This window comes from Saccoglossus kowalevskii, chromosome 4 (assembly GCF_978046115.1).
Source record: "Saccoglossus kowalevskii chromosome 4, keSacKowa6.1, whole genome shotgun sequence".
Lineage (NCBI taxonomy): Eukaryota > Metazoa > Hemichordata > Enteropneusta > Harrimaniidae > Saccoglossus > Saccoglossus kowalevskii.
The window spans coordinates 18256725-18400903 of record NC_140644.1 but is presented as its reverse complement, the minus strand read 5'-3'; the positions used below and the strand labels follow the sequence as shown (position 1 = coordinate 18400903).

General features: G+C 35.7%; 8 protein-coding genes and 1 pseudogene across 15 annotated transcripts; 7 read left to right on the top strand and 2 right to left on the bottom strand.

The window, feature by feature from the left end:
* The first annotated feature begins 170 nt into the window (after positions 1–170).
* Positions 171–3337, top strand: LOC100369973 (galactosylceramide sulfotransferase-like). Its single transcript, XM_002737848.2, has 2 exons — positions 171–199; positions 2290–3337. Exons 1-2 carry the CDS (start codon positions 171–173, stop codon positions 3335–3337), a joined length of 1077 nt encoding a protein of 358 aa, XP_002737894.2.
* Positions 3338–12271: 8934 nt separating this feature from the next.
* LOC144357877 (polyunsaturated fatty acid 5-lipoxygenase-like) lies at positions 12272–15021 on the top strand. The gene is made up of 4 exons (XM_078011901.1): positions 12272–12742; positions 14224–14321; positions 14636–14774; positions 14869–15021. Exons 1-4 carry the CDS (start codon positions 12272–12274, stop codon positions 15019–15021), a joined length of 861 nt encoding a protein of 286 aa, XP_077868027.1.
* Positions 15022–15990: 969 nt separating this feature from the next.
* LOC102805620 (hydroperoxide isomerase ALOXE3-like) lies at positions 15991–18421 on the top strand. The gene is made up of 6 exons (XM_078011900.1): positions 15991–16091; positions 16685–16763; positions 16980–17108; positions 17717–17893; positions 18045–18208; positions 18307–18421. The coding sequence occupies exons 1-6, from the start codon at positions 15991–15993 to the stop codon at positions 18419–18421; spliced, it is 765 nt and encodes a 254-aa protein (XP_077868026.1).
* Positions 18422–32995: 14574 nt separating this feature from the next.
* On the top strand, positions 32996–43980 carry LOC100369827 (polyunsaturated fatty acid 5-lipoxygenase-like). Its single transcript, XM_006820282.3, has 13 exons — positions 32996–33341; positions 37017–37492; positions 38526–38570; positions 38709–38834; positions 38943–39040; positions 39172–39304; positions 39629–39727; positions 40413–40627; positions 40739–40998; positions 41388–41476; positions 41591–41770; positions 42395–42558; positions 42744–43980. Exons 2-13 carry the CDS (start codon positions 37022–37024, stop codon positions 42856–42858), a joined length of 1995 nt encoding a protein of 664 aa, XP_006820345.1. The 5' UTR covers positions 32996–33341; positions 37017–37021; the 3' UTR covers positions 42859–43980.
* A 1959-nt stretch (positions 43981–45939) lies between these two features.
* LOC100369676 (polyunsaturated fatty acid 5-lipoxygenase-like) lies at positions 45940–56096 on the top strand. Of its 2 annotated transcripts, XM_085497904.1 has the most exons (14): positions 45950–46070; positions 46520–46801; positions 48410–48886; positions 50709–50753; positions 50878–51003; positions 51095–51192; positions 51329–51461; positions 52064–52162; positions 52557–52771; positions 52872–53131; positions 53447–53535; positions 53650–53829; positions 54110–54273; positions 54753–56096. In XM_085497904.1, exons 3-14 carry the CDS (start codon positions 48416–48418, stop codon positions 54865–54867), a joined length of 1995 nt encoding a protein of 664 aa, XP_085354030.1. In that variant the 5' UTR covers positions 45950–46070; positions 46520–46801; positions 48410–48415; the 3' UTR covers positions 54868–56096. The 2 variants fall into 2 exon arrangements, with proteins under 2 accessions (XP_002737892.3, XP_085354030.1); XM_002737846.4 differs by lacking the exon at positions 46520–46801 and having other exon boundaries at positions 45940–46070.
* Positions 56097–57170: 1074 nt separating this feature from the next.
* LOC144357875 (uncharacterized) lies at positions 57171–74568 on the bottom strand (annotated as a pseudogene).
* A 1366-nt stretch (positions 74569–75934) lies between these two features.
* LOC102805285 (neuralized-like protein 4) lies at positions 75935–92457 on the top strand. The gene is made up of 13 exons (XM_085497902.1): positions 75935–76028; positions 81220–81907; positions 82200–82330; positions 84508–84646; positions 84774–85041; positions 85280–85433; positions 85790–86262; positions 87566–88169; positions 88835–88915; positions 89516–89654; positions 89802–89920; positions 90235–90382; positions 90512–92457. The coding sequence occupies exons 1-13, from the start codon at positions 76010–76012 to the stop codon at positions 90726–90728; spliced, it is 3180 nt and encodes a 1059-aa protein (XP_085354028.1). The 5' UTR covers positions 75935–76009; the 3' UTR covers positions 90729–92457.
* A 1627-nt stretch (positions 92458–94084) lies between these two features.
* LOC100369094 (trafficking protein particle complex subunit 2-like) lies at positions 94085–102979 on the bottom strand. The gene is made up of 6 exons (XM_085497903.1): positions 102849–102979; positions 99884–100021; positions 98486–98571; positions 97203–97263; positions 95531–95617; positions 94085–94880 (listed from the first exon to the last, which is right to left on the bottom strand). The coding sequence occupies exons 2-6, from the start codon at positions 99977–99979 to the stop codon at positions 94782–94784; spliced, it is 429 nt and encodes a 142-aa protein (XP_085354029.1). The 5' UTR covers positions 99980–100021; positions 102849–102979; the 3' UTR covers positions 94085–94781.
* A 197-nt stretch (positions 102980–103176) lies between these two features.
* Positions 103177–139095, top strand: LOC100369528 (pericentriolar material 1 protein-like). 7 transcript variants are annotated; one of them, XM_085497896.1, is made up of 39 exons: positions 103177–103360; positions 105955–106102; positions 107140–107379; positions 107738–107854; positions 108334–108375; positions 108726–108878; positions 109461–109592; positions 112673–112768; positions 113409–113604; positions 114631–114842; positions 115165–115300; positions 115814–115952; positions 116284–116448; positions 116773–116833; positions 116968–117197; positions 117749–117952; positions 120298–120445; positions 120585–120672; positions 121151–121272; positions 121611–121675; positions 122161–122423; positions 122967–123064; positions 123400–123574; positions 124697–125429; positions 126131–126189; positions 126740–126983; positions 127659–127896; positions 128443–128523; positions 128858–129043; positions 129757–129924; positions 131066–131304; positions 131865–132091; positions 133104–133255; positions 134118–134170; positions 134483–134554; positions 135314–135428; positions 136274–136504; positions 136925–137129; positions 137509–139095. In XM_085497896.1, the coding sequence occupies exons 2-39, from the start codon at positions 105959–105961 to the stop codon at positions 137517–137519; spliced, it is 6240 nt and encodes a 2079-aa protein (XP_085354022.1). In that variant the 5' UTR covers positions 103177–103360; positions 105955–105958; the 3' UTR covers positions 137520–139095. The 7 variants fall into 7 exon arrangements, with proteins under 7 accessions (XP_085354022.1, XP_085354021.1, XP_085354024.1 ...); XM_085497895.1 differs by having other exon boundaries at positions 133104–133264; XM_085497898.1 differs by having other exon boundaries at positions 103178–103360; positions 114682–114842; positions 133104–133264.
* The last annotated feature ends 5084 nt before the right edge of the window (positions 139096–144179 follow it).

Sequence of the window (144179 nt, the reverse complement as noted above, 5' to 3'; positions counted from 1 at the left end):
TAATGATCTATGTATGAGTTGTATTCTACTAAATACACTCACACAGTTCTGTACGGTCACATGACATGTTTATTCATAGGGCAACGATGGTTACTCCTATGCGCAGATTATATCTGTGTTTCAGTATCTGCGCTGCGTGTTGCGTTCTAAAAGTCATGTATTTTAGCTCGATGCTAGTACCGCATTTAAACATACACAGGTAAGTTAACAATACTGACAATAGTCCTACTGCCTATCAAATTATAATATCACTTATGATACGTTATGAGATTTAATATGATATGATCATATTATTATATGTATTTACATTTGTTTTATTTGATTTGTTGTATTTTCAGAATTTTAATGACTTTCTGCTGTGACAGTCCTTGTTGTAATAAAAATAAAATGCGATGTATCAGTTTAGAACTACATGCCACAATATGCCATATATGCTGACGATTACATTAATTTAAGAAATACACCACCGCAGTCAAGTTCATGATGCATATGCTCGAGTCGCGCAAATCCTCATTCGTATTTCTCTAGTGCGCTGTGAAGTTCACTGGTGTAGTTTCGTGTAAACAAGAACGTTTATATATTTGGATATGAAAAATATACAGGCAGTGCAGTACGCGGAGGTCCGACATCAAAATCGGGTTCACAAGCGAGGCACATACTGCGGACGACAATCATTTTTTGACGTAATTCCAAAAATTCTCAAAGCCCAAAGTACTCAAATGTACTTCTTTGATTGTTATTCAATTTAATATTTATGTTCATTATTAAATTAATATTTGTTGCCGATTTTACTTGACAGCAGAATGTACTCATACTGTATGTTATCCATGTTCGAGGCATTCTTCTGAATCGTGGTATGTCGTCCATTCGGACATATTTGCCAACTGCCACCGAATTCAAAGGCGCGCTAGCAACACGTCCGATATAGAAAATGTATTGAACAATGTATATAATTACAAATATACAAAACCTCCGTATTCAAACATCAAAACAATCAATCTCACTACACAATTATAAATACTAAATAAATACTAAATAATAAAGTATAAATTGTCAACAATGTGAGCAGTAGAAAAGACTTCTTTAAAAGCTCTATACATGAATAACAAAAGTGGCGGAAATCACGTGCACTGCGATATAAATACAGCAATTAATACTTTTAATAAATCATATAGTTTGAACAACATAATAAACATCAGGTAACTGCATGGCCGGGAAATTATTAATGGTTATTAATGTAGTGAACGATCAATCAAAAGATATGACGTATTCAGTACTTGGTATGATTGGCTTTATGATTGAAGGTTACGCCCTAGAGTCTTTTTACTGCTTTGTAATTGGTTAGAGTTTTGAAAATGAATAAAGTTGTTTTTAGTTGGTCTTGGCGAGTACACCACGACAGACGCAGTCCAGTCCTAGAGAGTCTTGGGGCGAGTCTAAGTGCAGTCCTAGAGAGTCTTGGGGCGAGCCTTGAGGCAGTCCAGTCTTGGGCTAGTCTTGGGTCAGCCTTGCGATAGTCTTGGGGATTTTTCTCCAGGGCGCTGTGTCTTATAGAGTGCTCGACTGATCGACTAAGACGAGAGTTGAAACGTATTTCGTTGTGTGTGTCTTATTAGACTGTAAAGCTTAAGTGACTTTCCCGATCCCATACCTCAAGGGGACGCGATAGAGAGACGAGACAAGATTCCCCCCTGACACGTGTGGAGAACCCAGAGGAGAAGATTATCCCCCGTGATATTACACTGGGAATCATTAATGCGTACTAAATGAATGACTTACACATGATTGTAGTTTTTATATAAATTCACATTTTAATTTTTCGGAGCTTAATCTCGAGTGGAGCACAATAAAACAGCACACTCAAATTACCAGGGAAAAATGCAAACATGAATTAGTTTTGCCAACACTGCGTAATTGGGAAGGATATACAAGAGTATAATCAGAGTATAATCAGGTTGTGAACGGCGATGCCGAAATCTACATGTACGAATTTATTTTTCTTAAATTATGACTGAAAGAAGGTGAATGAAATTACAAACTATGTAGTGTGTTCAATAACTCATATATGAACAACAACTTTAATAAATATGATTTTACTTGGTAAAAGTCCTGTATTTGTCTGCATAAAAACGAAAAAAATTCACAATGTCGAAAACGAAAAATCATCGCAGTATTAATAGCTATTTGCGCGTTGCAGGGTTTCTCCAAGTTGATATCCTGTTTATCAACAAAACAATGTTCTTACATGTATATTGGCATTTTCTATGTAAAGTATGTATATTTTCACAGGTTTAAGACGTCCGCTTTGCTCTTCGCATCACCAACGCGAGAATGGCAACATCACGTAAACGAGAGTACTTCACCAAAGAAGAAAATTGTATTTCTAAAGACATACAAGACAGCCAGTACAACGATCACCTCGATACTGGAACGGTATGGACTCAGCCACAACCTGTCATTTCTCCTACCAGCATCGGGTCATGCCTGGTTTTCAAGAACAGAACGCTTTAATCGCGACATGCCGATACTCCCACCGATGCCCAATACGTCTTACAGTATGCTAGTTGGCCACGTACCGTTCAAGAAAGACGCCTTGGAAGAACTCATCCCCAACGCCACGTACGTCACGATAATACGGGAACCTGTAGCCACCTACGAGTCCATTTTCGGTTTCTTCAATATAGCCCACAAATTAGGCATCCGACAAAGTAACAGCACTGACTCGCTAGGTGTGTTTTTGTTAGACCCTGAACATTATATTGGACGCGCAAACGATAATTTCCAAAAAACACTGCTCAGAAATCGACAGATGTTTGATATTGGACTGGATGTTAAAAACTATGACAACCAAACTGTTATCAGCGATGTCATCACCCGTGCCGCAACAGAGTTCGATTTAGTGATGATTGCGGAGTATTTTGACGAATCGCTTCTTCTTCTGCGAAAACTTCTGTCCTGGGAGTTTGAAGATATTGTTTACTTGAGACAGAACGTCAGAAGTGACGCTTTACGTTACGAGATCGATGATTGGAAGCGACAACAGATACTAAAATTGAACGCAGCCGACGTCAAACTTTATCAATACTTCAACAGAACTCTCTGGAAGACAATCGAGACATATGGCGAGTCTTTTGCAGATGATCTGGCTCGTTTTCGCAGCATGCTGTGGAAGATTCAATACGAGTGTTTGGATGTCGGAAGATTCGTTATCACATACAAAAACCGAAGAAATGACACGCTGTTGAAAGACCACGCCCCCAGTTACTGCAGCGATATCAATCAATTTGATAACCAAAATCTTATCTTCGAGGCAAAAACGTTCAAGACGTTCGTCTAAAAAAAGGAACTCATCCCAAAAAAGAATCGCGTTATTGAGAAACTTTACTCACTATAAACAAACGTAAGCCAGTTTTATCGAGAAAATTAAAGGGCGGCAGCCGTCGCGCCGCGTCCTGTTCGATATGGGAACTCATAGCGACGTATACAACGCGTGTAAAATACATTGTTTATTTACATGAAATTCGAACACGCGCTGCGCGACGACCACCGCGCTTTAAGACTAAACAATAAACGAAGGCAAAAAATAAAGCAGACTGTAATGTACTGTTGAAAAACGAAAAAACGTACACCAATACTAAATTAAGGTATTAACTTATAGTATCTGTGTTAACTCGGGCGCATGTGTATTTCCCTTTTCACTGTTAACGTTGCCATGCGACATACTTACGACCGACCCGTTCTAGGTTCACAACATATTTACCTTTCAAGTAATGCACATATATTTTCGGAAAGTTTATTGTAGGAATTTTTAAATTTTGTATTTTTTTTCATGGACACTGTAGTTTGAAATATGCACAGAAAAAGGTTTTTAAAAAAATAGCTTCTTAACTATGCTTCTGTTTCCTGTCAAAATAAGATAAACACATTGTCAATCATTTGTGAAAATTTCAAAACAAAAGGTCAAAGCGTCTAGGAGCTATTTTTTTAAAGTTAATTTGCATAACAATTCATTCAGTAAGAAGTTTGATAATGCTCATAATTAAAATTGCTGTAACAGTTGCAAATTTAAATGTATTATCGTTTTGTTAAAAGTTAAATATAGTGCATAAAATAGAGATCCCGTCATTTCTTTTTTTTCACCATGTTTCTGTTTTTATTATTTATGTACAGCCTAGCTAAATCTTGCTAAGCATTCAAAAGAGAGAATGTTTGCACCTGTTATCTATATGTCAAAATCGTGTTTTTAGTATGTTCCACTATTCACAATTCTACACAATTTTAACAGTCTATAGCCAAGACTGTTTGGATAATAAAAAGCAAAAGAAAAAATTCACTCCTAAGTGCCTGTGAACCTGCATCTCTACCTTAAATGTAACTCTCCACTGTTATTATTTGAATGTAGTGGACATAAACAAGGATAATGCACTTATGGTTGTCAATGTCCCAAACCTTTGAGGTCAAAAGTCAAATTTCGTCACCTTTCACAAGATAAAATCCATTTGTTTTCATGTTTTTTCCCCGCCATTTTGACCAAGCCTTGCAGTCGCAAGTTTACAGTTTTATGTATAGTGAGTCTTTCAAGGTCATAGGCCCAAAAAGTTGTACAGATTGCTTATTTGAAAACAAAATAATAATATATATGTACATTTACAATCATCATATTAATATTACAACAATTCTTTGTTTCGCTCCTTAACTTTAGGGCTTGAAATACAAAAGCTGCAAGCCGCATCAAAATATTTTTATCTTCTGATTTCATTAAGTCAATGAACTTATTAAAAGTAGGTGGGTTATAAAAGAAATACGGTAAGTACTTGTCTCTGGGATTTGTTAAAAATGTACAGACTAAAAGAAAATGATATTCATTTTCAATTTGGTTCGAGTCACAGAGAGTAAAAATCCTTTGATCTCTTTCCGTTTTTCCCCGGTTAGCTTCAATAAGCAAACAATGGGCTGAGCAACGGAATCTTGATACATAGCTTCTATGTTTAAAGATATTAACTGAACAAATATAATGCTCGGGTGTAATTGTAGTTTGAATTCTCTGTAAGTTTCTAATTTATTCATTGTACATATGTCCCCAACCCATTCACGATGATATTGATATTTTTAACCTCCTGGGCATGCCACGTTTCATCTAAGTTACATAGAAAAAAAAAGGTTTTTCACTTCAGCTACCTATGTATTCTTTGATTTCCACCCTGACTCTTCTATGTTATACAACATATTGTAACATTTGCGTGGATACCTGGAAGGTGGCATATTGACCAATTTCGCCCAGTATTTCACACACCGCTTTGCTGTATAAAAGTAAATGGGATATCTCCCACATTCACTCAAAACACTATTATTCGGAGCTCTGTTTGAAATGCCTAGAAATCGTCTGCATGCATAATACTGTACTCGCTCTAAAGTGTCATATTTCCTAAAACCCCATATCTCTGCCGCGTATATTAATATTGGCAAGACCATTAAATCGAAAATTTTGAAAAAAGTTTTATAGGGCAGGGGACCTATTTTTCTTGTATTTTTGAGATGGCAATAAATTGAACTCTACTATTGAATCAGAGAACATTGTTACATCATCCGCGAATAATAAGCAAAATAATTCCGTATCATGCGGGGAAAGTCGAATCCCATGTTGTTCCGTTGTTTCCAGTTCAGTTACCAACTCGTTGATAAAAAAAGGAGAATAAAAAGGGCTCAACATACAGCCTTGGCGAACACCAATTGGCCACTCAAAATAATCTGTAAAACCACCAACGGTCCTCACACATAACTTAACATTGTAAAAACATGTTACCACTTTCATTCCCCCTTTTTAATAAGGTATACCAAAGTCTTTGTCTTTCTACTCTGTCGAAGGCCTTCGAAAAGTCTACAAAGGCACAGTAGAATTTACCCCGTTTTTTTTGTTAGAAATTTCTGGATAATAGAATGAAGAACAAAAACCACTGTCAAAAGTGGAATAGCCTCGTTTAAATCCCGCCTGTGCCTCGTCTACCTTTTGAAGGGCCTCCACCCAGAAAAACAGTTTTATGACCCACATTGCATTGTTAATTTCTGGAATAAATTAATCACTATGTGAATACAAATTAGTTTTCATAACGGATCAATTTACTCTAAATACGTGGCATTAGTATTATTGTAAATAAATAGAATGAATAACAAGTGCGGACTCGTTTATGGAATACATTTAATCATAGTTGTACAAAAATAACAATACACTGTATCCACGTGGCAACAACATTGTAAAATAGGTGATTCTTGAAATATCGAAATGCCAAACTTTCAGAAGTGAATATGGCGTTGGGATACCCTCACTTCATCAAAATTGAACGTCATCAAATGTCCATAACAAATAAATAACTGGAACTTTAACACTCGGCCGTACACCAAAATATACAATATCGCCAAAGAAGATTTGATACTATTTACAAAATTACCTTACAATGCTTTTAAATATCATGCATTCAATATTTAAAAAGCCATTCATATGGCACAATACAATCGTGAATACGTACTATTATTAACTAGTAAGATGCGACATATTGAATTTCAATTTTAATTAGTAATCATCCTATGCACTCATTGCACGTATTTTATATTATAGAAACAGAGAGAAATACATAAATGTTATTATCAGTCCCAATATTTAGCAACGAGGCGCTTCCGAATGGCTAAAACCGTATCTTTTTTCAATGACGGACGACTACGCCCTTTGCTACACATACTTGTTCCGTCACTAGAGGGCGCAATATATATAAACGATGTATGAGGAAAAAACAAGGGAATTACAGATACAAGCACAAGCACAAGCACAAACAAAATGGGAAAATACAGGACATTTGATCTCCTTGTATCATGTTTCACGTCATTCTAATGCGTTATTTTTCTCAATATACTGACACCATTATTGAGATACGAGTTCAATGCCTTGCCACAATGCGGGTTGCGGTCAGACTATCCACAGTCATTCATTATCGTAATCAATTTATATATCAAGGCCAAGAAATGGAAAACCCGAATAGAAACTTTTATCTACACTCAATTCATGTCGGTGTTTATGTTGGGACGGGTGAACACAACAACGTGACACAATGTTAAAAAATTGTTATTTATCTGACCTATATATCTAACATATATGCATATCGGACATACTTACTTGATATGCATATCGGACATACTTACCTGACATGCATATCGGACATACTTACCTGACATGCATATCGGACATACTTACCTGACATGCATATCGGACATACTTACTTGATATGCATATCGGACATACTTACCTGACATGCATATCGGACATACTTACTTGATATGCATATCGGACATACTTACCTGACATGCATATCGGACATACTTACCTGACAAGCATATCGGACATACTTTCCTGACATGCATATCGGATATATTTACCTGACATGCATATCAGATATATTTACCTGACATATATCGGATATATTTACCTGACATGCATATCAGATATATTTACCTGATAAGCATATCAGATATGTTTATCTGACCGAAATTGTCTTCTAACTGTAAGGCAGTCGCTGATTGGCTGCTGAGCTGGAATAACAATTTTTGGTTTCAAATACCCCGGGAAAGTGTTCTATGTTCTTCGTGCAATTAGGTGTTAGTATTTGAGTGATTTCTCCATACAAAACGACGAATTCGACCGAAATTTGTTATCGGTTGGCTAAATATTACCCCCAATGAATCGTATTTCTGTGATATTTTCTTGGTATTTTTGTCCTGATTTGTAGGAATTTGAAAAACGCGTTTCACAACTTGTCTCTTATTGAGTTTATTAAAGACGCCAGGAAAACAACATTTGACAGCAAACGTAATAGTATTCGTTGAAATTTGCGGATTTACCGATACACACTGTTGTTTACAAACTCACTGTTTTCAGTGACTCGTCAAAGGATATTTGAGGTTGCAGTTCTTATAAATCATATGGGTATATCTAGATGCAATTTCAAACAAAATTATTTTCAAATTTATCCACATCTTGTCTTTATTAAAATATATACATGTACAATCAGACCTTGTATTGTTTCAATTGGTACAATTTGGCTTTGGTTCTTACGCCCCCCCCTATAGATAAAATATATTATTGAAAATGTCAGCATGGCCGTGCCTTCCCGACACAATCTTGCCCAAGATAGCAGTCACTCGGTGCTTTCGTAACCGCACACAGATACATGGACGTATACTGTTCGCTGTGCACGCACACGCATGCGCACCTTTCCCAGAGTTTGGTTCAACACAACGTGAAACACAAAATGCAAATGATAAATCAGCCACGTGTAAGCTACCTGATTTGCCAACAATATTGATACCAGATTACCATTACAAACTGTTACTGCTGGTTGGGTTGCTTTTTTGTTCAGAGTAATGTTGTATGCATTTTGATCGTACAAGTGAATCACACTAAAACAATGAAAACAGATGAAAGTGACAACTTGTTTGAAATACAATAACATGTACACATGCTACTATTGTGAGTTTTGCATTACGATGAAGTTCTTGATTTGATCCTGTACATATTGTCACAGTTGCTGCGTTATTAACCCTACAACCAAAATACAAGTAATTTAATCATTTTCGCCCATCTGTCTTTCCAGTTCTTAAATATGATTTCCTATCATAGCTATAATAAAAATTGGTAAAACCTTTGTTTATTTTGTTTTTACTTAGCAATTCCCAATGATTATCTTTATCTTAACAATGGTCATGATACGACTGGAGACATTTGAGTAATGTGATATTGTTTTTGGCGGTCTGGGTTTAGATTCCAAGAATAAAGAGCTTTTGAATGTAATTCCAAAATTTCCGCAATTTGTTGCAAGAATCATTCTCAAAATCATTGTGCTCAAAATTGTGAGTACAAATTCAGGCCTACACAAGTAAGCAATGTGTTATGCATGCCAGCTAGATCATCAATTGTTATTACGATTAAATGTTAATAACACTTAATTAATGTTAATTATATGACTACGCTTGCTCGGAATCATGGATCTAAATTGCATTTGCTAATCAGTTGTCGTAATAATAATCAAGGAATGTGACAACTTGTAACATTGTTACGATAAAACTAGCATGTCGTAGTTCGGAGTTGACCATTGGAAACTCTAGAAGGAGAAATATTACATAAAATCCACTTCCCATTTCTAAGACTAAACCTTTAAATCGATAATCTGTCAAATTTTAGTCTGTGTTAGGTGCGAGCTGTATATAATCAATAATTTAATTTCGACTGACATTTCTAATGAAGTTAGCATGCTATGGGATAAATTACGTTCTTTTAAATGGAGGTGGCCGACGCACGGATGACGATGGTGACTTTTAATATTGCGCAAATCGTCGCGTACAAACATGGTTTAACTGGCTTGTTAAAAAGGAGAGACAAAGTCGCATTAAAAACCCATAATACAACACAAGTACAAGACAAAAAATCAGCTGTATTAAAACACTGCACGTCTTCTAACCCTTGTTTTCACGGGGCATTTTCTGACCAATAGAACCTTTACGAAGAATTGTCTAAAAACCGCCCGCTAGTTATTAATAGAAAACATCATATTTTTAGGCAACAGTACGAGACACCTTTGCTTGTGTTCGAACTTGAAAAACCAAGCGCATATACAAACACATTGTCTTTTGATCTAACGTTGTGGACACTTTGACAAAGTAATTTTATTGTATTTATACACTGTATATTTCAACTCCTTTTAAATGTGGTTGTTTTTTACACTTGCTCAACGCCTTTTCTATAACATATACGTCCATACAAAGTGAATACAATATTTGTTCATATGCACGCGCGGATTTGTATCTCTTCCAGGCGCACCTCCCCCTTCAGCTCGAAAAAAATGACAAATCAATTGACAAACCCTGCCAACCGGAGGTGCGCGGACGCAGTCTTCGGTCACGTCAATAGGAGCGCGCCCCTTACCGAATTTATGGATCCGCCAGTGATATGGAACACTGGGTGACGTTGGGAAGAAACCAACAATGGATTAATGTGGACCACTTTGGATTCATGACCAGGCTTCTTCAATCTCTGTCTGTAGGTACATAATAACCAGAATTAATTTATATCAATGAAAATATGTAGTTAAACAATTCTGTTCGTGGACAGAACAAAATGATACAAAATACAGTTGTCATGCAAAGTTTCTTGTGAAAGTATTCTTTGTTATGGGAATTTGTTCAGTCGTTTATGATAACAAATTCTTGTGTTTTACATGACAAATAAATCAATGCTTAAATAACTATTTAAAGCAGAGAATTTAAAACTTTTACAAACTACAGGTTTTAAACCAAAACAGAGAGTATTATACTGACTTTTGCCACATCATTTCACGCATCTTTCAACTAAAACTCTGTTTGTTGGTTTGTTAGTTATACATTTTACAATGATTGACATGTCACAGGGATGATTTCAGCAACACCATGTTAGGTAACATTAGACCAACATACAATGGTTGTTCCGTGACTTGACTAAAAGTATATCATAGCACTGGCCAGTGAGGGTATAACACAATATATAAATACTGTTGATCAGATTAAACATGCGTGTAGTTTTAAAAGTACTACTGCCTTTCTACCCGTGGTACATTACCATCATCCCTGTATCGTTATCACAATTAAGCTACCCTGGGGGAGAATATTACGATTAACATAACATTGCACATAGTTTACACATGAGCTGCGACTTAAGGATAGAGTTATCCACATGCTAACTTCATTGTATAAAAGGAAAACTATTTTGATTTAAAGTAACTGAATATCCAATATTCTCCTCCTGAAATAAGGATGCCGCAACATGTATGTTATTTGTTTATTGTATGGCGCGACTACAGATGACACTCAATATATATATATTTGCAGATATTTCCTTGGTGTTTCCACACGATCACCTAACAATTGTGTACTGGCCGAGTGTGGAAGATACTCTATTTTCTTTTACACCGCAAAACGATGCATCAAATATTGGGCTAAAATCATCAATATGCCAAGTAACAGATACCCACGTACGTAAATGCTACAACATGTTATATAACATAGACACATCGGGGGTGAGGGCGAAGCCTACTTGGGTGGCAGACATAAGGAAACTACTGTTTTTGTGTAAATTAGAACATGTTTGGTATTGGCAGAAAGTTGGCAATATTCAGGAATTTGTAAGCGTATTTTCATGTCGTTTTAAGAAATGCCTACATTTTAAGTGGCTTACTGATATTTGTTCCTTAGACAAACTGGTTACATATCGGGAATTACATTGCAGCCGGAAAAATACTTAAAATCTGTTGTAATTTATTCCCATAGAGCAGCTCTTGCACGGTTTCGATGTTCTTCTTACTGCCTTCGCATTGAAAGAGATCGTGGTGTAATTGAGAGAGACGAACGTATTTGCCCTCTTTTTGACGTAGATGAAATTGAAAATGAGTTTCACTTTCTCCTTGTTTGCCCATATTACCATGAATTGCGAACCTCATACTTACCCAATACATTTTATAAGAGATATATGATTTTATTTAAATATTCTGTAAAGTATTTTTATTTTTCGAATGTTCTTCTTGTACGTGTAAATGCTTTTATGGGCCGATGGCCTTGAATTTGTAAATAAAGACCATATATATATACGATATATATATATTTATGTGGCAATTATCACAGTTGAAATTTCATATAATTTGTGTGCATGTAAATTATACATAGCAAGCCCTAGTTAATTGATTGCAAACAATATTACAACAACTACCACAATTCAATTTAATAATAAGTCTTATTTTTGGTGCTAAATAGTGGTGATGATTGATACCTTGAGTTGTTGGTGAGACGTCACTGTCAGGTAGAATTGTTCTTTAAAACGGGGAAATTTGTTGTCACAGCTAACTACATTCATTCATTCATTGTGTAAAAATATTTTGTATCACTTTGTACTGTCTACGGACAGTTTTAGTTTAGATGGTCTGGGTGTAATATATATTTTATTCCGGTTATTATGTGCGTGTGTATTTTGTGATGTTCTAAAAACATGGAGTATATAAAGGCTGAGTGAAGGTGGTTATTATCCACTGAATCACCAAGCTATACATAGGTAAGAGCAAACCGACTACTAATATGCCGGAGGTAGATAGACGTTGAATATATGAGGAAATGCGTATTTGGGGGAGGGGTAAACTCTGTTCTTATTCTGATTTGTTTGTCGTTCGTCTCCTTGTAGGAGTTTCACGGTAAAAATAAAACGAACATGGGATATGTGTTGAAAAAGGCTGACTACAAAGTAAGAGTGAAAACAGACAACCTTGTTGGATCCGGCACAGATGCAGATGTACATATCATCCTATATAACGAATCGGGCCAGGCCTCACGTACAACGGAGCTTACCAAGCTTGGTAACGACTTCGAACGTGGTGATACTGATTCCTTTGCTATTTATGATATGCCGAATTTTGGTCCCGTCGCTCGGATAGAGATATGGCGAGATTCTTGGTTAGATGACTCGTGGTACGTCGACTACATTGAAGTCGAAGACAAATCACACAGAATGAAGTATCCGTTTCCGATTCAACGATGGATCACTCGACGGCATCTGGTAATCGACAAGTACGACTCCTCGCTTCCTCAAGATTCATCACAGCCAGAACAAATGAGATTGGAGTTGGACCGAGAACTGAACAAATATCAGTTTGTAACGCTCAACGAAGGATTACCGCCAGTGGTATGTTATATTTAGCCTATTATAGTTTTTTTTTTCATTTTTGATATAATCAGTATTTCAATGGGAAGGTATTTTGGCAGAGTCATTGTAGTGTATGTCATATCAATGCATATTAATATTATCATTTGGGTTGCCTAACACTGAATAGCTCTAATACAACTAGCACTGCCCCCACCCCCAACGTGACACTATGGTACGTCGATTAAAGTAAATCCATGTAACGTATATTTCATGGCACCTAAGATAAAGCGACAAGAACACTGGCATGATTTATACAACTCAAACAACATAGAGAATCTCAGTTAAATGAGTTAAACCACACACAACGTTTCACAGAAATGCTGATTAAAGGGTGGCAGTCGTTGCGCCGCGCATGAGCGACATGTGTTAATAAACATTGATTTTCCCACAACCCAATGTACTATTCACATATGAATATCACGTGTATGAAGTTTGACCTGGGCGCGACTTGCGCCAATCACCGCCGGAGACTTATTCGATACCTTCTTATAAACCTGTATACACACAAATGCCAGCGAGTGTATATATTTTGTTGATGTGCTATATGTCGTGGTATACCCACCTTCAGCTGTGTTTGTTTTGCCTCAGGTTACACTAAATTCAAACAAATAGTTCACGATTTATTATATATCTGTTGAAACACTTTACTTCAATTCAGTTTTTGGCATAGTTTTATATATACCAAGTTTAAATAAAATCTATTTATACACGACCGAGATCCGATTCTGGAATAATAGAAATGCATTGTGATGCAATTTCAATATTGACTCGGATCATCAAACGAATGCATGTCTAAATGTGCGATGCGGTGTCTTACGTATATCAAACGTTAAACAAGATTGGTGATGGTATGAATCTGGAGCTGCTTGTATTTAAACAAATGGCCGCGGAATGACCGAAATGCTTGTTTGATTTTGATAAATTTTCAACATTGAAATCTGAATCTCATATGTCAAATAAATACATGTGTATATGTGCGATATGGTGTATCATATACATATAAGATTGAACGCGATTGGTCAAGACATGTCATATATATGGAATGAGGACAGCATTTGTGAAAACTAGTCGGGAGTCGGTCATTTTGAATCGGATCTGAAAAATAAAATGACGTGCGTCAAGGTATTATCTGTGCAATGTATTTATCAAGTTTGAATGAAAACCATCAATACACGACGGAGAGGCATTTATTTAATGGCAGAATAATTGTTTTTGATGAATTTTTAAGCATGACAATGACGTTCAACTTGAATCAGATCATGAAATAATTTCAGATTGCATATGTATCCAAAGATGTATGATGTATGTTTGAAGTTTGCATCTGCTCGGTCCAGGCATGTCGAAGATTCCTTTTTATTTAATACATAGTTCGAGTAATGCAAAAGTAATGCTTTGTTGGGGGTGAAATGAAATGAAATAATGCAAATGTTTTCTTTTATACCACTTTTCATCATAACAAGAATATGCAATTTTGGGACAAGGATTGGTATTTCGGGGCGCAAAGGCTTATGGGATGTAATGCCGCTCAAATTAAACTCTGCACCGAGATACCAAGCAAGTAAGTATACGGTATTAGTCTATTTATTTGTTTTACAATTACATATTTAAGTCACATTTTTCAAATACACATAATTATGTCACTCTCATGTTTTAATTTCTTTATTTTTCTAAACATGTAATTATGTTTTGTCTTTAAAGTACATTTATTTGCTACACAAACGTATGTCGGTTGCGTGTTTTAAGTGCATTATTTGTTATGCTCATAATTATGTCAGTTTCATCTTTGGAATACATTAATTTGCTATACTTAATTTTACCAGATACATAATTATGTAAGTCTTGTGTGTGTCTGATTATTCTTCCCACTTTCAGATTCGGTGTAACAAATGAGCTGGTCGATGGTTTGTTGGACAACATGTCACTGGACGAGGCTTTATCGAACGAGCAATTATTTATTGTCGACCACAAAATACTGGACGGTATTACAAGCACGAAGCTGAATGATCAAATGGTAATTAATATAACTAAATGGTCAGGGTTGAGTATAGCAAATCGAATTTGTATACATAGTCGCTTACTGTTGTATTTTTTTTTTATTTTACCAGGTACTGTGTGCACCCATTGCTTTGTTCTTTGTAAACAAAGAGGAGCAGTTAGTTCCTGTAGCGATTCAGCTCTTCCAAGAAAAAGGAGTTGACAATCCATTAGGTGTTTACTCATGTGTTTATGTCATGTGTGTGTTTGCGAATCGATCTTAAATTGTATGATACCAACCACAAGCAATTGTCTGTTAAATATGCGATTTTATTTTATTTTATTTGCATGTAACTTGTTTTATGCCCAACAAATTGCAAGGTGTTCATTGGTTAAACTAATATTACTTCATAGAATAATTGACAAAATATCGTTGCTAGTCAACGAATGGTTTGGTCTGTTTCACGTATATGTTGAACCAGATTCGTTACAAATAGGTTAAGTTTCAAGTATACATGGTATTAACGTGCACCCGATAATTTGGGGGTATTTAAAATGAGAGCAATTGGTAAAAACTTTTGACTTTTGCAATGAAGGATCAATATGTATATAATTTTGTGGCTGGTTTTAAAAGTTACATTACCACTATGGTCATTGTTTTGGTAAGCACACAGAATTAGAAAATGACATTAAAGAAGCAAGGCGACAGTTGTTGGATGTTGTCGGAAATGGCTTTTTAGAAAAGAAATCAAAATAATAGCACACTAATTTCTAGAGACGTTTCATTGTCTAATCATACGTTTATTGGGACGAGTTAAAACAGAACAGAGTTAAACCAAACACATGTGAATGAGTTGAGTAACAGCTAGCATGAGGTAAATCGTTTGATAGACATGAATACGTATATTACATGTGAGTATAATAAACGTTGAAGAGAAATCACTAATTCAAATAAATAGTCATTATATCTACACAGAATATACCATATTCCATAATACAATTATACTGTTTCATTTTCATATGATATGAAATTATTGAAATGAGGATTTACCTAAAATACAAAATCTTCGCGACTGCTGATGATGACGAAGACACACCATTTCAACTATTTTCTGAACCACAACATGTTAAATGATATATCTTATTTTTAGGTGTTTTCGCCAACCAATCCAAAATACACGTGGATGTTTTTTAACAACGCTGATGCTGTCATTCATGAACCATCAACTCATTTACTTTGCACTCACTTGATAATGGAGTGCTTTGCTGTGTGTATGCATAGACGCCTGTCACAATCTCACCCTATCTTCCGGCTGTTGGAACCTCACTTCCAGTACCTGATATCCGTTAATCAGTAAGTAGTTTGACATGCTAAGATTCAATGACATTTTTATTTTCTTGAATGTTATTGGGCGTTCACCGACATCGTTCTTTTTTGGTAGCTGCCAAAGTTTGGCAACTTAACTCTTCAAAGACAAACAAACCATTATTTGATGCGAAATATTTAATGATTTATTCATGTATGCACTTAAATAATATACATACCTGTTTGTATATAAAAAGTGAGATATGAAAATCATGAGTTTACCTCCTACTTTATATATCTGATAAAAAATCACGTCTGCATTTCAAACATTAAAATAGATTCATTATATATAAAAACTCTTATTTTAAGTGGTAGTCACTTTAAGGAGTTGAATAATTTCTGTTTATGTATCATGTACGCTGCATCTTGTATCACACGTGCACATCTTCCCTGTATTTTTGCATTGAACTGCGCATTACACTGGCCCTGGCTACAACACCAATCCAGATGCGACAATATAACATAATTGAAATTGTCTAAGGCAGTTTTTTTAACCGTATAAGAGCAAATCAGTCGAAATGTGGTAATACATGACACCACGTAATAAATCATTAATCTATGTCATTAATGTACACCCACAGTATTGGATTACCAGTTTTATTGGACCCCGATGGTTGGTTTGACAGAGTGCTGACAGGTGGTAGAGAAGTTGCCTTTGAGGTGACGCGTCGAGTGTGGAATAATTGGACCATTGCATTTTATCTAATGATCTCAAGTCACGTAGTGTGGATGACCCCGCAGTCTTGCCCGCATATCCTTACCGTAATGACGCAATGTAGACATGTACCGCTATCAAGTCGTACGTCACTCAGATCGTTAACGGACATTACGGTGAGAAAATAACTTGTTAAATCTACTCTTTTCTCGCCAATGTAGAATCTCGAAATGAACAACATTATTTCTATTGTTCCATTAGAAGACACGGAGAAACTGACTAATGAGTGGGAACTGCAGGACTGGGCTGATGAGCTATCTTCTCCTCAGCCTCGTGGTTTTGGTATAAAGGTTGGTTTGCGATTATCCATGTATTTGAATGAGCATACATTATACAGGAATTATCATATTCTAATAGTATAAATAACAACATACCAATATCCATAACTGTACACTTGCTCAGTAAAGTACAAAAACAAAAAAATGACAATCAATCTACAAAAAGGTAGGCGCAAAGTACAAACTTACTCAGCAACCTACTATAATACAGAACGATATATGGAACCATAGGCATAAAAGAAAATGATTCTAGCTATATACACTGTAACCTCAATATAATGAACACCTTTATAATATATTTGCTTCATTATATTGAACATTTCACTATAATAAACTAATTGTATGTCCCCCAAAGAGTTCGTTATAACGAGGCTACAGTGTATTATTCTGGATATGCTATACAATGATTGACTTAGTCGCTCTCCATGAACCTTTTGGCATATGAGCTTCGCGAGTAGCATGGTATTTGTTGAGCATTGAGTTATTAGCATGGTTGATATCAGTAGTAGTATTGCATTTCACCGACAAGTAGTACGACTGGCTTGCAATTATAATTTATCCGGGACTCACTTATAAAACGTGTTTATATAACCACACATGTACATGTTTTTGTAATGCAGGGTATGCCCGGCAATGGCAAGTTTTCCACCAAGACTGAATTGATAGACACTCTTACATCTGTAATATTCATTTGTTCAGTGGGACATGCATCTGTTAATTTCAACCAATATGATGAGTATAGTTCACCATTACGATACTCCATGAAATTGCTAGGACAGCCACCTGAATCAGCAGAGGTAATCATATTTTTTATCACTGACATATATTGCATTTCAATGAATGTTGATAATCGTCAGACAGTGATAAAGGTTTACTGAATGTGTTATTGGCTTCTGCTAATGATCCATAGAGTTGTGCTATTTAAAATTTCATCTATTTTTCATCTAGGTTGCGTTGACCGAAAGCGATATATTACAGCATATTCCCAACAAAACTACGGTTATCGAAGCAGTGGTCATGACAAAGACATTAAGTTCCCATGGCACGCAATCATTAGGCTATTTCGATGAGATGTTCCAGAAAGACCCGATTTCTATCAATGCACTTAGAGAGTAAGTCGTTAATTATATTACTCAACAGCAAAAATATAATAATGATAATTTTATCGGAATAACAATGATTAACTTTCACATGTTGTACTCTATTATAGTTTTAGAGAAAATCTGATTGAAGTGGGCAAGATTATTGAGAGCAGGAACAAGGACCGGATAGCCAAGTACCTATACCTTCATCCAAGTCTTCTGCAAAATGCGATTTCAATTTAAATATATGAGATACAGATTCAAATTACGTATAAAATATAGGAATTATAACGTATGTTATATGACAAAACAGTTATTATTATAATTTGACAACCATTTTGACACTTAAGTTAGATTAGAGGGATTTTCAAATTCCAATACACTATTGCCGACTTCATGGGATATTATTCGATACAAACCAATGCAAATCACGTAGCTTAGGCATATGTAGTGTTGAAAAATGTTTTTGAATTAAAGACAAAAGATAAGGTAAGATTTTATCTGCATTCAGATCAGATGTATAGACTGTCTGTATATAATGGAGCTAGTTTATTGTTCTGCTGTATATATATATAACAAAATGGGGAGGCGACCAATAGAAACTGCTGCATATTTCAATAAGGGCGAGAACGAATTAATGTGGTGTACAATGGGAGAAAACCGATTCGGGGGAGAAAGTGGTGAAGTTATGCCATTATGGCTATTAGCAATAATATTTGAGTCAATAGTTTTTTTTAATACGTGACTTCCACGAGAGCTGATTGCCGATAGATGTACCAAGGCCGATACATTTACTTACTACCTTAGAGAAAAAATGAATATTCAAAGTTGGATTAGTGTTCCTGGCGAAAATATCACAGAGTTAGTTGACAATTGAGTTTGTGGGTTATCACATAATGTAATAACGAGCGTGTGATTTGATGAAATTCAATATTTCAATAGTTTAGTTATTATAAGAGTTGAATAGTTAAATCTAGTTGCATTATTAGTTTGCAAGAGTTGGTCAGTTTAAGGCTTGTTGAGATTATTTTGGTTAGAGATTTTTGTCATTTATTTAATTTACGACTGTTCTAGATATTTGTGTAGCGATTATACCTAGTTACAAAAACCTATAGCTTGTGTTGTGTTGTAATTTATTGAGTAATCCAAGAATTTGTTATTTGATTTGATTTGATTTCACTTTCCATATGGGGGAATTCGAAGAAACATTAATGTAAGTATTTGTCAAGTAATGACATATAGCCTTTAAATTCATGTAATTAGTTACATACTGCAATTCATTTTTTATTTACATGTTATGTTCATATTAGGTTGTAGATGTACGCGGGGTCTTTCTTTATTTGTGAAAGACATACCCATTCATTAATTGATTAAAAATGAATATTCATATAGGGATTTCAACAAAGTACAATAGACATATAACAATCACAATATACATGGAAAAAATACATCATACATGGATACATTTTCGTAGTGGCTGACTGTCTCCATGTTCATGATTATGTAATAGTATCATGGCAATACTTAAAATTGATCATGCACATTCTTTGATAAGCATATTGTTGCGTAGGTTTCAGGTGCTCAAGACAACGTTTTGTTCGATCTGTACATGACGGTATGACAGAAAACAAACAAACTAATAATATCCGTACACAATTATTATGACGTCAATGAAGAATGATAACAGTTGCAACTAAGAGTTGGTAGTCGCAATAAATAATAGAATAAGCCAGAAGTGTTCGAAGTGTGTTTGGTTTCATAATTTCAATCAAAAATAATAAAAAATTATTATATACACGATCAATTGAAATTTGTATGTGAAAATAGATTTTAACTCTCAAAACGCTCAGTAAATGTAAACTCGGAAATTACCTACTCAAATTTGCTGGGAGTTTCTTCAATATCTGGTTAAAATGCTATTTATCACTAATATTATTTTAACTATTTGTGGTAATTTTTTCCATTTTTAACTTTAGTTATATTAAAAGTATTACTTTCTTCTCTAAATATCTTGGGGATATTTAGATACTAGTAACTGCCCCAGTATCATATGAATGTGGATGACTTTTAAATGTTTTTGCAATTTTCTCCTAAGCCACGGTGGTCCGGGTACATGCCTTAATAGGATTTAGCTTGAATATTTCAATGTTTGACCCTCTCAACTTTATATTTTGGCCCAAACACAATACACGCCGTTTTGCCAAGATGGAGAGACAGGCCATTCATTGTCAGTCAGTCATTCGATAGTTGGGAAGTTCTGGGCTTAGATGTGTTGATAGTTGTGCACAATTTTCACGAGAAACTTTCCGTGCAGTAGCATTAGCACCGTGTAATACACCTTACGCTGACGTAAAGACCGTTTAAGAAACATAAAGGAGATAGTATATTTTATTGAGGGGACACCACAGGTAATACTCCTCTATTCTTATACCAACCAATTAACCTTCACTACATGCTTACCATTACATGATATGACGTAAACCATTTAATTGACTCTACTGCCACTAGTTTTAATTTATTACATAAAATGTAATGTTCGACCGTGTAAGACATTTTGTTGGCCAAGTAAGACCATGTACACAAGAAGGCTCTAGGAAGGCTCTTTCGGAGTGGACCGTTGGTAGCGTAGCGTTTCACTAGACTGGCACAGTTGGGACTTCTTTTAGTTTTGTCAAAAGAAAAAGGTAACCTGTAGACGCTAAAGAAATACCGACTTTAACGAAGCAGTTCTTATCTGCTCCGGTGGGTGTGAACGTCCCCAAGCCAACTTCAAAGTTGCGTGGGAACGCGACCTTGTGTCCCGCTATGATTGTAATAATGTTGGAGACAGTTGTCTTGCGTTGTTGCACAGTCTATAGCTAAAAAAAGCATCACTGGCATTGGTAGCAACACGGCGAATATGTGACTCGAATTTAAACATTTCCCGCACGATAAAAAAGTACGACCCGGTGATCTATCCAAACCGCTGTTGCATGTGTGGTCATGGAGGTCAAATCCATGAACGAAACGGATGTGTTTCTTTTCACCCCAGGGGTCGGTCTGAAGATTCGTGTTTATAGATTATGAACTTTCAAAACGCATTAGATGATGCAAGGGCAATCGATACAAATATTACTTGAATATACATGTAATCTTAGACAATTATTACAATTCTCTTAATTATCTGAGGTAGAAAGTAATCTTGAAGAAAACATTGTTTGCTTTAAAATGGTATGATTCGTTATTCTGCCAATACAAATTGCAAACGTTACTCTTGAAGCAATACCATTTATATTTGTCAGTTCTCTATACATTAGCAACTGCCTAGAATCGCCAGTAGCAGAGCCCGTCATGACAGAGCATACGTGTTCAACTTTCTGTTGTACTTGTATTTATTGTATTGGCCGTGAAATCCATACGGGTAATTTGAGTCAGGTGTGACCTGTACTTAAATATGTGCAATTAAACTGGCATTGAAAGTACATGTACTACTAGATTCGACTACAATACTATCTACCGTCTGGGCTTGTTTGCTTTTCTAACGCGTAGAGACAAACGCCCGATAAATGGCATGGGATGCCACCACCTAACTTCTGTCCTAAATTATTATATTATAAATGTTACCCCATGACGTACCAATAATCAAAACTGGGAAATTTAATTTCAACATACATTTACTGTTAATAACATTTCACAAAACAATAAACGTTTTGATCAATGCCTCTTCATTTAATACACAAATAAAAAATAAAAAATATAGAAAGGATTACGATTAACAATCACCATTTTATCACATGGATATATAATGTGTATGTATTTAGCGTAACTATGCGAGTGTTGTAACTAATTTGTTAAATTTGCAATTGGTAAATGATTATGCAAATTAACTTTTACGGCGTTATCAGAGTGAGATTTTGTTTTACATTAGCTCGTCAGCTGCCCTCTAAAACTCCGCCAAAACGACGTGGATGTGCACTGGTTTTGGATAAAAAAAGATTGAGCCAAACACAAACGAGTAACTGCCAGAAGCTAGATTTATTTAAAAAAATCAATTACACTTCGAATCGAATTTCACGCAATTTGATTGCAATGTTGTGTTAGGGAAACGACCGAATGCAAAAAGCGCCCACTTTGACAACGCCGTGGATCAAATACGCTATTTATATGTTTATACTTAACACGTTGCATAACACAATACATTTGGCCATATGTACGTCACTATATACATTATATTACACACAAGTGATTCTAAAATACCTAAATTAATCTTACCTCGCACAAAATGAATTGAATTTATACTTTGCTTGATGATGATGGCGATGATGATGGTGATGATGATGGCGATGATGATGATGATGATGACGATACCGTCCCTTCTGGCCTCACACGGGCACGGACTTACATAAAGTTCTCATCCAGACAATTAAAAACGGAAAACTGTCTAGCGGACGAGCAGTCATTTGCTTACACCCAAAGAAAGGAGACAACACTTTAGTCAAAAACTGGCGATCAATTAGTTTATTATGCAGCGACTACAAGATACTTGCAAAAGCTCTTTCACTACGCCTCCGTTCAGTCTTGGCAACAATCATTCATGAAAGTCAAACATGCAGCATACCAGCACGAAAGATCATCGACAATATTCATTACATACGTGACAACATATACTCTATCACGACCAACAATACACCCCTCGCAATTCTCGCTTTGGATCAGAGAAAGACTTTCGATCGCGTGTGCCACCATTACCTGTTCAATACCCTCGCAGCTTTTGGCTTCGGACCTAATTGTATTAATTTCATCAAGATACTATATACAGATATAGAATCGCTCATCCACATTAATTGCTCACTTACATCGCCGCTTAACATTCATCGAGGAATACGCCAGGGATGCTCTTTCTCGGACCAACTATACGTCATCGGAATGGAACCACTTCAAAACAACATAAGAAAACAAATCTCCGCACCAACAATACCCTCTTCGCCTAAAGCCAACACAAATTTAGCCGCGTACACAAACTACGTTAAAATTTTACTCACAAGAAATGACCACTTCTACAAGTTAAAAGACTTCCTCACAGTATACGAAAAAACATCAAACGCGAAATTCAACATCGAAAAATCGGAAGGTTTGTGGTCTGGTTGCTGGCGCAGACACACAGACAACCCACTGGGAATATCGTGGAACACAGGAGGACTCAAAGTTCTAGGGGTTTTCCTCGGTAACAACTACACTTTTGTTCAATAAAACTGATCACAACTATCACAAAATATTGAGGGAAAAAGTAAAAAGTTGGTCTGCATTTGCTCCATCAATGTCCTATAGAGGGCGTGTTCTTGTGATAAATCAACTGATTGCCCCGAAACTCCATCACCATCTTGCATGTTTCTCTCCACCCAAGTCAATCATCCTGCACCGGCAGTCATGTTTAACATTTTTTTCTGGCAGGGCCGACACTGGACGCCTGCAGAAACACTCTACCTACCGCTAGACAAAAGAGGCCAAGGACTAGTTCACCCGCAATCACGTATTACGTCACTCCGTTTAAGCTTTATTCAACGATACCTGTACCTGGATTCTGACAATCCCGTCTTTTTCTTCACGGACTACTGCTTCAGCCTGGTCCGAGACTTACACTACAAGAAAGAACTTTTTCTTACGACAGGAATGGACTACTGCAAAAATAAAATACCTGACTATTATTCTGAATTACTGCAATGCTGGAACGCGTTAGAAAAAAATCGTACACTATGCAAATCGTCTACCTGAAATAATAGACATCGTATTGAGAGACTTGCTCAGCTTGCCGGCCTGTACAGCCCCCAATTTCAGAGCATGTTACTACCCTCCAATTACTAAGCGAGAGGGCGACCTTCAGTGGTTTATCCACGGTGCGTATACAACAGCTACCTTTCTCTTCCACCCCACGGACACTTGCCCCCTTTGTGGAGACGACGACTCCCTATTACATATCTTTTTTGTATGTCAGGCAATCCAACCCTTACTCACTTTCCTGACACAGCTGACGGCACACCTCATTAAGCCGGACAAAATCATATCAGTATCCTGGTATTTTATCAACCCACCAGGACATTTGTTAACAAACATGCTCTTCACCAATTCGTTTACATCACCAGTACAGTTAAGATTACGATACACCTAAGCAGAAGAAACAAAATGCAGCACCAGACATTTGTAGACCCACTTAAAATATTTAAAAGCAGACTACGATCAAGATTACAGCAGGAATATGAATACTACAAACTTGAACAAGATATACAAACTTTCTGTGATATATGGGACATCAACAATTCACTATGCACAATAACGAACAATGAACTTGAAATCAATTTCTAATTCTATTTTTGTACATATAATATATAAATATATATATATATATATACAAATACAAGTCACTTTTTGTCGACATTAACCCCCCACGCGAACAAGCCATCGCTGTTTATACATATTGACTTTATTTTTTTACTCGTCTTTTTGTCACCCAACCCCCCCCCCCCGAACACGTAATCACTGCTTGTACATAATGACTTTTAGTTTTTCTCGTTTCGTACATTTACCAACATATACTTTGTAAATATTGACTTGTAATTTAGTACAAGTACAAGTTAAAGCGCGGTAGTCTTTGACTGTTGCGCAGATCAACGAGTGCGAACTGACACGTTTCCAAGCTTAAATTGGGTAATTTTCATATGACTGGAAGGTTTCGAAGGAGTCACCGGCGGTAATCAGTGCAAGTCGCGCTCATGTCAAACCTCATATTTGTGATTTCCATTTGAAGAGCGCATTGGATTGTGGGAGAATCAATGTTTATCAACACAAATGTCGAACAGGCGCAGCGCAACGACTACCGCGCTTTAAGATCGAGTAAATGATACTCACACATCAATGTTCATGTTCTCTGTAAAATACATTAATAATTATGACCAATCTTTCTATTAATTCAGATCTCATTGAAATACGTATGTGTATCGCTGTGTAATACGCTCACAGTCAAGACAGAATAACTGAAAACCAACCTTGATACCGAAACCATGTGGTTGCGGGGTGGACATTTTTTTCGCCCAGTCCTGCAGTTCCCAGTCGTTGGTCAGTTTCTCTGTATCATTTAATAAAGAAAAGAATAGCTTCAAAGAATTATTTTCTCACCGTAATGTCCGTTAACGATATAAGTGACGTACGACTTGATAGCAGTGAATGTCAACATTGCGTCATCACGATAAGGATATACGGGCACGACTGCAAGGTCATCCACACCACGTGGCTTAAAGCGCGATAGTCGTCGCGCGGCGCGTGTTCGAAATTCATGTAAATAGACAAAGTATTTTACATGCGTTGTATACGTCGCTATGAGTCCCATATCGAACAGGACGCGGCGCGACGACCACTGCGCTTTAAGTTCGTTGGGTAAAATACCATGAACGTCCATTGTCCAGCCTTTCCACACATGCCGTATATAGATCAAATCATTCCATTGTGTTTATGAACGTTTTCGTTTTACCGGATCAATTAGCACATTAGAACATTTTTTATGAAATCAATTCGTCATACTCGACTACATATTTTGCAACTTTTACCATGTAAATGATAGGCATGTTTCGATGAATTGTTTAAGTTCGTTTCTATGTCGAGAACATGACCATATTGCAAATTTACATTTTTAAGCGATCCCAAAGATTATCTTTACGTTGTTCCACCTTGATAGATGTGTATTCATCCATACTCTGTGATAATATACATTTACACGACATGTTACTAAACGTCTTTTTTGTACCCGAATGACCGAGTTGCAACGCCAAGTGCGTCGGCTTGAGTCGCATATCTAAGATATATTGTGTTTTCGTTGTTTTCGTTACACATTGTAACTAGTCTGGTTATAAACATTATTGCACCACGCGTTAAATATGCCAATCGGTATGCGTAATCCAGAAAGTAGTTTGTTGATTGGTCAAAAAAGGCAATAATAATATAACTCATATTCATCTCATAATTTGTCGTGCGTGCGCATAACAAGATACGTCATTTCAATAATGCAACAAGGTTTAATTAAGAATTCCACATGCGCTTAAATCATATTGATAGGCTGCAATGAATTGTGGTTTGTATCGTTCACCTCTAGGTCGATTTACAGTGAAAACATGAGTAAACACATACTGGATTGTCAACTCCTTTTTCCTGAAAGAGCTGAACCGCCACGGGACCTAACTATTTTTTTCTTTGTTCACGAAGAACAACCCAATTGGCGCACATAGTACCTGTTAAATAAAACAAATCAGTAGAGAAGTAAGCGACCACGCAATATGCTAAATTAGAACGTGACAATTTAATTTGATTCTTTCTTTTACCGTTCAGGTTCGGGCTTGTAAGACCATCCAATATCTTGTGGTCGACAATAAATAATCGTTTGTTTGATAAGGCTTCGTCCAATGACATATTATCCTATAAATCATCAACCAGCTCATTTGTTACACCGAATCTAAAAATGGAATAAAATAATCAGGCACACTTGATATGAAACAATAACAAGTCCACTTAACAAATGGTATATACCTACTTGCTTGATATCTCGATGCAGAGTTTGATTTCAGAGGCATTGCATCCCATAAGTCTTTGCGCCCCAAAAATACCAATACTTGTTCCAAAATTGCAAATTCTTGTAAAGATAAAAAGTAAAAATGTTATATAAAATATCAGTTTCGCTCTACACGCACCATGTAGTAAATAAAAAGAAAAATAGAAACTAAATATTATTATTGGACATTTTTTTAAATATTTATGCCTAATGAATGATATATATGTCGAATTATTAAACAAAAACTTAACTAGTGGTGGTCGTCGCGCAGCGCGTTCAATTTTTGTATAAACAAACAATGATGTTAAATAAACGACAGTAGCTTTAAAAAACAAGTCAATGTTGTAAGTGCCATGGCAACACAGCAAATCTAGTAATGTCACGTATTCAATAACAACGCTCATTTTGCTACAAACGTGTTTCTGTAATAATAATAATTATAACATGATAAGTATGCCATAATGGGCAATAACATTCCTACAATTTCGGAACTTTCGTTTGCCCAGTAACGAATGGTGCCTCGTGCCATCAAACTGTTAATAACGGAAAGTACATATATACTACCCGTGTATATCTAGATTGCACAATGTAGACATATATCGTCTATATACTGTACATGTACTGTATTTCATACTCACTAGTGGTGTATTCAAATATCACCTGAATATGTCATGGACATCATTTAATTGCTTCCATTCATCAGATGCTAATCTATTCATGAATCTGTAAAGTGCACTTTTCACTCCAAACGTACGAACCAGATCCTGCGATAAAATACGTGATCACTTGATTGATTGATTGACACTATCAAAATGTGTATGACGACACGATAGTGTAATCTTCTATTGTCAATTATTCAAAGAGGCGAGTAAACGTGCGAAACTATATTATCCACGTCAGTGAGCACTGTTTCGAATAACTGTCACTGAGTCGTTATTATTCACAGCATGACATGTCTCGACATACTGGTTATGCGTACTTCTCTGATTTGACCAAAATACACGATGAATCCATCTAATATACATTGAATATACACAGTAACGCAATTATCTAACATGTATATATCTTTTTCTGTCCAATGTTTAACATCAATTCACACTTAACTGTATATTATATATCGAACAATAGAAATTGATTTAATATTGTTAAATAACTAATATTGCTACACCTATTTTTAGAGTATGTAAATGTAAATCCTGATAATGTAAATGTGTGAATTGTGTTGGGTGTTGGGGGCTTGGTCGAAGGTAACAAATATCCGGGACACACCTATAACATTGACATAAGTTATCGTCAATAACAACTTTTGTTCTATTTGTATACTTGTGTTGGTCTTTTATTTTGTCATAACTTTATCAAGCTTTTGTTGGCCCACTGTTCCCTAATCAGCATCATTATCGCGTGTGTTGTAATTTAGCTGTGTGATTTGACCTTTTTAATTTCAGTGAAACATACTATCGAATTACCGATGTGATATAATAACTAGAATCAATATCCACAATTCCATGCAATTTGTACTATATTGGTTTGAAAACCCTGTTAAATGCCACCAGACGTACGTTCCTGTTACTGCCTGAATGAATTGACACATGTGACCCAGGCCAACGAAAAGGCACTTCGTAGCTAATTTAATAGATTATTTTCACGTAATATTTCAATTGTCAATGAATCAAATCCATACATTAAAAATACGTGAATGTGCTGGGTGAAAATTGTGGGAAGTAATTCTTAAACAGTGTTAACATTTTACACAGTACATCACAATGGCATAATTTTCAAGAGTCATTGCCACAGTATTGATATTGCTTCAAATTTCAAATTAGAGTGGGTGAATTGTCACCTGCGCATGCGCCAGGCGGCCATAGCTTGTCGTTGTTTACAAACAAGCGTCTACCCATGAGCCTGTGCGTTTTCAGGGTACGTTGTTATCGTAGCTTGGGACTCAATTCCCTGTATGGAAACCCCATTGTTACAAATACAAATAAATAGTAATATAGCGCAAGTTGAGAGAACGAAAACCTTACTACCAATGTTCACGTATAAACATTTGTATACTAGTTACCTTTCAAAGCATTTGGATTACTGGTACTAGCAATTATTGATTGAAACCTATTTTGTAAATTCGGTTAATAAATTTATAATTTTATTCGGCACAAAAGGCGTCTGGCCCAAATGTATACGTTTTCGCGAGAGTGACTAAAACCATACCATAGTATAAAATCCGTCCGTTTCGGTAAATGTTATCACAAACCGTGGCACCCCGAAAGTTAGATAAAAAGTGAAATTGATACATAGAAGATGGGGATAATAAATACAAATACGAGCGTGACCTAAATGATTTAAAATTACACACAACAATTCTGCTAGAGTATTATTTGACCGAATGATTTTCGGATTTGCATGATTAACATAAATATAAGAGGATATACTTCAATCACTATAAATATACCACAATTCGAAGAGTTTCTTTTGTACGTCCAAATACAATAATCACTGACTGATATGAAGATAATGTTGTATGATATCTCCCAGAGAAAAAAATTGTTAGGGGGGAGGGGGGTTAAAACTTTATAGATGTGGTAGGTTGAGGGTCAACCGCGATAAATGCAAATATTAATCACATGGAATTATTTATCTGCTGAAAATACCTAAATAATGCCGAAATGCAATTTATACTGGTTTTAGCATCCAGTGAGTCACCATTTTAACACATTGACGATCTCGGTGTTTTTCTATGTTTGATATGTTTATTTACACCAACTACTAGAATTCGTTGTCCTCTGATATCAGATGAATAAATGTCGTCTGTTCAGTAAACATAATACACCTAAATTGTAAATCCAATCAGCATTCATTACGTCATTCCCATTTCACTTGTGATTTTATAATAATTGTATGTGTGGCTTCGTGAAATGATGGTGACAGAGATGGCAACTTCATTATTTTCAAATTGATAATTTTTTAGTTTCTTTTTTCGCAATGAAGTCACACTGTTGTGTATTAGAAATGAATGTTTTAAAGCGGGAGGGTCGTCACCTGCGCACGCGCGGGAATTGTGTCCCAAGCGACGGTAAAAACACACGCTAAAAACGCAAAGGCTCATGGGTAGACGCTTGTTTGTAAACAATGGCACGCTATGGTAATCTGAGGCATGCGCAGGTAACGGCTCTCCCGCTTTAATTCCGCATTCAATTAAAGGAGTCGAGATAAGTTTGTGTAACAGCATAGATGAGAGCATATTCACTATCGGGGCTAAATTTTAAAATTATAGGTCTTTGCACTTTATGTACTCGTACCCATGAGCCGGGTAAACTTTTTATAGTTCAGTGGGCTTGTGGGTCTTTTCACAGACTCTGGAAACAACAGGTTGCATATATATTCAAAGCTATTACTTCGGCTTTGTTGACCATGAATATTTGCAAGTGAACACGTGTGTATTTCATGCACAGTCAGCTGGCGCACACGTGATAATAAAATAAATACGATATTTACTACATGGGGGCCGCCATCTTGAATGACGCATGTAACTTCTAATAATAAAAACAAACATGGCTGCCACCTGGGTTTGATCGGACTCCACACAAAAAAGTTCACTGATTCTGTTCTAAACTTTTTGGAAAATGTAACAACTTCTAGTGCTTTTTGTTTTTAAATAGTGATTTATAATACGAAATAAAATATATATATAACTGGTATATAGTTATTATGTACGTTAGCATGTGTGTTGATCGGAACATTGAACATGTTGCTCCATTCTATGAAACAGGGGTTTACTATTAAGTGTAAATGAGTGTCGAGTCGTGTCGAGTTGTACTGTGCTATTTTATCTAATACAGCAGTCCTGTGTTTTACTGTACAAGTGAGATATGACAGTAATGACAACGCCCATTCAGAAATTCAATGTTTTACTATTATGTTTGTCTACTGAATAATAAATGTACATTTCAAAGATTAAGGTCAACAATACCTTTTGTTTTTATGAAAATTAATTATGTAGACCATGTTTTATAAACTTAGGCTCTACCTAATACTTTGATCTTCATTTGTAAGGAAGATAGTGCAAATATATGTAGGAATGTTAGTGTATATACAATGGTGTGCATAAAATAGACGCCCAAGGCTCCCTGGGACCACTCGCATTCACTAGTTTCTTGTCTAGGATTGGATTCTGAATCTTGCTGTTTGACTAAAGCATGTGTATTGCATTGTATGTTTTTTCAAACGTGTTCCAATCTGTTCATTCATTTCGACTAACTGAATACTACTGAAGAAGGGACGCACTGTTCTTTTTACTGAATAAATCATACTTTAATAGGAGAACACTGTCAAAGTGATATATATTTGCACGGAAATAATAATTGCTTATGGCAGAATAAATACAAATAATAATAACAAATGTAAGATTCGGTCAAAAAAGCTCAGAATACAATTTACTACGCTGAGTTGATTTGTGCGTAATCAAATGTGAAATTAATTGATAGTTGATGTTTTCAAACAAAAATAAATAAAACATGTTGAATCTTCAATTCTGACTCCATTACGACTTAAATCTGTGCAGTTGTAGCTGTAGAGCCACGTACGCTGCTACGACTGTGTTTGTGCCGACTTAAGCAGACATGCTCCACATTACACCCAAACACACTATCCCAACAAAGATTTGTTGAGCATGCGCAATTCGAATCTCTGACATCACAAACAACATGTAGAATATAATTCTGCGCATAAATAAAGTCTAGTATATTCACGAGCAGAACACCTACTCAGTTAAGACTGTCCCCGGGGACAAGTATGTCCGCCATCATTGACAAACATCTGACTGAAAGTAATCAAAATCTTCTATACAAACTTATAAACATGAAACACGAAATTTGAGTTTGCAACCCGACAACTTTAAATGCGCCTCGCCATTGTAAACAGTTGTCTCCAACCCAACTCGATATATATAGATAGGGAGATAGCTGAATTTAGGATTTCATAGTTCACTAAAACCTATTATAATTGGCAGTTAGTTTAATTTACTATATCACATTCTGAGTTTGAAGAGTGTCGTGTTGTACACACCGTGGCATTCTAATTCGACGTGCATTATATCGGGAGACACGAATTGTTCAGAGCAATGCTTTCTTCCAGAATGCTGTTGTTCTAATGAATGTACTGTTTAAAAAAAGAGGGATTGTAATTATTGACTCAACTCAACTCAACAAGATTTCATTTAAATTGGTTTAATCTCTTACTTGTATGTGTCGCTTATCTGATAATGATACCTCAATCAATCAGTGAACGCAAGCGTTGTGTTCGGGGATCGGGGAACTTCGTCTCGCTTGCCTGATGTCACTTACACGTAGAGATACCAAATTCGACCCAAATGAATACACACTAGTTCATTATATTACAAGAAGTCCAGCTTTATTCACACAAACAGTCAGCTGAGGTAATCCCTCACTGTACCGTTCTAGCGTTCTCCCTCTTACAAAGGTGACAAGAAATACACGCGGGAATTGAGTCCCGAGCGACGATAACACAACACACGCTAAAAACGCAAAGGCTCATGGGTAGACGCTTGTTTGTAAACAATGACACGCTATGGTCGTCTTACGCATGCACAGGCGACGACTTACTCGCTTTAAAACCTTGCAAAATTGCCACTAAATACAATAAATAAACAATCTATTTATTAAATTCCTGTGATATATGTTTATAATCTCCACCCTAAACATGCAAGTTGTTGATTCTAAACAATAGTCTAACAGCGTTTAATTTTTACTTGTTTCAACCAAGTGCCCGTTAGCGTTAATCTCGTATTATAATTGAGGTTAATGTTATATTGATGGTCAGAAGTAATACAGTAAGTGATAAACACAGTCTCCTGAAACGTGAGCACGATGTTTCAAACTCCCATTTGTTAGCATTGAAAATCTGTTGCCAGACTACAATTGGTTCAGACGTTAGAATTTACCTCACATGTTCATGGTTTATGAATATGGTGTTTTTACAATTTACAGTACACGTGATCAACACAGAATACAGCCATTCACAATTCTTCGATAAGAACGCTCGATAATTCTCAATGATGAAATCTGTTTTGATCACGTTTGAATACCACAATCAATTACATCACACAAAACATAGGCCTTTTAGTAATATCATTGTCACAAATCCAACTTCCTCGATATTTATTGAAAAACGACAGTGATCTATAATCCATGGGTGTGGTTATTAACTGTCAATATGCAAATGGTATCCTAATCGGAAGAGAGCACTTCTGTATGTCCGAATGCATTCATCAATGGTTGTCACGTAGATATTACTAAATGTGTTGCATTTAATATCCCTCAGTCAACTATATTGGAATGGTAGTCATTGTGGATTTTAAATTTACTGGAAAATTCAAAATTACAACCAGGTGGATTTATTTATATACTTTGAAATATTAATGTTTATAATATCTAAAAATACCAAATTAATCCAGAAATACTGAACAAAATATGCAGGGTTGATTGCTGCGGTGAGCCGACTGTCACCATTGAAACACTACCCTACCATCGCTGATAACTGTATTCGCGCAAAAAAACTGTTACAAGCTTACAACAGGTGAGTAATTGTTGTCTTTTGGGTACATAGTTTAAAATAAATCACCGTTATCGTGGCATACGACATTTAGCTCGATGTGAAATAACAAAATATTAAACTGAAAAAAAGCTAGCCTAGTATACCATTTTTCTCCGAATTATTCATTACGTGTTTCGAGGTGAGTAAATATCATACGTGTCCAAGAACAAGTTTACAATAACATCATTTGGCAGGATATCCACCATATAATAGAGCATTTCGTTTATCACGGGTACTGATGCCGTAGTGTCATTGCCGTAACAGTTCGATTTAGTGGCATCGAATGACAGGGTGAAGTCATTGTCGATACACCATTAAAACATTCCACAATCATAGCAGCAAATGTCACTCATTGTAGACCAAGTTATGTACACGATTGGTTACTCGAACCGGAGAGCCAATCGCGAGCTACGACACGTCCTACCAACATTGCAAATCATATACATAAACAAGAAGTTTTATGAGTCGGTGTACGCTGGGGCAATACGAGATGTGTTCTCTCAAATGTATAGGGTGGCACATACAACTCATCCCGCTTACAAAATCTACGCAACGTAATCAAATACGTTTTTGAGATTTAATCGATACATTGTTTATTTCTGGTTATACTACAAGCGGAATCAGTTTTATTCGAGGGAAGCATTGCGCGTCGTTGCTTTTCACGTTTTCAATGTTAAGTACAGTTCAACGCTGCATTTACTGTCAGTATGTCTTTCGTCTGATATCTGCTACATCTGGATAAAGATTGTTCAACGTAGTCTTCAGGCTTAAGTTTCAGCTCGGTTTTCTAATCTAATACTGTTTTTTCCACTATCGGGTCGTACGCTGTATTTTTTTTCTCTTCCTCCCTTTTTACCATCATTGCGGGTAGATGATTTCGGATACTGTCGGCAGGACTCGGACTCACTTCGGTTTGGGGTTTTGGTTCAATCGGACATAAACGGGGTTGTGACATGTTTGTATTTACAAATGATCAGCACTGCCGTCTTTAATTTCTCACAACAAAACTTTAATTAACGAAACAAAATATTAAATGTATACATCACAAACTTAATTTCTCGCATCACAATTTTAGTTTATAAAAAAACTTCAAATTTTCATAAAAGAATCTATATTTCTCATACCTCAAAAACACTTGCACCATAAGTGTAGCTTTTCGTAACATAATTTTACCTTTGCACAATGGAACTTTAATTTACTACAACAAAACTTTAATTTCGCAAAACAACTTTATTTGTTGAACTAAAGTGTATTTAAGGTAGAGATGCAGTTACCTGACATGTATTTTAATTAGTTAATTAGGAAAACCAAGATGACTTCCCTTGTCCACAAAACTATATATTTTTGGAAAGCTTATTGTATGAAGTTTAAAATTTTGTTAGTTTTTTTCTAGACACTGTAGTTTGAAATATGCAAAAAAATGAGCTTTTTTGGTCAAAAGTGATTTTAAAAAAATAGCTTCTAAACCATGCTTCTGTTTCCTGTCAAAATTGGTTTATAGGTACATCTGTTTACTGTGAAGAAAGTGCTGTCTTGAAAACTGTCTACCAGTTGTCAATTTTGCAGGGCAGTAGCTCAAATTTCTCTACTTCAAGTTTACGCATTAACACCCATGCTAGTTGTCTGTACGATTGTTGTAACACTGTTCAACCAAAAACAATGCCCGACGGCGTTTTGAAGATAAACACGTTGTCAATCATTTGTAAAAATTTCAAAAGCAAAAGTCAAAGCATCTAGGAGCTATTTTTTTTTTTTTTTAAGTTGTGGGATGTGCACTAAAAAGAAGCTGATATAATTGCTAATTTGCATAACAATTCACTCAGTAAGAAGTTTGCTAATGCTCATAATTAAAATGGCTGTAACAGTTCCAAATTTAAATGTATTATCGTTTTGTTAAAAGTTAACTATAGTGCATAATATGGAGATCCCGTCATTTCTTTTTTTTTCACTATGTTTTTTTTAGCCTTGCTAAATCTTGCTAAGCATTCAAAAGAGAGAATGTTTGTACCAGTTTTCTATATTTTAAAATAGTTTTTTGATTATGTTCCACTATTCATAATTCTACAAAATTTTAACAGGCTATAGCCAAGACTGTTTGGATAATAACAAGCAAACAAAAATTTACTCCCAAGTGCCCACGAACCTGCATCTCTACCTTAACATTTGTTTGTTGGTTTTTAAATATATTTTTTGTGCCAGGCGACAGTTCCGGACATTGGAGTGTCACTCTCCTGACTTTTTTTGTATGTGCAAATTGCAAGTGCTAGTATTGCATTTCGCCACAGAAGTCATATTCATGTTTGCGACTACATGACAGGGCTGTGTGGCCATCTCTCTGTCAAATGGCAATTTGTAATGCGCTATTCTGGCGTCAACCAGGCCCGGTCGAAAACAAGCACCTGCGGACCATAACCAAGGTTCCCCAAAAGTCGCATTCATTAGTGAACGAAACTCGGCCAGCGGAAATGGCCTTCCCATTGAGTCTGTGGCACACTCACCCACACATAGGGGTCGACCCTTTTGACGTTCAGCCTATGGTAGGATTTGAACTTGGGTCTATCGATCTTGAGTCTGATGCAACAACCACTATGCTACCAGTGACCGGTACCTTAACAGTTGTTACAGTGCTGTTCTATTTTCTGTCGTATATAATGAACTCTATATGAAGTGTCATGTTGAAAAGATCAGAATCATCCGGATTCACTTCATTGTAATAACTCCGATCACTAAAATTGAACGCAGAAGCCACAAAACCACTAGTTGGAAATTGTGCCTGTACAGAATTGTGATAAAAATACAATCGAACAGATTAACAGTCGATAACCAAATAAAAATGGCAGCCAACTCGCACAGAGGAGTCTGGGATACATAGTCAATTTCCGTTTTTACAAAAAAGCTTTTGTTCTGGGAAACTACGAATTGTGTTTTATGAAATTTAAGTTGTGCTTGTGAGGTCAGAGTTGTATTGTGAATAAAATAGGTTTGTCGTGAGAAATCGATGTTGCTTTTTGAAATTAAAGTAAAGAAGGTTTCTGCTGCGAGAATTTAATATTGTTTTTAGCAAATTAAAATTTTTATCTGTAAATTATAGTTTTGTTGCGAGAAAAATTAAATTTGTGTTTCGAAATATTAAGTTTTTGTAGCAAGAATTTAAATTTTAGTTTTCTAAATTAAAGTTATGTTTAGTAAATTCACGTTGTGTTCCAGAAAAAAAGGTTTCATTGCGGGAATTTAAAGTTTAGTTTTGTAAATTAATGTTTCGTTTTGCAAATTAAATTCGTGACCTGAGAAATTAGGGTTTTATTGCGAAAATTTAAAATGTATTTTTGCAATTTAAATTTGTGTTTCAAGAAATTAAGTTCATGTTGCATGAAATTAAAGTTTTGTTTGGTAAATTAAGTTAATGTTGGAGGAAGTAATACATAATGGCCCACCGAATTCCTAGTCGATTTGTTCAGCTTTAAGTTGGATGTTTGATGTAATGTTTACCCACTGGTATCACTTAATCGAGCTGGTCGTTACTCGTGGAGCAATCCCTTGTATTATCTAAACACCTATGGTTCGTAGATAGTACTACCCATGACATCACTCATATCAATCAGTTAGACGAAAAAGTTGCATCAGTTCATACCCAGAAATTCTACAATCTACACACAGGAAATATGGGGAACGCACTAAAGAAGGCAGACTACATAGTAAGAGTTAAAACTGGAAATCTGGTTGGTGCTGGTACTGATGCAGATGTTCATATCATCCTCTACAACGAATCTGGACAAGCGTCGAAATCAATCGAGCTAGACAGTAGTGGTAATGATTTCGAGCGCAACCATGTCGACTCCTTCTCGGTGTATAATTTGCCGGATTTCGGTGGAATAGCTACGATAGAATTATGGCGCGATTCGTGGCTGGGCGACCAATGGTACGTCGATTACGTCGAGATTGAAGACGTGGCACAAAAGAAGTTTTACCCGTTCCCGATTCAACGATGGATCACAAGACGTCATCTAAAAATCGATAAGTATGATAGTAGTCTGCCACAATTTGCAAGACACCCTGAGCAAAGACGTTTGGAACTTGACCGTGAACTGCATAAGTACCAGTTTGTAGTTGTAAACGAGGGTTTGCCGCCATCGGTAAGAATATCTATAATATATTAACAATGAATTGCACATTGTGTCCTATGGGAATGTGTTTATTTGCAAGATTGTTTGTGAAGGAGCTGTGTTATATCATCTCGTCAAATCCTAAATTGAGACTTGGAAATAATGATGTGACGATGATATCAATATGCATGGAGTGTTGGTGTGGTCGTTCTATACACTTTTGATCCTTTATAATTTTGGCAAATGTTTCGGTGCAAATAGCCTTATATTACGACATAACATAACATAACATAATGGGCTACATGGTTTACGAGAATTTAAATTAGTAATGGAATACCGAACCCACCAGTACACCTGGATTCACCTGATATCTTTTTCAACGACTAATTGCGCTGTTCATACATTATACATTGTTCAACGACTACAAATTTTATTTGAAATATGCAATTAGTAGCAATTTTACTGAACACTATACTCATTAAAAAAATCAAGATGTTCATTCTGATTTATGTGAATGTACAACACTTTCAGTAAAGTATTCCTCTGTCTATGTATGTACTCCCTCTACAAGTATAATGTACACGAGCACATCTTAACCCTCAACACTGTCAGCCATATTCAAATTATAGAATTCATTATCATATCAATTGGCGTATAATCGATATGGTGGGCAAAACTGATTCTTTGTAACGTTTCAAAGGCTGTACACACATGCGCGCAATGGTGTATGTTGAAATAGGCATTAGGGCAGAATATTGCCCTTTACACGATAGACATGTCGTGTTTATTTTTGTATATATTATGTATTAATTGTTTGCTAAGCGGTTTGAAACTGTTATAATTACTGCAGTACCCGTTTGTACTTGAATGTTCCTTCCCATATGTGCCAAAATAGGGTTTAATTAACAATTAGTATCACAACAAAGAATCTGTGTGAGGTACACACAAGCAGAATATATCAGTCGCCAATTCAACTATTATAACAAAGTCGTATGAGTATCGACACATTAGACATATGTACTGTATTGAAAAATGTTTAGTTATAATTTGTTTTGATCAACAGGCGGCGGCAATACCGCGTTCCGAACAATTCTCCCTGCCGTATAAGGTACTTTTATTTTGCTAATGTATTATCTTATTATTATAGGGTGTTTTGAATAACGTTCGATTGTAAATTCTAGCTTTGAGAAATTGATACATGTACACATATTCGAAACAATTGATGATATGTGGTTTATTTCTGTAGTTGACTCTTCTGGCTTTCAATTTGAAAAGCAAACTGTCTGCGTTCTTGAACGGTTTGGTCTCTTCGGATTGGAAAGACTTGGAAGACGTGCATAATATATTTGGTGGCAATTTACACAGACCTTTGGTAAGATGTTCGCTTCCAAATAAGCTTCTAAATTATGTTTTCCAAAAAAAAAATAGCAATAAGACCACTATCATTGCAGTTGTGTGTTTCGTTCTTATAACTTCACAGAATTTGGAGTTTTGGAATCAAGATTGGTTCTTCGGCGCGCAACGACTCATGGGATGCAATCCAAATCAAATTCGGCTGTGTACCGGAATCCCAGATAAGTAGGTTGAAATATATTGTTTCACTCTGTGTAAATATTACATTTAACAAAACCAGGGTTCTTATTTTGATATCAAGCACTCGTGTTTACTGCACATGCTATATATCTAACATGACGTATTATCCATAACAGCTTCGGTGTAACGAATGATATGATTGGCCACTTACTGGATAACATGTCATTGGATGAAGCAATATCAAATAAACGTTTATTTATCGTTGATCACAAAATACTGGATGGAATCACAACTCAGGATCCTGAAAGTGTAGGTTATTTTTGTTGGTCTTTAATAATTCTAACTATGGGGGATACTATTTGCATGACACAAGAATATGGGTTACTTTTAAAATGCATATATTCGATAAAAATATGCCAAGGCTCACACAGCAATGTTCCACAACAAATGTAAATATGGATTCATCATTGTATGATATCAATGGAGCACATGTCATTACCCAGACGAAGTATCTGATTGATAGTTTTCTATGTTTGTACAAGTAATTTTCACTGAATTATTCAAATTATTCATCACAATGAAATTAAATGCTAGTTTTAATCGTCAAAGATATGTCCTGATTACTCATTACAGGTATTATGTGCTCCAATTGGTCTGTTCTTTATGAATAAGGAAGATGAGTTAATGCCGGTGGCAATTCAGCTCTTTCAGCAGAAAAGCGATGACAATCCCGTGAGTTGACTTTTGATGATTAATGGTAGTCACACGTGACCACGGAAGATAACACAAAAACAAAAATCAGAATAGTTTATGAAAACTAACATAGATTTTCATCCATCTTTAATGGTTGAATTATTTAGCTTACCAATACAACGGTAAATTATGTGTTGTTTATTGATTCACAAGATGAAATGGCAGTGAAAATGTTATCTTTCACCGTCACCAACACTTTCATGCTACTCAAATGTAACTAGCAAGCACTCGAACATCGCAGACCAAGCAGCTTGTTTTCCAATATATCGTGATTTACATCTAAGATTATTGTGTTATTCATTCATTTATCTACATCATTGGTCACCTTGATTGTGATAACATATACACAGCATTTGGAATTTTGTTCATATCATTATTACTTAAAAAGTTAAATGCAAAAACGTTTCTCCCAGATCTGGCCACGTTTAATAGTTATTTTACTGTCAGTTTTTCTAAAATGGACAAATCTGATAATGATCATTCACACAATTCGTGTATGCTCCATATCATCACCAAAATTTCACAAATCTTACGTAATGGTGCTAAAAGAAGACATACACACTGACAGACAAACAAACAAACAAACAAATCAACGCTATCGGAAACATAACCTAGTGGAGTTAATGGATCAAATGTAATCGAATATGTAATATTTCACTTTCAGGTTTTTCTACCCACTAATGCGCCATACACCTGGATGCTGGCAAAAATGTATTTCAATAATGCTGATGCCTGTATTCATGAATGTGCCACCCATTTGCTTTTCACTCACGTGGTCATGGAGTGTTTCTGTGTGGCAAGTCATAGACGGTTATCGGCTTCTCATCCCATATTTCGACTCCTGGAGCCGCATTTTCAATTCATGATAACAATAACTCAGTAAGTATGTATGTATGTATTGCGCATGTATGTGAAATTGCCTTTGTCTATTTCGAGCTTTTACTTGTCAAACTAACAGAAAATTTGTCCAATACACATTTTGCACTACAGCCTTGCTACGCCGGTGCTTTTGGACCCGGGAAGCGCATTGGACAACATGATGACAGGTGGTAGAGACGTGGCCTTCAAAATACTACTTCGTTCATGGAAGGAATGGCGGTTCGATGTAAATGGCACATTGCCAAAAGACATGGAAGCACGAGGCGTTGAGAACCAAGAAGTGATATTTAACTATCCTTATCGCGATGACGCAATGTTAACATATACTGCTATCAAGGCATATGTTACTACAATTGTACAGGGACATTACGGTAATTGATTCATTATTCAAAACAGTGGTGAATAGGATATCAATATTTTTGTAATATGTATTAGGAAGCAGCGCTTAGTGTTAAGGATTTCGAAATCTGTCAACTAACTTTCTATTCTGTTTTATTACTATATCAGCTTAATCGTGATAATGAAATGTTGAAAAAAATAAATTGATATTTGTTTGGTATATTGTAATTGTTATAAACTTCCGATCCAAGTATTTTGTCGATTATTTCTTATTGATTGGCTGATTATACCAATACGGATATTGAAATTAAGTTATATTTTAAGAATGATGTTCATAGAACGTGAGACATATTTATAACAATGTTAAATGGTAAGTAATTCTGTAAATGTGAATTCAATTTTGTTTTGGTCATATACTTAGATGAACCTGAGAAACTAACAAATGACTGGGAAATACAAGACTGGATAAAGGAATTAGTCACACCAGCTCCTCTGGGATTTGGTATAAAGGTAGGAACTGAATATGTACTGTGTTAGTTGATCGAATTCAGTATACAGCTTTGTTGGCATCGCCCTTCTATATTATGCTAATTGACTTCAATGCTTTCATTGTTTATTTTTAAGGGTATTCCAATTACTGGTGACCAATTTACGAACACCAATGAAGTCATAGAAGTCATCACAACTACTATATTTATCTGTAGTGTGGGACATGCTGCTGTCAATTTCAACCAGTATGATGAATATGCCTCTCCTTTAAGATACCCCCTATTTCTCCGCGGACAACCACCTAAATCGGCTCAGGTAATCTAAATAATTAAAATGAATCTAATCACTAGTGAAAACCACGTGATGTTTTTTTTTGTCTTCAATAAATGCTTCATTCTTTCTAGCATCGCGTCTACTTTTCAAACGAGCGGTAGACGCAATGATGTGATGAGAAAACAAAGGAAGCTTATTTGGGAGGCAAAACACGTCACGTGGCGCTCTCGTTCTCGTTCTCAACGAGATCCTAGCATCAAAATTTGCGTCTAGTGTGTATTTATATATAAAAACGCCACGTGTGAGTGTGCAATGAGACTAATGATGGTCAGTTGCTTTATATACATAAGAAAATCACCTGGTTCAGACCCCTTCCAACTCACGAACTATTATGAATAGTATTATGAATAATGGTACTATGCAATTAGCTTACGTTTGTTAAACACACTACTGATCCAATTATTATTTAATGCACATTTACGTACACGTGACCAGCTTAGAAGAAGTTTCGATCATACATCAACGTTGCCACACTTTGGTTACTATTATGTAATTGAAAATATAATATACGTGACAGGCATTAGTGGAGTCATTTACATTATATATTCGCATCTGAACAACATAACTCTATTTAATATATTTATATATATATATGCATACATTCAGATTGAGTTGACGGAAGCTGACATCTTACAACATTTACCGTCAAAAGATTTGGCTTTAGAAGCAGCCGTGTTGTCAAAAACGCTGAGCAGCCATGGTACAACATCGCTGGGTGATTTCAGTGAATTATTCCAGGCAGATCCAATCAGTATTCCTGCATTACAAGAGTAAGTATTTTGTTTTTTTATCACAATGAAATTAATGAAATGTATGATATCTTGGTTCAAATATTACATCATCAATTGGATATAATAACAAAAATAACAAAACTAGGGTTTAGCCTTTCGTCAAATTGTTAGTTGGCCTTCGAAAAAGGGGATGTTTTTATAATACTTGAATTACTTTATTTCAGATTCAGAAAAACTTTGAAAGAAATAGGGAAGGTTATAGACACCAAAAATGGAGAACGTAAAGCAGAGTATCCATATCTGCATCCATCTGGACTGCCCAATGCAATATCAATTTAATATGCCAATAGGCTGTGAATTGTGGACGACTTTGATCTTAATTTTCAACCAATATTAATTAAATAATTTATATTCAATGCCGAGGTATGTCTCCTTCAAAATATTTTAAGACAGAATGTGATTTAACAAGTAGTTTTCCGTTTCAAATTGACCAGTAAGCAAAACCATAGTTATATAAAGTAGTTTTGCTGATATTTAAAGTTTCATGTTCTGAATTTATACTATTCGCGATGAAAGTGAATTTTGTTTGGTATAGTGAGCTGTGTTAGCAGTATGTCTGTCACTAAGTAAAAACATTAACATAGAATTCACAAAACATTATTATTAGTGACATATTATAAATATTACGAATAAAATGACCAGCATTATTAGCATTTGTTTAGATACTTATTGTTGAGTGGAGTATAACATTTGTGTCAATTGTGGACCAAAAAGCCATTTTGGGGTAATATTATAGCCATGTTAGAAATATGTTTGTCTTTGTGTAGTTTTTATTTTAGTTTATATTACATTTATATAACATGATTTACAACGTATTAATCAGTTAGCAATAGTATGAATGTAACTTACATTAATTTGTTCTTTCTAGATTGTAACATCTGAATATATTATAGCATTTGTGTAAATGAAGGTACGTTCAATTGGGGCAGTGGGCAAGAAAACCATATTACAAACATGTTTGCCTTTGGGTATAATTTACAACATACTGATAAGTTAATGACCTTTTATTAATAATATGAATATAATAACTAGCATTAATTTGGAATTCTGATTTATTAACTGAGAATTGATTATAGAATGTGTGTGAATGAAAACGATGTCATTTCAAGAAATTGGAGAGCCCTCTTACATGCCTTTGTGTGGTATCTTAATAAATTTACAACATATTTCCTAGATAAGGATTCGCTTATAGGCAATAACTGACATTTAACGTCTATGATTAGATTCAGACTGCTGATTTGATTCCAGCATTCGTGTGAAGAAAAGCTACGTCTTCTGGGATTGTATAGCTGTATTACCAATTTGTTTTTTTGTTTCTTGATATTTACATATTATTTACATCCTATTGTATTATTCGGTCTGTAATCACTTACAAACAATATAAAGTAAATGGTAATAATGCATTATGCTTAGATTGTAATTTATTGCATGATTTGTATTCGTGTAAGTGAATTGTGATTGTGTGGCATGGGGTACTAATTAACTCCTGTTTAGTTTAAGCATATATACAAGGCATAATTCGATACGTCGAAAAAAACAAAGCTGCTCTCTGATTGGTCTGACTGTTAGTTTTTAGCCAATCAAGCACAATCTTGTAAATACATTCGCATTAACTCCAATTGTTTAATAAGCAGCTAGGGGTAAATACCTGAATAAATTACGACAGAAAATCTCTTGACAATTTACAATTACAAACGTTATAAAATGTTCTAGGCATAGCCGACTCTTCCCTAACGAAATCCAGAACATTAGACCTTCTGAACATCGAACCACCTGAAAATAAGACCGTCTGAACATCGAACCATCTGAAAATAACATTGAACATTGGACCGGAACTATTCGTCCACGCTCGTATGGACTGTTACCTTTAATTACTACAACAGATTATACTGGATTAATTTTTTATTAGTTTGAATATAGTTTGTGTAACCTAACTCGATTTCTGCCGCCTATGAAAGTAGGTAATGAACGTAGTTTTACACACTCTTCCTTCACATTTATTATCACTGGAGACCTGTAATTAGGCATTGTTGAAATTGGTAGAGTTAGAATTTACCTCACTTTTCGATGATTCATATATATGGACTTTTCTCAAACTCAAATAGGACCCTCCATTATATTTTGGGTGTGCATGATTTGTGCCAAACAATGCCCGTAGCCATTATTTTTCTTCGGGGGGAGGGGGGTTCTTATCACTCTCTGAGGGACCAATGAAAAATTTTGAAAATTGAACTTTCTGAAATGGCATTTCCTGCGTTTTTGAGAGGATTTCAAAGGAAAAAGCAGAGACACTTACATATTACATGACTGCTTCAGACAATATTTGTACCTGACCACCGACACGAAAACTTGATGCTTTACAAGGCTCTTGTGTTTTAAGTGTTTTGCCTCTTAGAAATGGGGGAAACCACGTCATGTCCAGTGGCAGGCAGTTGGTCGCCGTCATCCACATGCCGCCAAGTGAGATTTCCGGGCGCCGTTTACCATAGTAACAGCCAGGTGTCACTTTTTTGACTGGAAGAGTGTCGCGTACCGGGGCGTGGTTCACTGCGTTCCACCACTTTCATGGCGTGAAAGTTGTTTTTACGCGTGCCGCGTCTTTACCAGTATAATACGGACTCGGGAATACCTAACTGTAAACGGCAGGGTTCATCTTTATTCTATGACAAAGTGATCAATTTTTCTAGGACTTCCAGCGCCGCTGGTGATTCAAATTAGTCCGCCTTTTAAAAAATATTGTGCATTAAAAAAAGACGGACCTTCGAGCGCGCATGGGGGGGGGGGTTGTCCGAACCCCCTGAACCCCCTGGTTAAGGGCATGCAAACTATGCCACGTTGTATAATAGGTTATTCCCTTTTCAAATCTGAGTTGCTTTGGTAGCTGGGAAATGGTAAAACCAGTCAGTATCCAGCTATAACCACAATCTGAAATGTCATACAATCCATATTTCTCAGTAATATCGTTTTCACATATTTAAAGCGGGTGGGGCGGCACCTGCGCACGCGCGTGAATTTAGTCCCAAGCGGACGACAACAACGCACGCTAAAAATGCAAAGGCTCATGGGTAAACGCTTAGTTGTAAACAATGACACGCTATGGCCATCTGACGCATGCGCAGGTGACGACTCCCCGCTTTAACCTAAGCCTTGTACTTGACAACCTGATGGATGATTGCAACGCAATACCCTGTTTATAATATTTAAAAGCACACAAACAATGCTAAAATGTGTTTTAGTTAAAACCCTATCGAAAATATATTCACGGTAGGTTGAGGGCCAATGGGCAAAATGCAAATCACACGGAATTAAGTATTTACTAATATCTAAAAATATCAAAATAATCCGTCTCAAAATGCTAAACAATCTACATGGTAGACTGTTGCAGTGAGTAGACCGTCGTAATAGTAATATTGCGTGAATTTCACTGTTTTCTTTATATTTGATGATTGTACTGACATAAAAGACTAGATTCTGTTTTACCAGGCTGACAGGTGAGTAATTGTCGTCTTGTTGGGGGGCATAGTACGTTTAAGTACGACAAATCACAGTTATCGAGGCATATTGACATGTAGTTAAATGTAAAATACCAAAAAATAAAACTGAACCCATACAAACCGGGTATAAATTTTTCTCACGTGACATAAACTGAACAAAGACAATGCCAAATATGAGCAAGAACATCATGCTACGTAGTGCTCAACATAAATTCCTACGTTTTGAGGATTAAATAATAATGTTATTTTTAGCATGGGATGTCATTACCCTGATACTCGACCAAATGAACGTTATTTCATGAAAACAAATGTATACGGTTATTGTTTGCTATATTCTAATAATCGTCGTCGACAACACACATATGGAACGCGATAATTTATTCATGTTTGATTTTCTTATTACCTGTTTCACGCAAAACGATACTCATTATTGTTTTATTTTTTAGTAATCTCCTGTGGCTTTATTGGAATGATTTATTTGCGTTCAGGACTGAAATGATTGACCCTGTGGAGCATGAAGTGCTATTCTCTGTCGTTTATCTCCGAGCCAGTGCTGCATGGGCATTGTTTAATTTCCCATAAACCATTGCGCGCATGTTTTGACATGCACGTGACCAGACAGTGCGATTCATGCCCCGCTGTCATTGAGCTGAAATAACTAAAAAATAACTGTGATAACTGACAGTTGGTTCTCGACGAAAGTTGAGGTGTGGCGTGAAATTGAAAACGTAAATGGAGTGCATATATCATTAATTCGGGATATCTATAGCAACCCTATTATTTATATAACAAATATTGTAGCAAATTCCAAACCCCCAACTACTAGTAAAGTTAGTAAGAGTTGATGTTCGAAAAATTGTAACAATCGTTCCACCGCCCACCCTAAACACTCCTGTATCACACACGCGTTTTAGTCGATATCTGAAACAAGAAATATCCGAATTAATATAATTCTTAATAAGTAATATTTTGTAAAACTGAAGAACATAAACAACTCTTTCTTGGCAATTGACGGTCTAACACGATGTGGATCGTTAGATTCATTTGATGTGAAAACAAAAATATAGTAGGATATGATTAATTGACGGCGAAAATAACATTATTCACTATTCCACATTTATTTAGATTATATATCATACAACATTCTCTAAATATACTAAATAAAATAATGGCATTTTAATTAGAAGATAGATAACTAAATAGCCTGGATTCATTCGTAGAAATATACTACGGTATACGCCATCCTTAATTATTGAAATGTGTTTAATTACAATTAAACTTGATACTTCATGAACTTTTTGAGTACAAATCCAAAATTTTTTTGGTGAAACAACCCATACAAGTTCAGTGAAATGTTAATCGAAGAGAGCGCTGATCAAAAACAAATACATGTATAATATGATTTACAGTATCAACACCCTTTGCTTTGCAACAATATTGTTTAATAACACCAAAAACATTCAAGACAACTATAGGCGTATCCTTGAGGCATTATTCATGCTCGTGGGCCCTCGCAGTACTAACAAATATTTTTTATATGTATACAGTCTTGGCTTCACACATTTTCAACATTTCATGGCTCTGCCACAAGGAAAACATGCTAATTACTGTAAAAAGTGCAAAAGAGCATTCGTGAACGCTTTTCATAATTTGCAATGATGTACAACAATAATAATTATGATTTGGCGATGATATGCATATAATATACTATTAATAACATTTTACAAAACAATAATCTGTCCGTTTCTGTGCTAGTTATAAACACATTATTATAACTGCGGGTAAAACAGTTGGAGTTCGAACCTTAGTGTTGTAATTCGTTCTTGCGACACTTATCTACAAAAGAACGAGATTGTTAATAATATGGGGTGTTTTTGCTAACAATTTGCTAAACATAGTGTTACGTGCCACGTAATTAAGCCTACTCTGGCAGTTAACACTTCTGACATCATTGGAAACACAATACAAACAATCAGGGCGAATTTTTTTCTTCAGAAACACGCCACCTATATAGTGTCCATACTTCAAATTTAATGCACAAACTCTGGGAGCTATTTAAGATTGAACCCCTTTCATCAACTGTAGAACCAAGCTGATTTAAATATCATGAATGCCTTAGTGGTTTGAAAATTTGAAATTGCTTTTTTATATGTTCTATTTGTGTAGTCAACGCTGTACGAATATAGAAGCAAAACAAAACACATAAGTTTAGGAACCCGAATGCCCACGAGCTCGCATCTGTAATTTAATTACTATAGACAATCAGCAACATTGGTGAATGCTAAAACACACATTTGAATTGCATCAAAAGCAATTGTATATACCGTTACATACAGGAAAGTATGGGCAACGCGCTGAAGAAGGCAGACTACATAGTGAAGGTTAAAACTGGAAACCTGGTTGGTTCTGGTACTGATGCAGATGTTCATATCATTCTCTACAACGAATCTGGACAAGCGTCGAAATCAATCGAGCTAGACAGTAGCAGTAATGATTTCGAGCACAATCATACCAGCACTCTCGAAGTGTATGATTTGCCGAATTTCGGTGGAATAGCTACGATAGAAATATGGCGAGATTCTTGGCTGGGTAACCATTGGTATGTCGATTACGTCGATGTTGAAGACGTGGTACAAAAGAGGGTGTACCCATTCCCGATTCAACGATGGATCACAAGACGTCATCTAAAAATCGACAAGTATGATAGTAGTCTGCCACAATTTGCAGGACACCCTGAGCAGAGACGAAACGAACTTGACCGTGAACTGAATAAGTACCAGTTTGTAGTTGTAAACGAAGGTTTGCCGCCATCGGTAAGATTATTTATATTATAAGAACAACAATGAACTGTCCACTGTGAACAGTATGAAATCATCTCGTCATTAACTATTGCATAATAATAATTAAGTGTTAATGTGTGATCGCCAATGATAGACTGACTCCAGAAGTTGTTTACGTAGAATTTTCTCCCGCGTAAAGTAGCAGTAGATGCACTGAACGCTACTACAGTACACCAGTACGTCTGATGTAATAATGATGTATTAACCACAACGGAAACGGCGCAAGTAGTAATAGCGCAAGTAATAGTGACTGAATATATTTTTTTCGGAAAGAAATGAGTTGGGGTAGAGAACGACTCGCCTTAAGCGAAAACTGTGTGATGCAAACAAGGTCATTTTATTAATAGTTATTCAAGCCAAAACATGATTCCGAACTTTAATAACTCGACATGGAATATTTTCTGAAGAAGGTCGAGGCAATGCATGCCATTAAGTCTGACTATTTTTCCAAACACGATTCTCAAGTTTTCTCTTATGATATTATGCGGCAACCAAACACAATAGAGAAGGTACAAATGGTGTCACAGACAGTTCTCACGAATTTATGAAGGAAATTCTCATATTGTTTGCATTCTGTATTAATCGTACAAGCTGGACTTAAAAAACGAAAGTTTCATCAATCTCATATTTCATAAAGTTAGCCATATGTAATACACTAAAATATCATGTACGTTACTGTTTCAGTGCTGAGATAAGTTAATATTATGTTCTGAAAAGGCATTTCAAATACAGAGGAAAGCTAAATATGAATTTTGTTATAACCACGAAAACAAGTTATTAACAATTTGTGGAATCAATTTACGTTATCATACACATAAACGGTCTGCTTGTGAAACGTTATGCTCTATAAATATAACTGATGTCCCAAGTTATAATGTAGTTATCCAACACTTATCGCATATGACAAATGCATGGTAGAAAAACTACTGCATGAACTAATGATATTTGAAGTGGTTCAATTACGTGCACATTTCTTGTGATGATATGTACATTACCCCCACCGCATGTTTTCATATTTATAAAAAGAACCCATGGGCACCAATTTGCATGAGAATATTATCGACACACATATTGTTGTGTGATGATAAATGCTTGTTACTGAAATATATGTTATCGTGATAGCGAACTGAGGGAAATCGGAGAAATTATTTTAGCTTTAAGCTTACTACGAGTTTTGTGCTGCCTATCAATCAATGAAGCCAAACATATGAAGTGGTTCTAAAAAAAACTCCCTTAATGGTTTTGATTGTGAAATAATTTTCAGGGCAAAACAATGTGTGTGATATGTTTCAAATTACTGTTGTGCTGGTAATTGCTGATTTCGATGACGTATCTGTAAGATAACGCATATTTCAGCAATGTAATATTGCATTCGATTGTGGTAATTATTTAACAAACGTCTAATGATTAATTTACTTGTTTTACTATCAACGGATTTCCCAGTCGTTGATTATGCACAATTCAACACAGTATAGTAGGTTGTATTCTGAGCTGTATTAATTACATTTATTCTGCCGCGGGTAATTATAATTTTCTTTACATGGACATATCACTTTGATAGTGAGCTGTTATTAAGGTATGGTTTAAGTAGTACAAACAAGGCAAATAAAAGGAAAATACGTCATCCCTTCTTCAGCCAGTCGAAAGGAATGAATGTCCCGGGGAATAACTTTCATATGACAATGGTTTCAACACTGTTTAACATATTACAGGGTTCGTGAACGTGAAGGGGTATACAATGAATATTGCAAAGTTCACTGTCAAATAATTCATTGTGATTTGTTTTGATCGACAGGCGGCGAAAATACCGCGGGCAGAACAATTCTCCTTTCAGTATAAGGTAATATTTTGTATTGTTTTATTATTATTTATATATATATATGACTTTTCGAATAACTTTTCATCGCATTACCTTTCTAGGATGAATATTCCATGCAGCTAATAATGTTGGTTTATTTCTGTAGTCGACTGCTCTAGCTTTCAATGTGATAAGCAAACTCACTGCGTTCTTGAACGGTATAGTCTCTTCAGAATGGAAAGCCTTGGAAGACGTGCATAATATATTCGGTGATCATTTACAAAGACCTTTGGTAAGATTTTTGCTTCTATATCCACTCCCAAATCCCAAACAAAGAAATAGTACGTCAACTATCATACTATTTTTTTTTAATAACATCACAGAATTTGGAGTTTTGGAATCAAGATTGGTTTTTCGGGGCACAAAGACTCATGGGCTGCAATCCGAATCAAATTCGGCTGTGTACCGGAATCCCAGAAAAGTAGGTTGAAATATATTGTTTCACTGTGTGTATATATTACATTTAACAAAACCAGGGAACTTATTTTGATATCAAGCACTCGTGTTTACTACATATGCTATATGTCTAATACAACTATATGTCTTATCCATAACAGCTTCGGTGTAACGAATGATATGATTGGTCACTTGCTGGATAACATGTCATTGGATGAAGCAATATCAAATAAACGTTTATTTATCGTTGACCACAAAATATTGGATGGAATCACAACCCTGGATCCTGAATGTGTAGGTTATTTTCTTACAATAATAAATTCACCTACAAAGAGCCACATGCGTTCCCAAACAGTACATTCATCGAACATATCTTATGGTGTATTTTGTAACATTCTACAAACAAAGGTATGATGCAAGACATGCAAAGTAGGATAATAAGATCATTACTCATAAATGCAATTTGAGTTCAACTGCAGAGAACAGGTGAAATATTAGATCGAAAATTTGCTTTAAACATGTATTTATATTAAATATTGAACAAATCTCGCACCATCTTAGCAATTAAACATAAGAAATCAACTCTTAACTTGATTTATTTATGTTTCATTCTAATTTTTTATCACATTAAAGGGCTGACTTTATTCATTGCTGTGATTACTCATTACTGTCAGTTACAAGTACTGTGGGTCCCCATTAGTCTGTTATTCACCAATCCCAGGTACAATGTTCCCCATTGGTCAGTTCATTGCCCATTGAAATTAGTATAATGTGCTCACATTGGTCTGTTTGTATCCATTGCATGCCTTGTATAATCCCCCCCCTCATTAGTCTGTTCGCTACCCATTACAAGCATTATGCGCTCCCATTGGCCTGTGTTTTTTTACCAATTGCAGGTATTATGTGCTCCAATTGGTCTGTTCTTTATGAATAAGGAAGATGAGTTGATGCCGGTAGCAATTCAGCTCTTCCAGCGGAAAAGCGATGATAACCCTGTGAGTTTATTCAAGGATGTATAAATGACACAGTCAATAATTTCTTCATTTAAATTTTCTATAGAGGATATATGGTCACATGACGACGCGAAGTTTGCATCCAATGTAACAATTCATACAATTTTTTATATGGTTTGAAAATAATGTAATGTAAATGTAAATAATAAGTGTGAATTTTATTTCCTGAAAACCTCTACTACACCCTCAATAGTTAGTAATCAACACCCGTGTACGTGATTAGAATTAACTACAAATCATAATTCATAATTCAGCTCATTTATACATTGGTAAATATGTATAATATTCGCAATGAAATGCAGTTAAAATGTAATCCTTTATCACCACAGCCTCATCATCTGCAAAGTAAGCGCTATATGTAATATTTCACATTCAGGTTTTTCTACCGACTAATGCGCCATACACCTGGATGCTGGCAAAGATGTATTTCAATAATGCTGATGCCTGTATTCATGAGTGCGCCTCACAACTTCTTTTTACCCACTTGGTCCTGGAGTGTTTCTGTGTGGCAAGTCATAGACGGTTATCGGCTTCTCATCCCATATTTCGACTCCTAGAGCCGCATTATCAATTCATGATAACAACAACCCAGTAAGTATGTGTCCAGCATGTATGTTAAATTGCCTTTGTATAGTACGTTTCCTAAATGGTTAACTCAAGCATTTCTGAACATTTAAACTTTCTGCTACAGCCTTGCTACGTCTGTTCTTTTGGACCCAGGAAGTCTATTAGATAACCTAATGACAGGTGGTAGAAAGGTTGCCATGGAAATACTACTTCGTTCATGGAAGGAGTGGCGGTTCGATGTAAATGGCACATTGCCAAAAGACATGGAAGCACGAGGCGTTGAGAACCAAGAAGTGATATTTAACTATCCTTATCGCGATGACGCAATGTTAATATATACTGCTATCAAGGCATATGTTACTACGATTGTACAGGGACATTACGGTAATTGTGTCGTATGGTCACATCGTAGAAATATTATTGTTTTTAATTATTTGTGAGCACTGTGTTTGTTTGTTTGTTTGTTTATTTTGAAATACATTACTGATCCACATGCTGCAATGTGTTAATGCTCATTATGTTTGTATCTTGTATTTTTTGCTTTTAAAATATATTCCTAATTGATTTTTCCAAAACGTGTGTATTTATTTTTCCGCCAGTGGCCTATTTTATTTTACATAACCAATATGTTAAAATTGAGTTTCAGAAAGGTTCTTATGTTGGCAGTAACTGTTAATTGTGTTTTGGTCACATACATAGATGAACCTGAAAAACTGACAAATGACTGGGAAATACAAGACTGGATAAAAGAATTAGTTACACCAGCTCCTCTGGGATTTGGTATAAAGGTAGGAACTGAATATGTACTATGTTAGTTGATCGAATTCAGTGTACAGACTTGCTGGCATCGCCTTCTTATGTTATGCTTACTGACTTCAATTCTTTCATTGTTTATTTTTAAGGGTATTCCAATTACTGGTGACCAATTTACGAACACCAATGAAGTCATAGAAGTCATCACAACTACTATATTTATCTGTAGTGTGGGACATGCTGCTGTCAATTTCAACCAGTATGATGAATATGCCTCTCCTTTAAGATATCCTCTGTTTCTCCGCGGACAACCACCTAAATCGGCACAGGTAATCTAAATAATTAAAATGAATCTAATCATTCTGCATTCGAGTCTCGTTTATGTGATCGTAATTTTCATTGCCAAATTTGTAAACTATAATACATATATGTACACAATACAAATAAACGTCACAATTAGGAATATGATAAGAATGTATTCTTATGCACAATTACGCACAGTATTGAGCCTGCTGTTTGAATACCCCAGTAAATTAAATCACAATGAATTGAAACATGACTATATATTAGCTGTTTATGTATATTATGCTTCTGGTTATATTTATTTAGATCGAGCTGACGGAATCCGATATCTTACAACATTTACCGTCGAAATATATTGCGTTGGAGACAGCGGTGTTGTCGCAGACGCTGAGCACTCACGGTACAACATCTCTGGGTTATTTTAGTGAATTATTCCAGGCAGATCCAATCAGTATTCCTGCATTACAAAAGTAAGTATTTTGCTTTTCATCACATTGATGTGTGTCGGAGATTGGTATGTCTTTGAATCGTGTGTGCATACATTGCTATATCATCGCACTAGTTTGCAACTTTTCGATCATAACACTTGATGTAGGATCATCAGAACAGAGTAAAATGATCAAAATTACTGGCACTTTCTCGCTATAAATTCGTTCTCAAAAACGTCCGTCATTTTGGAAATTCCGCGTGAGGGTTCCATATATGGAATTCGAGTTTCCTAATATGTCAAGGTGCAGATATCCCGTGTAATGTCGCAATATTACGACATGCTGAAACTTATAGCGATACAGTGACAAGTGTGTAATAATAGAATGAATAATAGTCTGGTATTAATATTAAGTTTCAATGATAATAACAAAAGCAATGGTTTTGCTTATTCGTCATATCTTTAATTTACCTTCGAAAAAAGAAGTGATATTTTGTAATACTGAATTGATTTTATTTTCAGATTCAGACAGACTTTGAAGGAAATAGAAAAGACTATAGACATTAAAAATGAAGAACGAAAAGCAAAGTACCCATATCTTCATCCAACAAAACTACCAAATGGAATACCTATTTAACACCCTAATATGCTGCATTGATATCTATATATACCAATATATTGCAGTTAGTTAGTTACCTTATCTTAAACCTGAACTTTATTCATTAAATGCATGTAGTCGATTTGAGATTCGTGTTAGCAATGTTTTTGTCATTGGATAGTAACATTTACATATAATTTACATAATAATGATCAGTTGGTGATCTCCCATGAATATATGAATTAGATTACCAGCATAAACGAGTGTGCAGTAAAACTATGATACTACTATGGTAGTAAAATGTATAATCATTACATAAAACGTTTAGTTGGTGACGTATTACATATAAATACAATAAAGTAACTTTCATTAATTAGATAAAATTAAATATTAACTGGTGTAAGTGAAAAAAACAATCTTTGTGATTTAAATTGTATTTTGGGGTAGTATTGTACAGACATTATAACATATAATTCAGAAAGTCAATAAATATTATGAATGACGTACCTAGCATTAACTCGATATGCTTACATAGTTATTAGTGAATTCTTTGTTGCTGTTGTGGAAATAAAGTTTTTCTCTGGGTTTGGAGATTTGCGTTCCCAATTTACTCGGTTGGTAATACCAATATATACAACTAGCAACATATTATTCAGTTGTAACCACTGATAAATAGTATGATAAAAATATCTAGCACTCTATTGTTAAGATTGGATAGTAATTTCTGGGTTGATAAATAGTGTTTGTTCGGGTTAATGGATACTTGTGGTACATATTAAATTTTGAAAATTAACACTTACATATAATTTACAAAATACTGATCATTTAGTGACCACTTATAAATATTATGAACAAGATAACTGGCAATAGTGAATAAAGTTTCTAAATTGATTATAGTCTATGTGCGAGTCAAAACAAAGTCATTTGTAGGATTGGAAAGTCGTGTTTATCAATTTGTTTTCTTTTGAAAAGTAATGATTCATTATATTTTACAAATGATTTATCAGTTAGTGACCACTTATACATATTACGAATAATACAAACTAGCACTGATTAAATAAGATTCCCTAATTACTTAGCAATTGCCGTAGCCTTTGAGCAAGTGAAACACTTCTAAGTGTGGTCAATTTAGAATTATGTAACAGTTGTAATTCTTGTTGCAAATATCTTTGTCTTTGGGTGGTAACATTTACATACATAATTTAAAACATTATCCAGTTAATGTTCAATCATAAATAGCATGAATAAAATAACTAGTACTATTTAAATACGCTTGAATATCTGAATTGTAGTCTCTGTGTATGTTTGAAAGAAGCCATTCTGATATGAATATGCTACCAAAATATTTGCCAATGAATAGTAATAATATACCTTATAGTCAATTGATCGTCTAATCACCGCTACCTGTATTCCCATAATTGCACAATACACACATGTAGCTACACAATTGCATATTTGATTTAAATATTAGAAAAAAACAGATTTTCAATGTGGCTGCCTGTTCGTTTTGTTCGTTAATAGAATAACGTTTTTACATCGAGTTGTTGACTAAACATCTTGAATGTGAGTATGTAAATACATATTTAGTTTGTTTTGAAACTAATTATTCTCTGATTACTTGTTCGATAGCATGCAGTTTTAACTAGCTGTGTAGTGAACAAAAACAAGGTTGTAACTGACAATAAATATGTAGGATACAAAGAGGGTGTATGTGGGTACATAATTACATATTTGGATTTACAATATGGCTGCCTGTCCAATTTGCTGTTTAATGGTATTCGGTTGTTTACTTCAAACTGTTCAAAGAGAAACTAGAGTGAATGCAAAGCTATTTACAAGAGTTCTGTGATTGGCTACTGAACATCTAACAGTCAGGCCAATCAGAGATCAGGTTATTGACGGTTTTTTTTCGACGTGTCAAAATCTGTTTTGTAGTTATTTGAATTGCTTTGAAAAACTTGATTTTCAATCTGGCTGCGTGTTTAATTAGTTATCTAATCCTCCACCCGTAAGTGTCACCGTCAATGTTGTTCGGGCAGTATTTATTAAATAAAATAACAAAAAGGCTGCTCGCTTACGTATTTTAACAGACGTAAGTTAATCACAATATCAATTACCTTGGTGGCGCTGTATTACAGTACACCACAATCCCAGAGTATCCCCAAAGTCATGTCATAATTGAGTTGTCGACACTGAAGCATATATTCAGAAATGTTTAGGCATCGAGAATTAAAACAAAATATTCCAAGCATATTCAATTTCTGATTGATGAAAATAATACACAGAATGGCTGAGAGTATTAAGTCAGACCGTTTTTCGAAGAGAGTTTCTTGGTCAATCGATGCCAGTTGTTTTTACTTTAATAACATTATCAATAAACGTCATTCAGGGAATACATTTGAAAAAGTAACTCATAAACAACAAGTTGAGGAGATAATAAAATATGAACAACATATGACAATCTGATAAATATATTGGATTATATTGTCCGCAGATATGAAATTATTGCGGGGAGACCAATACGCATGCGCAGTTATCACCGCCTTCAATCACATCCAACTCATATACACATCGCATTCCGCAATTGAGACGGATGTAGATATGGATACTTGGCCCTTCGCTCAACATTTCTGTTGTCGATGATCGTACCAATCTCAGTTAACGCCAACCAAAATCTGTAATTAAAAATGTATTCAATATTAGAATTGTCAATCACGTCTATTTAGACTCGACGCCGATTTCCAGTCTTTTTCCCCATTCAAGCATATATAGAAGTCTTTAGTGACTTCAACGATATATCTTGTTATTATACACAGGCCGGAAAAGGCTATTAATTCGTAATTATTCAAAAACAATTGTAATGACTACGTTTACTTACTCCTGTAAGGCAGTCACGCAGATTGGATCAACTTGGATCATCTCATCAAGATAGCCCAAAGTCTGGGATCCCTTTGTGCTCAGCACCTCTGACATGATTGCCCAACTGATGAACATATCTTTAGGGGGCAGATACTGAATAATGTCATCTTCAGTAAAGGCTTCCTGTAAAGTCAGTGAAATATAAATAAATAAATAAATAAATAAATAAATAACAGCCCATTATATTGATCACGGAAACAATACACTACGTACAATGTACGTGCTACTTGTACATTACAATTACAGTAGTAACCGTCTCCAGAGGGCGCAATTTACAGCAGGCATGCGCAACAATTTTAGCCCGAAGGTCACTCAGGTGTTTTAAGAAAATTTACAAGATTCACGTATTATTATTCAATTTGGAGTATAAATACTATTTATTCTTTACCTTGTTGGATTTGGGAGGTTGACCTTGCAGTAAGAGAGGATATCTCAATGGGCACGCGTATTCGTTGTACTGCGGCGCGTTGACTGATGCGTGACCAACACTACAGATGTATAGGAGAGAGGTGAGAACTTCTATAACGTCAGAATTATTGTTGAACTAGCCATTACCTGGAACGCCCTGGGAAACAATAAACATATACCGATTTACAAAGATACAATGCTGCACACACACAGTAACACCTTTGGTTGTACGTATCATGCAGTCAAACCGGTGTTACTGGCAACCACAACGTTAGGATCTCATGGCAATGCATAAAAAGTTACCTTATACAAAGGAAACCTGTCTGAGTGTCTACAAATGATATTTTCTATTTAATCAACACAGACAAGTATATTTTCATTCCTTTTTCAAATATCTAAATAATTTCTCCTCAAACTAAGAAACTTATTGTCAAATTGATATTCGCGAATGTAAACCTTCGTATACAGAATATCCATGGAACATTTTTTTCAAGTAGCTTGGATGATTGTATTTAGATAATTGATCGCACCGACCTTTAGGTCAAAGCCAAGGGGTTGTGGGCTGACCAGTTGTTTCGCCCAATTGTGTAGTTCCATATCTTCAGCAAATGTGTTGTCATCGTCTGTAACATAATACGCATTCGTCATGATTATTCGGAGGCGACGCAAATATTGCACCGAAGTGCAAAAATAAATGTAATTGTTTCCACTCCATAACTGCCGGAACGTGTGGCTCACAGGGCTTCCATCGAGTGACGAAGAGCCACTATGACTTAAATGCCAGTGGGGTGCCGTTAAAAGTGTCGAAATCGTTTTAAAGCGTAGTCGTTCAGACGTTTCGCTATGTTTGAGACGTCGAATCAGTTCACATGACAACCATGCAATTTGCGGCCTCTAGCGACAGCACATACTGGTAGCCATATCAACGTTTAGTGCTGTTTGCGAACACTAAAACGTCACTGTGACAAGCGTATAAATAGCGCTAAATGTTGATATGGCAACCAGTATGTGCTGTTAAAACAACATCATAATAACATCACTTACTGGGTTGTCCTCACGCATTTGTTGATACAGTTGAATTGCCACTGGAACAAGATTGGTTGTTTTGTTCAGGAAAAACAGAGCAATCGGAGCACATACCTGTAGAAATGCATTAATCAGAGTCGTATAGGTTAGTTAACAATTAGTTTTCGAATGTTTCTTGTTAATTGGATAGGATGCGTTGAAGCAAACGTTTGTAATTATACTGAGATCAATACCGGATATATGACCATTGCTCGAAGCATTATTGATATTTGTTCGAGTGCGTAACAATACCATAAGTTAGCCCTGGTATTACTAGTACGTAAATATTCTCTTTGTTACAGGTGCAACTACATCGGCAGTACAAAAACGATTCTTGCCACCCGAAAGTTGATGAGTGTGACATTAGGAAAAAAAGGGAGTTACGACAAAGCACAGTGTAGATTATATTAATATTTGCCATGAGGATTACTTCCAAGTTTCTACGTAAATTAGACCCTGTTACATCCACTTTAATGTTTCGGATCCGCCGCTCGAGTGTGTAACAGAACAGTTCTAAGATATATTTTTAGCGTCTGGCTATTTAATATACCGCGAGTTGGACAATTGTTTTTGTCAATATGACGCTGTCTCTTGACCTTGTGCGACGCGGATTGAGGCAACATTGAGGTGAAAAAATACCATGTGACTACCTGATACAACAGAATATTGCCTCAGTCGTGACAACAGTAAAACGCTGATATCTCACTTACCCGGTCAGTATCTGACGCTGATATTTCATCCAATAGTTTATGATCAATTATGAACAGTCGATTGTTTAGTACAGCTTTGTCCTATGACATATTATCGAGTAAATCTTGCAGCATGTCATTCGTCACACCAAAACTGCAATTCAACATGTGCAAGTTATGTTTATTACATTACCTTGTGTTAATGTTGCATTTATTCACCATTATGTATTTTCTAATGTGAATTTGTTAAGCTTGTATTTTTTGTGTGAATATATTTTGGATCAACGATTACAATATTGCAGTTTTGTTCAAATGTTCTTTAGTTATGGTTTACTTTTTAACATCCACAACATTGTGGGTGATCTAAATTTACAACAAAATTACTCGTAAGCTTAATGTGGACTTGTTTCATTTGTAGTCAATATTATGATCTCGTATTCACCGGTAACAGTGTTTGTTGTATTTGACTCGTGTCCTATCTGGATTAGACTAGATGCCATCCATGATCGTGGCATTTTAAAGGTCGGCATCGTGGGTGTGCTCAGAGTGGTGTGGATTCAGGCACGGATTTAGGGGGGAGCGCGCCCCACTCGCTTCAGCCTGCAAACAAAATTTGACAAACCCAGCCCAACGGAGATGCGCAGACGTGGCCTTCAGATACGTCAATGTCATTAGGAGCGCCCCCTTATCAAATTTCTGGATCTGCCAGTGGGATTCTACGTTATACCTAGGTTTTGAATACCAGCGAGGAATCGACCCTATACAGTGGGTGAGTGTGCCACAGACTCAATAGGAGAGTGAGAGGCACATATTCAATCACTCACTACTAGATGTCACTTTGGAGGAGCTTTGATCCACGCATGTGATTGTTCGACAGACATAGTTATGTTTGCAGATCTGTGAATGGTCCTTGGAAAGATTATAACAATAATTAGTGATTCAAATCCACATTTCAGGTTACTACGTCATCTTTGTCACTTACTTGTCAGGAATATCTGTATATAAACGTATTCGTGTTGGATTGCATCCCATCAATCTTTGTGCTGCGAAAAACCAATCCTCCTTCAAAAACTCCATATTCTGTGTTTGTTACGTCAGAAACAAATAAAGTGATCAATTGGAGACAAAGAATACCAAATTGCATCATAAATTCAAGAACGTCCATCTTAAATGTTTTTTGGCAAGGTATATTCCATATATTTCCGTGCGTTAAAACGACAAAAAGAGAAAACGAAATATTCAGGAATAAGAGATACTGGCCAAATTATATGTCATCTTCTCCATACTTTCATTTGTATGGGATTATACCATAAAAATATCAAAATGGAACAAAAATTGTTTGATCGGATGGAAAATGGTCAAAATCGTTTATGGTGAACTTCTTCATGTCTTGAAATTTTGTCAGGCGACATGGGATAAAATGGTCATATATAATTATTGATATTAAATAAAACATTTAATTTAATGATTTCCCAGTGAGATAATCCTTGTCCATTATATACCAATGCATTGCACATATGTTCAGTAACGTGCTCAGTTGTGCTAATGTCATGATTTATATTTCAGCCTAACGGTGGTTGCCATGGCATCTACTGATAGGGGTTAAATGACGAGGTCAGTCAGTTTGACAGTGGTTGCCATGACATCTACTGATAAAGGTTAATGACAAGGCCAGATGGCGAGCTAGTCGAAATCAGCCAAAGACATCTTATGAGTCTGCAGTTTTTAAAAGATTACAGTACAGTAGCTGTAATCCTAAACCAATCTTGTTTGCGATTCTAACTCATGTGGTATCTTTGTGGAATGTTATTGCAAGACTATTACCCCATAAATATTAGTTAGTGTTGACAATATAGTAGTGGTTTTCTAAATAGCTTGACGATTAATCAATTGATTATGATGTGTAAAACTTTCATGTGATTGGTTGTTTGTTTGAAGGCAAGGCCTTGGAGTCTCTTATACTGATTGTAATTGGTTAAGGAGTGACAAGAAATAAAGAGTAATTTAATGCTGTCTCGGGTGAAAACCAGGGACTTGGCAGAGAATCGTTTGGAACATGAATGGAGCTTGTGTGTGTTTCTTGTGAGTCTAGCGTGGAAACGACCGAATCCCGGTTACCTAAGTGAAAGGTTTTTTAACCATCAAAAATACCTATCACACGTGGTGGAGAATCCGAGCATTGCATCTTACGCACATTGACATCCTGTGAAGAAAAGTGAAATGACGAAGAGGTGTCTTTCTTGTGAATCGAACTAACAGCTCCATGGCAGAGACGACTCAGAAACCGCGCTTGACGACTAACACCGTTAACAGTATGGCACCGATGAACGACGCTGAAGAGATGAAGACTTCTGAGCCCCTTACGAAGGATGAGTACCGGATAGGACTGAATAATTAAGAATTGAGTGACATTAAAGACAAGAAGATGAAAGAACGACCCCGGACTAACGCGACGAAAGAAGAAGACGCTATATAGACTTTGATTAGAACGTTAGCTATCTGTGTATTGCTTAGAGAACTGCTCACTGGACACTGTAACTGACACTGTGTAACTCAGGACGTTGAACTCTTTTCCAGAACCCCAACACTATTGCTCAGTAATGTAATGTATTGCTTGCTTTTTCTATCTTTTTTCTTACCGTTTTTTTTTTATGTGATGTTGAATTGTATGTTATGTAAGCACCCAGATTTTTGTTTTGAAATGATATTTAGTGACGTGCGAGGTCCTTTATAACGATTTAAGCGCACCTCAGTGGACAAGTATTTGCAACGCGTATGTGATGGGAAAATATTTAAAAATATAGTCCATGTAAACAGACTGAAACGGGGAGCCTTACGCGAGAAACAAAATGACGGAGATATATTTGGGGAAGCCCCTGAGTTTGAAATCGTGAATACTGATGAGAGGGGTACGGAAATGCGAAGTGAACCCCCACCCACTCAAACGGAAATTCCTGGAGAAAGTGTTCCTAATTTAGATGATATACCTGAAGGAGAAAACGATTCGGTAGGGCCCAGAGACTCAGAGATGAATAGTAAGAATAGCGGATATTTTGGTATCGAAAAAATTATTAAGGGGAGGCTGAGGAACGGTAGGGTGGGGTAACCAAAAGATCAAAATTCTTGGGAATGTTATGAAAATTTAAACGAACAGGCGAGATTATTTTTAGAAGACCATCCGATACCCCTTATGGGGTCGACAAAAGCGAATAAGAGAAAGCGGAAGAAGTTGATTAATAGTTTAGAAGTATATTAAAAAAAAGATTAGTGTGTGACAAGATGAATGTTATTTAGACCCTGGGACGCACATCATTCATTGCTAACGATAATACTTAACAAATTCATTCATACGAGATCATTTCTCAAGGAGCGTGGAAAGAATCCATGATAAAACCCAAGTTTAAATTACATGGAGGTGTGATGCCCGCACTCTAGCTGCGTACGGGTTTGGTGTTGGGGATCACACTTTCATGAAGATGCCGGGTGGTGACGCCGTGGACATTTTGATGAGAACATAGGAAACACTTTAGGTGGGTACTTAATTCTACCATTCGACCACGCAAATTGAGAATTGACCACGGATTTTTCATTTATCATGTGTCATACCCCTTTCTTTTCATTTCATTACTAATTTATAGTGTGTCTCCCGAGGAATTGAAGTCAAGATGAGAATAGCGTTGATATTTATTAGTGTATTACTGGTCGTATGATGGAAACCGTCTGTGCAGATGAGAGATTATGTTCTGCGCCCCAATTATGGAGTATTGTTTGAACGAGTAGCAAACATCGATAACAGCTTAACGTACTGGCATCATACGTTCGCAATACCTTATTTAGATATTCCTATGATGAGTGTGAATGGGTCATTATGTTCAAACGAAACAGTTCACCTCATTCCGAAGTTTTGTGAGGAATACGGGGAAACTTTGAAGTTAGTTGAGCAACAGAATAAGTTCTATATGTATCATATTTCGAGAGATGAGCGAGCGGTTCGTGTGTTATTTCCAAAGATAGAGAAAAAGGATTTGGGTGATGAACGACAGAAGAGGGGATTGTTAGACTTTGTAGGGAAGGTATCGAAATCTTTATTCGGAACGACCACGTCGAACGACGTAAATATTTTGAGACGACATGTAGCGGCATTGGAAAGTTCCACCGAGGTTATGACAGATCAAATTGTTGCATACGAAGATGATTTAAATTCATATGTTTTCACAACGAATAAAAGAATAGGGAATGCTCTGAATGGGATTAAGGAAAATCATGAGGCCATTTATTCGATTGTATCTGATTTATCGCAATGGAGAGAGCGCTTAAACAAAATGGAACTTAATCAAGAGGCGTTAGAAAAAGAATTAAATTATGAACGGCGATCCACACATTTAATGTTTCGATATGCTATTCAACGGCTGCAAGCGTTACAATTACTTGAGAGGGAGACACAACGTAGGGTGGGTTCAATTGACGTGTTATTACAAGAAAGATTACCTTTGCAGTTGGTTGGACCACGGGTGTTAGGGGATGCTTTAAGGGCAGTGCGAAAGAAACTACGAAAGAAATATCCTAATTTTGATATAGCATACACGAATTTGAATTATTATTACCATAATGCGAGAGTGACATTTCGGCGTACAGACAATAATGTGTACATAAAGGTTGGAATCCCCATTACAATAAAAAACGACATATTCGAAGTGTATAAAGTGATAGTCATGCCTATGCCCCTCCCTTATGATTTAGGTGATAAACCATTTCGACAATAATACAGCAAAGAACGGGCGCACGAAGGTAACGTCAGTTGCAGAGTATTTTGGGGTTAATGAAGATGAAACTTACTACATTGAAATGAGTACAGACCAAATTTCGTTTTGTACTGGTCTGACAGTAAAGGATTGTCCCTCTGTAATTACCATGATAAATATGCGTAAGTCGTCGTGTACGAAGGCCTGTTCTATGATAATAAAGAGGAAATTCATAACACATGTAAAATAGATTTAATACTTAATCCAGTATACGACCCTAAGATTCTCGAAATCGGACAAGGGAATATTTTGGTGAATAGCAATGATACAAAATGGTTAATAGCATGCGGAAATAAAAGCCCAGAGCCTATCGAAGGTTGTACAATGTGTATAATTAAATTGTCATGTGGATGCGCTATACATTCAGACAATTTCTATATATCGCCATTGTTAACTAGTTGCACAGAAGACGAGGCCCCCACGTTTCTGCATCCGGTAAATTTGCCATTTTTAATACCCTTTTATGACCCAGATGACTTGACAGAAATTACAGGAGAATCGATGTATGAAAACCCGTGGCGAGTACAACTCCCTAACATCACCATTAGCAGAGGAAATTTCGAGGAAATTGTACGTTCTGACGCACGTTTGGTGGTAGATTTAAACAGAACGGCAGATTTATTAAAGAAAAACTAACCAATTTATTATTCCATGGCGGACAAATTATTTAGCGACACAATTGATGAAACTCCTGCCTTACCGTTTTTGGAGGTCAAAACTATTACTATAATTGAAACCATTCTGGCTATTATATGCACAAGGTCGCTGATTTTGTCAGTACCGTTAAAGTCCTATTATAAGCCGCAGCCCAATTAGAAGCCGCACCCCTAACTTTGACGCTTGCAAGAACGCGTCAATGCAAAAAATTAGAAATCTGAAAACTACGTATTAGAAGCCGCACCCCAACTTTGAACGTCCTGCATTGTGAAGGAAAAAAAACAGCTGTGTCATCAATAATCTTGTGCTAAAACGACATTCGTTTTATTTCCTGTGCATCAGGATTAGTGACTGAATAAAGATTTTCACACCAGAAGTTTTGTTTTGTAACAATTACACAATACCGGAAAGTCGTACGCTGGAGTCTGGCACGCGTTTAGTGGGCCACGCGTACGCGTTCACACTAATTGTCTGGCGGTACTTGTACATGCCCTTTTGCCGATCGTGTGAATTATAAATTTGAAAGCTTTTATTACGGGATTCGAACAATAATTTTCTATTATTCTTGGTGATAATGAGATGCAAAAATAACCAATAAATGACACACTTTTCGATAGGAAAGTCACTATCTCTTCTGAGAACTACGAGCTTGTCTCATCCAAATTTATCGCTTGCGAATTATTATATATTATCAACATGCCAAAAGAAACAACACCACGCTCCAGTCGTCGCCGTGCTGCTTATGACGTTTCCTTTAAGTTGAAGGTTATTTCCACTGCCATTGAGTGGGGTAATAATCGGAAAACTGCAGACCACTACGGCCTAAATGAAAAACAAGTGCGGGAATGGTTGAAGAAAAAAGACCAACTTGGAGTGACTGCGAAGTCATCCAAGCGTCTTGCTGGTGGCGGTCGTCAAGTCAAGGACAAGGATGCTGATAACAGTTTAATGTCCTGGTTTGAAAGTCAACGAACAAATGGTAATGGAGTGACAGGAAAACAGTTGCAGCGACAAGCATTGAGAGTTTCTACAAGTGCAAATTTTAAAGCTTCAGATGGATGGTTGCGTAGTTTCAAACATCGTCATTCTTTGTCCACTCACCAGAGAACATCGATTGGCCAGAAACTACCCCCAGATTTCGAAGAGACGGTTATTTTATTTCACCGATTCGTAATCAGACTCAGAGAACAACACCAATATCCTTTGTCTGATATTTACAACATGGATGAGACCCCGCTCCGTTTTGATATGCCGGGAAACAAAACTCTTGAACACACAGGCGTAAAGACCGTGCACATCAAAACAACGGGAAATGAAAAAAAGGTTTCACTGTGGTGCTCACAGCTGCTGCCGATGGGACAAAGTTGAAGCCAGTTATCATTTTTAAGGGAAAACGTGACCAGAGCCATTTATCAACAAATGCAGTTCAAGTCAGGGTACACCAGAAAGGCTATATCGACGAACCAGGTAAATACTATTTTATCGTTTTTACCTCCATGATTTGATTTATGGTGTCGTCTGCCTTGGGGCCAGTCAGGGAAATATTTTAATCAAGACGGTTTCAATGTTCACATTTCTATAAACGCACGAAATATATAAAAGGGGTGCCATGAAACCATTACATGAATATTCATTATTGTTAACAATTTTGCAACGTCATACATAAAGGTTCAACGCGCATGTGTGTAATGCTTTTCACGATCACATGTTTGCTTTCTTTTGATAGTTTCGTTATTTTTATTTTGTTTACATGTAGGATGTTTAGATTATATCAGGCGAACGTTTCCTCACCGGGAAGACGACAGCAGAAGGTTATCGGTTTGGGATTCCTGCACAGTTCACCTCACGGACAATGTGAAGGCTGCACTCCGGGAGCGGAATATCGATGTGGCTGTAATTCCCGGAGGTCTTACGTCCATTCTACAGCCTCTCGATATCGGCATAAATAAGCCAATAAAAGAAACCATGCATGATCTATGGGACCTATGGATGAAAGAAGGGGAAGCTGAATTTACCCCAACTGGCAAAAGAAAGTGTCCATCGAGAGAAATGGTGGTTCAGTGGGTGTCCAAGCCTTGGGAAAAATTGTCTGAAACCACTATTCAGCGATCATTTCTGAAGCCTGGGATATCAAACAATCTCGATGGCATGGAAGATGACCTTCTTTTTGACGACCTTCAGTCTGAGGACGACGACGATGACTACGATACTGAAGCCATTGCGGAAGAAATTGGGAATATATTCGATGACAGTGACGACGAAGACTGAATACCGGGACAATACCCAAACCAAACGGCCCTTTTCAGGGCCACACACATCCTCCAAAAAGAGATATTCCGTATAATAAACATGCATGTCTGTGTCCGTGATCGAGTGGGTGAATGGGTGTTTTTTTTCCTTTTTATTGCAATTCCGTTCGATGGTATTGCATCGACGGTCTTACTCGGAATTTAGACTTTTACCGCTGATAATATGACCACGCCCATTTGAGATTTTCCAAAAGTACGTAATAGAAGCCGCACCCCAAACTTGCAGCTCTCACTCCACTGCTTAATTTGCATAATTGTAATAGAAGCCGCGGCTTGTAATAGGACTTTAACGGTATATGCAATTGCAACTCTTCCCAGGGCCCAGGCTAAAACGTTACATTTGCCAGTAGACGAGTTAATTATGAACCATCCCTTGTGAGATTTGAAGAGTTCCATGATCCAACTTCGAAATGAAACTTTAATTCTGATTTTAATGTGTTCAGGATTCTTATTGATATTGGCGGTTATTCGATTGTGCAAGTGTTATCGTAATCGCTCTATAATGTATCGTGCACCTAAATTGCCCCGTACTAAGTTAATTTTAGAGATATCCAATGACAAGCTGTATGTCTTGGTAAATGTTATGACCTTGTACGTGTCTCCGAGTCATTTGGCCTTTGCAAAGCGACCCGTGATCGAGAAATTAACAATTGAACGTGGTATAATTTCGTCTGTGTTGAATATCGAATGGAGTGATTTAAAATACAAATTTCATGGCGTAGAACGTGTAATTCCTTTGCCCAAAGCCGTTAAGATACCAAAGTGGAAAGATAGTAAGTGCATGGCTGTGGAAGGGGTGGGGAATCATTATAGATTGTTAGTAGGTCTGTCTGAAATGTATGCAGTAGATAGGGAACCCAATGCTGAATATTTGGGATAGCAAGTGAAGTGCTGGCACCTCTCCTTGATAGAGTAGGATATTCGAAAATATAACCAATGTATTTAACCTCATAATCTTTTTATTTAAATATATATAACTATTGTATTTTAGAATCATAACAGTAGTGTTTAAATTTATAGTTTTTTATTTGAAATTATACTTACTATATGTAATCATTGTATTTACTCATTTGAAACTATGTATTTTGTTATATTAGAGTGTATTTTACTTGCATAACAATTGTTGATGTATTTGACGTGTGAAATATAAATGTGATGACATCCTTGGTATTGGAACAGTATGTTCGGAGAACATGCAGAATTTAAAAAGGGGGGTTGTGTCATGATTTATATTTCAGCCGAATGGTGGTTGCCATGGCATCTACTGATAGGGGTTTAATGACGAGGTCAGTCAGTTTGACAGTGGTTGCCATGACATCTACTGATAAAGGTTAATGACAAGGCCAGATGGCGAGCTAGTCGAAATCAGCCAAAGACATCTTATGAGTCTGCAGTTTTTAAAAGATTACAGTACAGTAGCTGTAATCCTAAACCAATCTTGTTTGCGATTCTAACTCATGTGGTATCTTTGTGGAATGTTATTGCAAGACTATTACCCCATAAATATTAGTTAGTGTCGACAATATAGTAGAGGTTTTCTAAATAGCTTGACGATTAATCAATTGATTATGATGTGTAAAACTTTCATGTGATTGGTTGTTTGTTTGTTTGAAGGCAAGGCCTTGGAGTCTCTTATACTGATTGTAATTGGTTAATGAGTGACAAGAAATAAAGAGTGATTTAATGCTGTCTCGGGTGAAAACCAGGGACTTGGCAGAGAATCGTTTGGAACATGAATGGAGCTTGTGTGTGTTTCTTGTGAGTCTAGCGTGGAAACGACCGAATCCCGGTTACCTAAGTGAAAGGTTTTTTAACCATCAAAAATACCTATCACACTAAACTTGAATACGGCTCTATAGCCATATATTGATCGCTTCTTGGTATATGGGTCACGTGATATTCTGTCTGATTACGTCATCAAATTTTAGGCTCGTTCGAGGTTAGTTTATGATTCGCATGATCACGTAGTCTCGTTCATAGAAATGAATGAGACAATTGAATGCGATTTTTTTCAGGATATCACGGTGTTTGAAATCCAAACTTTTAACTTCAATGATATTTTAGTGATTATTGCACGACATGCTTCGAACGAGATTGTAGTTTATGTGACATACTCGGACAAAAATACCACGTCATAATGATGTCTGTTATATTAGCAGCACGACACCACTGTTTTGTGAACAGAAATAAATTGTGACGCCCGGAGATGTCACGTGATGATAGCGCTGCCTACCAGGGGTTCTTTCAAGTGACGACCGAAAAATTCCTGAACACAGTCAAGGTTCTGCCAATCAGTGAGCTTCGTCACCTCGGACAATATGGCTTTAACATCAAAAGAAAACATAATCGACTGCAATAAAAGAAATAACTGGTACGTCACGTATTATAATTAATGCAAACTTCCCATAGATGACAATGTAGAAAACAGAACCCAAAATTAGCGCTTTGGCTTTTTGGTTTCATAATAAACTACACGCATTCCTCACCTTGCAGAACGTTTTGTTTTCAAAATGAAGGGGATTACATGTGGGTCTCTAAACTGTTGCGCTTTGATGCAAATTACAGTCATGTATATGATATTGTTTGATATGTATAACGACATTTTGTAATTTAATAACAACGGTGCATCTGGAACACTTTTTGTCTGTTGCTATAGTTTGATGTGTACCAATCTTTGAATAAATATGAGTTTAAATGTTTAATATATGAACCCGAGTTTACATCATTCTATGAACCATTACTTACCTCATATTCCAGGGAAAGCTTTTCTGACCTTGGTATCGTAGTTACCTGTGAAATAGTTGAAGTAGAGAGTTGCAATTATACAATATATATTGAACACGTATCCCGTAGAAGGGGTGAGGGCCATCGCGTTGCGTTTCATATGTAGTCGCATGTGACGTATGCAACGGTTCTAAATTGCCAACGAACTAAAGTTTCATTCAAAATTTGTCTTGCATGCAGAACACCTCCCACTGGACGCAATGATCTCGGGACCCGCCGTAGGCGGCAGTATTTTCATTCGAGGTCAATTTTGGATCACCAGGTCATTCCTAAACGCGTAATTATGACTGAGTCGAGAATCAATTTTGGGTGCCAGAAATCATCCAAAGACGTTTATTTGGGTATAATTTGCGCTGTCAAGACAAAGTTCAGGCTAATAAAATAAGATTAACGACGTTTTCCCATGAGAAAAAAGTGAATTATTTGTTGAAAAAAGCGGAGAAAAATTGATACGCAGAAATCGTGACGTTGACTCTACGCATGCAATGCAGCGTCATGGAAATTGTCTACAGTACACGTACACGCATCTTTCGATGACGTGATTATTTTGCCAGCCAGCCCAGGACGCCGTACAGACATTGTACTAAGGTAAGACCCTTTGCCCTTTTCCACAAACTTTAATATATTCTTAACAATTGCTTTACCTCTAAAACTCTGCACACCATGCTATGATCATTCAGTGTTTTGTACTGAACGACTCATCGCTTAGCAAAACCAATTTTCAGGATTTATTGGCACATGATGTCATGAATCAGAGAAACTAATGACCAAAAATAAATATTGCATCGTATATAAATGATGACAGCGATTTACTAGGCCTATGGCCTGTGAACTCATATGATGTGTGTGCACGGTGCGACTAGTAACAATTACCTAACCTACCGGTCCTTCACGGCCACAGTTGTCGCGATGCATCTCAATAAAATAGCATCTAAAACCAATTAAGGCCGATATGTGTAAATACTTGTACATTAATAGTCTAGTCCATGCAACCAGCAACAATGACATGCAAGAATGGCATTGGCAAAATGATGACCTCGGATGTAGCCATGTCTAGGGGCATGGATATGATTTATAGTCTTTGCCCATTAATGTAATGTTATAGTGTCTATGAAGTATGTAATCATGATTAATCTTCATGATCATTTGTGACCACACCATTGATTATTCGGCATAGGCTATATATTATACACACTGTATAATATTGAGCAGAAAGTTATGCAAGAAATTGCATTTGATTCACCACATTGGCATGGCTGGCTGTATTCATTCTTACTTTTTCATGTTCATTGTTTGGCTCACTACAAGTTTCTTGTTATTTAGGCGGATTGTTGTCACATGCAAGAAACAGCAAGAGCTGCAATGTGTACATCAGAGTGCTTTTATCATGCTTGTGTTGTTGCTATTGTAGGTAAATGGCCACAGCAGGAATGTACATAACTGTCATTTATTAGGCAGAAACTGATAGGGGCCAATTCCTTGTGCTCACTACATACACATGTACATCAGTGATGGTTTTTCTGTTGTCAACTGCCATTTTTGAAATGGTCCCATCGATCAACAGTTCATGCCACTCACCTCAACCTTAAACAATGACATGTGTTGTCATTTGTTATTAATTATTTTTTATGGAAATGAGTTACCTTTTTCTAAAATAAACAAAATTTGATAGTAATATCATGTAAAAAAAAATGTTTAAAATGATTGTATTTGATATAGAATGAACATGTTGAGGAAAAAATAAATCTAAAATAATAAAATCCCTGCCTAACTACCCAATAGTTTTTACTCTACAACCCGGTAATACTGGAAACACCAAATTTGTTTTTCATTGGCCTCATAATGGTTTGAGATTTGTTTAACGTGGTCCACATAAATAATGAGGGATGAACTGGGATTCTGTACAAACAGGTCCATGCATTTACATTCTATGTTTCTGGTTTGATGTTGACTCATTTACAGCCCTGTCATTGGTGATACAAGAAGTTTACTCCTTATAGCATGTGTGTGGGCTGTCTTATGCAAACCAACAATGCTGTTTTTGCACATGGTCAATTCACTCCGGTTATATGTCAGATGACACATTACCATTGCCATGCGATAAATTCATTACTTTTACCGGTTCTATCAGTTAGATGGAATTGATATCATCATTGATAACTCTATGAAGTACAATTACATTCCATATAGTCTCTTTGCACCTACTTTATTTCTTATTCATTCTGAATGAACAGTTGGATGAACATACAATAGCCTAAAACTAAGGGGGTATATTTGTACAACACCCTGTAACTTTGCATGATATGGGTCTATAACTGTCTTGTAAACAGTTAACTACTGGTTTTGTACAGTTTATTGTTGCTGCACATATACTTATTGAAAACAACAAGATATAGTATTTTCGGCAATATGACTACTACCAAATTGGGCGGTGGTGATACCTATCATTTGGGTCTTCCGTCAACACTTATCTGCTTTTGCACCATGAGTCGTTCCATGCACATCATACCAGATTTAATCATGACACTCCATTTACAACACTAATTTACCTCATTATAATGTAAATGTGTATAACCTGTGTTTTCATTGAGAGGATGCTTGAATGCACGGTAGTGCTTTCAGCATCCTCTCACTAGTTATTTACAATGTGCCTCAAGATTTCATTTATGGAAAGTCCAATCATTTCAACAATGTTCTTCCCATTGAACATTCCTCTACTCAACACCTTACTCAAATCATTCATTACAATATATAATCCTTACCACTTGTTTTTTTTATTTTCTTCCAGGCGAGATAATTCAACCATTACCTGTATCTCCTATTGGTTCAACTTTTTACTTTATTCTTACTCGAATTTGGTAAACTTGTTGTATATTGATGGTTAAGATAAAAAATAAAAACTTTATTTTTTCCTTGTTCATTACAGACGTTTATTCTATTCACACTATTTTTACATGGTTGTCTTCCAACTAGTCATGCTGAGTGATGTCTAATAGCAGCTGGCCAAATTACAATCGAGTGGTGGGTGGGTCACAGTCAAGTACAAATAAGCCATTCACTGCCAAAGAACAAATATAATCATTCTTTCCGATCAAGTACTTTAACCTCCCCCTCTTGATTCAAATGACATAACCAAAAGACTTAAGACATCACCTACTTCCTATAACACACAACACCATATTCACAATAAATTCACAATTCCATAAATTTACCAATGGCTCAAGCAAATCATTTGCCCATATTAACTATAGCCTCTTTTGTAAGCCATCTAATACTTGTGGCTTGTGTTTCAATTACATAACGTTAGTCCCAAAATATCAGCTTCTATTATTTGAACACTCAGGAAAAACAAAATCCCATTATCAAGGTCACGTTTATATTGCGCTGGTCCCGCTAACTCTGGGTATTTGGACCATCGTGAGAAATAATAAAATCGGTTGTTTTGGCCATAGATAGGAAAAACATAGAAGCATTGAAGCTATCTTGCACTTGACGGAAGCAAGGTCAATCTGATAAGATTTCTCATGTCGAGAAATCAATTCTGTGTTGTATCTATAATAGATATAGATTCAGCTTATCGGAACACTTATTGTGACCGTATTATCGATTTTCCAGATGTGAACTATGTTAACAACAAATAACGTGAACAGTGATCTACCTCGGGAGGCAATCCTGGCTTCAGATATGCAAATGTGTATCTCTCCCTCTCATATTCCAGTTCCAGACGTCTTTGTTCGGGATTTGGCGCCAACTGCGGTGTGCAGCAGTCATATTTATCGATGGTGAGGTGCCGCCTCGTGATCCAGCGCCGAAGTGGGAAAGAATAGTGAACTTTCTGTGAAACGTCGAGAATGTCAGCGTATTCCCGGAATCCCGCCATATTTCTATCCGTGCGATCGGACCGAAGTTTGGAAGGTCCCGTTTGCAGGTCGTGACGCAACGATTCAATTTGAATATATTTCTTCTCGTGTCGAGAGTAAATTCAGGGGATTTCTCGCCAGAATCGTTGTAAAAGATGGCATGAACGTCCGAATCGACGCCGGTGCCCTGAAAATCTCCGGTTTTAATGATTACTTTGTAGTCAGATTTCCTGAATTTGTTGCCCATATTAGTGCAGCCTGTGACCTCGCCGTGCTCGCATCGATTTACCAGCTTTATACTGTCACACGACGTACTAGTATTCGCAATCCCAAATCATGTATATAGCTAGTGTCATTGTGTTTGTTATATTATTATGTCTGCATATTCGTGAATATTTCGTGGGAATTATAGTTATTGGGAATCTCATACGAAGTGTAGTTAACGATTGTTCACGTGACATGCACAATATGCATTAATGATCGAGAAGGGTTCAAACGTAATACACCTTCCTACACGTAGCGCCTTCTAGCGTCAAAGCGCATCCATGAAGAGGACATCCGGGCATTTTCACCGCCTGGCAACCGGCGGAGGTGAAAACAAAGGCCCAAAACTCGCAGAAAACGGTACTTTGTGATGATTGTTGAAACTCCTCTGTACAGTGTAACAAGATTAGCCCTACGTGTGTAACATATATAAATTCGGTTGTTCGGGATTTCTTCAAAGTTGAGTTTGTGTTGTTTTCTCAGAGCCCATAGAAATGCATGTACAGTGGTGCGCGTCGTAGCAACGGGGAACGTCTTGTGACGTAGCTCCGCCCCCGAGGTATTACATAATACTGTGTCTATATTATTACGTAAAGACAAAATATGTACAAAACCGAAAATTATTTAAATCCGTACTGAATATCATGATCTCGGAAAAGAAATGCATTAGCAATAACATTGTCATTATCGGATGGCCAATCAGCGATCATTTTAAAACGAGGTAACTGGCTTCTCTACAAGTAATGGGAGGGAGACACGCTGATTGGTGCATCTGCATCTGCGCGCAATGTTCTCTTGTAGATCCCATGCCATAATTAGCCTATCATCGTTCGTAGCCAAATCGTACGCCTTTTATCTGCAAACGCGATGTAAGAGGGCGTAGTTCAATTATGTCAGCTGTTGGATTTGCGTGTGCAGTTTACCGGTAATCTGCGGATCTGACAACTCTTGATTTAATAGACACTTTCAAACTGGCTGCGTTTGTGATAATATTGAAGGTAGAAAGCCTGACAAGTCTGTATGTTTTGTGCTGGCCAACATGTGTTTTACTGGCAAGAATTATATTACATTCAATCATGTGGTTTCAACAAATTAAAATAATATTTTGATCTTTGTAACAGTTTTTTGGAGAAATTCGCCTACTAAATGCTAACATTATCGTATATGGAGTTCTAATTTGTGGCTTGAGCCGTGCTACTAAACGGGAAATATGGGTCATTTACCAGAAGGGTCATTCAATGTAACACAATAGTTGATATGCTAATGCATGTTCCGCCCTAATGCACAACACTAGTTCTATAACCCCTACGTCACTTGCGGAAGTAGGAAACATTTAAAACTTTGCTACCAGAGAAATAGCACGTTACAACCTGCACATCTGACAGTTTTGCGAGTGTTTGGCGCCATTGTGTTTTTAAAAAAGCATGGATCGCATCGGTCAAAGTGAGTACTAATTACATACGAAGTTTGTGTACCAGTGCCTGCCCGGCGCGTGCATTTGGTGACTTTTTTTAGGTCGAACAAACGGCAGTACAGGTGCCATTAGTTTGTTGCGTAGTACCTGGTACGTGGGGAGGTACGTGTTGCGAATGACGGATATATCGCTGCCCTCCACCCTCTTCTCCCCCTTTTTATGAGTAGAAATAGTAGAATTTTTTGTGTTCGAAGTTTGCTTATAAATAGATTAGGACACACAGGAATAGAAATATTTGGAACTGTTGCAATGCACAAACATGTACGCGTGTTTTTTTTTACCCATGGGCAGAACGTTCATCGTAATGTGAGTAGTCTGTGCAGGTATGTATGTCTCTATTTATGACGGTTATATTCACTCTCTGTCGACACCTACCACCCAGGGGGCTACTTCCACATTAAGTGGGTAAGGGTGTGCAGTCTACCTCTCGTAAACCATACTTACTTCTAAACCATTATTTTCTATTTATATGCCCACTTCTAAACACAAGTTTTTTCAGCCAAAAAAAACACCCAGCTCACCCAGTGAGCGCATCCGGGCAACGCATTTTATTCAGCCATTTCCGGTATCTGGCTTTGAATATAAAGGACCTGTGAAAAAGTAAATAAATGCTACACACTTCTAAACCAAAATATTGATAAATGACCACCCACTTCTAAACAAAAAAAACGTGAAATGACACCTCAGTCGGGCGGCACATATCCGTATTGCATTTTCATGGAAGTGACCCCCCCCCCCGGGGGGACCTACCACAAGTACATGTATGTGCTATTACTCCAACCAGAATACCCCCACAAGCGCGTATTCCCAGGATCTGCTTCGCGGGCCAAACGCCGCCGGGATGTGAGATCTGCGTGACACGTTACTTAGCAACACAAACAATTTACCAGCCAGAAATGGTGTCGCAACATATTCTGAGGCAGTAAGATCGCGTGATAAGGTGTATTGGAATATCGATTGGGCCAGTTGCGTGACAAACAGTTCGTATACCTCCAATTTACATACCTGCAATCTTCAGTCGTTAAGGACGAACCGCCTTAGGAGCCCATGTTGTCTCACTGTACGTGTAAGGGGTTACAAACACGCGGCAGTTAAACGCGTTAACTAAGTCTATTTTATGAGGAAATTTGATATATATAGGATAAAGGTCGTACCGTCATTATTTATCTTGTACATTAGATGACTCAGCTGCTAGTGAATGATGACTTAATTGCACAGTGGATGATTTTCCTCATATGCAACAATTCTCGAAATTTAAGGCAATACTGAAAAGTAATTGACATACACGTACGAAACACATTCCCTAGACTGACATCCTTTATTGTATGTGTGAACTGTTGAAGTACGTGGTAATAATGTGTATTCACCGATGAAGACACATATAACTTAATCATTAATCATTTTCACTTATAACTAGTGACAAAAAACTAATCATACCGACTGAAGTTAGTCTACACATGGACGCGGATAGACTAGATGCCGTCTATTATCATAAGACTACTACTACATTTTGTACTGTACGAATAATAGACCATTCTGGCTGGATTCCAGGCTTGGACGCGGATTGTTGACTGTAATGAGAATTTCTCGAAATGTTCTATGACTGACTATTTGAAAGTCCGATTTTTTTTTAAAACTACGAACCTTAATTTTATATAATATAATTTTATAATCTAAATGTAGCAATGATAGGGCCTTACACCATGGGGGTATCACATAGTATAGCCAGTGTTTCCTTGGAAACACGTTTGAGTTCCTCGTCATTTTTTATTAGTTTTCTTTCATTTAATTTGATAAACATTTTAGCTCAAAATATCAAATATTCTTAGTTGTTTTTATAGTTTTTTTTAGCCATGTCCATTTTATACTTTGCTATTTGAATATAATGTAATATTTGTCAAATTTCGAATCCTAAAAGTCTTTTTGCGCAAACTCTAGAGTACCTCTGCTCGAACAACTTTATTACTCCTTACCTATAAATCGCGCCCTCTAGGAGACGAAGCATTTCAATGACGTAAATGGGTGACATGAAGACTATTCAAAGCGTCGATATCGTTTTGATCCGTATTCCATCAATGAACATTTGTTTTTGAGACTATATTTTAGATGATGAGCGACTGCACAACGAAACTCGGATGTCGATTTGAACGGCGTTGCATTCACCCAATACGTCATTTTGACATCACAGAAGCGCACTGTCACGAGATGGCGCGATTTATAGGAATGATGCGTTCAATCTCCGTCATTTTGCCATAGTTGTACTACATAGGTAAAAAGCAATCATTAGGTATAAAGGAGCTATTTATTAATGTATGAATTCTGTGAAAAATGTAAATACAAACAATTATATAAGTGACACGACGGCCGTTCAAAGAGTGGGAATCGTTGTGGCGAGGTAACGTTGCCAGAGTGAAAATGTTGTTTGCATAGCCTCGCTCTCGTCAATCGTCAGAAAGTCATAGGTGAAAATGGTGTTTACATAGCCTCGCTCTCGTCAATCGTCAGAAAGTCATAGGTGAAAATGTTGTTTGCATAGCCTCGCTCTCGTCAATCGTCAGAAAGTCATAGGTGAAAATGGTGTTTGCATAGCCTCGCTCTCGTCAACCGTGACAAAGTCCGAGTTGTAGGTGTAAATCATTGCAGGCATCAGCTATGGTCCTAGTCCGCCCTGCATGCATCGGTATTTAAAACAAAGATAAAACAAAATGAAAGAATATGTTGTCCGTTAGTAGCGCAATATCTTGTGCATGCTTTCGGAAATCGACTACTAGAATTTTTATTTTTTATATAAAAAATGAATTGCATCACTGCATTGTCTCTTTTTTAAGAATTGTTAATTATTACACCAATTCTCATTGGTCGAAATGTACCACGACTGTTGTTACATAAGTTCTCATTGGTCGAATCGTACGACGAATATTGTCACCAGACTAAATGTAAACATAGATCTTACAGACAGCCAGCAGAAAGGAGAAAAATGAATCTACCCATCGATCGACCAACTCGAGATTTACTACTCAACGAGCTTGTGTATATTGCAAAGGACGACATTCATAGATGAACTGTCAAACTATACCCATCCCAAAAACTATATATTTTTTAACTCTACTCGTCAAGAAGAGTAAATTGATGCATTTTAAAAAGATTGGACGATTTTTGAATTTTGACCCAAAAATGGGAGTTTTTGGTTCCAAAATGGGCAAAAAAAATATTTTTTATTTTGTCATCGCCCCTGACGTGGAACCTTACTATATAAGGACGTAATTTAGCTTGTAACAAAAAATGACGACGAAAACATTTTTTTTTGAATTCTTTTCTACCTTCTTCTGGCTGTCTGCTAAAAAACAGGAACATGTCTGAGACAAAAGAAAATCCAACTTCCTGTGTACAATGTAGAATATCGTTCCCTGTATAGATAACTGATAGATTTATATATCTGAAACAGTTTTAGTTGTTACCTGTTTACGTTTTTTTTTTATATGTTTGATAAGTTATGCTGTGCCAATACATTTGTCGGTGTATAGCGGATGCACTATTCAAGATAGATTCTAAATATTCTTATGTTTAGTAATTAACAAAGACAGTGTCTCTGGCTACTAGTACTAAGAACTGATTTATTCAACTCCAAACAAGTTTACATAATTTGCATAAAGAGGACTTCCTGTGTGTACAGGGTTATTTGCCAGATGTTAAAGTGCCTGTGCAATGCCCACCCTCACGTTCCCATTTTAGATCTGTGTTCCACTGAAAAGGGTAGTTATTGATTTTTTTGCTGAAAATGATTACTCGTATCCAAGTAAATTTGGGATATTTCTCGCAGTGTAGCCACGCCCACCTATCGTGAAACGGTTGACTGTTTCCGGATTACCGACTCTCGCCGAAAGTGCGCCACCAAATGACAAAATGTGGGAGGAAGTCATACCCCTGAGCCCCCCTTTTTTTTGAGAGAGAGAGTTTTTAGATGTTGTGTTGTGGGCAGTTGCAGTGAAACGTATAGCCATAGTGTATGTACTCACACGTTTCTAATCGATCCAAAGGTTTGACATCACTTAACCTTAGATTCATTCAACTGTCCTCGTCCATAAAAAAAACGACTAGGTTTAAAGAGAAACGCCGACAACGTAAACCTGGCGCAACACTTTTGAAAGAAATAGATTCTGGACCAGCCCATGATCACCGAGGCGGATTTCACTTAAAAAATAATTCATGCTTAGAAACATAAAAATTAATAATATTTATTTATCAATTGATAATTTTAGGCGTTAAAATAGCAGCCATTTCACAGGCACTTTAATAATTAACATGCTTTGTTGATTACATATGACAAAAATGATAATGATATAAATTTTGACAAGTCATTGTTTACTTTTAGGCAGTTTTGTTTCCTTGTAGAGAAAATTTACTCTTTTTATTCCCCTTTCCTGTTTTCATAGTGGAATAAAAACAGTTAACTTTGCAATTTTTAGTATCAACTCGTATTAATGGAATGGACTTGGCTATTCAGTTTTAATCAAATGTAACTTTTCTGATTATATTCTAACCACAAAGTTGGCTCGTTTTGTGTAGCTATTGACACCCTGGTAGCCACGTTTGGCTTATGGAAAAGGAGAGGATGTAACAGTGGTGTTGACGTAGCTTTATTGTCTGTTAATTTGGTAGAGGATTATAACTAAGGTTACATGAAATGGATACCCACAATAGCATGTCCAGTAAGGTCTATGTTGTAAATCATTCGTCATTGTAACAAGAAATTCTATCGGCTCTGTCAGAAAATAATCACAAAAAGACCAGAGCCACCACTTGCAGTCATGTGGTCACTGACAATAAATTTTACAGAAATACTACGGCAAAATAAAACGTAAACACGTCAAATTATTTCATTCCACCAAAAAATATTATATATTTCCAAAAATTTCTCAATATAAAACCAAGAATGGGTTTTGAAATGCAATTTCCCATTTTTTTATTAAATATGAACAATATCATCTAAAAAATAAAAACGCCATTTCAAAATAAATCGACAACGACACAAAATGCTCAGAGACCAGTTTGTATCTACAGAAATACGCATGAAAAAAAAATAAAACCAGTGTAAATAATGGATTCAGTGTTTTTTTACAAATTGTTAATTGTTGACAGCTATGATTCATTTTTTTACAGATTTAGGTGACAGGATATGTGGACTTACGGACGAGGAACCCGACAAACCTAAGCCACCAATGTCCCGTCCCTCTCTAGGTAGCTTGGGATCCATGATTATGGGAATTGGCGAGGGACAGGAAATTACTCCTCCACCGGTAGTAGATCCTCCCAAGAGCCTGTCCGATAGGTTGTTCGACATGGGATTAGATGTCGGTCCAAGTCACGGTCAGAGGATCGGAGGTAAGGAACCTCGTAATCTTGCTGACACACTCTTTGATAAAATTTTCCTTGGAGACCATCCGACGAGTGTTCAAATGGACCATGGCTGGGATGAGACTGACTGTTCTAAGCAGTTCACTGTGCAGGGCGGAACCACCGCGACGCTAGCAGACGGATCAACGGGAACACATGCCGCGAGGGGAAAACGATTGTACAAAACTGGTGTACATTTGTTCCAAATACAATGGATACGAGCGGAGAGGGGGTCACACGCGGTGATTGGTGTCGGGACAACCAAAGCGCCAATCAACGATCCCAAATACGTGGCGTTGGTCGGGAGAACAGCACAATCGTGGGGATGGAATATATCAAATCGATTTTTGTATCACGATGGCAAAGTGCATGGCAAATATCCGAACGTCAAACATCATCGTGAAGTTCAAGATTCATTCTTCATGCTCTTAGATCTAGACGAAGGTACTCTGAGGTGGGTGCATGCACAGTCAGCTGGCATCGGTGGTGTCGCTGAGTGTATATGATAGAGCTCAGACCACTAAAAAAATTAGTGGTCTGAGGATAGAGGGAAGTCCCTCTATCATATACACCAGCGAAACCACCGATGCCACCTGACTGTGGCTGCATGTGTAAAACTCGAGTCGGGGACTGACGTTCAAACACACGATGAAATTACAATACTAATTGCGTTATTCAATAATTAATAACGATGAATTGAAATATCTGACATCACGAAAATTAACACACTATACTTTTGTTCTCAGTTTTAAAACCAGCGATAAACGTGACCTTGGTATTGCGTTTGATAACCTGCCAAAAGGGATTGAGCTGAGCGTCATGGCGAGCGCCACCTCCGGTGGTTGCAATATTACAATGACCTACATGGCTAGTGGAGGTAACGTACAAACAAACAGCCCGGCAAATTCATCCCACAGTCATCGCGTTCATTCTTCTGCTCATAACAGGAGCTTGCTAAGTTTCATAAAACAAAGGTGTGCTAATGTAATCACAGTTGTGCTGTGTCGGACATAAAAACGCACGCATCAAATCCATTCTTCTAGTGGCCAAATACAACAATGTATCTACGTGGAAAGAGTTGTAGCTCCAAATCTAACCCTATCCCTACCCTCCAGCGCTCCCCAACTTAAAGGGCGGCAGTCGTCGCGCCGCGTCCTGTTCGATATGGGACTCAAAGCGACGTACAACTCGTGTAAAATACATTGTTTATTTACATGAAATTCGAACACGCGCTGCGCGACGACCACCGCGCATATGCCTCTCATAAAGACCCCTGCAGTTATCTAGAGGGGCATATGCAATTGAATTGGTGGGCCTAGGGTGAGGTTTGGAGTTAGGATTAGAGCCGATTAGAGGTGGGGGTTAGAAAAGGAACTCTTTCCATTTGCGCCAGTGTACCTGGAGAAATTGTTGTAATGAGCCACCGTACATTTCTCATATGAAGCATATCTTAGCTATGTTATTGCTGTGAGATTGTTTTCATTTGCAATTTGCCATAATATATTCCACAATATGGATGAGAGTTTTTTATATAGTTTGTTTGATAATAAATGTCGAAATATCGATCTTTGAGAGGGAAAATGACGTTGGGGTACATTTACTTCATCAAAATTGACCTTCATAAAAGTGTATAGGACATTACTTTCGCGTTTGTCGTTTTGGCGCCACTACGACGCTATGACTAGACTAGTGTTACCGGTAACCCGACTTTCGCGGTAATATTATATTTTATTGAGAACACAACAACGAATAAACAAGGGACTGTATGCAAGTCTACGCTACTACCTTTTTTTTGACGACTGACTTCATGCATAACGCGGGATCTCGCAGTGAACAGAAAATGCAATCTCCCATATACTTTCGGTGTTCTGGCCGCAAGGATCTCTGGGAAGGAGAATACAGAAAATGGTCTATTGATTATTGTTTGAAGCATATATATATATATATATATATATATATATATATATATATATATATATATATATATATATATATATATATATATATATATATATATATATATATATATATATGTATATATATATATGTATATATATATATGTATATATATATGTATATATATATATATATATATATATATATATGTATATATATATATGTATATATATATATATGTATATTTATATATATATACTATAACGTCGTTGTAAATTATAGCTCGTTGTATCGCAAATTAATGTTGGAAATGCATACTACATCGCTGAATTAAGTATTCGGTTACATACATTGTAGAGTTTTGAGTAGGTAACTTGAACTATCCAAATACAGGACATGCGCATTGAGTTATTGGTACGCACTATTAATTCAAATGCACTTACACTTTCAAACAAAACTGCAACAGTGTGTATTCTACAACGTATGAAGCCATCAAAATGCTATCCATATTTGTACGTGAACTGTACACTGTGAGGTCATATCATGGTCACATGTCTGGGAACTATTACTATGTGAAATATTTGATGGTCTGAATGTTCAGTCATCTACATATTACGGAAACTAAGGGGCGAAGATTTTCAAGTGCAATCCGCAAATTCGAGGGAAATTCGAACATGCGATTGAATGGGAAGTTAAAACAATCTTCAACCTTGTACGCACTAGAATCATTGTAAATTTGGACGTTTAGTGTAAATTCTTAATAAATAGCACAAATTCGGATCATCAAATATATATTACTAGTGGTCCCAATACCCAATAAATCTCTATGTAACGTCTTTGAGTTCGAGTTCAATGCGGATACCTTTATGGGCATATGTTTTATGTTTGTTATTACATCTTGATAAAAAAGATCGTAAATTATAGTAATATTTTGGCTGCAACGCGGTGATATATTGAAAATACGGTTTTTTGTTATTTACCTGTACTTCTTCAATTATCGGCAAATCTGAAACGGATGCGCAGATTCTATAATAGTTCGTCGAATACACACTAAAAGTTTGTATCAAAATGTAATATCGAACAATTATTTAAATTGTGCAAACCATTCTTATTTTATCAAAAACACAAACTAATAAATTCCACTTGCTTTATACTCAGGTTTAACAGAGAACCAAGAGGGAAGTGTGGGAAGTTTCTCGTTTCCGCTACCAACTCATCAAACTTACTATACTTTAGCCTCCGTATGTGGCGACAATGCTGATGTGTCATGTGGAGGCAAAAGAGCCGTCAGAAAAGAGTGAGTATACACTCTGAAACGAAAAATCAAGGTTTCTCAATCCTCACAAAGTCAAATTCAGTGAGTAGTTGGCAGTTTTGATGCTGATATTTCAAGTTTGAATGTGTGTTTTTTTTTCTTTTGACAGCGGTGAAAAGACGGAAAACTTCGGTGTTGTTATGACGGAGCAGAACATGCAAGATGGCAAACCGTTTGACGTGAGACTAGACAGAAAGAATTCCAAGTGGGCAGGTTCGTTCGAAATCGGAATTACGACACTCAATCAAAACGCACTGCCGTCGTTACCCTCCATATACAGATCCAAAGAAGGTATCACCTACCTGTGGTCTGGAAAACATATATTGAAAAACGGAGTTCCGCTGCAGGAAGTGGAGTACGATTTGGACGACAGTACAGTGAGTAGTGCTCCTTCCGTGTCCTCATTTGTGACTTTTTAACCACAGTAGTTGAATAAACAAGTTTTGTACCATTGGTTATACTATACTATACTATTGGTTAATGTCCAGGCTTTCAGTGAGGAATACTGTAATCTTATAAGTTGAATCCATCATGCAATGCAAAGTACTATCGAGTACAGCCAGTGTTGAAATCAGATGTACGAATCATTGATTGTCGACGTATGTTAACACACAGATTGGTGATATTATTGGGATACGTAAAGAAGGCACTACTTTACACTTCTATATGAATGGTAAACGGCTACCCAATGTAGTAAAGAACGTAACGGTTGGGTCTTACCGTGGTGTCGTGGATATTTATGGAGAAGCCGAAGAAATTACCATCATGGGTGAGTTGTCGTGTCTTCTTCATCCTGCTAGGGCGCCCTCTAAATATTAGTAATATCGAGGCTCTCGAGATTAACGGCGGCATCAGATTACGCAAGTTTTAGTCAGTTTTCTACACTATGTTCTTTTTTAACTGAACCGACAGGCCACCATTTTATTGTTTTGGATCAAAATAGGCTGTTTTAGCAGAGTCTGCACTGTTTTCGTACTATTTCGTACTATTCGTACTATTTTCGTACTTCATTAAATTGTTTGTAATTGTATCTGAAACATTTGAGGAACTTTAAGTCTTTATAAACCCTCTGTGCATATTATTGTTGTTGTTGTTGTTGTTGTTATATTAAAAATCATTTTACAGGACACAACAGACCAGTAACCGCAATTGTCCGAAAACGGGACCGAAACAAACAGCACAAGGAACTGACCTACGCACCTAACTCGTATTCCGTTATGATGGGGATGCGATCAACCATTGATTTGCTTAATACATGTGATATCGACATCCCAACGGCGGGGACTGAAATCAAAACCACCATCATACAACCGTACATTGATGAGCGTGAGCACCACGAGAAGCTAGAGCAGTTCGGGGACCATTTAGCCGACCTTGATGCCGCTCGGGCGTTCACTAGTCTGACGGAAAGAATTCTGGCCATCCCGGACAGGTTGCGATCGGAGGATGTTTGGTCAGGCCTATTTAATGTCCGCATAGCTTGTTGGAATTACACTAATGTTAGTCGAAAGATGAGCGTCCAACTTGTCAAGGAGGGATTGATACCGTTGCTGCTCAGTGATCTCAGAGAATATGGATTTAAAAAGTCTAAAAAGGAAGTAAGTATTTTACACACAATGCAATTTTGTATATGCAAAGGTTGTGGCGTGAGTTAATACGCCCTCTTCGGCGGGTTCACTCGGACGCATACTCAGGCTACTGTAAAGCGCTTTATCTTCATTTGGAATTTATTTATTTTCCCTGAAGCGAAGAACCAGTAAAAAATAAAACCCGGTGAAAATACTATATTGCGTTCAACTGATCAAAAATTCAGTGAAAATACTATTCATAAAAAATAACCAGTAATTCCAGCTACCCAGTAAAATACAGCTAATGGAGGACGTATACACATACCGACCATGTAAGGCAAATGTGGTCGTATCGGGAATCAGCTCAGTGTTGAGGTGACAGATTCAGAATGTAATTTTCCAGTAGTATTTGCTTCATATTAACATCGTTTAAGATTTACAGTGTTTTCGTGCATGATAATGAAAATACATCAAGTTTTTAAATCGTATTGTTACGACTAAACCGACCGACTGTCGTAATCGTGTTGTTACGACGTAACCATCCGACTATCGTAATAATATTGTTACGACGTAGCCACCCGACTGTCGTAATCGTATTATTACGACGTAACCACCCGACTGTCGTAATCGTATTGTTACGACGTAACCATCCGACTATCGTAATAGTATTGTTAGGACGTAGCCACCCGACTGTCGAAATCGTATTATTACGACGTAACCACCCGACTTTCGTAATCGTATTGTTACAACGTAACCATCCGACTATCGTAATAGTATTGTTAGGACGTAGCCACCTGACTATCGTATTCGTATTGTTACGAAATAACCCCCCGACTATCGTTACGATATTTAACCACACCACTATCTGTATCCGTGTTGTTACGGTATAACCACATTTTTACGGTATAATCTTAATCGTAATCTGACGATGTGACCCCCCCGATTGTAATATTTGGTGATGAATATTCAACATGAAGCTTAAATTAAAAAGCATAATAAAGTAGAATGTTACTCATGTACTGTGTTATGTGCACATAGATAGGACAAAAGGCGAAATGTTCATTGATCGTATAATTGCAGCGCTTACTAGGTTTTTAATTATTAGCTTGAAGGAAAACAAAATTTATGGTTTAATTTGAATATTTACTGGGTTTTAATTTAGCGCATTTAGCAATCAGCGAAAGAAGCGGAAATAAAATCTTTTTATAATAAAGCCACATATAGACGTAAAGTCAGGACATGTACATAGTGAATCGTTTTAGTATCAGTTAACATCATCACCGTGAAAATCATCACGTGTAACTAACACGTGAACTAAATTCTGTATTCACAGAGAGTGAAGTTTGCTGTGTTATCATCGTTGAATATCCTCCACAATTGCGCGCGACCAGCTGAAAACTACCAAGCGTTCAGTGACTCTGGTGCTGTGGACGGAGTGCTACCCTTCTTGAAGTCCGATGATAAAGAGTACGTAATGGTGGCCGCGCTGACATTGTCATATATTTCCGATCCAGAGAAGATGGACCAGGTGGAATTTGACACCAAAGCGGTCAAACATATTTTCAAAGTGTTGGGAAAAGCCCTGGATTCACCCGATTTGTGCTGCAGAGGGAACGAGAGTGGATACTACGTTGTGGATTTGGTGCAAGGGCTATCCAATTTGGCAGACAATGAAAGAAACAAGGTCACGTTCTTGGAATGTGGCGTGATGGATTTGGTTGTTCAGACGTTGAAGAAGTGTGGACAAATAGAACAAGAACACGCGGCTAATATCGTATGGAAACTAGCTCAACATGACGCCTCGCGTCTTAAGATTGAGAAAAACGCGACAGCCATGGACGCAATTATGAAGTGTTCAGAGAGTACAGCAGTGTATGTAAGAGAAGCGGCAGACCGTGCCGTGATGGCTTTGAAACCATTCCGCCTAACCAAACAGGGTAAGTCCTATTTATAGTAACCGATTACCCAGGGTTATGTCCATTTACTACGGCAGTATACGGGTTAATGTCACAAGTAAAGTGTATTCTTTCACAAGAAAAACAAATCACTTACACTTAAGTGTCGATATCTTTGATATTTTTGAGTTCGTTTGAATAATTTTGGATCTTGCTTCAACAATATGGTATTATTTATTGTAATATAGATTTCGTAGTAAACATAGCAGTATACTTTCGGTACAATAATGAAATGTAACTGCGTATGCTCATTAATATACCCATATGTATAGGTAAATCCGGGGCGCATGCGCATCTGTATCTTATTATTTCATCAAAAGAATACTGCTATATTTGCTTCCACTAAATAATAAATCATATATTTTTTTATCAAAATACAATATTAAACAGGGTTATTCAAATATGCTCAAACATATTCAAAGTTACATGTTGTCTCTTTAATAATCACAGTATAAACTTTGGCATTGCACCACAGGCTTATAAGTTTAGTCCACTGTCACCTTAGCCTGACACGTAGGCGTGAGGTGCGCCCTCGCCGGCCGAACGGCATCAGACCCTACTGTGTTAGGTTTGTTGCACCGCGGAGGGTGCAACTCACGCGATCTTGTCAGGCTACTTTTCACCTGTATGTTCCTATATATTTCCAGATATTGGTTTTGAAAGTTCTCAACCTCAATGTGAATACATGGATCTGTGTAAACGATATCTGGACACGCTGAAGATTCCGAGTAAGTGAATCTTTAAAGACACCCTATCTATGGTGTATAGTGTATTAAAACCAATATAGATAGCTTTGAGTACTATAGTATAATTAGGACAATATGGTATGATTTATCGTAGAATTAAATGTTGTTGCAGAAAACGCGTTTCAGTCGTCGTAGTAAATACTAACTACTAACCATACGAACTGGCAACTCAAAGCATGTGGGCCATGGCGTTTTCAATAAGTTTTGCACTGATACAATATAAGAATTTTGGAGAGGAACACGTTGAAATTATTTATAACAAATAATCATGGTCATTTTGTCAGCTTTGAAACTGTCTTATATTGGTACTGACATCTCATATCACATGAGTTTGCATGATTATCATTTTGATTTTCTTCAAATATTCACAAAAATACGGTTTTAGAATTAGGTTGAAAATGCATATTTTTTTTTTATATAATTTGCACTTCTTTGCGTCCAGTATTATTAGCTCGTCTTTTTTTTTAAAATACAATGTTATACCACTCAATATTATTAGTAGTGTTTTAGTTGCTCAAACAACGCAGTGAATAGCAATCCTTCCCGACTTATTATATTATTATTACTTTTTTATTTATTTAGAGGAATTCTTCAACCCAAAGTTCGATTTGTGCTATTGTAATAAGTGCCATACAAGTCGAGGTGACGCCCTCTATTACGTACGTGGAGAACCTGGAATGGTTTACGGAATTCCAATCACTTGGTGCCGTTTTGCATTGAAGTAAGTTCCACTTATAGCATTTTTCTAGTAAATAAAACTTTTCTTCTGAAATCGTGTCCATCTACGCCAACTGCGTACCGCTCATATGTAGGATTGTTCCAGCTTACTTTGTAACAAATGTGCTTTGATATTCTCTCTCTCTTCCAGTGTACATCAATCCAGAGTAGATGCGTTGCAGGTATTTGATAAATGGCATATTGCATATCACGGAACCCAAGCCCAGACCGTCAGTGACATTCTCAAAACTGGCGAACTGTTAATAGCAGGTAGACAAATATATGACATTCAATTTAACGCGCCCTCTATCGACGAGGCGCTTCTGAGACCTAAACTTACAACTACGTTATTTCGTTTGCTGGTTCCCGCCTGCTTACTTCATCATTATCATCACAGTGTATGTGACACCTGAATCCACTTTAGTTTATGAGAATTAATAACTATGGTAACACGAAGACTAAACAAAACATGTGTTCTTGTTGTTGAAATATTGAAGTTAAATACATCAATATTAATAACTACAACTAACAATGTTGCCTTACTCGTTTGTTTGATTGATTGATCAACTCTGATATATCTACAGGGGATGTTGGTTACGGCGGTAAACAGATAAAAGAAGGCGAAGGTCATTATCATGATGGTTGGAAACCGCATAAATTCGACACAAAGAACATATTCTTGTCACCAACGATTAGATACGCTGGACTTGAAGCATACTCAAAACCCTTTCGGTACGTTTCTATATTTATAAAATGTTTTTGTTTTTTTTTCACAATTGTTGTTTACATCACACGAGGCCCATTTCAAGCACGACTCTGAACAATTTCTGTCTCATATGAAATATTTTCTCCTATGTATAGCTACAGAGACCGCAAAACAGGGAAAACGTACACCGCAAAAGCGTCGTTCCAAGTATGTATTCGTCCACATAGCTACCGAGTCGGTAAGCAAACAGTCGGCGCAACTTTTGTCTTTGACCCTAAGATAAACAACAATGAATGCGAGTGGTACACCAAAGAACGTGGAGCTATAATTCTCTACGGTCTACTCATTAACGTGAGAGAAGGTGAATATTGAGAGAATGTTTCGCTGTGTTATTAGTATAATTGACAAGAGCAATGTAGTATTATGGATTGTTTTTCCCAACTAACACTTAAAGTTTGGTACTACTATATTATTGGGCAAGTTCAACATATTTTATTATTATTTTTATTACTTGTGTATTAATCTTTATACTCTTTGTGGGAGATGCAAGAGAAAAATAAAGGAAGGGAAAACAAAAGTTTGGTAATGTTTAAGTTTCCCAATTAATACCGATAGAGACTTTTAAAAAGGTAGCTTTTATTAAAAAAGAAAACTTTTAAATTATTACATATACCCCCGGTACAGAAGAATTTACATAACCAGTGTCATGATCTAGCATTGTAATGTATCAAGCCATATTTCTTTTTAGTTTCTTTGAATATGTGTGATTGTGACAGGTGATTTTGTCATGAAATAGGTTAAAAGTGTTTTGAGCCTTTAACTGTCATAACCATGTCACATTTTTCTTTACAAGAATGTTTTTACTGTATTTGTTTGCAAAATATATCCGTCCAATCCAGACCCCCCCTCCCAATCTTTACTATTTATGTGTGTTTTGCATGCACCCTCTATTGACGAAGTGTTTCTGTGACGTCACAATGACATTTGCGAATGTAGGTATAAAAAATACATAAAAATGGACAAACTACCACATCAAAATGTTGGCGGGAATATTATGCCTTCAGAAGTGTTAACGGGTCAATTATTAAGCTGATTTACATGGAGCATTTGTAAGAATCTCCTTTCGACAAACACTCAAAAAAAAACTGAATAAAAACAAAAGGATATGACCAGCGGTAACGAAAGCTGAAACGAACCATTCATTGAATTTATCCACAATTGTCATAACCAGTGTCAAGATCTCGCATTGTAATGTATCAAGTCATATTTCTTTTTAGTTTCTTTAAATATGTGTGATTGTAACAGGTGTTAATCTATGTATTTGAGGCTGGCTCTTTCAGCGTATTTTAAGAGCGTATGCGATTTTGTCATGAAATAGATTAAAAGTGTTTTGAGCCTTTAACTCATAACCATGTCACATTTTTCTTCACTATACAAGAATGTTTTTACTGTATTTGTTTGCAAAATATATCCGTCCAATCCAGACCCCCCCTCCCGATCCTTACTATCCTTGTGTTTTGCAAGCGCCCTCTATTGACGAAGTGTTTCCGTGACGTCACAATGACATTCGCGAGTGTAGGCAATCAATGATGTCATTCAACGGTGACTGCGTTTAGTTGTGTAGTCATTTGTCATTTTGAATATTTTATTCAAAAAAAACAGATCAAATGAATAACGACGCTGTGAACCACTTACCTATGTCACAGAGACGGAGACCGCTAGAGGGCACGACTTACAAGAAAAATCTATTTTATGTATTGTTTTTTACTGTTATGATTAATTTTTCATAATTTTTTCTAAGCATTTATCACCATTTTCCGACAAGTTAGTAGGTAATATATATAATGTTTCCTATATATCATTCGTTTCACTTTGGGTGATAAGTAAAGGAAGAGCAATCTGTGTTGAGTGAAATATATTTCTCAAATCAATCTACAACTGCTTGATGATATAAATGTTATGTAATATTTTATGTCAAGTACCTATATTTATATGTATTGTTATGGTTCATGCAATAAATAATAAACAGTGCGTTTTAAAATATCAAAGATGTACACAGATTGTAAGTTTTCATATAAAACATCGTCAACTATAACAGAAATCAATTTGGTGTCACGGGATACAACTGTATTTGTTAAATGTCATACATGAGTCAGTCTCCAGTGACAAAGTGTTTCTGGGGGGCAATGATCTGTGGTCGTCTGACAAACAGTTGTTTATTAGAACAAAATTACTTGAATCAATCTACATCATACGAGCCATGTGTCGCTAGAGGATGCAGATTATTGTTGTATTTTCTCAGTATCGTAATACACCTTCCCATCGAAAGAAATGTACTTTGTAAAAAAAAAAAATACAGAATTTAGCACAAACTCAATCGATAAAAAGTTTGCTCGGAAAGTTGTAAATCCCAGTATCAGAACAGGTGCTCACACAAAATGAGGGCGCACTACATTTGATCACACTCCCGCGTTCAAACGACAATTTTCAAACCATCAGGCTCAAGACGTAGCGTGGCTCAAAAACCATTAAAATTTGGTAATTTCACCATCTGTTTTGAAACACATTGAAAACATGCAACTGTTGTCTTGACCTCTGGTTAATTCACAAATCAATGTGGGCGTTAACATTTTTAAAGCACATGGTTTTAATATCAGTTATCACCAGTACCTGCTTAATGCTGCAACAATGCAACGAGAAATATTAGTTGATATTATTTTTAGCGGATTTGATATTGCAGAAGAATCCACTAAGGTTTCTATTCATTAATTTGTAAAGGAAACAAATTACATTCCATTGTAAAATTTATTCAGTCACAAAGGTCTGTAATAAAACCTTGGTAATAATAATTAGGCCATACTGGTACTGTAAAGGGGTTAATTATTCACTGGGTTTTAATTTTGCTTATTTCGCTGACTGGAAAAATGCGCTAAATTAAAACACAGTGAATATGTATAATTTAGCATAGAACACATCATCTAAATGACGAAACCGTGAATTTAAAACCCACTGAATATGCCCGAAATGGTAAATCAGTGAAATTTAAACCCAGTGAAAATTAGTCATTTTACAGTATATGATATTTACCTCTGAACTCTTCATTTTGAATATAAACCACTTGCCTTGTTAGTTTTTGGATATATTTTGTAATTTTTATTGCAATTTTAAAAACTCATTTTAGCAAAAAAACACTAACCTTGAAACAAATTATATCACACTAAGTGGTGTACCAATTAAACTTTTTGCAAGCAACAAATTTGTGCAAATGTCACAAGCCAGATAAAAACAATAATTCGTAGCACAGCATATTTTAATGCGATATGTTTGGCAGCATAACACAAAGCAATTTTTCCTAAATTATCCTAAAAACTATATGCATCATCTACCAATAATATTCAAGATGTTAACTGCTACTATAGACATTGCATTGAGAGGGGGGAGTTTCACAAGACTTGTTTCTGACGCTAATATTTTAATATTATCTCTTCTACTACCGTAACAGTACCATACTATGAAGACTAAGTTTCCTATAAATCACGCCCTCGTGTGACAACATGTCTGCGACAAAAATAGGGCCACTCATGTCACTGTTGTGTTCTGTAGTAGCTTAGTTACAATATACTAAATGACAATAAACTATTTCATCACAATAAAATTGCTCTTACCGATTCACACTACTTTTATTTCACGCATCCACTTCATCTTTAGAAAGCACAACTCTTCAGAAGTTATAGCGTATCTTCCATGCCATACTTTATTATTTATTAACGACAAGTGTAACAGTCTTTTCACCACCAGACTTTCCCGCCCAAATTCTTCAATATTTCTAAAGTGAACCCTAATTATGGAGTCAACAGACAAAATTTTAGACAATTTTCAGTTTTCAATCCAAAAATTTTGCTATTTTTTTCCCAATGTTCAGAAGGGAAGAGCAGACGACAACAAAAATATTTTGTGAATTTGTGATGAAAAGAGGGAACTGGTGGTGAAAAAGGAAAAGTACTGGTATTTTTATTCTGCAGACTTTTATTTATGTGTAATCATCACATAAACGTGTTAAAAGTTCAAAATAAAATGGCTTCTAAAAAAAGGCATGATATACAAGAATTTTAATAAATTTTTGAAGATGCGATATATTGAATTATATTAATACGATAAAATACTATTATGACAACAATTTCCAATACATTGTTATCCCAACCGTGTTCTGTGGCCCATCACATGACTAGTCACATGACAAATACATACTCCTGCTGAGCCACTACAAATACTACCATAAGTTAAATAGTTTATTCCAATTGTCAATGTCATGACAACATTGCCAGAACTTGTCATCCTTGTAACCACATTGCCAGAACTTGTCATCCTCATTAACATATTGGCAGAGGTTAAAGTAACTAACCACGATGTACACTCAACTGCGATCTAACTTGTCAGAAACTTCCGTGCATAAAACTGTGCTTTCCTTTCAAAAGACGCTGATTTTACCGGCGTGTTTGGTTCATAAAATGGATTCATTGAATGCTATAATGAAAAAAGATTGAACAATTACAACTGGAACACCTTGACAGTGAATAAATAACATTTGTTAGGAAATATTTTAACAATACCGGTGCAGACATAAAACAATGCATTCTTTTTTATCAAGGGCAGATGAATATAAGGGTTCATGATGAAATCTTGCCTGCATGGTCATGTACGAAATCAAAATGTGAATTATCCAGTAATGCAAGAATCGAGCATGCACAATTGTAATATGGTATTTGTTTTGGGCATCCCCATTTGCTCATATTCATAAACAAAAAATTGTAATACCGTATTTGCTCTATTAGAAGTGCATCTATAATAGTTCATACATGCATTTTAAAATTAAACATTGTATTTATTGTATCCTTGTATATCACAAGATAACTGTTGTCATTTACAAGTACCAACAGAGCGAACGCAATATGAAGAATGTATATTAATATCTTATGCAAATAGTGTGTCAAACATTCTAAAGCGTTCACTGCATTCTGTGTCCATGATGGTTTGATCAAATTATTTTAGAAATCACACTACACAAATTATCATATAACGTGATAGTGATAAAAATTGAGCGGTTAACAGTTAACAATGAATGTAGAACACACCATCATCTACGTCCTTATATTAGTAAAATAAAAAAGGCAAACCTTAACATAAATCTCGTATATCTCTTGAAAGAAATTTTTAATACCATCTTCATTTTTAACGTCATGTAGCATCATAAACCTCATACGTTGAAAGTGTTAAGAAAAAAAAAAAGATTCACCTGTACCATTATTGATATCTATTCATCCAAAATAACAAATGTTCTGCTTAAAGGCCACTAAGGTCTGCCACGAAAAAGCACTTGGTGATTATAATGTAAAAAACACACTGTTAAGGCTGAGAAAAAAAATATCTCTGTTTCTTGTTTCCAGACGCATTATTTTGAACTATGTGCCTCAGACGTTTTTTTTCTTTTTTAAAGCATTCCAAAATGCAGAAAAGATAACTGCGATTACCGGTATCATACATGGCATATGCAGGAGGTCCCTTGATCATAATCCAAATACACAAAATATTTTTACTGTGCGACCTGAACTAGTAAGTTGTAATTACAATGCACACTAACAACTCTGCGGAGAGTTTTATTTTCTTACAACTGTTTTTGAAGACTTATGGATCAACTTTTCAAACTTTGCATGTTCAAGCTGGCATTCCACAGGCGACTGAAAGTGAGAAATCAATAAGAAATCATGACAGGTTGCGAAAGTTGAAGTACTGGTGAACTTGGTGTTTTGGCAACTTGTCCAAATATATAGATCACTCAGAAATATGATGTGATATCACAGAGATTGTCATGTAATAATTTGAAGATTTCACAGTCAGATAAAAAAAGACTAATTTACATGTAACATATACAGCCAATGTGTATTTGTTAAACTAGCAAATGTAGGAATCCCAAAATGAAGTTGATTCAACGACACTAGTAATTGCAATACCAGTAATAGAAATGTTGACACTAAATGTATCAGTTTGTCATTTCAAAACAATCTGGTTTTCACTGAAGTCCCACACAACACTGTAAAACATGTCTTTTTAGTTAGCATGTTATTTTAGCTACCTGTAGTTCAGCTAATCTGTAATATCGCTAATTCAAGATGTAGCTGATTTAAAATAATGTATATTCTCATGATGAGATTGGTGATACTTTAGCCAAGTTAAGATTCGGTTAATTCATGCATTGAGTCAAAAATTCGCTAAAATTACATGCAGCTATTACAAGGAGTTTTACAGTATGCCATTCCATTCAAAAAGTTGAAAATAACAGGAATTACAATTGATAGAGCCAATGTGATCCTGAAACCTTACATCTTAAGTTATTACTGAATTGCAAAACATAAAAACTTAAAATATGTAGTTGGGGATCTTTAGGAAAAGAAATACACCATGACTTTTTTTTATAAATAAATCTGTTTTGGCTATACTGGTTTATTTTGTGTGAGGGAACAAAAGTTGCCTTTGATCTTTAAGTTTTTGAGTCACCTTTCATAACTTTAACAAAAAGAAAATCCACATAATTGTTTTCATATTTTTTTTCAAAATTTTGATCAACACCTGCAGCCAGTAGGAAATTAAGTCAAGTTAATCCAAGATTATGGAAATAATCATAAAAAATACATAAAAATGGACAAACTACCACATCAAAATGTTGGCGGGAATAATATGCTTTCAGAAGTGTTAAAGAGTCAATTATTAAGCTGATTTATATGGAGCATTTGTAAGAATCACCTTTCGACAAACACTCAACAAACAACTGAATAAAAACAAAAGGATATGACCAGCGGTAACGAAAGCTGAAACGAACCATTCATTGAATTTATCCACAATTTTCAGATACCTGTCAAAAAAAAATAGAATATTCATGATTAATATTAAAAATGGTTACAGAGGACATTTTGCACACCATGCTGATAGCTCATCACTAGCTTGACATTTTTTGCTTGGAAAAAACACAATGGAAACCATATGTTGGTTTTGATGAAACTAATGGACTAATGCATAGATTTGATTAGGTTTTGGTTAAAATCTGTGCATATTAATTACCTAATTTGCATGATAATTAGCTAATTTCCGGCTGTTTCATGACCGTTCTACTGATATCTAAAGAACCACTTATTTGATTTTGATGAAACTTGTTACATGGTTGCTCTGAACTAATGTACAGATTTGATTAGCTTTGGGTAAAAATAGTAAATTTTTGGCTTTTCCACTGACATCTCAAGTACTAATCATCACATTTCAGTGAAACGTGATACATATATGTCATAGGACAATGCACAGACCTCATTGGTTTCAGGTTAATAATATTTGCATATTAATTACCTAATTTGCATAATTAGTCAATTTTCAGCTTTTGATATTTCAAGTACTAATTGTTACATTTCAATGAAACTTGGTACATAGGTGCTCTAGGACAATGCACAGACCTGCTTAGTTTTGGATTAAAATCTGGTCATATTAATCACCTAATTTGCATAATAATTCATAATGTATTGGTTCTAAGTATATTTCAATAAAACTTGGTACATAGATGGTCTGTGACATTATGAAGACCTAATAGTTTTACATTAAAATTTGTGCAGGTTTCAGCTGTTCCATCAATATCTCAGGTACTTATCATCTCATTTCAATGAATCTTGGTATGTATATACTCTAAGACAATGCGACCATCTAATTTGCATAATTATTTACTTTTTCAGCTTTCCACCAATTATTTTTAGCATTAATCATCACATTATAATGAAACTTGGTACATGTGCACTCTGGAACAATAAAACCTAAATTTATGCATAATAATTGATTAATTTGCATAATAGAGGTTCTCTGAAAATCTCTCTCACAGCACATGGGAGTTCTTTCTAAGCTTTCTTTGATTTTAATAAATGATGCCAGTTGATTGCCACATCTGTTCATTCACATATTTATCCGTGAGCCAATTCACAAGCCAAATTGCCAACTTGTCACCCAAATACTACTGATAATTTCTGCTGTCATCTGAAAAATTGTAATGTTTCTTTTCCACACAGTGCCTTTAAAATTGACGAGCTACAATAACTTACATGTTTGATGTGGTCCACATATGTTCATCTACTAAATCCAAAGCAGCATGAGCGATGAATTGATTCAAATGCCTATGATCGTCTTTCTGAAACAAAAACAAAACATAATCATTTTGTTAAAAATAGAAGAAAATATAATTGAAAAGAAAAGATTGAAGCATTCTTGGAAAAATGCAATGCTCATTAACCCAAGATTACAAAAGAATAAACAGTGCAGCCTTTACTTTAATTTATTCAAACATTTTCCCTTATATGGTCACCAATATTGACACGTAATGGGTTATTGGCGTCACATTCAAACAATTGTCTTTGTTTTCATTGGACACAGAAGCACTATAAGTGTGATAGAAATAGAATCCAGTCACTTAAACAAACAGTAGCACAGCGCAAGAGATTTTTCGAGGTCTTTTCGACCTATAATCTTTCGATAAATTATGTACGGGTTGCATCAACCTCCGCAACGCTTCATTCAATACAATGCCCCATACTGGTTTTGTGCATACTTTGCTGTATTCTTGTGATAACCTCATATTATAATGCCAAAAATATTAGTTATTGTTCTTAAATAATATTTTATTAATATGCAAATTATAACATATTGATATGCAAATGAGCTATCATGTTGTCCAAAATCACTGTACATCATGCTCCACATGGTACTGTATCAATCGAGCAATGAGAACTTTTAACAATCAACAGCACAAGGTACTATAATTTGTGATAACTAAGAAATATGATTACACCTTTGTGACCTTATACACCATATAATAAAATTTTCCCGTTAGTTAATAAGTAAACAAAACTGAAATGAGTCAGCCATTTTGAATCAGAACATGAAACAAATTACAGGAGTGCAAGAAAGTGAAAGAGAAAGTGTTTAAGAAAAAAATGGCCGCCAGTCGGCCAATTTTAAATCCCATGCTAAAAACAATATGACATGCATCACGGTCTCATTATGTCTGAAATATGTACAAAGTTTGAACAAAATCCATCGACACATGACCGTGATTTGTCTCCAGAATGGCAGAAATGCTTGATTTTGTTGAATTTCATAAATAGTAATGTATAAATAACATATGCATGGAGGTCAATGCATAGTCCCCGTTTTCGGACTGTGTTTGAACAGGACTGATAAAATGTGGGAGTGATAGAATACTGTAAAACTATTAATTTTCCCTGGTGTTTAATATTAGTCATATTCACTGGATTTTAAATTCACAAATTTTTTCACTAAAACGATAGGCACTACGGTATTCTAAATATTTCCTGGATTCAATTCAGCAGATTATAATTATTTAAACTTAGTGAATAATGCATTTACTGTAACATTGAGATGATGATTTGTTTGGGTACAATGTTTACCGTACATCTTGCTTAATAACTAATAGTTCATTTTACCTTTACATCAGCTCCTTTGGAAAGTGAAGAATGCTCCATTTCAAAAACTGGGTTGTCATGGTGGCCAACAACGGCAAAATAATAATTTCCCGTCATGTCGACGACAAGATTGATATTAACTATGATTGATTACTTTCCCTGTTAAATAAATTGAAAAACAAATATACAAGTATTAAATCAATGAACTTTGGCAGGCTTTCAGCTGTACTTACAGGCAAGCACAGATAATGTACCAGTAACTGATTTTCTGTTATGTTATTACTTAAAGGGGCACCTTCCAGTTAAGATTAATTTCACAACAAACTTACTTTCTGGATTAAAATAACAATGGATAACAAAAGATAGATTAACATTGTAAACAACATAAACAATAGTGTCCCATGATTCTTTGGTGCAATCCATGGGATTGAGCGGTTCCCCTTTAATAATATTGAGATTCAATCTATATACGACTATGAATTATGAACAAGTAGGAACAACTCAGTTTAGTAAGAATGTACAGACAAATAATATTCCCCTAAAGTACCCCGGTACATTTGGTACTTAGAAATCACTTTCAATCAGATGAACTTAAAATAGTACATGAATTTTACTTACATGGACAAGCTTTGATCATCACTGTGAAAATTTTGCACAGATGTCAAATGTATAAATGTATTAAAACATTTGATTTTTATAGCTATAAGTTTTGCCAAAGTGATAATTATGGTGATTTTCTTAATGTTAATTGGTACAGTTTCATGGAAGTCTTTTGAATATGCTGATACAATGTACTTTGTGAAAAATTGCTTAGTGGACATAATTAACATTAATAATTGTCTTTGAATAAAGATACCAAAATAAGTCCTATTATGAGGCATTGTTGTTATTAAAATTATCCTCAACTACTGACCTTCTTTGTAGTTCATACCTTTGACATGACATTATTAGATGCAATTCTTCTTCAGTTTACTTTGCATTACAACAGGTGTTTTTGGTTTTGTGTGCCAGCCAAATTTTTTTTTTTAAATAACTTGCTCTTGAAGTTCAATATACACAAGGTTGAAGAAAAATTACTTGAGTGATCCTGAACTCTCAATTGTTAACACAATTGTTAACAACGATGACAGACATACTAACACAATTGACATATACCTCATTTTTTATTTCCTAATACAGTATTCCAAATAATCTTCTACAATTACACTGGGTTTTTAAGTGCTTGGATGCTACTTTTCAAAATAGACAGATAATATGAATTTGAACACATGTTGAAAGTTTGGAAGTGCACATTACACACAGACTTGATATAATGAATAGACATGTGATTTATACAACTTTATTGTAAAAAAAGAATTACATCGGTAAATGACAAAACGTTTAATAACTTTTGTAATACGTTTAACAATTTTTTTTTACTTTTTGTAATGTTTTTGTAATATCGATGACATGACAAAAAAAACTTAATGCATGAACTACTGGCTAACAGGCTGTAGCAATATCAAGAATTATGTTGCAGTTTTCAATCACGCAATAGTGATGTGTCCTAAAGGATATATGAGCATGATGGGTATTGTTATCACCCTTTGCGAGAGACAACTGCAATTACGACACCATGATTAATGAAAACATTTCGAAAACATTAGTTTATCATACTAACAAGCCTGGAATCCATCCATTCTGAACACACCTAAAAAATTCTCTTGATAATAGACGGTATCTGGTCTAAAACACAGGGCACCCAAAATAGTTACCAGTATTTATTATCATATTTAACAATTCAGAACAATTTTTGTGATATTTTTAAAGAGAAGCTCAAATGTTTGTACCGTATGAAGTGGAAAAACAATTTGTTGATTAATTGTAAGCTTGACTTTTACAGGTGTGCTAAAGAAAATTTTAAATTTGAACATTATTTGGAAAAAATTAAAAATAAAAATCATAGAATAGCTTACACTAAATTTAGAACTTCTGCACATTTTCTTCCCATTGAATCCGGTAGACATAAAGGCATTTTGAAGGAAAATAGGCTATGTAATCTCCATGAATGCAATGAAGTAGGGAATGAGAAACATTACATTTTATATTGTAATAATTGTCAATAATCAAAGAACAAAGATCTAGATTCCTTGCAGCTTTATACATCTATGCCCCAAAGCTGGAAGATTTTAGCATGGATGAATTATTTCCTATTATTGTTTCAAGTAATGATTTTTTCTTTCTTAGCATTTTTGCAAAATTTATTTTCTATATTCTTGATATGTTTTAATACTGTAAGTTTTTGTTGTTCTGAATGTTTTGTTTTGTTATTGTTATTTTTGGACTTTACTCAAGTTTTCATTGGTACGTTCCAAATAAAAAATTCTATCTATCATATTTACCACAGCAGACAGAAAAGTAAACAAAATAAATAAATAATGAATGCAGAAACAAGTCGGCATGCGTTGTGCGACTCAAACCATGGAAGGTACTAACAGACCATTAGTACCTTCCATGCTCAAACTAAGGCAAAGTTGGTTAATGGACTTGCTGTCCCTAAAGTCGGTGATAATCGGGAGGGTACATAAATTGTAGATTAGTTTATTTTTAATTACGTCCTTATTAGCCTATGAATACTGTATACTTTTAGTATTATCTGTAACCATTGCCACTCTTTCCGGGGAGTGAGTATGTGTTAATAAATAAATACTAAAATATTAAATATTAAATTAAATTTCTCTTCCGTATCGGTTATTTAATAACATTGGACATAATGGTAAATACTGTGGAAAGAGTTCCTTTTGCAGCTCCACCTCATGAGGCATCAATCACTACTGACAGTACGCACGATTGCTCTTTGGTGTAGTAATCCGTACCCCCCCCCCCCCTCAAAATCGTTTTCCGGTTTATTTCATGTCGGTGTGTTATTGTGAATTTGACAAAACCGAAGTGCGTTGAAATTATTGAAATGTAAAATGAACTGTGTGTTGCAAATATACATACTAACCTTTGCGAATGTGTAGAATGAGTGAATGAAAAAAACAACAACAATCACCTATCCACTACCGACAGATCCTGTTTTGGTAGCCATCTTAAATGTGTTTACCCAGAACTCTATGCGAGCAGTCTGACCAATCAGAATTTCTAAAAAATAAATGCGCGCCATGAGCCTCCTTATTCAGTAATTCATGTACTCTGCCGCATTTGTTAATGTAGTTTTTGTGATTTCATTCGTTTCAGCATTTAGTCACTAATACAACATCAAATTAAACATACGAAAGTTCAAGCAAATATAAACCTTATGATAAATTTGTTAGATTTTCATCGAGTACGATCTATTTTGTTCTAACATTTGAAGCCGCATAACCAGACCCCAACAATAATCAATTCGCCATGTCCCAGGTAGTTCAAGATGGCTGCTCTCTTTTTGCATTTTTGTGAAAGATCTTTGCAGTGAGAATTTCACAGAATTCAGAAGTCCTGAAGGTTGCCGCTGATACGGGCTGATTGCACCATTACGTATGTATATTTCTCCTATATGTTGTAAATGATAAGAGCCAGTCAATATAGTTTTGGCGCAAAATTTGAACTCGACAGGTGCTTCGGTTGTCATGACTGTATCAGAAGCCATCGTCTTCCAGCACGGGCACACGAGTGATCGTACCGGTGTCTATCTCTGTGGAAACACACACAATATTGAATTTTTACGTATAAATGCGTGTAATCTAAATATCACCGATTCCCTAATATTATTATGTTTCTCAATGTCTCGAATGAATTTACACATTTCCGGAAATTACCCTTAATGGTCGGTTTTGCAGTTCTCGAGTTAGTCGAAGAAACAGCAATGTCACCGACTGTCTGAATTGACATTTGTATCGTTACTCAAATTCAAAACAAATTATGTTAATTCCTTATAATGAAGTTTGCGATGACAGTATTATTGTGTGAATGGTTGCCACCAACACATTCTAGTTGATCAATAACACTAGAATCGTGCAGTGCTCTCACCGTAGTCAGAAGTGATCGGTGAAAATAGATTGTTATCGTGTGGTTGAACCACAAATCACATCGTTTGTTCGAATTATAAAGCTAGAAAACGTTTTATGTGGATTTGTTTTGGTTAGTGTCCAAATCGTTTTGATGAAATTGGAGAGGGCGTGTACTTATTTTCTTCGCAACGTGCTGGTAATACCACTTCATACGTTCTTGTTTTGACTTGAAATCGCTTCTTGATTGACAGAGCATGGAAACCTCAGTCCACGCCGCGCTGTATAATAACGTCAATCCACGCTGTAAAAATAAGAAAAACAAAAGTTAATTGAACACTTTATATATTCAAAAGATATTTTGTGATTAGATAGGTATTTTACACTATTATTCTGAATTTTCTTTCATACCTTATTAAACCTGGCATGGTATTTATCTTCTTGGCGAAGACCTGTTGACTAATAACACAAGTGACTGAAGGAAATAAAGATTTCTAGTTTTGAAAAACCTGTCTTCTTTCATTTTCTATTTTTGACAATCATTCTGTAACCCATCCATGCAGTGTCAATATCTTTTTATTGTTAATGATTGAATGACCTCATTTTGTTATCGACTTGTGTTTATATTGTATATACCTATATTTGTTTTCTCATTGTTTCTATATAAAACTATTTATACGTCATAACTTTGGTATTTTATGTGCCTGTAAAAAAAAAAAGTTTGAACTCGTATATTATAAGTGTGTCTAATTTTTCAATGATTTCCCGTAAAGGAGCAGGTGGTAGGGTCCCTCAAGCATCAGTAATTAATGATTCTAGATATTACTTTGCTCATTTAATATTATTGCACCAGTGAACTGAGTTGATCTCTACCTTTGCATGAAACATTTGTCTAATTGTTTCATGTTACTGCTTGTTGATAGCAATAGTTTTCGTGAGAAAAACTCTGCTTTCAATATAGACTGGACATGCCTGTACCAGTCACGACACAGTTCACCTTGTATGCTAATTGGTAAACAATGGCATTCACATGTGCAGTTACTTGTGTTGTACGTACAGATGTCATATCAGTTCAATTTTTGCTGCTGCTCTGTCGGCAAAGAGTTTCTTGGCTTCCATACTGTGAAATAATTAAGCAATGCCAGGGATGATTGGAATACCATCCAGGTAAAAACATTTATATAGAAAATCACCTTTATAGTGTAGACAGTTGTATTTAGGTCACTTTTTGTTGTTCAACAACATCTATGTACGTTGTTTCATTAGGCTGCAAAGCATGGATTGTTTTCACTGGGATGCCTTTACAGGTATACTTAGTTACAAACTTCTTCACAGAACTATCTGATGGTATTTTTTGTTGTTCCCCCCCCCCCCCCACAGTCTAGACTTCTAAAGCATTTTTGTCTATTTTTATTCGGTCAGATGTCATGTGAGTAGTATTTATTGCACTTCTAATGTACCATGCCCCATACATGCTGTGTTCACTCACTGTGACTTTGGCAGCAGTTGCATTGTAATTTAATTACATCAAATTCACATAAATAAATGTACTCAAGCACAAATTGTAAATTTGCTGTGGTCTTTTTTTATTAACTTTTGAAAGATATTTCGATTCTCATAAACTAAATATAATATAATTACATTTTAATTTAGATATTTTTAATATTTTAATTGTCAATATAATATAGCCAAGGCATGAACTTCTGAGTTAAGAGGAGAATCATTTTCAAGACAATATTGAAAAATATTGCTTTGTCATATAAAAATAGTATCGGAAAAGTTTGTATTTTTTTAAAGGAGAACAAGACAATCTTCTATTTGTCTTCAATATCCCTGTGAAGTTCAAGCTCTGATATACATGTCATTTATAAGCCCCCTTAATAATTCATAATCTGTGCCAGCCATGCTCTAGTACTTAATCATTGCTAGTATTGTGGTGAATCTGTAATTGACCTTACTATTGAAATGCAAATTCAACTTTGCTGATCGCAGCAACCAAACTATGCCTCTACAAGGGCAAATCTTTTAACAAGCACATAATCCAAAGTTTCCACTTATAAATTATGTATGTATATATGTTGTGACTTCCTTAAAATGTGATCTTTTTATTTTTTGTGTAATCAGCATTATGGCAACTGGTAGACAGAAAGTGTCAAGGGGTACATGTAGTTCTTCTGAACCAAGGCGTCCGTTATTGTATCGACCAAACCCTACTGAAGAAGACCAGCAGTTGAATTCTAATGAATTATTTGATGACAGACTTAACAACTGGGTAAATTTGATTCCTTTTTAGCTTTTCAAACTGTCAATCATATTTTCATCTCGGCTGTCATTGTAGATGACAGAGCAGAGCTGTTCATATCGGTGATTGTCCCCCATCATCAGTCAACAATTGCTCAATTGCTCTGATACTTGGAAGACCTCTGTCAGATTTATTTTATTATGATAACTTTGATTCTTTATTTTTGGCAAATATTTTTCTTGAAAACTACCAACCCGATTGCTTTGATATTTGAGGTAATTTTTTTGATGAAGTTTAGTTGACATGTTTTCAACAGCCAGAACCAATCTACTTTTTTGTGGGTTAACTGTTTTTTTTTTGGGTGTGCATTGCTTGACTTGGCTAACACAATGTTCTTGAAGGACAGTGTAGCTATTTCGCCCATCAGGTCGTATGTAATTTTTAGGAATCATCAGGGTACTGTATTTCTTAATTAATTATATCATAATATGATATACCTATCATGGGTATGACGATCTAGCAAAAATTAATACTAACCAGTATACAAAATGTAATTTGTGAAACAAGTGGAATATAGTTTAGTTGTAATATAACAAAATCAAATTGTGGGTATTATAGTATTTAGATAATTCTATTTACAAGTGAAAAGTAGGATTGCAGAATAATGCAAATGATACCAGTTTAGTGACTTTCAGTTTTTTGCTTGAGTGTGGTACCTGTGCGATGTAGTGCGATGTGTGATATTTTTGGGTAACTAATTTTTTTCAAGAGATAGGTTGATTATAATATTGTAAAATCTGTTGATTTGTAGAAAAGCACATAAATCTAACAATTGAACAGAATCATGACTACAAGAGGTTTAAATTTCTATTAGCTACTTGTATGTATTTAAAATGGTGTAGTGCTGGTTCCGGGGTTCATTCTGATATGGACGAATCCCTAACTCTTTGTTGCAGTTTGATAAATTGTTTCTTCGATTTTGGATGCTTTTTTTTTTGTATTATAATCGTCATCTGGCCACTTGTTTTTTGACTAACAATTACTAATATTTGACATATTTCCACTAGACTAATTGGCGTCCAAGCACAACATTTGCAAATCAACTACAGAGGCAGAAAAAAAAGAAGGAAGGCAACCGTGATCGAGAGCTTCCCCTTGGACTTGAATCTCCTCCAACCAGCGCTCTACTTCGTCACCATACCCCGGCAACTTACCCAAGAACGCAATTCATCTCTGGTGTCCCTGCTGCAGAGCGTGCTGCTTTGGAATCACTCAAGCAGAGATTGACATTCAGTGAAACTGACGAGGTGAGTTTTTATTCTTGCTTTGACATGTAAGTTAGTCTTCTCATTCCCCAAACCAATGTATGCTCAACTAAAAAATGTTATACTTTCATCTCAAAGCTGTTACACTTTGTATCAGGGGAAATAAAATTAATACAAAATGCATCAGGTTAGAAGAAAATTTTTCACATGAATTAAGGCCTGGAGAGAATACTGTATACAATTCAACAAATTTTGAACCAAAACTATAGCTAGAACACCAGAATGAACTGTAGTATAGTAATCCTCTTCTTTGCCTGCCAGTGTCGTGCATATGATCACCCAGCAACTACAGAAACCCCAAAACTTATTGAAATCTACATGTTTTTATTCTCTGACACAGCAGAGTGTTGATATGGAAGGTGCTCAGGCAGCTGCTAACAACGAACGAGAAGTGAGAAGACGTACAGCTGCACATCCATTACAACAACAATCTAACATATTGAATGATGTTGATGCAGTAAGTGCCTGTTTTACTACATGTAATGTTACCTGCTTTAGAATGTATGTAATAAAATTTGCAAAGATTGCTAAATCGCAAATAGTGATAAGATTACAAAGACTGAGTTTTCATTCCTTCACATTTTATTCAGCTGGACTTAAGACAAAATGCAAATGCACTTACTGTTTTTGTGTTAAAAGTGAGTGAGTCGTCACTTGCGCATGTGGCAGATGGCCATCGTGTGTTGTTGTTTACAAACAAGTATCTACCCATGAGCATTTGCGTTTTTAGCGTGCATTGTATTTGTTACTGTTGCTTGGAACCCAATTCCTGTGACGATCCTGCAACTTTAAATACGGTTTTCAATATTTGTTACTGCTACAGAATAAAAACAAGTGTCAATGAGATAGGTATGTCTAAGAACTAGTTTATGGCCTACATGTTGTACCTGTTAGAACATGAAACCAATGAATGTGTTCTCTTTTATTTTCCTGTAGCCTGATAGAAATCAAATAGTTGCTCGTCTTATGCAGATACGGGTAAGTGTGATTCAGTTGTGATTGACCATAATTAAATCCATCTAATTTGTCAAAATAAGTATACGTAAATCAGGTTAAAGATTAGGATTCAGCTGTTTATGCAGTTTATTTGTTAACTACAAACAATTTACCCATTTTATTCATAAACTGGCTGTTATTTTGAAGCATATAAATGTATGTGGGAAAAATATTTATTGGAATTTTTTATTCTGTTTTGCAGAAACAATATTACTATTCTGAGCACTATTATATGTTATCAGTGCTCAGAATCACGTTATTACATTTATCATCCTGTTGAGTTTAATTTCTGACCATTACATTCATAAAACTGTAATTTATCTATTCTATAGGACTATCAGAAGCAAGCTGGGGCAATGTTGAGCAATCTGCAAAACTCCAGTGATAGGGCGTCCAATACTGATCAAATAAGGAAGCTTGAACGCCTCATAGACCACCTCAAGGACCAAGAAAGAGGTTACATGAATCTTCTTCAGCGAATGCTGGTGAGTATTTGTAATATTTGCAGCTCGCCTGCAGTGTCTCATCCATAATTTTCAGCACTTCATCTTTTTTTCTTCATGAACTGTTTGCAATTTTTACGTATTTTATGCTTGGTGAATAAATTTACCCTTTTGTTCAGGGACATGTAATTTCACCTATGTGTGTCTGTTCACACCTGCATCTCTGATATGCCTTAGCTGATTTCATTCAAACTTCACAAACACACACGCATCATTTCATATATATGCACATGCATTTGTTTCATGATCCAAGTCAATTTTAGAGATAAATATTCATCAAAATCGAGCACGATTGTGCATGGACGTATTTCATTCAAACTTGGTGGATCCATTGAACATAATGGGTACTTGATGCACATTTTTTTTCCCCCAGATTTAATTCAAAATTGATGATTGATGGTAGTAGTTGGCAGTTACTAAAAAACTTCCACATTGAGAGGCAAACTTCCTCGTGGTTTCCAAATCCTAGATTTTAGACATTGCTTGGTCCAAGTTGGTACTCAGACGCCATTGCACTGTTTAGTTGACTAAACTATTCCGTTGTGTTCTGTTGTTTCTTTGCAGACAGACGATAGTGGCATCGGAATAATGACTGAAAACCAACAAAACAATTCTGGTGAATCCAATAGTACCTCACTAGCAGAGAGTGCCTCAATTAACATGGATGCCAGGTCTGATATATCCGAAGCAACTACGGTGAGTCATACCTAATTACAAATGCCAAACACTCATGTGTCAATGATTGGCTTAATAATTGACGACATATTTAGTCAGATGGTCTGATTTTGAAGCTGTACACACATCAAATAGTTACAGTAAAAATCTTTGACTTTATTTTAGTACAATATGGCGCAAAGTGATGTAGATCTTTTGAGTCAATATGCATCAGTTGAGATTATATATTGTAGTGTTGTACTCGTTAGACTTGCATTGACAGATTTTATTTAAACGGACCACATAGATGATAGTGCATTTACTAAGTGTGAACGCATTTTGTATATTACCTTTATCTGCAAACTTAGATCATTTCAACATCTAGGTTGTTCCAAATCTATGCATAGTAAGCCCAGATCTCCAATAAAATTTTGTTCCACTGATTTTTCAAGAAACAATTCAGAGCCTTCAAGCTATTTTTTTTTTATGAGGCAAAGAGCAAAGATTTTATTTCCGTTGAATTTGTAACAAAATAGAATTAGGGACAGTTAAGACATAGACATTATGAGAAGATTATGCTCTGGAAAAAATGTGTTGTCGATACAAGCTCAGATCTTTTATTTCAATATCCTGCAACAGCGGTGCCAATGACTAATTTGAGCAAAATGTCAGTTTTTGGTCTCGTTACCATTTAAAAAATACATTTGGAAATTTTACAAGTGGCAAATTTGTAGAGCAAGTTATTTTGGAGCTTGGTCTTCAGATTTTCTGTCATTGGTATTGGCTATTGTTGATTTAAAATATATATGACAGGTTATGGGTCCCAGTCTTTTTATTCAATTTTACACAATACCACTCCTGGATTTTATGGTCATTAATCCATACCCTTGCAGTAGGTCGGTAATTTTTAGACAAAATTTGATAGTTTTTTTTCATGCATCCTAACATATCCAAATAGATAATCTGGTACCATGGTGGTTGAAAAATCGTTTTTGATCCCCATGAATACAACTCAAATTTGTACAGCAAGATGTTCATCAATCCTTGATCATACATTACTCCACTGCCATGGTTTCAGCCAAAGTTGTAACAAATTAATACTACCATAACCAGATTATCTGTGAAACAACAACAAAAAAATCATGAGTTTTCTGTTCTGAAAGATGAGGTGACCTAATCTTATTGACAGATGTACAGCTCTTTCAAGATTAATACTCACAACTAATTATTTGTAAATGTATCATTTCATACGTCACAACTTAGTAAAGTCTGTGCACAAATCATGTTTGAAAATGTCGAAAGAAATCAGTACTCTGCTTGTGATTTTTTTATTACTTGAATAAGTTGTAGTATTCCTTCTAATGTATCACCTGTGTCATCTGTTGCTGACCACAACCACCAGATCTTTGCTTGTATAATTACAATGACACCAGTGGTTTTCTAGTGTAACACTAGCTCACTGTTTCAAATGACTGTTTACATGTGAGTGCGTATCAGTTAAATTATTTATTGATGAATAAAGGTGAAGTGACATGTGAGCTTATTGTGAATTTTATTTTGAATGCTGAAATCAAGGAAGGGGAATTTACTATGAGTACCCGGCCACGAATTGAAAGCCGCCTTGGCGAACTCTTACCGGAAGCTGAGCAAAGTCATGCATCTCCCAGAGCTGCTGGTACCAATGAACTCAATAAATATTACATGGAAATGCTAAACGAATATAGAACTGAGTCACCTTTCAATGAAACATTAAATGAAACAGTCATCCGACGGCGAACAAGATCTGTGTCAAGCGGCGAGACGAGCAGCCTCAGTTCTACAAACCGGAGCAGCTCAAGCGGGGCAGAGAGTGATGACGAGGTAGAGCAACTTGAGAGTCCAGCAACACCATGCCAGGGGTGAATTTTATTTAGCACCTTCTGACAACACACAGACTTTACCACCAGTGATGAAGGCTAGGGAATAGGGAACCTGTGGCTTTTATCATTGACATGCATCATCAATAATTGCTTGTTTTTTTGTTGGTGGTGTTTTTACAACTTCCATGAATCATCTTGGGCTTTAGTTAGTTTCATTTTAAATTTTTTTGAGTTTGCTTGAAAACTTCATGATTATCATCTTAGATTTGAGGATTGTTGGCTGCACGATTTATCCTTTGTTTGTTTTGGGTACACATTTGCTTTCTTCTATCTTCTACTCTCATGCATGCCAAATCCGGAGGGGTTCAAGCAATGGTGGTTGGTAGATTTGTGAAAACATGCATGTATAGAAAGTCTACTTCATATTCCATTCCATTCATTTACAATAGTAGCTTAATATATACACATGTAACTGTCAGAATGTGTGTGAAAGAGTCACCCCTGTTGTTGTGTTGATGGACCCCCTGCTGTTTTCTTACTGTTTTTTTTTGTTTTTCTCACTGTGGTTCGATAAGGTATTACATCGTTTAGACGCGACCCAATGCAATCCCATTGCACTCCACCCCCAAACAGACCTATACGTACACACGCTTGGTGTTCTACTGCCATTGCTGTATGTATCATAGATCCTGCATACTGCTCTGATTGTTATATAACCCATCAATAATCTACCATTCGTCTTTGCTTGTTATCCTACCCGGTAACTGCTTCATCTATTCTTTTAATCACGCATTTCTGTTATATTTTAGTTTTTACCATCCTCTACAGTAATGTAGTAATATTTACTTGATGTGACACAGTATTGCTATTTCATTTTATCTTTTATGATAAGTCGATTAGTCTAAAATGTATTTTTTTTAAATATAGCGTGTATATCTAGTATTTATTTAATGTTAACACTGAATATATCTTTTCTAAGATGAGGTTGCATCATATTAAAAAGTAACATAAAATAATATTGTGTATGAAAATGAGGTGTTCTTTCAATAAGTGGGAAACCAGTGTCACTATGTTGCATGGGTTTGTGAAAGTACTATAAATGGTAATGATTTTCAATATGCATTCATTACTTGAAAACTATATCTCAAGTTGAACCTTTTCATATTCACTATCCTTGTGTGTTAGTTTGTCTGTCATTTCCATAGTAGCATCTGTGTCCACACTTTTTCAGAGTTTGATCGCTGTTCATTTGTGTATTTACAGCAAGACGGCGCTGATGAGAATGTCGAGAAAGAAGATCTAGAAGCTCTGAGTCAACAACATGAATTATTGAAAAAAATGCTCCAGCAACAGGAAGAGGTACTGTTTATCGTTAGTGGTTGCGTTGACCACCAACTTCTGCTTCTTGGCAATATTACAGAGGGACCAGCATTTTATAACAAAAAAAAGTTTTTTATAATTAAAATGATTTGTCAATCTTTCTATACTTGTCAGGACTTGAAATATTATGAAATATTAATACAGTCCCTTGTTTATATTTGTGAGGAGTTTCTGTTTACTGGTGTTCTCTGTTTATTGTCCATGCTGTTTTAAACACTAATGTTACCTCGGTACTCAAAGTTCCTGCGCTACTATTGTAATGTTTTAAAAGGCCTTATTTCTACAAGTCTAAAATATGAGAAATATATTGGTGATGTGTACAAAAAGTAATTTTATCCTCAGACAGAAATGTGCCCGAAAAAAATGTGGCTGAATTTTCGACTGTATTTCTTCAGGGCATATTGCTCAATTTAAGTTTGATGTTGAGTGTGGTTTCTAAAGATTTTTTTTAATTATATTTTCATGCTTTTGTCACTTAATTTTAAAATTGAAACAGTTATGACCTAAAGCAACCCTGTTACCATCCCAAAACCTACATCTATACATTAATCCGCCAATAGACTGTCAGATTTACTTCACACTTCTAACCAATTTTCTCAAACTCACATATATTTCACAGCTAAGGGCATTGCATGGCAGACAACAAGCTCTGCTAGCCTTGCAGAGACAGATTGAAGGCCAGTTGAGAGAGAGTCGCAATGAGGGCGAGGATAATAGACACAAAGCCAGAGGATCTCGAGATAGAGAACAAACGAGACCACGAGATAAAGAAAGTAACCGTGATAAAGAAAGACAGGACAGAGAAGGGGAAACAGGTATGTCATTTTATGACACAATCTGTAATTGCATTTGCAATCTTGAAATATAAATCGAAGCAACTTTGTTACTATAGTTCTCCAGTGTTGATTTGTTTTACCTTCATTCAAGCATCAGGTTGCTGCGAAGCAATGATTTCATTTCTAGCTGGCACTGCGTTAATTGCCATTCTTGCACATTGCTGTTCAAAATCTCATCTCTTCTTGTTGCATGTACTCGCCAGCTTTTCCTGATTTATATTAACAAGCATCATAACACCTGTCATTTTCTGTCATCCCTCTGAATAAGAGTTTGTCTTTCTGCTTTTGAAAAAAAAAAAAAAACTTGTATTATTTTATTTTGTGTTCAAAAATAGACAGTGAACTAGCTTGAGTGAAGTTTTTCAGAAACATGTTAATGTTTCTAGCTTAATGGTTTGACAATGTTTCGGTTAGTGAAGTGTGCCCTCATCTTCGAGGGTGTTTAAAAATAGAAATATTACTAGTAACTTTTGATCAGCCAGGCTTAACGCCTTGTCTGATATTGAAATGTATTTTTTTTTCCAACAATTTACATGTATTTCGATTGGGATAATTATTTAGAGTGGTGAAACCAGCTCATTATTATCTTCATTGTTAGAAATTGTTCTCAGTAAATAACTTAAAGGGGCACCTTCCAGTTAAGATTAATTTCACAACAAATTTACTTTCTGGATTAAAATAACAATGGATAACAAAAGATAGATTAACATTGTAAACAACATAAACAATAGTGTCCCATGATTCTTTGGTGCAATCCATGGGATTGAGCGGTTCCCCTTTAAGATTTTAGGGCTAGAACTTTGAGTTCAGGGGGCTCCCATTTTCAAGGCAGAAATTGGCTCAGCTTATAGGAATAGTATCTGTATTTTTTGAAGGGCACTAAGGTATACTCTTAGGGCATCGTGGCAATTGCCTATGATACTTGTATGAAGTTAAATCTCTTTGCTCGGTATGCTTGCTTGCATCATGGGTGCTAAAATTCAGCTCTGTATCTATCATAAACAGCATCACAAGCTTCCACCACTGATTTTACAACCACTGGCACTACTACTACAGATCAGTCCGAATCATCTTTGCCAGAACCAGGTCTGGACTTGGACGCTGAACGGCGAAGATTAAACCTGCTGCAGCTGCTGGCAGAGGATCGAGAAATGAGAGCCGCTGAACTGATGAGAGCTCGAGAGGAGGATAGAAGGGAAAGAGAAGTCCATGTGGAGGTACTGTAACAATAATTTATTTCACATGCTATTTTTTTAGTGAAGTAACCTAAGTAGTATGTATGCTGGTAAAATGTTATGGTCAATCGTAAATGCTTTGTATTCGCATGTACTTGATACTTTTAATTCTGTTACTTTACCCAGGCCTTAATACATAGATATATTTTTGTCAATATGCTTGACATGTGTACAGTACTAAGCAACGTTTCAGCATCTTTTACTTTCAGTTGAGATTGCCCACATTGCTAACCAATTACAAATATGGCAAAACCCTTCCTTCTTTGTGAGTTAACTAAACAAGTGGTTGTGCATTCCATTGCAGGATACACTGCAAGCTATGGCCTCAGAACGCCTTGAGTTGCAAGATAAGCTCCACTCTTTACAAGATAAGAAGCAACAGATGGACGATTTACTCCAGCATCTTCAAGGTTTGCGAGCACAACAGATCAATAATTTGGGTGAGTTGTGGTTAGAACCAGTCAGTTATGTTTCAGTAGAGAGGCATGCTTGTCACCTGTTGCTCAAACTTCCATTGTTTATGGTTTTGTAATTTAAACATTGATCTTATTGCATGTGTGCATTATTATTAAGATGTTAATTCTCAAAAAGCTATGCTGAAAGCTGTTCAGATCCAAATAAGAATTCAAAATCCCAAAATGACGAGACTAAATATCTCTAGAAATCTGCACACACCTCATGCTCATTATGCTCCTGAGGGTGGGGGAGTGTGCCCAGTTTCTCCCCATATACAGTACAACTGCTGTGTGAAATGCCTCATTCATTCTCCTAGAAAATAGAAAATTCAAAAAATAAAATAAAAGAAATAAAATGCTGCTTACCAAGACATGTCAATGCAAAAACTCACATAGCACGATGTACATGATATAAAGTATACATGGAGCTACCTCCAGGAACCATTGAATCAATACAAATCTTGTAAAAGTATATGTAAATGATTCTTTACATTGCAGATGCCGATTCAGCAGCCAGCGGTAGTTCATCTCAGCTACGAATTAATGAATCTATACAAGCTACAGCATCAGCCAATCAAACTCCACATGATGCAACACAAGAACTGCTTGATGCTTTAGATGCTAAAGAAAAGTTAGAGTAAGTTTAATTTTACAGTCTATCTGAGATTAATAAAGCTGTAATAAAATTGTTATCACAGGACTCAAACTTTGTTATTATGAGGGCACCGTATTTCAAGGTAAAAACTTCTGAGAATGCTTTGAACTACTTGAAGTGTGCTTTAGGCATTTCAGTAGGGACTTGAATTTTGATCCCTATATCATATTGTGGTTATACTTTGGTGTAGGCTTTTTTGTTTGCTTTAAAAACAAGTTTACTGGAAAGACTCTAAATGAGTTTAGATTTTGGATATTGAAATAATAAGTAGTGATAAATATGTTTTTCTTTTTTTTTCTTTTTTTTTTTTTAGAAAGCTACGCGAGGTGAGAGACAGACTAAATCATCTTAGAGATCTTGTTCAGTACTACCAGAATGGAAATGAATTCATACACACAGAAACTAACCCCAATGAGAATTATGAAGAGACTTCATCTATGGCTGACTATGAAGATCCAATACTCATGAGGAATCTTAGGTATTACAAATATGACCTTAAGGCACATGCACTTTGAGTTTAAATTTAAATTTTGCACTACTGGGCATGTTCCTGCAAATTTGCAATGCATTATGGGAAGGTATATCCCATTGTGTGTAATGGGAGCGAACCTATCACACGGGAAACTCTAAATTAAATATCAATATTTGGAAATGTTTTAGCAATATTAGGATTGATGCTGCAAACTAGAGAGGCAAATGGCTAATATTCAGAGATGTTGCACCCACAGTTATTGCAAAATGATTATACGGTACTACATTCCATGTGGTTTTCTCATCTCGTGTTTGTGTTTTCTTATTTCAGAGGGCTACAGAGATCTGGATTCTTATCAAGTCAGGCTAGAGATCAGAATGAAGGATTTGCAGTAAGATAGTTAACTTTTACTTTTAGGAAATGTTGAAATAATTGTAACTCATACCTAATTAACAACTTTTCTGAACATGGAAGGGTTCTGTATAAGCACACTTGTAAAATAAAAATGTTGTTATTTTGTCTTAGTTGTCTGGCAACACTAGAAGGGATCCTCGGCAAGATACTACTGATGATGAGGATGAAGAAGATGAAGATGATAATTTAGCAGATGAGGAGGATGACGATGATGATGATAAAGATGAAAGTGAGAATGTTGAGAAAAGTGACAGCGAGAATGATGAATACGACACTGAAAGCAATCATAGTTCACTGTTAGGTGCTTGGGGTGAAGACCCAGAAATAAAGGAAAAAGTCAAGTAAGTTTATTTTGTCTTTGTTTATTTTGAAAAACCTTGACATAGAACACATTATATTAGATATTAGCAAAGATTTATAAGATAAGGATATACATCGATATCGATGTATCTTGTGAGTGAGTTTTATACATTTTTCAATCAACTTGTTTTGACCTATAAAATCACAGATCGTTTCAAAAATTTGCCAAAAGAAAAGGCCTTTAACAGACTAACAATTAACAGATTACCTATTCGTTAACAGACTCGCGCATTTGCACAAATATTTCTGGAACTGTGGTTTGTCTTCAGATTTCTGATCTCGCTATTCACGTAACTTCATATTTGAATCTTATAGCATCTCGCACCAATTTTTTACCCTTACTAAATTATTGGTATTAGGTAAATATGAAATTATACTGAAGAATTGAAAGACAGGTTTATCTAGGGTGTGGTTCAAGCAGGTTTACTACAACTTATAATTTAAAATATATTGTAAAGTACTGTAAAGTATCTTGGCAATCAGAGATCTATCGTATATATCGTTACATAGCAAAACTTGATTCTATTCATAGGAAGTTGAATGCTGCTAAGAGGAAGCTGCGAAGATTACAGGAGTTAGTAGCCATGGTCCAGCAGACGCCTGAAGCCGTACAAACATTACCGGATGATTTAGCTGAACTTGCAGCTAGTATTGACGGTGATATCTTATCAGAAAAGGAGGAACCACCAAGGAGTAGGAAACGATCCAAGGAAGGCAAAGTAGAAGATAAAACTAGGTAAATGATAGCAGTTTATATAATCCTCCAGCATTTTACTACTACTGCTGACTGTAAAATACTCAATTTTCGCTATTTTTGCTGAAAGAATGGTTCAGTGAAAAAAAAATCCAGTGAAATATACTTGTTTTCTTATATTTTACATTTAACTCGTCAACAATCAGTGAAAATAAATTCCATACAAAACACCCAAAAAGCCTTTTCAGCGAAAATTAATTCAAACTAAAAGTATTTTACAGTATTAGTACACTCACAGTAAATTTTAGCATAGTATGAATTTCTCACAAGATCAGCTTCTTACCTTCACAGGATTACTTATTAAATTAGAATTACCGTTAAAATCCTATTATAAACCGCATACCTAATAGTAACCGCACCCCTGATTTCGGCTTCAGTGTTAAAGAGTTCTCAACAAAAAATTGAAAACATGAAAAGTACCTATTACTAACCGCACCCCCAATTCAACAAGACCGTGACTGACTTTGTTTCAACCAGCTGGTACATTGTTCCTAATCCTATTCATTTGTTTCGACAACGTGCCTAAAAATATTCACACCTCTTTATTGTTCAGTAGTGTTAGGATGTCAAACACGCAGTGAAACTGCTTTCGTTCTTGCGACAACTTTTGTCAATACTCCTTATGAATACGTCCATGTGTCGCAAGTTTTCGACAATGAGTTATCACCGAAAAACTGTTAAATTCTTTTTCAATGCTCAGTTTATCTTTCGAAAACAACTCTTCTTGATTTAAAAAAAAAGTCATGTTGTTTTCCCATGGAAATCAAAGCCAAAAGATCGCACTACATTATCGGTAAATCACTTCCGTGTTTCGTTCACCATGAAGTCGGTGACCTGTCATTAACATATTTAAATGACTAAGGTAATTTGAACACATGGGCACTCCAATTTAGATGTCAGGGATGTCAGCATTTTGATTGGTTAATTAGCGACCTGACCTATCCAGTCAAGTAACGTCTCGTGTGAATTCAAACTACATGGCGGATGTTGTATCACATCGATCGTTTACATGTGACCAAAATAATTCGCTTACGGTGAAACTAAGTTGAATTTTACTTGCATTTGATAACAATTCAACGAATTTATTTTTCGTGCGTTATTATAATCACTACTGAATAATAATTAACAATTTCAACACTTCGAAAACAAGCAAGTTATTTACTTGTGAGCCGAAGCATGGCCGGATTGCGTTACCGTACCCACGGTACCATACTTTTTTAGTGTTGTACCATGATCATTTTCTACTTAGCAATGCATTAATTTTTGTTTTTATTTGAAACTCCTGTCAGAATATACTTTCCATTACGAAGAAAATTAAAAAATAAATGCATATTACATTAAATATACCGAGTATTTTTGTTTTTAATGTGAACATTTTTTTGTGACGTGACGCTTATCGCTCTTTCCTGACATCTAAATTGGAGTTACGCTTATATTCAAATAATTGTACGGTTTATTGTTTGTTTTGTGCAAGTGATGTGGGGGGAAAAATGACCACGCCCATTTAGTGATTGCAATATGGGGGTAATACAAACCGCACCCCGAACTTGAGCTGTTCATCCAAATTTTTTATTTGATACATTGTAATATAAACGCGGTTTATATTAGGATTTTAACGGTACATCTGTCAGATAAATAATTGTTCACTATTCAATTCATATCTATGGTCATTTCAGATTAATACTCTGTTTGGTTAGAATATTTACTATAAGAACCATAATACACGAAAAAATTAAAAAGCAATACAAAACAAATTGGTAGTTGTAACACCATTCTGATACTAATCCAATGTGGACATAGGCTCAAGTCTCTTTTAGTATACTGTTGCTGTGAACTTGTCTTACTCATCAGACCAACTACATAAATACATACATACAGACTGCTTTCTACTGTGGTATACTGTATTTTTTCCATTGGAAGCACATCTATAGAAGCACACATCAACTAAAAATGACATTATTGTATGCTGGATCATTGAAATATATTTCAATAATTTACATAAACACATGCGCTTTTAATAGAGAAAATATGGTAGCTTGTTTTATTATTATAGTGTGTTGTAATTAGTTGGTGAATTCCGTCAGCCTGATATGATTTGTAGTAGTTCGTCAGATATGGTTTGTGGCATGTACACCAGCATCCATACACCAGATGTTGTGTATAAAAAACAACCAGAACTAAATATAATAATTATTTTGTTGTTAAAAATTTCATATTTATCCAAAATCATTATTTGATAGCTGGGTAGCAGAATTCAGAGATACTTGTAAGTAAATTCCTCATTGAGTTGAAATTTGTCTAATTTTACATATTGATGTAACTTACAGGGAAGCATACTATGAAGCCAAGATGAAACAGCAGCGAGGAGAACTAGAGAAACTGATGGAAGAGAGGCAAAGACTGCTATCTGTACAGTTCCAGTTGCAGAAATTAAATCGTCAAATGCCATCATTATCAGCCACATCAACTTCACTGGTAAGAAATATGAAATTTCATCATAAGCAATTTGACTATGAAGATATCATGCATATCTAATTCGTTTTCTTAATTCACTTGATTTCTCTCATGTACTTAATTAATGGAGTAGTACACAGTTGTTCCTTCTACTTTACAGGGGAACACTCCCAGAGGTAGTAAAAATTCCAATCCTAGTAGTAGGAAAATTGAAGATAGCCCAAGGGTTTCACTACCTGAAGGGTCTGGTGAGTAATTACTTGATTTGAAATTAATTGGTCTGTTCATACTCAAACTAGCCAACTTAGAGTAAGCCTTGGTGGTTGTTGATTTTGCGAAATGTAAGAAGGGGACGAAATAAAAAACAAATACATGATTATCCAGTAGGACATGACACCACCCGTCAAGTGCATCGCTTTTAATGATTTGCAGGATGATATGATATCATATTAAACTATTTTTATTCTTCAGGTTCTGCAGTCTCAGTGATTGAAATATTATTTACATTCGTGAAAATTTTGTTGTTTTCCAAAGAGTATTTCCATACATTCCCCTAACATTTCAATTTGGCTGTGATGCCAGGTGTACACTCATGTACAAATCAATTTCAGTCACCAAGATTTTGCAAGAGACGTGGTTTATATAACTGCAATTAGTTGCACATGTGCTTAGTGAAAGAAAGCATTTTGTGAACTTGTGATCACTTTATATTTTATTACATTACAGAAGTGGAATCTTCTAATAGAGAACTTTGGTCTGAAATGAGGCGACACAAAATACTAAGGGAAGAGCTGAGACAAAAGAGAAAAGAACTGGAAGAGTTGTTAGAAGAAAGTAGGAGACAGAGGGTGAGTTTTGTTTACACTTTGAGTAATCAATACAGTTGATTTGTCAATGGTTCCAGTTTCAGACTTTGTTTATTAGACAGGGAACACTCCCAGAAGGTCTACTAACTTTTTACCATGTAAAACCATACATGGGTATGGCCCTGAATTCAATTTTCTGACAATAAACACTGTTTGACCTTTGATTTTCTTACTGGTAATTTTCTCAACAGTGATGTGGGATGGTACAACAAACTCAAGCATATCTCAAGGTCTTGACTAAAATGCCTGTAGACTGTCAAAAACATTTATGCTTATTATTACAGCAAAGCTAATAACTTTATTGTTTTTCATTTTTGCAGAATTCTGCCGATACATCTGACCGTGGTACTTATTCCATTCAGAGTGATGGTAATGATGGAATGGGGTAAGTTTACTCATTGCTAGTCCATGTTTGAACGAAGTCCCTGTTCGATCTGATTGGTAGATGCAAGCAATTCAAAATTGTAACAAAAAATTACTCATTTGACGACTTAGCAATACTGGTAAATATTAATGTTGAAAAGTTTTGATTTTCCCCCAAATCAGCAAAATCGTTTAGTGATGGTATTGGATTTAATCAACCTGTTTAGTAATTTTCACATGTTTCTCGACAAAAGCTCTGAATATATGAAAATTACCACACTCCTTCAATAAATCTGATATCACATGATCACTCATTAGAGATCCTCTATTTATCCCATGGAACTGCCATTGTATATTGGATTAATGTGATTATTATGCTTGGATAGTTACAAATACGATAGTTACAAATACTAAAGTAATGAGTAACTGTATGTGTGCAGTGATGCGATTCTCAGCTCTATAAAGCTTAATTGAAATTAAGTTGTAACCAATTGTCTTGTAAAACAGAATGAGTGCAGACGTGACCACTCAAGCCACATGGGGTGGCTCGACAACTCACATGAGTGACATGGATGATGAAGATGAAGAAGATGTTGATGATGGTTACCCTAGCGATGGTATTGTACAGGTTGAAGAAGAGGAAGAGCAAGAAGGTTCATCGGATCATGATACATACACGATAGAAGCCGACTACAGACATCGGTCACGGAGACCTCTCACACCACCTGATTTAACTTTCATCAGGAATAAGAAAAGAAAACATGAAGAAGGTTAGTTTATTTGTCCTTCAATTATGGAGTTCACTAACAGATCATTTCTAATGTTATTGAAGTCTATTCTGTGAAATATTTGATGGTCTAAGTTTGCATGAATTACAGCAAATATGAGTGTAACATTTAAATTTCATTTGAACTTTTATTTGCTTATGCTTTTGAATACTCAGTAGTCTTCCAATATGCTTGGATTCAGGAATCATCTCCTGTATAATTCATAAGAACGGAAAATCATCAATTGTTTCCTGGCATATTGTATTCCCTATTTTCTAATTATAAGAATGTTCTGAGTGCAAATTTGAAACCGTGGAGCCTTGTGCTGCCTCTTGATAGCTTCTGAAAACATAATTACCATAATTGTTAATTTTTACCAAAAGTTTTGCATCATCCACTCAGCAGGCATTTAAATAGAGATTTTATGAAGAACGTGCTTAAAAAAACTATCCAGAATTGTTTACACATGTCTTGATGATTAGCACAAAGCAAGATTTGAATAATATGATGTACGTTATTGATGTGCAAGGTGTTTTCTATTCACAGATGATCCAACTAATAGGCGACCCTACAGACCAAATAACCTGTTTAGTTCAAGGCGGGCATTTAATACCAGTAGAATGTCTGGTTCTGCAAGGCAGGAGGTGAGAACGATTTGTTGTATTATGTGTTATTGCATAAAAAGACTTGATGAAAGTAGTGAAGTCGTGTATAGCATGTTTAAGTAGGGACTGTCTGGTGACCTGACTAAATGCTTTATATATGATTCTTTGCCATAGTTGGTTGATATAACTGTTTTACACATGCACCCACATCCTCATTCTGGTATTGTTTCTGTCCTCGGAGCATGTTAATCAACTCAGGTGTTTCTTTTTTCAAAATCAAAAAGCTGGGATTCTGGATCTGCAATTAACATCATCGCTTTTTGATCTGAGTAATTAATAAATAAATTTAATAATTTGACCTTTTCAACACATAGAACGTGAGGTCAGCAGAAGAGCTGATCAGAGAGGATGAGAGAAGACGCAACCCAACAGAGACTGAGCGGCAGCTGTTGTTATGGCAATGCCAGCAGTTACAGCAACAACTAAATACTAGTACCAATCTATGTCATACTCTGCTAAGAGATCAACAATCAATTATACACCTTTTGGGTAAGTAACAAAAGGGGTTCTCACACTTGAAGTCGTTGAGAATCGTGTGCCACTTTCTTTGCATTACTTGCAGTGCTGTCATAGAGAGTGAGCCGTTTTTTCTATCATATATTTCTCATTTCACCACCAAAGACGATGACATATTCTGTATTTAAGTAAATTTACAGCTGGATGAATTTCATGACAACATACATCTTTCAAGGATGTTTCTTTTAGAATCTACTTTATTTGAATAATAATATAAATCAGTTTTAAACATATAAAATAATGTTGGAATGTAAGTGTTTTCCTTATTGGAAAGTTTAACACCAATTGTGGCCTACTGTGGTTCAGTAATATTGCTAAACAGATACGAGTCTGTGATACATGTACCTACATGTGGGATCTTGCCAGGTGTTTAATATGGTCAATTAGACTTACATCCTTTGTTGTGATGACCATTTTCTCAGAAAATTACACACGGCTGGTATCATTATGAGACATCATCTGTGTTATTGTAATATTTTAATACTACCCACAAAAGTTTTACATTTTGTAAAGGTCTTCACTCAGCTATGCTCTTTTTTTTTTTAAGGCCTTGTATGTATTAGAATTTGTTTCATGAAGTTCACCAATTCAAAATTATATTCTCACATTTGGCAATTTAATCTTTTCACTTGTTCACATCAGGCCATAGAGCAGATGTCAGTTTAGATGTGTGGCTGTACTGAATAATATAACTGCAAATTCAAAGAGTTGCAGACGATTACATGTTTTTGTTTAATAATATAATTGTAATTGTTTAAAATTTTTAAAATGGTGAAGTAAAAAAAATAATTGGGTTTGAACCCCCTGAAGTTTGATGAGCCGTGACTGTTTTAGTGTTGTGATATTGTTTCCATCTGTTTGAGCAGCTTCATGATCAATTCGTAAAAGTTCAGATTTGAATAAATAATTTTTACAATCTTCAAATACAGAGCTGTCTAGAAACATAGATTAATTCTATCTTAGGGATGTGAGATCATGTTTCACTTCACTTAACTCCACTACCATAATGACTGGAAATGTCAGGGAACAATCTTGCGTCAAGTTTGGCTTCATTAACTCTACTTCTGTAATGACTGGAAATGTCTTTATTTACAGGGAACAACAATCCAACATTTAGTAGTATTGGAGGACCATACACCTTACCAACACCAACCGGTACCAGCCCATCACCTTTCACGCCGACATCGCCATATGGCGGTGATTCACTCTCCAGTTATAACTTTCAACTACAGCAACAGCAGCTTCTGCTAAATATTAACCATGCTTATAATCAATTGTACCAGCAACAGTTGGAAATCCGTGCCTTACAAGAACACTTTCAACAGCTGACAACAAGAGACAATCATAACCATAACAATTCCGCCCTTGATGATTTAAGGTACGGGGAATACGACAGCGACCGACCTAGTTTGTTTGCCTCGCATTTCCAAAGCCCTCATAGGTTAACAACTTTCAATCCTCCATACGCCACAATGAATTCTACATTCAACCTCTCACCCCAGTTTCCATCCACTTTCTCACATCCAACTAACTATGCAAGTGCACACAATGAGAGACTTTACGATTCCGGGAATCGACGAGCAGCTGAGGCAGCCGGATACCCAAAGTATGAACGTCAGGACGCCAGTACTAGGTATGATTATTTGAGACAATTTGAAGATGCCAATCAAAATCCGTGGCAGAATGATTCAATCCGAACGTTTCCACGGAGACATGAAGCAGAGGATGATGAAAATGAGGAGGAATGTTATGAAGATGATGATATAGTGAATCAGCTGAACCAGCCCCGGATTCCACCGCTCAATTTAGCAGAGATTCTCAAAAGAGCGTATGTATTTATTATATATTTTCCACTACTCTTTGATCTAGTGTGGAGAAAAACTATTTTTGCAATAGTTACTTTTCTTTCTGGACACATTGCTTCATGATTACTGTGAACAAGGCTTGAGCTTCACAGAGGCGTCAAAGCCCGAGGAGTAAACAGTTGTAACCTTGAAAATCCTTTCTCTTGAAAGTGGATGCTGTCTCAACTCTGAAGTTCAAGCCCTGCTGCTAAGCTTTAAAGCTTGTCTGTTTGCCATATTTTATCATAGTTATGTTCCATTGATTGAGCCTAATTATACATGCAAGCACATAGAATAATTGGTTTATCACAATCCTGATTTAATAATTCAAACACAAGCCCAGTTTACCGATATGCAGAATGGTTCAAGTATGCCACAACAGGGCAGTATAAATGTTGGTTCATGGCACTAGAGGGCAGTATACATCTTAAAATGTTGTTCTTCTTGGTATTACTTTGACTATGAAAAAATTCTGTGAAGCTCATTGTGACTGCCTGTTTTAAAAAGACCCCCCCCCCCTAAATTATTCACTGCTTACAATTTTCTATAGAACTATGTGATCTGTTGCAAAAACAATTTTAGCATTTTTTAAAAGAAATCTTTCTGGTGTTGGATTAATAGAGGAGAGTAAATTTAAATTCATTGTAGTAAACAGAATAAACTTTCCTTTGTCCTGATTATATAGAGAGAAGAGGCGGGCTACCAGGTCACAGCAGGCCACAGACAAGTCAACTCAGGAGCCAGGTAATGTCTTCTCACTAACAGTTGACCCCATATTGCATTGCGGTTGATAATACACCATATATCACATGATTATATCAGTAGTCATTTTAGTGTAAAATATCACTGAGGTCCCTGGGAGGGGGGGGGGGGTAAATTTTTGTGTGTTGAGGCTTGCCAGGTTACCCATGTAAAATAAATTAATAAACTTTTATTTCTTTAGAGTTACCAATGTTACCATGTTCCAAATTACTACAGCCCCTAGTAAAATATTCAGACCATTACATATTTCATAAATTGTCTCATGATTCCAATCCAACTTTAGAAATTATTTAAGCATGCAACTTTTAAATTCTGTATTTGAAGGCGAAACAAAAAATACAAAACTAAAACATTCAAGAGTGAACTCAAAACCAAGGACTGCAGGACACGCTCTACTGAACCAAATGCACTACCACTCTAGAACAATTCCTACAGTGAAACAATACCTGAATTAAATTTCTGATAGCTTGCATGTAGATCTCCCAGCATTGTTGTTTATTTATTATCTGACAAATGTTTTTTTCATTCTCAGATATCATAGGAACGAAATTTCCCAGCCAAAGTAAAGCAACTGCTACCAGGAGTTTAGCCAAGAAAGACCGACGTCAGAAGCCAAAGATATCAAACCCTCATGATTTTCGTCCTGGTTTAAGTGCAGGTATTAGCGGGACAGCTTTTGTCGATACGGCGAGTTTGTCTAGTGCTATATCCAGTGTACCTGGTGGAATAAATGAAGATAGAATGGCTAAGATGGCAAGGAAAGCTGTTAGTGATGGGTGAGTGCAGTGCTTTTGTTTCCACTGCTTCAATACCATGATATATAACTTACAAGTGAATTAAAATAGACTAGAAGCTTTATTGTTGCTTCGATAAAAAAGCTGTGGGCTGTGATGTCTTCTCACTGTATGTATTTTCACAGGTAAAACATCACAACATGCCAGCTTGCTGCTTTATATGTTGTCTCCATTTCATGAAGGTTTTGCTCAATTTATAAATGTCATATATATCTTTTTGACAGACACAATTTGCATATTTATTATTTTTTTCATAAATTTGTTGTCAAAGGTTTACATTGTTTACTGTTTCCTACAGGTCTAGATCAAAAGGATGTGTTGGTTTATTGTTTTTTAAAAGTAGACATCGACGATTTAGCATCTATCTGAGCAACTGCCATTTTTGTGAAGCTCAGGCAAAGCACTGTGCCATGTTATCATTACCTTTACAAGCTTTTGAGCATGAAAGTCTAATTTCTTCCTTACTTTTCCAAAAAAGTACTATAGAAAATTAGGAATTATGTCCATTTGATCCACAATTAATAAAGAAGTTGTAGAAAAGTACATAAAATTTGCGCAAAATGTTTTACCAAATTGTTTGTGGTAAAAAAAATATGGCATTCTAAGAGTGTTAAGTATACTCGACTGATGAATAAAATATTTTGATTTGTATTACAGTGAATCTGATGCACAGAGTGATTTCTCGTTGTTTGAAGCATTGCGCGAGAATATCTACTCGGAGGTTGCCACGCTGATATCACAGAATGAATCCCGTCCTCATTATCTGATAGAATTGTTCCGTGAGCTGCAGATGTTGAATACTGATTACTTAAGACAGAGAGCCCTGTACTCGATGCAAGACTTAGTTTCCAGGTACCTCACAGAAGAGAATCTCACCAGGCCTATCAAAAGTGTGGTAAGTTCAGTTGTATTTAAATACTATGCCAATCACCTCTGTGTGTGCTCTTAGCTGGTTTGCAACAATCCCATTCTATATTTTTAAGCAGGGTAGATTAAACTACAGGTGCTTCTTATAAAGTGCATTATGTGGTTATTTTATATTTGATAATTTATCTAATAGAACTCGTTTTTCAGACTGGTGGCTCTAAAATAGTTGTGAAATTTTAACAGATCCTCAATATTCATAATTCAAGTAGATTGATTAGACATTTCTATATGTAAAAATTATAAAAATGTGCACATATTGGGATATATGATGCAAACTTTTTGTGTTCAATTTTAACAACTACTTCGATTACATGTAGGATTTGTTCTATTAGTTGCGCATACTTTTACATAAATGAGAGGTATGGCCGAAAAATGCAATTTTCGGTACATGCTCCTATTAGAGCGAATACTGTATTAATTTTTCTATTCTGTTCATTCATAAGCTTGGAATGTTTCCATTCTCATGTCATCTCATCCTACATTGCAATTAATTCATGCCTTGCTTTGCTCACAGCCCCGTCCAGCTTGGCAAATGTCAACTTCTGAACAAACCCCCAGTGAAAGTATAGTCACCTCTGATGATGAAGATGTCCGGGTAAGCTCAAATTAAATGTATAATAATTACAATGAAATAAGGATCATCACGGTGTCAGCATACTGGTATATCTTGTTTTTATTTGCCTACTTTTTATGCATTTTAAAAACTGGCGCTGATAGTTATTCTGATGCTTTCTATTTTCTCATCAATTCCGCAGATCAGAAGATATAAATCTGTTAACCACTATGCTTTTGTGCATACTGGAGAATTTCAAAATTGATTTCTAGTGAAATATCAAAAGTATTAATGAATGAAATGGAAAATGAAGTGTAGTGATGGTTTTCATATTTCTCGGTTCTGATTGGTGTATTTTCAACTTTCACCCTAACAGGCTCGCCTCTATGCTCAGAATCCCAATTTATTTGGCTGTAGCGATGCTGTTGGTTCCTATGACTATGCTGAGAATGTCAGCTCGGCTAGTTCTCTGTCCACTCCAAACTCTGCCCATCTAGACAGTTTTGGCTTTGCTAATGATGATTTGGGTGACACCGTAATACACCTAGATAAAGCGATGCAGGTATGTAGTATCAATCGTACAATTAGAATGTGGGTCTCTCTCTGGGTGTAGATCTGCTGGCTGCTCCTTGATTTAAGTTAGCTAAAGTTAAGATGTTTACAGAGGAAGTTGAGCATTCTTTCTTTGCGCTTTTCTCATTGCTTCCATATTCTTTTCTCATTGCTTCCATATTCATCCATATTAATAGCTCATAACTGTTGCTCCAACCAATTCTAATGTCGTTTGCTTGTTTACGTTTATTGTGTCTCATAGCAACTAATATGTATTATCAATGACGCTGTTTGACTTGTATGGAGTTAATTCATCCAGCTTTATTTACCATAGTCCTAAATAACTGTTGAGAGTTAGGGAGCCACAAGACTTGTTTTTGCATCTTAAATAGTATTTGATTTTCTGTCGTCATTTCCGCTGTTCCAATACTTTGGTTACAGTTGATGTGATGAGAGGTGAGAATGGAACTTATGATTTGTGGGGCAAAAACAAGTCTTGTTAGCTCTCACTCTTGACCAGATCTCGGCTACTATTTGCGTCTGAGGTCTGTTGTAATTCTTGATTGAATTATTCATAGCACAGTCTAAAATTTAGTATGAAATATTCACATGCTGTCATGTCTACTTTAACGATATCTGCTAGATTGCAGCATGAGTTTAGGTAATTGTCTTTCTTGCATCCAAGCCCCAGCTAGACTAACACAAAGCTAATGACATTTGTAGCGTATGCGAGAGTATGAAAGAATGAAAGGGGAAGCCGAGTCTGAAGGCAGGAGTGCTTCTAACGTCAGCACACCAGCTAAAAGGGACCGTGGCACATCAGACATTCCAAGTACCGGTAATAGTTCAGCTCAAGATGTTGGCAGTGAAAGTTCAGTATCAGATGTTCCAGTAAGTATTAGTAGTACAAGATGCGTTTCCTCTGTCCATGCTCATCTATAACTAGAGTTTCCCCCACACATTACAGATATCAAAGGCATATTATTATAAGGAGGTAAGATTATTCAACTCATCACAGATAATGCTGTTATCATTGCTTAGGTGATGTCATTTGGTGCTACAATACCAGTCTTTTCTAATAATACTTATGAGTCACTAAATTTACTTAACAATTTTGATTATCATTTCGTAATTAGGCAATGATCATTAGCAGACAAAAATCAGCAAAGTTTGGTCACCTGACTTCATTGGTGCTTTGCACATCTGACTGTAATTTGTTCATAAATTTTGAAGTCAAACGGACCTAATTTTTGTATTCACTACAGGTTTTTTTTTTTTAAATTATGCATGTTTATCATGTGAATGTTAACAAAAGTTGACTTTAGCGTTTAAAGGGTATGCCTTATTTGATCTATCAGTAATGCATATATTTATTTATTCAACACTAAAATGAACTACACTAACATACAGTAAAGTTAATCAACTACACATAATGCTAAATAATATTACAAACATGCAAAGGATCATAATAAACTTATACGGTACAATACAATACAATACAATACACTAGCAAATATTGTTAAGAGGTAAAAAAAAAAAATCACATTAAATTAGTTATAATTATGGTGGAAAGAATATTTTAAATTTTGGTGGAGTTGCTCACATCTCATTTGCATACATTTTTGTATGTATTGTGCAGTTCTTATTCCTGAACAATATTTCATAATTGCATTGAATTTTTCTAGTTCATTTAACTTACTAAAATTTAGTATAATTTCCTTACAGTACTTGAATAATTCAATTCTGTGTGTATTGTACAGACTGCAATTCATAAGAAAATGTATCTCATCTTCAATCTGCTTTTTATCACAGTATTTGCATACTCTTTCATTCCTTGGAGTTTTAAAATAACTATGCTTGCGTAAATGACAGATGCGAGTCTGTAGTCAACGTACAATTAATGCGATTTTTGGCTTACTTGCAATTCTATTGGAGATGTACTCCTAATAGAGTAAATGGGGGATGCCTTGAGAATGCCAATGATCAAACCCAGATATGAATTTGTAACTCAATATTCCTGTTTGTGTTTCAGTACCCACGTATTGATACTGGTCAGTTAGACAAACAAATCAAAGGTATTATGCAAGAGGTGATACCATATCTGAAAGAACACATGGACGATGTGTGTTCACCACAATTGCTGGCTTACATAAGAAGATTAGTGCTGACGTTGACAAGACAGAGAGGAGACAGCCAGGAGTTTGTACGCTTCTTTAATAAGCAGCTTGGATCGATCTTGCAAGATTCGTTGGCCAAGTTTGCTGGTAGAAAGTAAGTATTTTGTCCTAGTGTAGCCCTGTAATAGTGTAGCCCTGTAATAGTGTTAGCCGTACAACTAGCTATGTTACTAGAAAGTTTGCCTTATAATCCCACCACCAATAGTAGTAAGAAGGGTTTGAAATACACCAAACTGCCACTTTATGTAAACAGGTCATCAATGTAAGCAAAAATAATACAGTATGTAATTATTAAGTCATTGAAGTTGTCCCTCAAATCTTTAGGCAAGACATCCACATAATCTGTAACAAAATTGAATTTTGTCTGCTCCTAAATAGTAAACAGAATCCGGGATTATTTTTCAAAAAATGCATAGAAGTGTATAAAGCCAAATGGGAAAATTATCTTCCACAAAATAAATATATGTATAAATTCACATCCTGCATTTTGAAATGTACAAGAGGTTAATCAGCTAGTTATTTTTTGCACCTGGCCTAAATAGTATATCTGAATTGTGTCTCGACACCCCAGAATGTGTTATATGCTTGACACTGATTACCTGTGCATCCAGCTTTGTTGATTCTAATAACTAATATCTCTGCTGTACTTTGTAGAATGAGGGAGTGCGGAGAAGACTTACTGGTGGATGTATCTGAGATTTTATTCAATGAGTTGGCATTCTTTAGATTAATGCAAGATTTAGACAGTGCTGGTGCTGGTAGTGCACCTAAGAGGAAATATGACAGTGAAACTACCGGCACTGACACCACGACTGGGCAAGAAGGTTTGGCTGAAGGTGATTTGTTTACTCTACTCAGCATGGCTTTGACTTCCCCATCAGGCATGTTTTTATTGTCTTTGTCTTTTGTGTGTAAAATCTCTATAATTTTGCATGTTGTAATTCTCTCTGTAACTTAACCAATAACTTTAAAGTAATCTATCAGTAACATAATCAAATGTCAGTTACTCAATGTTAAAAATGTTAATATTCATTCTCGTATTTTTGTTCACTCAAAGTTTCTGATTGTATGTTAATCTAATACTAATATTTACTGTCATCGCCGTATTGTTCCGAACACCAAAACAGCAACATTGCCTGCTAAGTCGCTGTATGGTTTGCTATACTTGCCTCAAAATCATTGCATGATTAGAACTGGTTAGATCAAACTATTGTTTTTGACGATGCGATGTTTGGCTAAATGCACGCATTTTACAGTGTTATGCCCTGCATTGAACACTCCTGTTAATGTGTCCTGACTTTTCAGGCTGTGTCAGTAAATACATTTTGTTTGGATACCTTTGCTATGTATCATATAACAATTTATGCAATTGGATGCAGTGAATTTTAAGGTAATTTCAGTTTGAATCCCTCACCATTATTTGGTTTAACCCAAATTGTTCCAATCGTATAAAAATCATGAGATGCGCATAGCAAATCTCTCGGCAACTTAGCTGGCAATGTTGTTGTTTTGGTGTTCAAAACAATAAGTTATTGACAGTAAAATGTATTTAATTTTAGCGTAATTAAACAACGTATTTGACCTTTGTATGTTGTGTTGTGTGGGACGGGACCCATGTCAAATGTGTGTGGCCATCTCTTTGAAATCTGCATGTATCAACTAACAAATCTTTATATGTGTGGTGACCATATTTTGTCTACAGTACACTGCATTTGATTGTTTCCAAAATCCTGGGCTCTTATTTCGAAATAAGATTGCACAACTTCTGGCATTTTCGCCACTGTCATTCACATAACAATAAAATCAGTGGCTTGCTGTAATCAAAATAGCACCACATGAGGGGAACTGATACAAGTTAGACACTAAAGCGGCATTTTTTGAATGTCTCTGTAGGCGAGAGCTCATCAGACGAGGACGAAGAGGATGACGATGAAGATAGCAGTGATGAAGAGTCTGACACTGGATCCAGTGAAGGTGATGAAGAACTACAGGATGTAGAAACAGCCATGGCTATTACTCCCGCTGAAGAAGAAGAACTAGGAAAAGTAGGAAATGTATATTAATTATTTTATTATATCTTTTCCCTTACAATCTCCTCCATTGCTGCTGTGTATGAATGAGTGTTGTGAAAGTGACTTCCTTGTTGTTTCCCGTTGTGATATGCAATCTAAATTTATACCTCAACATACACCAGAATTGCCCTAACTTCAGATTTTTTTCATTCCAATTTTGTGCATTCAGTTTTCAACTTCCGTAAACTGCTGTATTTTCTGTTTGATTGCTTATTTCAGTCAACTATGAATGCGAGTCAGTCATTTGTCCAGGGATTGCGTTAACCCCATATTTTGCTTCCCGGACTCCAATTATTGAAGAGGGACCCAGTTTTTCAGGCAAGCTGGGGTCCAATCTCTAATAAAGTTATCCAGGGTCAAATTTCAATTTCTTAAACTTTTGTAAGTGGGACTCGTCTTGCCGAGACACTAGCGCAAACCCTGATTTGTCAATCTGTGGTTGTAAATAGTTGTACTAGATTTGAATCACCATGGTTAGAGTTTTGAAGGTGCATAGCCATAACAAATAAATAAATCAAACCACACAGTAAAAATATTTTCCATATCTGACAAGTACTGCATTCTTTTTGTTAGTTGATTAGTGAATCATTTCACCACAGGAATTGGATTGCTTTATGAAAAATCATAAATATTCTTAAATTCATATGTTACTGTAACATTCACTTTATATTATTAATCATAATAATTTACCTTTTTGAGCATTTAGAATTAGTGTTAGGTATTGGTGGTGAAAGTGACAATTTGTAGTAGCCAAATCTGAATTGTAGTTTTCCATTAGTAACTGATGCATCCTGGTATTCATGATAATATTTTCCCTATTTGTATAACCTTACAGGCACGTGATGATGCAATGGCAGCAAACATAGAAATCAATAGTGAGAGAGACGAGTGAGTATTAACGTTTACTGCATTAGTTGCATCTTTCATATAAATCATGTATTCTTTGCAAATGAACCCTTTGAACAATTGAATGCCTTGTTTTGAGTTATACTGCCCTCTGGTGGTATATGTTGGAGAACAGTTTTGTCTAACTTCAGTGTACTGCCTGATATTTCCTAAATTGTCCCAGTTCACAATAAGATGAACCCTGTGCGCCACAAATGACTCTGCAACCAGGAAACTCCAAACTACATAGTTTCTTCATTCAAATATTTAGCATGATAACTTTTTGGACTTTTTTTTCTTGTGCTCGTTTTACAGGGACAGTGAGACTCCAGCTGCTAAAACAGTCAAGATAGAACTTTCAGTCAGTGAAAGTAAACCCTACACAAGGTATAATAATCTGACCTTTTTTGATAAACAACAAATTGACAGTCAGTGTGGAATTGCCTTTCTTTAAAGTTGCACTCTGAGACTATTTACAACGTATCATTATATGGAGCCTTAGAACCATTGTGTGAAATATTTAATAAATAAAGGAAGCCCGTGCTCAAAATGTCTAGCTATTTTTAATAGTTACTTAGGGCTATGATTACCAAATATTGTCTACTATATATTGATGGTCAGAGTTGCTGTTTATATGTTCTAAACATTCAAATCTCAATGATTTCAACACAAACAAGCGTTGGTAATTATATCGGCTTCCCATTTGATTGTACATGTATTTCAATTTAACTTGCTAATACTTTTGAGTAGTGCAATGTAGGGTGCAGATTCACAAAGATTTGCTTCTGGTTTGAATTACTGTGGCTCATCACTGTATTTCGGCAACACGTCAAATATTTCTCCTAGTCACAAATAATTCAACACTTGAGATAGTAGTTATAAGACTTCAACAAAGCTATAGGAATATCCTCAGAGTACATGCAAGCGTTGGTCGCATTCAAACTAGTAGGTAATTTCTATTTTGATGCCGTTTACCATTAAGTGTGAATTGCTGTGCAAGCCTACCGCAGACTACCACGTCATGGTCATGGAATCTATGCATAAATTTGCATAAATGCGGTCGACCGTCGAGCACCGACCTCCACCGCGGTGCACCGCCTGTAGGATTTCTTACTCTTCCCCTATTTATATATTGTGATTTTTTAGTACTGGTAGTGGTGAGGAAGATGAAGGGCAAGATACAGTAAATGAAATCCAAGAGTACACAACAACGATAATGGCAGCCACTGCTGTTGATGAAACCTTTGATGCTGAACCTCAGGTACGGACGGTAAAGCATTATCAGAACTAGTGTAGTGGTCAAACTCACGATCAGTACACCAAGTTCAAACCTTGGGTTGACAGATGATTTAATTTAATCAGCGAAAAATGCCTCAATAGGTGATTTTCCGAACAATTGCGAGATCTCGCGAGATGCATGAAAGACGCGCGTCGAACGTCTGCCGCAAAAAACGAACGATTTGATTTTGAACTAGAATTTCTTTATTTCGCAGCTTACATTGACCGGCCGATCTTCGACAGAGGAATATTGCTTCCGAATACCCTTACTTCATCAAAATTGCCTATCATCAAATGTGAACAGCACATTATTAAGCATGGAAATGTCCCCGAAATACCCACGCGATGTTTGACGCGACTACGACGCTATGACCTTTGTTTGTCCTGTTTTTACGTTCGATTTCACGCATAACGCGTGATTCTCGCAGTGTACGGAAAATGGTCTATTAAAACTCACTGAATAATCAATGTTTGTGCAGTGTATAACGACCCATATATGTGTGTCACAAACTACTGGTTAGAGAATGATTATAAAGGTGCATTTTGTGTGATGTACTATAAGTTTGAAGTGGACACAAGTTTTCATGTGAAAATACCTTTGACAGCCCTTCTACTGCGACAAGCTATTAAAAACCATATATTTACAAAAAAAATTCTGTTAACCCTATTCTTTTGTATTTTGCATGTGTTCAAGTTGAATAAATGATTACAAATTATTTCACATAGTATAAAAAAAAATTACCAAAAAATTCTGATGAAACTGTCTTGTTTAACCTGATTGCATTTCCATGTAGTGAATTAATAAAACATTGAAACTTTTGATTATAGGATGCCATTACTACAGAAGTGATTGTGAAGCAGAAAGAACAAAGCGACGAAGAAAAAGAGACAGATTCAACAGAAAAGGGAGAGGTGGTCATTGTACCAGACACTATTGAGAAGCCAATAGAAGACAAAGAAGTGACAGTTAGTCCTCAGATGAACGGTGGCACAGAAGTGGAAGAGGAGCAAGAAGTTACGATTGATGATTTGCCTCCTGAGTTTACTAGTCTCTCACAGGTAACAAACTCTCACAATTTGAAACTTAAAAATGTATTTGAAGCCTCAAGGTGTAGTTTGTAATGCATACTTTATCCACATATAATTACGGTACATATCTCACACAGTGACGTTTGAGTTTGAAATGTCACCAGTTGTTATGATTTGATAAATGGCATTGGTTTATGCTTGTACATCAGGAAAATAGATCTTGACATTTTTTTTTCTGACTGATTAACATTAAACATATTTGCACACAACTGCATCTTTGGGACATTTGTCGTATATATTTCCTAACTAAACTAAAGCATGTGGCTTTCTAACGCGCACACACTGGTCAATAATTGTAATTCTACTTTTGGAGCATTGTATATGGGAGACGCCCTTACGTATTGTGATTTTATGTACCTGGACATCATGAGTTTGTGTTCCAACTCACAGGTTGAATTAGAAGAAAAGATTGCTGAAGAGCAAGCTGAGAACACAGCTGTCAAAGCTGCATTAGAGGCGTTAGAAAGTGGAGGCGAGAGCGAATTAGTTGGAAATCCTGAGAATTTGAAAGTTCCAGAGACGGCTCCAGAAATAGCTCCAGAGACTGATGGTGTTCCGAAAGTGCAGATTAATCAAATTAATGCCGATGAATCAGGTAAAGTACAAATAGTCTTGTTGAAGTCTTTAACATCCACTCTGCATGCTGTATACTATACTTCTTCTTGTAGCTGTCAATCCTATGCAAATGTGAGCAAAGTGAGATTTATTTATTTTAATTTATTGGCTTTATTACTTATTAAACCCAATGGATTAACCAGTATTACTATAGGACAACAACTTTTAAACCTGGTAGCCTAACAGGCTTTCAAGAAATTTTGTTATTTTAAGTCCAGTGTAAATGCACTTGTGGATATTGAAATCCAAACTTAGTACGAGAATTTAGTAGACATGGACACACAAAAAAATACACGTTGAAAATATTTCATCATCAGATCATACAACATTTAAATTTTCATTTTTTTTTCCCACTACAGATGAGCCCTAGTATTCAGGCTGGCTGAGAGCACACTGCCAACTACTTGAAGACCAAATACAGTGAATACAGCCATATGTAAATAGTCCCTCATATTCCAAGCTTGACACTTGGCTTTGATCCTGCAATTTACAGTCTTTCATATTTGGAAATGTCAGGATTTTCAGAAGTTTTTTTTTTTTTTTTTTTTTACCCCTGCCTTCCAGGCATCCATTTTGGTGATATAATAAAATGTTTGAAATGAATTGTAAATAATATATATCATGTCTTTTGGAATATCATTTATTGATTTGAGTGAGTGGAGGAATTGATAACCAATGAAATTTTATATTATTTAAATGTGATTTCTGTAATTCTTGTTTTCTGATGATTTTCATATGTAAACGAGTCAACACAGTGACACTCCGTTTGTCAGTCACATAAGTAGCAAATCTGTAGTCAATGTTGTGTTAATACCATGTACTCCAAATCAGTTTCATTCTCAGTTTTCTTAGTTCTTGTAGTTTATTGATGTTTTTTGTTAAACTGCCATGTGTTTTCTTTTTTTACTTGTGTCGTTAAACAGACGCGAGATGAAAACTTTTCAGAATTTATTATTAGCTATATTTAGCTACAGATTTTTAAGAAAAAGCTTTTAGTGCCTTCTTACTTGGCTGCATTGTGTGTCCTGGGCCAACTGTAGGAAATTTTGGCCTTTTCACAGATGATCAATTTTTGAATTCCATTGAATTGTATTCTGATTCACAGGCATTGATCCAACTTGTTCATCAAACTGCCCCTCCCCTCCCCTCCCCTCCCTTCCCAAACAAGTAATTTGTACAAATCTAATAGAATACCCTTGTATTTGTGTTTAAACAATTCAACTTTGTCATACATAGAATAAGTTGATTCGCAGAACTTTTTTCAGAATTTTATTACTGTTATTCACTCATTATATTGTGATGTAAATTTTTGTTAATTTGGTTTAGTTTTTTTCTAATTGTTTTGTGATAAAAAACAATCTATGCAGCATGTAAAAAAATATGATGATATACAGCATTGTGCGACATTATCATCTTATGAGAGTTCACTGACGCGACTCAATGGAACTAGCATGTGAGCTAGTCCTTACTTAGAGCTCCCCTAAAAACTATACTCTGTAGCTCTCAACGAATACAACGGAATATTAGGGGTCCTTTCAAAACACATTTGCATTGACAGTTTCTCGTTTGTTTATTTTTTCCCAGTAGATTGCTTAGAGGTGTGTTTTCATCTATCTTACTCTATACTTAACAAGGTTTTCTCTACTGAAGGTCAATTATTATATAGAGAACCATTTTTTGTCCATTAGTTGGGGATAGTAACTGGTAGATAGACACCCCCCACCCCCACCTGAGTAAACTGCAATGACACACAATTCTGGTTGTGTGAACACTATATGTAAAGCCCTTGTGCAGCAAGTTGTTTTTTTGAATTTTTGAAGTGTTAAAGCTAATGTTAATGTGAATTTAATTGAAAACTGTAATCATTTACGTTTTGCAGCCCAAGGAATTGAACTGTATATTAGTTTGAAGCTGAAATAAATGGGTTTCAGTCAAGCTGAAAAGAAGGTTTCATCTTTGTTTAATATTAAAATGCTTGTGTGAAGACCAGACACTTGCTTAACTCAACCCTGACAAGGTGGATCAAACTTATCATCTGATACATAATTATCACAGAAATGCTGAAATGTTCAAGTTACAAAAATGACTACCGGTACTCCAAAATTTTTAAAACCATGCCAGAACTCAATGTTTAATTTAACAGTTACAGAATTTTGAGTTATGGCAACATAAATTGTTACTGTTATTTAACATCCACATTTAGTGATAGTTCTATGTTGCCCAACACTTGAAGTTTGTTGAACTGTTAATTAAAGTTTGTGATACTAAATTTGGATGTACATTGCACATAACTCAAAGTTCAGTTAACTTATAATTTATTATTGAGTTTTGGTTTCCTTATAATATTGGCATGGTCATTTTTTGAGCTACATGTTTAGCTCCGCTGTCGACTTTGTCGAGCGGAGCTTATCATATGAGTGATTGTCCGTCGTCGTCCGTCGTCGTCGTCCGTCGTCCGTGTCAATGTTTTACTTTTTCGACTTCTTCTTGAAAACTACAAGCCTGAATGCATTGATACTTGGTGTATATGTACCTTGGGTAGACCTCTCTCAGATTTGTTCATTTCATGATGGTATCTTCAATTCTCTAATTTTGGTGAATATTTTTGTCATTTTTAGTAAAAAGTGATATTTTCAACTTCTTGTTGAAAACCGCAAGTGCAATTGCTTTGATATTACATATATAGGTACTACATGTGGACCTCTCTCAGATTTGTTCATTTTGTAATGATGTCTTTAATTCTCTAATTTTGGTGAATATTTTTATCATTTTTGGTAAAAAGTGATATTTTCGACTTCTTGTTGAAAACCGCAAGTCCAATTGCTTTGATATTACATATATAAGTACTACATGTCGACCTCTCTCAGATTTGTTCATTTTGTAATGATATCTTCAATTCTCTAATTTTGGTGAATATTTTTGTAATTTTTGGTAAAAAGTGATATTTTCGACTTCTTGTTGAAAACCGCAAGTCCAATTGCTTTGATATTACATATATAGGTACTACATGTGGACCTCTCTCAGATTTGTTCATTTTGTAATGATATCTTTAATTCTCTAATTTTGGTGAATATTTTTGTAATTTTTGGTAAAAAGTGATATTTTCGACTTCTTGTTGAAAACCGCAAGTCCAATTGCTTTGATATTACATATATAGGTACTACATGTGGACCTCTCTCAGATTTGTTCATTTTGTAATGATATCTTTAATTCTCTAATTTCGGTGAATATTTTTGTAATGTTTGGTAAAAATTGATATTTTCGACTTCTTGTTGAAAACCACAAGTCCAATTGCTTTGATATTACATATATAGGTACTACATGTGGATCTCTCTCAGATTTGTTCATTTCATAATGATATCTTTAATTCTCTAATTTTGATGAATATTTTTGTAATTTTTGGTAAAAAGTGATATTTTCGACTTCTTGTTGAAAACCGCAAGTCCAATTGCTTTGATATATTATACATATAGGTACTACATGTGGACCTCTCTCAGATTTGTTCATTTTCTAATGATATCTTCTGTTCTTTAATTGCCATGTGCATTGCTAACAGCGGAGCTATCTCAGCCGACAGGCTGCTTGTTTTATAACTCAAACAATTCAGCATCTCCCTGGCACATCATGCTGGCGGGGAATATGATGGTTACTATTGTATGTTTCAGTCATAACTAAAGAAATTCAAATTCATTTTGAAATACTGTGATGGTCATACAATTGCTGCCACCGATGTCTGGAATAGCCACGACAACCCAGTGGTTCATCAATTCAGATTGTCAATAGGTTTTATATGCAAATTAGCTAATTAAAGTTTGCAAAATAATTCCAAAATAGCGTTAGACATTGAACTACAAAAACATTCTGAAAGTATTTGTCCTAAAAAAAAATACATAAATAATATGCAAATTAGCTAATATGTAAAAATAACTTGAACACAGTATGCAAAGGTGGCAAATTTGAGTTTACTATAATAGAGACTTAAGTATTAATTGGTATGCTAATTAGCTAATTAATATGCACACATGAATTACAAAATGTATTTTTCAACACTTGTTTTTTACAAACTAAAAGAGAACAATGTCGTCTGGAACTTCCTTTGTATATTGGTAACAAAACGATCAAGCTTGATGCATAGAAAATACAATTGGAAAGACTTTACAACAATATTTCCTTTATTCCCAGATATTCAGAAATAAACAATTTTTACCATGTTTACCAACACTTTGGCACTATAATCATGAAATATGAAAAATTTGATTTGAAAATTCACAGATTATTATATTGCAAAGTGTGATCAATAAACAACTGGGGTTCAGTCTTCAGTCTTCGGGGTGCTGTCGTATGCAAGATGAATGCATGACCAAGTTTAGATGCAGTTTTTTGTTCCACCTATTGAAGTTAGTATCAAGCTAACTTAATATATCGGATGCATAGACTTTGGGATGAATAAACTTGGTGGACGAATCAACCATCCATTTATTTAATTATTTTTTGACGTTACCGGTACAATTATTTTGCTGCATTAATGGTTTTGTTCGTGAAAGCCAACAAGGATCTTATTTTAATCAGATTGGCAAATTAATATGCACATATTAATTAAAAGTTGTTGATATTGACCTACACAATTGGCAATTGTGTTTCAAATTACAATGTGTTTGTGCAAAGGTGTATAATCAACTTGCTAAAACTGATTATACAAATTACCTAATTGACATGCACAGATTTGTATCAAAATATAATCGGCTCTGGTGTTCATGATGACGTGTTCAATGGAACAAAAAACAAACGAATATATGTATCTTATGTTAGGTCTTGCCAACATTGAACCCAATCAGTGCAACACAAACAAGTTTCTTTTTTGCATAGAGACTATATTCACTTTAATTGTTTTGTTTCTTTTTCAGTGATTAAACTGAAAGGAATGAATCGAAAGTTTACAATTAGTTTTCATTTCTTTATGTGTGGATGCTTTCCATAAAGCATACCTAAGTAATTGATGTCATTATCAGTAACCATGATATTATAATCAACATGTCATCAGTATCCATTATGTCATAATCAACATGTCATCAGTATCCATTGTCATAATCAACATGTCATCAGTAACCATTGTCATAATCAACATGTCATCAGTATCCATTATGTCATAATCAACATGTCATCAGTATCCATTATGTCATAATCAACATGTCATCAGTATCCATTATGTCATAATCAACATGTCATCAGTAACCATTGTCATAATCAACATGTCATCAGTATCCATTATGTCATAATCAACATGTCATCAGTAACCATTATGTCATAATCAACATGTCATCAGTATCCATTATGTCATAATCAACATGTTATCAGTATCTATTATGTCATAATCAACATGTCATCAGTAACCATTGTCATAATCAACATGTCATCAGTATCCATTATGTCATAATCAACATGTCATCAGTAACCATTATGTCATAATCAACATGTCATCAGTATCCATTATGTCATAATCAACATGTTATCAGTATCTATTATGTCATAATCAACATGTCATCAGTAACCATTGTCATAATCAACATGTCATCAGTATCCATTATGTCATAATCAACATGTTATCAGTATCTATTATGTCATAATCAACATGTCATCAGTATCCATTATGTCATAATCAACATGTCATCAGTATCCATTATGTCATAATAAACATGTCATCAGTATCCATTATGTCATAATCAACATGTCATCAGTATACATTATGTCATAATAAACATGTCATCAGTATCCATTATGTCATAATCAACATGTTATCAGTATCTATTATGTCATAATCAACCTGTCATCAGTATCTCCTATGTCATAATAAACATGTCATCAGTATCCATTATGTCATAATAAACATGTCATCAGTATCCATTATGTCATAATCAACATGTTATCAGTATCTATTATGTCATAATCAACCTGTCATCAGTATCTCCTATGTCATAATAAACATGTCATCAGTATCCATTATGTCATAATCAACATGTTATCAGTATCTATTGTCATAATAAACATGTCATCAGTATCCATTATGTCATAATCAACATGTTATCAGTATCTATTATGTCATAATCAACATGTCATCAGTATCTATGATGTCATAATCAACATGTCATCAGTATCCATTATGTCATAATCAACATGTCATCAGTATCCATTATGTCATAATCAACATGTCATTAGTATATATGATGTCATAATCAGCATGTCATCAGTATCCATTATGTCATAATCAACATGTCATCAGTATCCATTATGTCATAATCAACATGTCATCAGTATCCATTATGTCATAATCAACATGTCATCAGTAACCATTGTCATAATCAACATGTCATCAGTATCCATTATGTCATAATCAACATGTCATCAGTAACCATTATGTCATAATCAACATGTCATCAGTATCCATTATGTCATAATCAACATGTTATCAGTATCTATTATGTCATAATCAACATGTCATCAGTAACCATTGTCATAATCAACATGTCATCAGTATCCATTATGTCATAATCAACATGTTATCAGTATCTATTATGTCATAATCAACATGTCATCAGTATCCATTATGTCATAATCAACATGTCATCAGTATCCATTATGTCATAATAAACATGTCATCAGTATCCATTATGTCATAATCAACATGTCATCAGTATACATTATGTCATAATAAACATGTCATCAGTATCCATTATGTCATAATCAACATGTTATCAGTATCTATTATGTCATAATCAACCTGTCATCAGTATCTCCTATGTCATAATAAACATGTCATCAGTATCCATTATGTCATAATAAACATGTCATCAGTATCCATTATGTCATAATCAACATGTTATCAGTATCTATTATGTCATAATCAACCTGTCATCAGTATCTCCTATGTCATAATAAACATGTCATCAGTATCCATTATGTCATAATCAACATGTTATCAGTATCTATTGTCATAATAAACATGTCATCAGTATCCATTATGTCATAATCAACA

What these genes read in the sequence shown, in the direction of transcription:
- LOC100369973 (XM_002737848.2), top strand. Translation starts at nt 171, where the DNA reads ATGCTAGTACCGCATTTAAACATACACAG. An exon ending in CCGCATTTAAACATACACAG is followed by an intron (nt 200 to 2,289) that starts GTAAGTTAACAA and finishes ATATTTTCACAG; the next exon opens with GTTTAAGACGTCCGCTTTGC.
- LOC144357877 (XM_078011901.1), top strand. Translation starts at nt 12,272, where the DNA reads ATGGGATATGTGTTGAAAAAGGCTGACTACAAAGTAAGAGTGAAAACA. An exon ending in TGCACCGAGATACCAAGCAA is followed by an intron (nt 14,322 to 14,635) that starts GTAAGTATACGG and finishes TCCCACTTTCAG; the next exon opens with ATTCGGTGTAACAAATGAGC. An exon ending in CGAAGCTGAATGATCAAATG is followed by an intron (nt 14,775 to 14,868) that starts GTAATTAATATA and finishes TTATTTTACCAG; the next exon opens with GTACTGTGTGCACCCATTGC.
- LOC102805620 (XM_078011900.1), top strand. Translation starts at nt 15,991, where the DNA reads ATGGAGTGCTTTGCTGTGTGTATGCATAGACGCCTGTCACAATCTCAC. An exon ending in CTCGTGGTTTTGGTATAAAG is followed by an intron (nt 17,109 to 17,716) that starts GTTGGTTTGCGA and finishes TTTGTAATGCAG; the next exon opens with GGTATGCCCGGCAATGGCAA. An exon ending in TCTATCAATGCACTTAGAGA is followed by an intron (nt 18,209 to 18,306) that starts GTAAGTCGTTAA and finishes ACTCTATTATAG; the next exon opens with TTTTAGAGAAAATCTGATTG.
- LOC100369827 (XM_006820282.3), top strand. Translation starts at nt 37,022, where the DNA reads ATGGGGAACGCACTAAAGAAGGCAGACTACATAGTAAGAGTTAAAACT. An exon ending in AGAAAAGCGATGACAATCCC is followed by an intron (nt 39,728 to 40,412) that starts GTGAGTTGACTT and finishes TTTCACTTTCAG; the next exon opens with GTTTTTCTACCCACTAATGC. An exon ending in AATTGTACAGGGACATTACG is followed by an intron (nt 40,999 to 41,387) that starts GTAATTGATTCA and finishes TCATATACTTAG; the next exon opens with ATGAACCTGAGAAACTAACA.
- LOC100369676 (XM_002737846.4), top strand. Translation starts at nt 48,416, where the DNA reads ATGGGCAACGCGCTGAAGAAGGCAGACTACATAGTGAAGGTTAAAACT. An exon ending in CTCTGGGATTTGGTATAAAG is followed by an intron (nt 53,536 to 53,649) that starts GTAGGAACTGAA and finishes TTTATTTTTAAG; the next exon opens with GGTATTCCAATTACTGGTGA. An exon ending in AACCACCTAAATCGGCACAG is followed by an intron (nt 53,830 to 54,109) that starts GTAATCTAAATA and finishes ATATTTATTTAG; the next exon opens with ATCGAGCTGACGGAATCCGA.
- LOC102805285 (XM_085497902.1), top strand. An exon ending in GGACACGCTGAAGATTCCGA is followed by an intron (nt 88,916 to 89,515) that starts GTAAGTGAATCT and finishes TTATTTATTTAG; the next exon opens with AGGAATTCTTCAACCCAAAG. An exon ending in GCATACTCAAAACCCTTTCG is followed by an intron (nt 90,383 to 90,511) that starts GTACGTTTCTAT and finishes TCCTATGTATAG; the next exon opens with CTACAGAGACCGCAAAACAG.
- LOC100369094 (XM_085497903.1), bottom strand. Translation starts at nt 99,979, where the DNA reads ATGACGGGAAATTATTATTTTGCCGTTGTTGGCCACCATGACAACCCA. An exon ending in CCAAAGGAGCTGATGTAAAG is followed by an intron (nt 98,572 to 99,883) that starts GTAAAATGAACT and finishes TTTTTGTTTCAG; the next exon opens with AAAGACGATCATAGGCATTT. An exon ending in CAGCTTTCGTTACCGCTGGT is followed by an intron (nt 95,618 to 97,202) that starts CATATCCTTTTG and finishes TAACACTTTCAA; the next exon opens with CGTATGAGGTTTATGATGCT.
- LOC100369528 (XM_085497895.1), top strand. Translation starts at nt 105,959, where the DNA reads ATGGCAACTGGTAGACAGAAAGTGTCAAGGGGTACATGTAGTTCTTCT. An exon ending in CATTCAGTGAAACTGACGAG is followed by an intron (nt 107,380 to 107,737) that starts GTGAGTTTTTAT and finishes TCTCTGACACAG; the next exon opens with CAGAGTGTTGATATGGAAGG. An exon ending in AGTTTACTAGTCTCTCACAG is followed by an intron (nt 136,505 to 136,924) that starts GTAACAAACTCT and finishes TCCAACTCACAG; the next exon opens with GTTGAATTAGAAGAAAAGAT.